The sequence below is a fragment of the Lampetra fluviatilis genome, chromosome 3, assembly GCF_964198595.1.
Source record: "Lampetra fluviatilis chromosome 3, kcLamFluv1.1, whole genome shotgun sequence".
Lineage (NCBI taxonomy): Eukaryota > Metazoa > Chordata > Hyperoartia > Petromyzontiformes > Petromyzontidae > Lampetra > Lampetra fluviatilis.
Genome location: NC_136277.1, coordinates 16,464,557 through 16,576,868, shown reverse-complemented (window position 1 = coordinate 16,576,868; position 112,312 = coordinate 16,464,557). Strand labels below are relative to the sequence as shown.

At 43.0% G+C, this 112,312-nt stretch overlaps 3 protein-coding genes across 3 annotated transcripts; 1 reads left to right on the top strand and 2 right to left on the bottom strand.

The window, feature by feature from the left end:
- Window positions 1-8,928: 8,928 nt before the first annotated feature.
- Window positions 8,929-31,523, bottom strand: PGP (phosphoglycolate phosphatase). The gene is made up of 3 exons (XM_078884017.1): window positions 30,993-31,523; window positions 17,843-18,116; window positions 8,929-15,426 (listed from the first exon to the last, which is right to left on the bottom strand). Exons 1-3 carry the CDS (start codon window positions 31,362-31,364, stop codon window positions 15,098-15,100), a joined length of 975 nt encoding a protein of 324 aa, XP_078740143.1. The 5' UTR covers window positions 31,365-31,523; the 3' UTR covers window positions 8,929-15,097.
- A 4,440-nt stretch (window positions 31,524-35,963) lies between these two features.
- Window positions 35,964-93,656, top strand: USP3 (ubiquitin specific peptidase 3). The gene is made up of 15 exons (XM_078884008.1): window positions 35,964-36,414; window positions 51,030-51,090; window positions 57,537-57,665; window positions 63,010-63,093; window positions 66,934-67,018; window positions 69,686-69,774; window positions 70,944-71,060; window positions 72,797-72,910; window positions 75,075-75,218; window positions 76,085-76,230; window positions 78,306-78,386; window positions 80,929-81,047; window positions 82,603-82,716; window positions 84,597-84,679; window positions 86,127-93,656. The coding sequence occupies exons 1-15, from the start codon at window positions 36,324-36,326 to the stop codon at window positions 86,281-86,283; spliced, it is 1,614 nt and encodes a 537-aa protein (XP_078740134.1). The 5' UTR covers window positions 35,964-36,323; the 3' UTR covers window positions 86,284-93,656.
- A 4,138-nt stretch (window positions 93,657-97,794) lies between these two features.
- Window positions 97,795-102,914, bottom strand: LOC144949177 (talin rod domain-containing protein 1-like). Its single transcript, XM_078879070.1, has 3 exons — window positions 102,859-102,914; window positions 102,236-102,531; window positions 97,795-100,580 (listed from the first exon to the last, which is right to left on the bottom strand). Exons 2-3 carry the CDS (start codon window positions 102,524-102,526, stop codon window positions 99,819-99,821), a joined length of 1,053 nt encoding a protein of 350 aa, XP_078735196.1. The 5' UTR covers window positions 102,527-102,531; window positions 102,859-102,914; the 3' UTR covers window positions 97,795-99,818.
- Window positions 102,915-112,312: the final 9,398 nt, after the last annotated feature.

Genomic DNA, 112,312 nt, shown 5'->3' with positions numbered 1-112,312 from the left:
GAATTTTCGTGGGTTATAGGTGGTTTTACTCCATTGATTAATGTAAACCCGTGGATAAACCTACAGAATAGGATCCACAATATGGTTAATCCAAATCACAGATAAGAGCTTTGTATAGACACGTTTTCAACTGAAAACTTAAATTACCTTCAGCAGGTGAGATAAGCAGTCAAAATATAGACACCCGAGATGTTTGTGTCACCAGCATCATGGTGGGCATATGGAGGTTTACAAAAACACGTGATAAATTCGTACTACCAGGTGTGTGTAATAGGTGCATTGACCTTGCTCAAATGGCTCTACAGTAAAACCTTGGATTGCGAGTAACTTGGTCTGCGAGTGTTTTGCAAGACGAGCAAAATTTTTAAATAAATATTAATTTGATAAACGAGCGAGGTCTTGCAATACGAGTAGTACGTGTATACGCTTTGTCTGCCGAGCGTCACGTGATCACAACTGATATACGAGTGCTTTGATATACGAGTGCTTTGGATTACAAACGTTTCTGGAGCGAATTATGCTCGCAATACACGGTTTTACTGTATATACTTTATTTGTGGATATCTGTATTAACACCCTGTACTTTTTAAATATTGTGTAGACATCTTGTCATACTTAATATTATTTTAGCAAAATATGTTAGTGTGCTTAATAATGCCAGAGTTATTACTTTCTGTGAAAGTGAGGAAGCAGCAATCGCTCCACTCACGTCTGGTGGGTACATACCCCTGTGTGAAACTCAATTCTCCACGGCTTTGAGGTGGTCAGGAGATGCCAGTGTTGTGAGTGGACTCTTAAGTGGTCTGTGTGGTTTGTGACTTAAATTGTGATGCACAAGTCTTTTTTCAGGTTGTTTCCTCTCGCTTCCAAAATGCTCGTTGAAAAACTGGCTAAATATATCCAACATCCCTATTGATAAAGTTTTGAAATTCAGTGAAGCTTCTTGAAGACACGATAGAGTTATTGTACTTTATTTCTCTGACATGAGCTGAACTCGTGTATGGTTAGGGTTCAGAGGTAACCAATCATAGTGAAAAACGAGGTATGACTGAGTGAAGATCTTGATTTGAGGCTTTCGTGACTGCAGGAATCCATATTCTTTGGTTCGGTAAAGTCACGTCGGTAGAAAAATAATATATAATAAAATAATAATCCAGCAGTGGAACTGCTGGATTATTATTTTGCGATCAGAACGTCGTGATATATTATTTTTTATTTTATTATTTTTCCACCTTCGTGACTTTACCGAAAGAACCAAAGAGTACTGAGTGAAGAGTTTTATCATTTGAGTCTGATGACAAATCACAAAAGGTATTGAGCATGTGACAATTGCATTCATATTACATAAACAGTAGACTCGATTATCTGTGCTAATGACGGAGGACGACTGCAAATCGCAGAAAATCCTAAATATAATTTACACGGATCTCGATGCCAAAACCCCCTATTATAGGTGTAAATTATGTTTAAGTTAAGAAAATTTAGTTTGTTTCGAATTAACTGAAGCATACATTTGTTCGGTTTAAGTACGTGAATTGTAATAAACATTTCCGAGAATAACAATGTATAACTGTTTTTAGGTTATTAATTTAGGCTTAAGGGAACATCCATAAGTTATTAATTTGTCAACATCTCAGGTGCGCGGCTAATCCACAAATCGGATAAACCGCACGCGGATAACCGAGAGTATTGTAATTTGGATTTAATGGAGTCAAATAATTTATGGGTTTATTAATGCAAACAACCGATTTTGTTTAAGTTGCCAGCTTGTTGCTCAGCATTTGATAATGCAGCCAAAGATGAGCATTGTACTGGTAGGAACATTTGGTTACACCAGCCCACAGGGGATTATTGTGTCCATCCGTCGTGCAGGGAGGGGCTGGGTGGGGAGGGTGGGGGGAGGGGTGGGGCTGGGTGGGGAGATGCTGGTCACCCCGTGGTGCCCTGATAAAACTCAACGTTTAACCTACTCACGCCGGCTTGTGCCCGCCCTCACAGTCGGGCATATTTGCGGAATACACCACGCCGCCGTTGACCCTGGCCATTGACCGAGGAACCCAACGTTCCTACCAGCTCCCTCCGCAGGAATGTGTTATTGCCTTTGTCCTGTTTCAAATATGAAGTTCATCGACTGCCAATTCAAATGTTTCAAGGATTGTTTTTCATGGAAGCCCCATCTAGGGTATTTTTGTATTCTGAGTACAGGCAGCTGACAATGGCTGCTGATCACATTAATAGGGGTGATCCGAAATGGATTTGATGGGTAGCAAAGCAACTAATGATGAGTGGTGGTTCCCGGTTGGGCTCTGACATGGAGGGGTCAGGAAGGGCACGCAGTGATGTGGTGACCAACGTACCAGTGTCATCTGGCAAAGCAGCAGCCCGCGGCCCTTGCTTCACAATCACCACCCCCGCGACCAACCAATATTTGGTTGGCGCCACAATTTTTTTTCTATATTTTATTTAACCATATATTTCATGGGACAATATGTAATAAATGTATAGTGTGATATTGGAGAGATGGATTAGAAGTGAGGGGGAGGACAGGATGAGAAGAGAAAGTGAGGGCAAATTGTGTTATGCAATTCAATCGAGGGCTCTGAATGGTTTTGACATCTGGTTATCAATCATGCTTGAGAGGAATCTGCATTTAAATAAACTCCACGGTCATATCTTCAGCAAACAATGATGATCACGTGAACAGAATACTGTATAGCAAACTGATATTCATTTCATTACCATCCTCAACTTCACCCTATTTAAACTACTGTGGTTGTACAACATTTTTCTTTTACAGATAGTGTAATTTTGCTAATTAAAGGTACCACTTAATATTTTAACATATAATCGAAATTGTCCTTAAAGCCACTGTTAAGCATATTATAGCCCGAAGAATCGGCATAAGAACATAAGCACAATTGTCATTTTGCAGTATACTTTAATTACATTGTCAGAAAAGTATTACTTATTGCAAGGAATGTAAAGCTATGACAACAATATAGAAGGTACAATATAACCTGCACAGCCACATACCAACAAAATCACAATGAACTGACAATATTGAGCAATCTTGGTCTTTATATGTCCATTTATTGAATGGCAGAAAGACGAGCCAGTGTGGAAATCATGGGGGGGTTGGAGGTGCTTATAAATACATTCTTTTAAAACAGCCAACAAGAGCTTAATTCTCAAAATACATGCCGTGCGGAGGCCTTCATCCAACAGTGGATTGACAATGGCAGCAAAAGATTATCATACCGTATATACTAAAAATATAACAGTTGTGCATTATGTTATTTGATAAGTGTGCAATACAGTACACAACTATCAACGACAAAGTCCCATTGCATATTAACGTCTGTGGATGAGGGACAGGAACCAGGAGGGTTGTGGACCTCATCAATTCTGTACATGGTAGTGATCGTTTTGCAACGAGACAAATTCGCTTTTTAAGTAATTAATGTCCCTATTTAGCATATCAACGTTAGAATAATGTACTGTAGTCGTGTGCAGTTCTGTAAAAATGGTTTATGCAATTTATCAAGCATCTAACCTATATAATTCATTTTTTGTCTATCTGTCTGTCTGTCTGTCCGTCCGTCTGCGTACGCTCCCTTGCGGGGGATGTAACTCTCGGACCGTGGGGTTCGGCGAGATTAAATTTTGCAGGTGGGCACGCCCCCGGCCCCGCGGTAAACTTAGGCATTTCCGATTTTTCGTCTCTAAACTTTAAATCGGACCGATTATCGATTTAGTGAGATTTTTCATTATTTATTTAACGCTTTATTTATTTATTTACTATTGCCGACCGGCGCGGACCACAGCGGTTGCCCCTGGCAACGGGTAGCGACGCATTCGCTGCGGGGTGGACGCCATTTTTAATTCCCGTAATAAATATGCGCACGCATTAACACACGACTCTGAGGTAAATTCATCAAAGTTTCACGTCCTCTTCACTCCCCCCCCCACCCCAATGTGTGCAATTACTATTATAGGGTCGGTAGATAATAAAATTATAGCGATTAGACAGTATTATTGTAGCGCGGGGGGGGGTTAACGGCCCCAGTACCCAGCCTCAGCCGGATGGGCAATCTAGGCGAGGCCGGAGGCTCTGCACGGTACTAGGCCTCGACACGCAAGTCTGTCAGGCGTCGACTTTGTGGTATAAACTCGATATACCCAGCGTTGCCCGGGGGAAAATACATTTAAAATCTTCTGAAAACTTTAAAACATAACATACCAATGAAAATACAACTGTGTAATTAAAATTCTAAACCCGACCGCGCCAAGAATCGATTCTCTGAATCGCGAAAAGGAATCGACGGTTGTAGATTCATTTAGAATCGCCTTATTTCTGTTTAATATAAGTTGGTTATAGAGTTGATATAAACTGCTACGAATGGGAAATATCTGGCGTTGACCGGGGCTAAAATATAATTAAAAACTCCTGAAAACTTTAAAACATAACATACGAATGAAAATAAAACTCTGTAATTAAAAATGGAAACCTATGCGCCAGGAATCGATTCTTTGAATCGCGCAAAGGAATCATCGAAGGTTGTAGATTCCTTTAGGATCGCCCTTAACATGTGGTGAGGGAGAGAGTGGTGAGGGGGAGAGTGGTGAGGGGGAGAATGGTGAGGGGGAGAGTGGTGAGGGGGAGAGTGGTGGTGGTGTGGGTGAGTGGTGAGGGGGAGAGTGGTGAGGGTGAGTGTTGAGCGTGAGTGGTGAGGGTGAGTGGTGATTGTTGAGGGTGTGATTGGTGAGGATGAGTAGTGAGGGTGAGTGGTGAGGGTGAGTGATGAGGGTGAGTGGCGGTTGTGAGTGGTGATTAGTGAGGAGTGAGTGGTGAGGGTGAGCGTGAGTGGTTAGGGTGAGTGGTGAGGGTGAGCAGTGAGGGTGAGTGGTGATTGGTGAGGGTGTGATTGGTGAGGATGAGTGGTGAGTGGTCAGGGTGAGGGGTGAGTGGTGAGCGGTGAGGGTGAGTGTTGAGGGTGAGTGGTTAGGGTGAGTAGTGAGGGTGAGTGGTGAGCGTGAGTGGTGAGCGTGACTGGTGAGGGAGAGTGGTGAGGGAGAGTAGTGAGTGGTGAGGGTGAGTGGTAAGTGGTGAGGGTGAGTGGTGAGGGTGAGTGGTGAGGGTGAGTGGCGGTTGTTAGTGGTGATTAGTGAGGGGTGAGGGTGAGCGTGAGTGGTGAGGTTGAGTGGTGAGCAGTGAGGGTGAGTGGTGATTGGTGAGGGTGTGATTGGTGAGGATGAGTGGTGAGGGTGAGTAGTGAGGGTGAGTGGTTGTTGTGAGGGTGAGTGGTTGTTGTGAGGGTGCGTGGTGAGGGTGAGTGGTAAGAGTGAGCAGTGAGGGTGAGTGGTGATTGGTGAGGATGTGATTGGTGAGGATGAGTGGTGAGTGGTCAGGGTGAGTGGTGAGCGGTGAGGGTGAGTGTTGAGGGTGAGCGGTGAGGGTGAGTGTTGAGGGTGAGTGGTGAGTAGTGAGGGTGAGTGGTGAGCATGACTGGTGAGTGGTGAGGGTGAGTGGTGAGGGAGAGTGGTGAGGGAAAGTGGTGAGGGTGAATGGTGAGGGTGAATGGTGAGGGTGAGTGTGAGGGTGAGTGGTGATTGGTGAGGGTGAGTGGTGAGGGTGAGTGGGGAGGGTGAGTGGCAGTTGTGAGTGGTGATTAGTGAGAGGTGAGTGGTGAGGGTGAGCGTGAGTGGTGAGGGTGAGGTTGAGTGGTGAGCGGTGAGGGTGAGCAGTGAGGGTGAGTGGTGATTGGTGAGGGTGCGATTGGTGAGGATGAGTAGTGAGTGGTTGTTGTGAGGGTGAGTGGTGAGGGTGAGTGATGAGGGTGAGTGGTAAGAGTGAGTGGTGAGGGTGAGTGACGGTTGTGAGAGGTGATTAGTGAGTGGTGAGGGTGAGTGGTGAGAGTTAGTGGTGAGCATGAGTGGTGAGGGTGAGTGTTGAGCGTGAGTGGTGAGGGTGAGTGGTGATTGTTGAGGGTGTGATTGGTGAGGATGAGTGGTGAGTGGTCAGGGTGAGTGGTGAGGGTGAGTGGTGAGGGTGAGTGGTGAGAGGTGAGTGGTGAGTAGTGAGTGGTGAGCGTGACTGGTGAGTGGTGAGGGAGAGTGGTGAGGGAGAGTGGTGAGGGTGAATGGTGAGGGTGAGTGGCAAGTGGTGAGGGTGAGTGGTGATTGGTGAGGGAGAGTGGTGAGGGAGAGTGGTGAGGGAGAGTGGTGAGGGTGAGTAGTGAGTGGTGAGGGTGAGTGGTAAGTGGTGAGGGTGAGTGGTGATTGGTGAGGGTGAGTGGTGAGGGTGAGTGGCGGTTGTTAGTGGTGATTAGTGAGGGGTGAGTGGTGAGGGTGAGTGGTGAGGTTGAGTGGTGAGCAGTGAGGGTGAGTGGTGATTGGTGAGGGTGTGATTGGTGAGGATGAGTGGTGAGGGTGAGTAGTGAGGGTGAGTGGTTGTTGTGAGGGTGAGTGGTTGTTGTGAGGGTGCGTGGTGAGGGTGAGTGGTAAGAGTGAGTGGTGAGGGTGAGTGACGGTTGTGAGAGGTGATTAGTGAGTGGTGAGGGTGAGTGGTGAGGGTTAGTGGTGAGGGTGAGTGGCGGTTGTGAGTGGTGATTAGTGAGGGGTGAGTGGTGAGGGTGAGCGTGAGTGGTGAGGGTGAGTGGTGAGGGTGAGCGGTGAGGGTGAGCGGTGAGGGTGAGCAGTGAGGGTGAGTGGTGATTGGTGAGGATGTGATTGGTGAGGATGAGTGGTGAGTGGTCAGGGTGAGTGGTGAGCGGTGAGGGTGAGTGTTGAGGGTGAGTGGTGAGCGGTGAGGGTGAGTGTTGAGGGTGAGTGGTGAGTAGTGAGGGTGAGTGGTGAGCGTGACTGGTGAGTGGTGAGGGAGAGTGGTGAGGGAAAGTGGTGAGGGTGAATGGTGAGGATGAGTGGTGAGGGTGAATGGTGAGGGTGAGTGGTGAGGGTGAGTGGTGATTGGTGAGGGTGAGTGGTGAGGGTGAGTGGGGAGGGTGAGTGGCAGTTGTGAGTGGTGATTAGTGAGAGGTGAGGGTGAGCATGAGTGGTGAGGGTGAGGTTGAGTGGTGAGCGGTGAGGGTGAGCAGTGAGGGTGAGTGGTGATTGGTGAGGGTGCGATTGGTGAGGATGAGTAGTGAGGGTGAGTGGTTGTTGTGAGGGTGAGTGGTGAGGGTGAGTGATGAGGGTGAGTGGTAAGAGTGAGTGGTGAGGGTGAGTGACGGTTGTGAGAGGTGATTAGTGAGTGGTGAGGGTGAGTGGTGAGGGTTAGTGGTGAGCATGAGTGGTGAGGGTGAGTGTTGAGCGTGAGTGGTGAGGGTGAGTGGTGATTGTTGAGGGTGTGATTGGTGAGGATGAGTGGTGAGTGGTCAGGGTGAGTGGTGAGGGTGTGGTGAGGGTGAGTGGTGAGGGTGAGTGTTGAGGGTGAGTGGTGAGTAGTGAGGGTGAGTGGTGAGCGTGACTGGTGAGTGGTGAGGGAGAGTGGTGAGGGAGAGTGGTGAGGGTGAATGGTGAGGGTGAGTGGTGAGTGGTGAGGGTGAGTGGCAAGTGGTGAGGGTGAGTGGTGATTAGTGAGGGTGTGATTGGTGAGGATTAGTGGTGAGTGGTGAGGGTGAGTAGTGAGGGTGAGTGCTGAGCGGTGAGGGTGAGTGGTTGTTGTGAGGGTGAGTGGTGAGTAGTGAGAGTGAGTGGTGAGGGTGAGTTGTGAATGTGAGTGGTGATTGTTGAGGGTGTGATTGGTGAGGATGAGTGGTGAGTAGTGAGGGTGAGTGGTGACGGTGAGTGGTGAGGGTGAGTGTTGAGGGTGAGTGGTGAGTGGTCAGGGTGAGTGGCGGTTATGAGTGGTGATTAGTGAGGGGTGAGTGGTGAGGGTGAGCGTGAGTGGTGAGGGTGAGCAGTGCGGGTGAGTGGTGATTGGTGAGGGTGTGATTGGTGAGGATGAGTGGTGAGTGGTCAGGGTGAGTGGTGAGGGTGAGTGGTTGTTGTGAGGGTGAGTGGTGAGGATGAGTGGTGAGAGTAAGTGGCGGTTGTGAGTGGTGATGGGTGAGTGGTGAGCGGTGAGGGGTGAGTGGTGAGGGTGAGTGGTGAGGGTGAGTGGTGAGAGAGTGGTTAGTTTTGAGGGTGAGTGGTGAGGTTGAGTGGTGAGGGTTAGTGGAAAGTGGTGAGTGGTGATTGGTCAGTGGTGATTGGTGAGGATGAATGGTGAGTAGTGAGGGTGAAGTTGAGTGGTGAGGGTGAGTGGTGGTTGTGACGGTGAGTGGTGAGGGAGAGTGGTGAGTGAGAGTGGTGAGGGTTAGTGGTGAGGGTTAGTGGTGAGAGTGAGTGGTGAGGGTGAGTGGTGAGGGTGAGTGGTGAGGGAGATTGGTGAGGGAGTTTGGTGAGTGGTGAGTTGTGAGGGTGAATGGTGAGTGGTGAGTGGTGAGGATGAGTGGTAAGGGTGAGTTGTGAGTGGTGAATGGTGAGGGTGAATGATGAGTACAGTCAATATGCACTGCTGTTATCATACTAGGTACCACCACCACAATATGTACTCCTCTCATCATAGCAGATACCACCACAGCAGTATGCACTGCTGTAATCATAGCAGGTTCCACCACAATATGCACTGCTGTCATCATAACAGGTACCAACACAGCAGTATGCACTGCTGTAGTGATAGCAGGTACGACCTCAGTCGGTATACACTGCTGTAGCGATAGTAGATACTGCTATCGAGTTGGTAGATACCGCTATAGTAAATACTAAAACAGTCAGTATATACCGCTACAGTCAGTCAATACTGCTACAGTCAGTATATACTACTATACAGTCGGTACATACTACCACGGTGAGTAGCTACTAGAGTCAGTAGATACTATTATAGAGTGAGTAGATACTGCTATAGATTTTGTAGTTACTACTATAGTCAGTGGATACAACTATAGAGTCAGCAGATACTATACAGTTAGTCGTTACGAGTATATAGTCGGTAGATACTACTGTAGGCCCAGTAAATACTACTATGGTCAGTAGTTATTACAGTCACTAAATACTACTACACAGCAGAGGTGTGGACTCGAGTCATGTGACTTGGACTCGAGTCAGACTCGAGTCATGAATTTGATGACTTGCGACTCGACTTGCATAACAATGACTTTGTCCCACCTATGAGATGTGGACTCGAGTCATGTGACTTGGACTCGAGTCAGACTCGAGTCATGAATTTGATGACTTGCGACTCGACTTGGACTTGCATAACAATGACTTTGTCCCACCTCTGCTACACAGGCAGTAGCTACTACTGGCTCAGTAGATACTACGGTACAGTCAGTAGATACTACTACAGAGTCAATAGATACCACTTCCTCTGTTGTATGTAAGGTGTTGTTAGTATATATACCTACGAGGGGTAAAGATATTTTTTGAGGGGGGGGGGGGAGACCGCAATTTTCGGAAACCTTTTGACGTCAACTATTTACCCCACACTTTCTAAAACTTTTTGGACTTGTGAAAGCCTCTTATATATTTGTTGGTGGAGAAATGTACAAACAGCCCACCGGGCTTTGACAATACCTTAGTATCTGTGTATATATATGTAAGGTTTTTAAGAAATATATTTTTCACCCGGGCAAAACCGGGTACTTCCGCTAGTGCTTTTATAAAGTGTCACGTGCTTTTTTGTTCAGCAAAGACAAGTGCATTGCAAGCATTCAGTACCGTGAAAGCCATCGTGTACCACACGATATGCAGTAGTATATACTGTATGTGCATATATAAATACCCACGTAAATAGACATAATTACTAGGTAGGCTGAACATCTCACCTTCCTTTAATCAATCTTTATTATTGAGTGCTAGACAAACCTTATCTCGTTTTAGTTTCAGTCTACTTATTTTAGTTGCATATATGTATGTGTACCTCACATTTTATTTCTCGGATTTCTCCAGCTCAGGAATGCAGGGCACTCAAATCCCTTTTTTATTGAAATGGTAAATGGACCCAGGAATTCATTGCTAAGGGGATGACTGTCTGGCTTTCACAGGAACACATTTCCCCAAAATTTAACGTGCCAACAATATTTAATAACTTCCATCATAAATTCGTTTATTAAGTTAAAACGTGTTTTTTTATTGAAGACATTCTCTACTAAATAGCTATATTGTAACTATTCATATGGTAATACAAAAAAATTGGGCATACATTAAAAAAAAATATATAATTATCGTCAAGTGCGGTCTCCAATCCTTATCCACTTTATTTATCTGGTCTCTCTATTTAAGTACTATGAATAAGGGTCATTGGATGAAATGTCGCCTATTATATATTAATCATTTAATGCTGTGCACATTTTTTTGTATTAATTATTAAAGCATCAACTCCTGCCCTCCAAATCCATCTCCTCCACAGACGCGCGGTAAGATCAACCCATAAGCGTCGCCAGTGCTCTCACGGTCTGAGCACAAACTGCATCGACATCAACCACGAGCAGCAAGAGATCCCTGGCCAGAAGTGAAACGTGTCAAACAGGCACGGAATTAAACCTCGTCAGTCACAACTGGTTCAGTTATTAATATCAGAAAGACTTCAAAAAGAACCATTTAATTCTGCGGATAAGTAGGGCTATCCTATTATAAAATTACACAATTGAAGTGATGAAATGTGCCATGCCATTGTTTAGTTTGCATTGCCACGTTAGATTAAACGAGTTGGGAAGAGTAGTAACTGTTAACGTTGTTTTAAAAGCATGTGCAACTATGTGAAATGTTTGGAATATTATTTAGTTTGTATACGTAACTGTTTCACTGTGTTGTGAATCATTGATTTAAGCGGAACAGTAATGAGTCACCTGGTGGTCTGGATGCCGTCACTCAGCCACCTGCCATCAACGACCTAATTGTTGCCACCAGTAGTTTCTGCATGGTGTTGGTAACCGAGATACACCACTTAAAATGGCAGTGGATAACAAACACCCTGGTACCATAGCTTGTCTAAGTAGACCATTGTGTGTTGGTACCCCCAAACAAAACCGCACAATTTTAAATGGCCTACAAGGCATTCAAACTGCAAATACACATCTACAATGCTCCTGGTCTCGCAAAGTACATCGCATCTTTCAACTGCATGAACACAATGACAGATAATCTAATATACATGGTAGTGTTTTTTTCGTCGTCAATGCGACCGTCCACTGGTATTTATGCATAAGCAATTCCTCAGTTTTTACACCAACAGCAGGTGCAGACAGAAACATCCATGCTAGCTAGAAAGTTTCCAAAAGTTATTTAGACGTACAGGTTGAACCGAGGGAAGCTGCAAAATACCGTAAACCTATTATCCCGTGTGTTCTGTTTGGCTTTTACAAATGAAAAGGTATCACGACGTTTAGTGCATCCTCAATCATTCGCTACGGCATTGCGAATGCGTTGTGCAAGTGGCCATGCAGACTTCCAAACATTCTTTCATATGTTCGGGAGACATGAATGAATTTCAATCTCGTCGAATTGCAACAATCTCGGCAGCTCTTTGCTGTCACGACAGGAGCCGGTGCAACTCGGAGGCATGAGTACTCTTGCCAAGTCATAACTAGCAGGGGACGGTGGAAATAACAAAAAACTAAGGTTGTGTCCCTTGCAAACTGGTTTTTCTAGTCGATGCCACAGTCTACGTTTCTCCCACCCATCCCTTTGACACGCTGCTCAATCCTTAGGAGTTTGGTCAGGGGTTCATCAGTGATCAGTTAAGATACAGGTATTTGTTCCGTTATATGCTCTCACCTTGGGATTCTGGTGATTGTTACACTCAATTCTGAAGAGGATCTACTCTGCATCTTGTTTTAAGGGGTCAGGTCTCTTTCTTCCTTACCTCTCTATTGGTATTCCTCTGGTTCTTTCGGTAAAGTCACGTAGAAGGGAAATAATAAAGTAATAAAAAGAAAACATTTTTTCTTATTTTATTATTTCCCTTCTACGTGACTTTACCGAAAGAACCAAGAATATGAATCCCTGCAGTCACGAAAGCTTTAAATCGAAATCTCTCTTGGTGTTCGTGGAGAGAAAGAGTGTTTGTTCTTGCGTATATCCTGCTACCACAATGGCTTGCTCATTAGTGAAGGTAGTGGGTAACAGGCTGGGGGAAGTGGTGGTAGGGCACACAATGTGCCCCACCTCAACTGTTGAAGATCTACGAGTAACTACCAGTGGAAGGCAGCATCAATTAGAAAACAAGTTTTTACCAAGCTACAAAACCTTATACAGTATTTAGGAGCTTATATTACCGATATTCCCGCACCTCCAATTAGCACGGTTGGCTACGTACAGTACCAAGTTCAACATACATATTGAATATCAATAGCAGTCATTTTAACAGGATCGCACTTGCTAAAAACTATTTCCAAATTCTAAACATGTCCTTAATAATAAGCTGGGGTTAGGAGGCAGTTACAATTGTAAGCAGTCGGGAAAACATCTCCATCTCGACTACATTCCTTTAAGTACTGCATTAGCCAACAAAAACAACCAGACTACACAAAAACTACATCATTGAAATGCTCGCAACCAAAACTGCTTACACTACCCACTGTTAATAAAAACAGTGAAGTTAAACAATGGCTGTCTTCACGTTGACATTTGAAGCTTCGGTAAAAACTGGCAAGACATAACACGTATGTGGGATTTAACTTTAGTGGCTACTTGAAAAGCGTGAATCATTTTACGGTCTGTTGACCTTCAGCCACGCAAATTATCTCCTTGCTGTTAACTTACGACCATGTGCTGTAGTGCGTTCTTGTGGGTCTGAAGAGTGACACATCATTTGATAAGAGATGTTTTATAATAGTAATTACTTTACAATCAAATATATTATCTGCTATTCAGCAATTCAAGTGTGTATTTCATTCAATCTTATTTTAACCATTCATATTCAAACTGCCAACGATGTGAAGCATTGCACTGGCCAATTCTAATTAAAATAGCCCATAATATAGGTCAGGAAATTTTACATCAAACACTGTACACGACTTCATGACATGATGGATTAGGCATGAAATACAAAATGTGAGCAGGGTAGACAGTGGTGCTGTTACTCAAGCCTCAACACGTGCACCTCGTGTGGTTTATTTATAAGGTAGAACCCTCCACACACGAATCGAACAGGCAGCCTGCCTTACCCATAATGTTAAGTCCTCACAATCTGTATTGTTTCTCCCATTTTCTATATTCAAATAGAACCAAAGTAGGTTTACCAGATTCTCACCATACATAGCGCAGGGTGGATCCATACAATCATGTGCTGATCACAGGCGATTATCATGAGCAGTGAAAGTGGTTTAAATGGGGTCATGTATCACATCTACAGTACATTTCTAGTGACGACTGCAAATGCAACCGACATCAGTTATCACAAACTGAAAAACACAATTTAATACAGAACCAAATATTTTACTAACCACTCGTACAAAAAAAATAACTATTGGTTTATGCAAGTGAAAAAAAATAGATGAGCGCATGAATGAGTAGGTTCATTCATCCGACTCATAGCTGATGTGGAAGTTGCAGTCTGTTGTATATGCCGCCACCCACAGTGCATCGCCTTGTGCACGACCGAGCTGCACAGGAAATTGCACCCAGAATTGATCTTGGCGTGCACTGGGCTGGTCATCTCACGGTGGTTAATTCAGCTCATCGATTTGCTTTCTTTCAATCTCCTTCAGATAACGGAATGATCATCTTTGAATAATTAATTCTAAATCAAACAGCCACGGCTGAAATTACGGGAAAATGTGGTTCCAGGCAGTGGTTATGAAGTTGATAGGAGTTTGTAACATTTGCATTTAATTTTATTCCCATTTTTACTGGATTCAAAATCGACTTCTTTATACCTGGATTTTTTTTTTCTGAAATCAACTCAAAGCATTCTGTTACTCTAAGATATGTGTTAATATAGGCGTGCCTCGCTTAACGAGATACGCTCCGTGAAAATTGCTTAACGATAATTATTTTCCCATTGACTCCCATGTTAAAAGCAAAGTTTTAGCCTCAAAATTTTCCACTCTTGAAAAACTTTTTTTTAACATGAGAAATACAAATTATAATTTAAAAAATAAATATTAAAATCAAATATTACACGACACATTAAGAACCACAGTGCAAGATCCCCCGTATAGCCTTAACAGACTGTTGGGGCAAGTGTTGTTAGCGAGCACCTATAAAGGCCGGTACGGCACACGAGGGGTGGGTGGCCAGTACCACACCCGGCCGCCTTTGTCTCCCTAGTGGCGATGTTTACACACCGTACCAGGTACTCATTTGAAACTAATTTTTTATTTATTTTACTAAGGCCGACTGAGCTATATTGCTTTTTCGGAAGAGATGTGGCCACAAATGATAGCTCAGCGAAGTGGTTGATCACGTGGAAATTTATAAAAGCCAAATATTAAAAACGCATTTCTGGCTGTGTCGACCTAGGGGAGGCCCAGGACCAGATCAGATAATCGTCACTGGTGTTGGCCTTGAGTAGGAATCGAACTCAGTTCACCGGGTTCGTCGTGCCGCACGCTAACCATTACACCACCCCACTCATTACAGTGCCACACAACCAAACACGCAGGCAAGCTCTAACCCCCTGCCGCCACAGGATGCATATTTATCGGTCTCCACTCGATAAGCGAATAATTTGCTCGTTATTGCGAACAAATGGGTCTAAATTAAAATTGCTCATTATAGCAAATTATCGTATAAAGAACGCTTGAAAGAGACACGCCTCTATTCTACAAGTGCTTTAAATAGTGATGGAATCAGGGCACGCAGGGCCAACATGGTTTTATGCAGTGATGATTTCACATGTTGGTAACTATCAAAATTCTAATGAGCAACAAGCTGCTATGACAGATAATTACATACTGACCAGATGAGTCACCGATAACTATACTGTAATCAGAACATTTGATGTAAAGGATAAAGATGATATAGTTGCAAGGACTATAAATAGCAAAATTCCAAAATAATGCTAATTATCGAGTACGAACAAGGCATAAAGAGACACCATTCGGCATTGAATCACAATTTGCAATAACGTAATAACTATTGCTAAGCAATCGAGGTGAAATAAAACACGTGATCAGAGCTCGTCGATCGCAGGCAGCAGGTCAGCGATGGAGTCGATGACGTAAGTGGGCGCCAGCTTTTGGCGCTCGTGATCGTTGCTGTCGCGACAGGCCTGCGCCTCGGCCAGCGTAGAGACACCCGTGAGCACCAGCAGCGTGGGCAGGCCGCATTGCGAGCCCATGAGGATATCCGTGTCGAGGCGGTCGCCGACCATTAAGCAGCGCTCGCGTGCCACCTTCTCGGCACGCAGCACACACTCGAACATGAACTCGCTGGGCTTGCCCACGATGGCCGCCTTGCGCTGCGACGCACACTCCAGGGCAGCGAGCAGGCTGCCTGTGCCTGCACAGCACACAGGCGCGGACGAAACTCATCAAGCCAACAGCCCAGTTATCATCAGGCGTGATGCGATTCACCACTCGTCAGCACGATTCCGCTGCAGCAGTCACGTTTCAGTTTCATTTATTTGGTATAGCCCTGTGAGCCATTCGGCTCTTGAATCGGGTGCAACCGCAAAAAAAAAAAACATGAACAAGAAAATAAGAACCCATAACATTTGAAATATAAGGACCGAAAACAATCCATTCTCCAATGCACAATTCGATGCATGTATTTAGCAAGAGAAGTGAATTCAGCTTTACAATTGATACATAATAAAATGCTACTCTATACCAGCAACAGGCACCACATCTGACATTTTTTGCAAAAAAATACAAAGATATTCTTTCGTAAGGTGTGACGTATTTCACAGCAATAAAATGAAGGTAAAAATGTGAGGGATATGCAAACCAGGAAGTCGTGTAATTTATGGTGTCAGGCTAGAATTTGACAAATGTATGGCTTTATTAACAATCGTGTTTCATGTTTCATTCATTCCATCATTCCTCAGGCGAGGATGAAACAACACCACAAACACACAAGAATGAACCTTCTACCACGTAATCAAACTTTCGTTTTTCAACAACATCACAGACAAGACTCGTTCTCTGTAGGAGCATATAATTAAACAGTTGGTGTGCAAGCATTTAATTGAAATTTCAGTTCTGTCAAAACACAATTATTTATGGGCAATTGAACATGTCAGATTTTGGCAAGTTACACTACTTGCTTATGGAAATGTCAGTTAATGCAGAATATGTAAATGTATCTACGTAGTTGATCACCAATTACTTTATAAGATCAAAGTACATTTAGCGTGCAAATATTTGCAAACTAAAAACCTCAGTGCAACTGCAGATATGAGCATTATACGTTTTCAAGTACAAACCTGTTCAAAAATAACTTTACAGCTTTCAGCTGATTCGGTAAAGTTACTGCATGCCGCTATGCAGGCAGGGCAACGTATCAAATCACTCAACATGTATAGATAGCCAGTGACCTCTCAAAGTCATTCCCCAACAACACTGCACCACTCCAATTACGCTAACGCCATTCAAGTATCAACCATCTCTTTAAATATTAACAAAACATTTTCCTCAGACCATTTTGATCCCATGGATAACAGCAGATGTGGGTAACAAGGCCACAGATAATTGTCAGCTGTACTGTACATATGAACAACAAACATCGTCACAATGTAAATCAGGTTGTGAATTAATGTGCGGTACTATAGATCAAGACAACCAGTTATACTGGTAGGAACCTCCTGGTTACACCAGCCCACAGGGGATTATTGTGTCTGTCCGTCGTGCAGGGAGGGGCTGGGTGGGGAGGGAGGGGCTGGGTGGGGAGGGTGGGGAGGGTGGGGATGGGTGGGGAGGGTGGGGAGGGGCTGGGTGGGGAGGGTGGGGGTGGGAGGGTTGGGGCTGGGTTGGGAGGGGCTGGTCACCCCGTGGTGCCCTTATAAAACTCAACGTTTAACCTACTCACGCCGCCTTGTGCCCGCCCTCACAGTCGGCCATATTTGCGGAATACACCACGCCGCCGTTGACCCTGGCCATTGACCGAGCAACCCAACGTTCCTACCAGCTCCCTCTGCAGGAATGTGTTTTTGTTATTCCCTCCAAGACTACCCTAAGTCCAATGTGAATGTCCTTTCAAGTTTAAACTTTCTATGTAAGTTTTAGGAACAAAGATATCATGGCAGGTGAAGGGAATTGCTTTCGAGGCGCTGTGGCGAAGTTGGATGGTCACAAATAGTTGCCATATTCCTATTCGCCATTTCCTTTACTTTTGGGATACGTTTTTGCGGCACAGCATCCTTTTATCCGCAATTTTTTCCCTGGATAAGAGTAGTCGTACTGCAAATATATCATATTCGCGGGTAATCCGCCGGTTATGTTAACATGTGGATGAGAGTCAAATCGCGGATAGTTCCGTGGATAACAGGATCCATGCCATTGGTCTCCCATATCACCATGGACAAAGAGATCTGCATCTGTAGAGTTGACAAGCTACACGGAATATAGAATGTCCACCACTGGCTTCGCGCGCTGCCTTGAGAGGAGACGAGCTCCACTCGTTTCGGCAAGATGCTCACAATGGACCGCTGCAGCAGGCATTCAAATACAGAAAGACACCAAGACTCAATTGGCAGTGGGGGGCTCAACAGTAATATAGGCAAGTAAAATGGAGCCCATCAGCCAGAGGTCGCAATCGGGTACCCGATACCCGTACCCTACCCGATACCCGGCCGGGTATGGGTAGCCGGGTATCGGGTAGGGTATCGGGTAGGGTACGGGTATCCGTTTGCGACCCTGGTGCGGCCGGGTACGGGTAAGGAATCAAAACCCGATTGCGAACTCTGCCATCAGCTCACCTGGAATAACCCTGTCCCCCTCCAGCGGCAGACAGGTGTCAGTGTTGGTAGCGACGAAGGCACAGGCAGGATCACGGAGGTAAGCCACTGCCCGCACCATCTTGGCGTAGCTGAAGTGTCGATCAAAGCCCAGCAGCACCGCCCGCACATCCGGGTCCAGTTCTGGTTTCTTCGGCGGCCAGCCCAGGTCAACTTCGGGGCCCGGGCCCCCAACAAAAGGGATCCCCGCCTCCTCAAGTGCACTCGCCATGGCCTCACTGCCGATCAGATACACCTGCAGGGCAGCGCCTCATGTTAATGGCTGGGTAGGGGAAAAGTACATTTCCATTTCAAAATGTCCATTTGTTTACTTAACACAAATATAATTAGATATACTCTTTTATATATATACTAGCAACTCGTACGTCCTTTGGATGTGACCGTCCAGCCCTCCCCTGCCAGCCAGCCAATGTTTTAATCTTATACAGAGCCCTGTCACCAACTTTTTCTGTCTTCTCTGTATTGTGCATCCCAACTTATCTCGATTACTCAGTCTCTATTCCAGTTCCCTCTTCTATCTCTCCCTCATATTCCTCTCCTCTCTCCACTATCTTATCCACTTCCCCCCCCCCATCTTTCTGCATTTCTCTCCAACCCTCGCTCTGCTTATTCCCACTTCTCCCTTTCCCGTTTCAATCTCTCTTGCCTTTCCCGTATCCTCTCTCCCACTGCTTGTCACTTTCCTTCACCCCTCTTTCCATTTTGCTCTCCCTTTCCTCTCAATTTCACGTCCTTTCACTTTCTCCCTGCCTCTCTCCTCTTCGTTCTGTCTCTTTCGCCATCCTCTTATCTCCCTCCCTCACCTATCTCCCTCCCTCACCTATCTCCCTCCCTCACCTATCTCCCTCCCTCACCTATCTCCCTCCCTCACCTATCTCCCTCCCTCACCTATCTCCCTCCTTCACCTATCTCCCTCCCTCATCTATCTCCCTCACCTCCCTCCCTCCTGTCTCTCTCCTCTCATCTCATTTCCTCACCTATCTCCCTCCCTCCTCTTATCTCATTTCCTCACCTATCTCCCTCCCTCCTCTTATCTCATTTCCTCACCTATCTCTCTCCTCTTATCTCATTCCCTCACCTATCTCCCTCCCTCACCTATCTCATTTCCTCACCTATCTCTCTCCTCTCACATTTGCACAGGCTCCACGGCCAGGATGGAGGGTGGGTATGGGGGAGGTGTGACGTCAGCTCCATGCGTGATCATGGATCAACGCTGTGGGATATTGGTGACGTCATCACGCAAATAAGCGCAGCGATGTCACCAACATGCAATCCAGAAAGAAAGGATTTTCTCATGTTGTATCAAGTATGATACATAGTCAAGGTTAGCATGAACTCATGTTGTGTGAGATCACTACATCACAGGCACAGGGTAGTTGTGTCCAATACTAGCTGCATGTGCAACCTCACCACACTGTTGGCACACACACACATTTGTAATTTTCCATTTTGCAATGTCACTTTTTGTGTTGGTTGCCAATGTTATGGAAGATTATCAAGTGTAAAAGACTGCAAGGCAGTAGTGTGCCTTACAAATGTTATTTAGGACGAATGTTTTAGAAGATTGTATTTCTGCGAGACTTTCCACCACAAGTTTAAACAGGAAAACACCAGAGGCATTACCGCTGCTGAAACCTATGCTTGGTTACTTAATACAGCTTTTCTTTTCACAAATAACTGTGCACAAGATACGTTTAATGTTTTAACATCATACAAAAAACCCATTGTAATAAGAAATTACCTAGATTACTATAAAAGTAGTCTATCCTGCATGAAATAATGCACCGAAGAATATTCAGGAAGTTTGCAAGGCCTAGTTCAGCAGAGAAAATGTTGAGAAAAGATACATAGCGTGTATTTTACATTAATATGTGACATTAATGTTCATGTCATGAAATGTTCACATTGTTCATTGGCGAGGTACTGACAAGGGTTAGTTTAATTGCTGCCTATTGGTGATATCCATACCGACTGGTATGCATAGTGTGTATAACATAGCACACTGCATTCCCATGTTAAACATAAAAAACACACGTGCATAACTTTGCTTGTAATCCACCTTGTGCTTGACGTGGGTGCTATTGTAACATCTTTTCATTTCACGAAGTAAATTAGTCAAAGAAAGCTTTATCAGTGTTCTATTTTTCCATCACAACCATGCCGCTCCGCACACAGCTTTCCAAACACAGGTCACGACGACACTATATGGAAATTACTCTTACTCAGTAGCTTCCGTTTCATGCACTTAAGGGATAGCTATGGTCAGGGCTTGAGCAACGAGAAGTTTGAGTTGCTGTTCATAAATAAAAGCCTGTTAATGTATTGTTGAACATTTGTTTCTTTTCAACCAATGATATTAGTGTTAGACAGGCCCCCATTGTGTAAATGCAGTGGTCTTGCCAAAAAAATATGGCAATCCAGCAGTATTTGATTTGCAATTCCAACTGCTTAGGAGACCAAAAAGGCTCAAGAGTGCTTGTTTAAAACACATGCTACTGGATAATCTAATATTTTTTAACACCTTTATTCAAGGTGCTTGAAATAGTAAAACAAAGGTGACAGAAGAAAATAATTTAATTGGAAGATTGCAATGCAAATATTGAGGAATGAGTGACTGCGATCGAGGGTACTTAGAGATCATGAAAGGGTAGGGGAGGAACGGAATGAGGTTATGAAGGGTGACCTGCTTAATGTACAGGGAAAGTTTATTCCAGGAGGGAGATCGACCGAAAACAGGATTGGGCACAAGGACAAGGAGGGACAGAGAGAGACAGAAATTGGGAATGAAGAGGAGAGGGGACATAGAAGGAGATTAGAGAGGCAAGATAAGGAAGGGCAAGTGCATGATGAGATTAAACACAGCTGTAGTGGAGTTGAAGGAGGAGAGGAAAGTCACGCAGAAGGGAAATAATAAAATAATAAAAATAAAACAATATAAAATCAAAATTCTCACGACCTTTCAGCCACAACACAAGCAGCCATCCTCAGGTGAAGAAAGAGAGCTGTCGGAAAGACAGCATCCCAATGGACAGCTGTTTCTTCACCTGAGGACAGCTGCTTGTGTTGTGGCCGAAACGTCGTGAGAATTTTTCTTTTATTATGTTTCATTTTTATTATTTTATTATTTCCCTTCTATGTGACTTTACCGAAAGAACCAAGAAGATGAATCCCTGCAGTCACGAAAGCTTTAAATAGAGAGGGGAACTGTGACAATTAATGGGGAAATTGAAAATAACCCTTGCAGAGCATTTTCTATTTGTTGGAGGAGAGTGAGAGCAGATACAGGGAGACCAAGAAGACAATTAGATTAAATAAGAAGTTGAATCAAGTCAACCATTGCAGATTTTTTGCGTACAAAAAACACATTTTTGGAGTAGTTGTTAGTGTTTGATCATAGATAAAAACAAATCATATCAGGTTCTTCAAAACTTTTGCCTGGTGAAGACAGGATTTATGAACTAGTTATTTAAATAAAGAGCGAGGGGGTGATCATTTGGGACCCAGGAATGTAACCCAGTTTTCCTGTAAGGTCTTAAATTTGCCGATCGCGGTTTTTCCCAAGACGGTATTTTCCAGAACCATGATCCCTACATTCGGTGAAGTTTTCCTGTACAATAACGATTACATTCTCCAAGTATAGGGCTGTGATGTAGGCAAGTTAGAATCTGCAATTTTGTTTAAAGCACAAAGGGTGATCAGCGAGTTGCATAGCTTCACATATATAGCCACAAGTAATGTCGCTCGGTACATATGCAATTACAGGGCACGTAACCTTATGCCTGTGTAGTGACGTAAATAGAGTCACTATGGGGACTCTCCTCCAGCGCGATAATCGTTCCCGCACCGTCTGTTGGTGGTCACACACACGAACCGGATGGGTCATTGGCTGATCCTGGCTCTTCTTGTGCTCGCGGGTGGTGACACGCGTACGGGGGTAGGATTTTAATTTTGGAGCTTTCGTGACTGCAAGAATTATTCTTTGGTTTTTTCGGTAAAGTCACGTATAAAGATAAAATAATAAATTAAATAATAGCATACGACGTTTCGATTGCAACACAAGCAATCATTATCAGGTATAATGAAATAGCAACATAGAATCTAACCAGAAAACTATAGACAGACATATAAGCAGACAGATATCACCAAGATACATAGAGAGAGCAACCCAGGTACAGAGAGGGGTGATCGTCTCTGTGGGGTGGCCTTAAATAGACAGAGGGGGGTGGAGGCAGAGAGAGGGAGGGGGGTAGGGAAAACATTTACATGTCAATGAGTACGAAGGGACGCGTAGTAAAGTAAGCAGGCTTAGAGGGAGACATTTCGATACTTTGCTAGGTTATTTAATTTAGTGTGTTCTGTCTCCCTCTAAGCCTGCTTACTTTACTACGCGTCCCTTCGTACTCATTGACATGTAAATGTTTTCCCTACCCCCCTCCCTCTCTCTGCCTCCGCCCCCCTCTGTCTATTTAAGGCCACCCCACAGAGACGATCACCCCTCTCTGTACCTGGGTTGCTCTCTCTATGTATCTTGGTGATATCTGTCTGCTTATATGTCTGTCTATAGTTTTCTGGTTAGATTCTATGTCGCTATTTCATTATACCTGATGATGATTGCTTGTGTTGCAATCGAAACGTCGTATGCTATTATTTAATTTATTATTTTATCTTTATACGTGACTTTACCGAAAAAAACAAAGAATAAGGGGGTAGGATTGTGGGTTTTGGTGCCAGGAGGTAGGGTCGGCCCTTGTACATTTGCTGACATTTGTTTTCTCTTTTCTTTCTCTCTCTCATTCTTGGTTAATTGTATGTATTGTATATATTGTATTTATTCTCATTCGCGGTTGTTCATTGTTATTATTGCAAAGAAAATTTTGGGAGGCATTCTTTTTTTTGGGATTGTTGCTGTTGTTGTTATGGTTAAGGGGTTAGTGATCAGACAGGACGGCTGTGTTTTCTAAAAGGGAGGGTTGATGGAGTGACGTAAATAGAGTCAAGATGGTGTTTAGCGCCAGCTACTATCACAAGAGTGGAACTGTGCGTCTTGAGCCTTTCTCTGGCACCAGAGTAGATATGGCATGCAAGCGGACCCTAGGGGGCATAGTTCTGGTGACGGTCTGAGAGAAGGCAAGTAAGGACGTGACAGTCTGGGTGAACCCAAGAGGGTACGTGACCGGGACAGGGTAGCGAGGGGGCCCAAAAAGGGGGCTCGAGGGACACGTGATGCTTAGCCGAGAACCTTCTGGTAAGAGCCAAAAGGGGGCGTGGCCGAAGGCGGAGCGAGGCCACGCTTGGGAGGATAAAAGGGAAGTCCCGAGAGCGATCGCGGCTGTCTGTCGGAATGGAACTCTCGGGGCTACGTCTCTTCGGTCTTCGGTTGTTACGTTCGGCATCATGGAACAGGCAGTATGTTGCTGACCTGACCCGTTTATGTAGTTACCCTGTTGGGGTCCATTTAACTAGTGTACGTTTATGTAGTAACCCTGGTGGAGTGTGGTAATAAACGTGTTGCCTCCAAGTTCAAGTGTGTGCGCATCCATGGAACCCACTACACCTGTGTAACTTTACATTGCATTAAACAGTTCACGTTCAATAAAAATTTTAAAGCAGCTCCACAAGTTTCTTTAAACAATTATGACATTATTTTTCAATATTTGTACGTCTCAAACCAAATGCTGTAAATCTTTCAACACTTTATGCTGAATGCTATTTTTAGTTACAGTACTCGCACAAGGATATTCGGTGACAGGTGTATATATATAAATATGTCTGTACCCCAATAGGCCACTCCACTATTATTAGTCTCAAATAGAATGTGGGTGTTTCTTCTAATAACTAAAACACGTCTCCATTTAAAACATTTGTAACTTTTGTAAATAAAAATAGGTAATTTTAGGTATATAGCTTTGTTTGTCACAGGTATAAGAGTCTTATCGTATAAGCCTTGGATATGGGCACATGAGGACAGAATGCGATACTATTATATTACGTGCTGAGAAGTCATGTCACACCAGTGATGTTACGATGTGACAATAGTATATGACACTACAGCAGCCATATGCTCATTAAATTGATGTATTCCTTTGGTTTACTTTAGGTATCCAAGTCAATCGGTCAAAAAAGTTAAAATTTAAATAATTGTCACAAGTCAACCTGGTTGGTTGCTTGTTAAAATTACATTTGTAAAACGAACGCACAAAATAAGTCACGTGACAATCTTGGAAATGCAAGCCTACAACATAGTTGCAAAAGTATTAAAAGAGAGTCAACATCTATGGGTCCGAGTGAGCAGGGATGTGGAAAAATGTGGTTGTGGCATCTGCCACATGTGAGCATGAGCACACGTGCATACTGCTGCAATTTCAAGATAAATAGTGATGAACATGCACGCACAAGCACATGATGATTCTAACCGTAGCGAACATATCCAAAATAATTTTTGGTCGATTTCACCTCATACAATCCTGTTGTTGTGTAGTTCTAATGCTTATTCACGTTGTTTCATTGAAAGAAATAGCACAAGAAATGAAAAGTTCACAGAGATATGCATGTATAACAAACATTACACTGAGATGAAGAGAAACCCATAAAGGAACAAACACTAATTACAGACATCACATTGACCATTGGGAAAAGTAAGCAGGTATGGGGTAGGACACATTGCGAGGAAAAATGAAGGCCAATGCATGGGACTGGTGATGGAATGGCAGCCAAAGCAGGGAACATGTCCAAGAGGCAACCACTATGAAAATGCAGCGATTAGATCAGCTCGCGTGCAGCAGTAAGATGGATTGTGGCTTCATGGGAGGCCTTCATCCACAGCAATAGAACATGGCTGATGATGACGACAGTGAAAATTATTACACATGAAGAGAACTTGCTGTTGGTGTCATCATTTGCTACGGGAGGCGCTGTTGTTGCAAAGAATCACAGAGATGATCATAACTGTGAAAATTACATGTGTGTGTTGAACTTCTTTCGCAGCATACATAGCCAACCATGTGAATCGGAGGTGCAAGAGAAAGACAAACTAAACACAAAGAGCAGTTATAAATAAATAAGTCGCATTAGAATGGAGCCAAGTTCCCTTGGGCTGTGTACAGCAAACCCTTAATATTTGGCTGCGTGGCTGCTCGCCGACATCTCTCTCCGTCGTACGGCCACGTGGAAGATCTCCTGCGTGGTTTCCATCGCCGTCATCGTCACGCCGCCAGCCAGCGGCGTAGCCGAGTGAGGGCGATGGGACCCCGCTGAGTGATCGGCTGTGTGTAGCCAGTAGAGACGTTAATATCGAGTGTTGTACTCGGTGGGAGAAATAATAAGTGTTGGCCTGTGCTGTGTTAAGTGTGAGTAATAAAGAAGAAGTACCCTCCACACGATGTGTCACGGAAGTCACTCATTACACATGTTTGAAGCTTGACATTCTTCTACTGCCAAGTAATGGAAGGCAGCAATGTCAAGGCACATTATTTAATCTAAACTATGATTTTATTTTTCCATTCAATGACAGGCCACAGTTTACCAATATCATATAAAAACCCATATTTTCTAGATTACCTGCAACAACAGAAGAACTCTTATTGGCGAATGCTGTTATCCGTGAGGTTGGGTCAAACCCGTCTGCAACGTTTCTCATTATCTGCAGACGTCCTCGTCCTGGCAGGCATGAGACCTGAAGTCAATAATTATCCTGAAGGATTCGCAGGACAGTTAGTGTCAACATTAAAGGTGACAATACACATGACTCTCGATTAACTACATCTACTGGCAGTGAACCTCGTGGGGTCCATCAATGCTGACTGGTCACAGTGAACATGGGGTTAATTGTTGAGACAAGGGGAGGATTCTGGGAATTGTGAGTATGGGAACAAGAAAGATGTGGGAGAGAAGAAGAATATGAAGAGGAAGGTCAGATTACGGGAGCTGGTTTTGAGTGCAAAAGGGATGGGGGGTGTGGCAGATAGAATCAAAACTAACATCCATGTGCCAATCACAACAAGTGGGCAACATTAAGACGTAAAAATGCCCAGTCAAGGGCAGCGTTTCAACTGAAATCAAGCAAATACATCCGGAAGTAATAGCAACGTCTTCTAGTCTCCGAATGTGCTAATAACTTCCAGTTACTTCCTGCTTCTGCGACATCAAGAGCCAGATGTGCCACCACACCAAAACGTAACTCCATCTTGTAACTTATTGTTTCCTCATAACAGCATTAATCCATTATTATTGCAGATTCCAGAAAGCCAATTTCAACATACAGTAGCTGCAAATACATGCTGTGTTTAATAAGGCAAGTTATTTATTTAATACCTTGCTTTCTCAGCATGGGGAAACTGCAGCACATTTTATATAGTTTAGGTTGAGTTCAAGTCAACATCGCGTTTGATCAGATACCCCAGGTATTTTTGTTGTACGATTTTTCCGATGCAAAGACTCATGTTTTAACGTGTACATATTGGTGGCTGTAAAGCTGTCACTTTACAGGGCATCAGCTTCTTTTACATCTATGAGCATATTTTCGCAGTGCCATCAAGTGTCTTTGCACGGACAGAGTGGCTGCCAGCTGTGCCACGTCTGCAAGCGCAGGCATCGGACACACCACTGTACTCAGGCTCGATGAGTAGACAAACGTTTTGTACTCAGGACTTTGCGCCCCAACAAGCATCCAGCAGACGCACGGCTGCGCCATCTGCAATAAACCATTGCCTAGTGCAGGCATGCTCTGCTTCAATACATGCAACACGTTCAAAGTGCACAACTATTTTCACATGTATGCAATCTGGATTACACAGCCTGCATTACACAACATGATTGTGAAATTCTTGTTTGTAGAGTCATTAAAGCTACCTGGCCAGAGGATAAAGGCAGATTTTATCATTTAATAACTTCGCAAAAAGGGGTCAAGCAAGGTTACTGTTATCCATTTAATTAACTGATAGGAGTTACCCTCTAAAAGCCTCCTGCAGTTTGTTGATTTTCCAGATATAAAATAAGTTTTGGTTTCTGTTTTATGTGCAAATGTGTTGATGTTTTTTGTGTTTCCTCTCCTCAATTGCATGCCTCCATATCTGTCTGCTTGTGTATGAAAATGTGTGTCCCTTGAAGTTCATAATATGCATTCCATATTCTGAAATGTCAACAATGCTCATTCACTGGAGAACCTGGCACCACATCATAAGAATGTGGCATTTTTATCGCAGGCTCACGGTCTTGAAAGAAGATAAGTACCATCCCACACTAGTCTGAGCAGAAAGACACTTCGATTTTACAACACTTGCAATAGCGCTATTGACAAGAGACGTGTAACATGATTATACTCAACTAATTAACTTGTTTTTCATTACGAAAGTTGCCTCTGGATGAAGCTTACTTCTGTATTTATAAGGAGTAGTAATACTCATTTAGAGGTATTTGTCAATACAGTTCTGGATGAAAGCCTTACCCACACGATGAGGATTGTTTGGCTATGTTTCAACATGCTGGTGCGGGGGTGGGAGAAAGTTCAAACCGGTCTTACATCGGCTTGAAAGGTGTGTGTGTGTGGTTTGTGATTGACAATTTCAGATGACACACTGTTTAAGGTGGAATGAGTCATTTGCGTTTTAACAGTCTTAATGCATTCAAACGTTTCCGTGAAGATTGACAACGTGAAATAAGTACTCACTGTTCTCTTTCAGGTGAACATGCAAACAAAAAACATGCTCTGACAGCATATGCATTGTCTTTGAAACGGATTGGTCCACACCAGAGACAGCTTTTTTTAGAGCCTCGTCTCAAACGGTGTTAGACCAGAGGACGCCAAAAGGCGAACAGCACTAAGACAAAGCACTATCAGGATATTGAGAGCTCGGGGTGATTATTGTTCGCAAAGTGTGAAAATGGGCCTCCGCATATGAGCGTTGGTGACTATATTGTGCCGAGTAGTCCTAATTATAACAAAACCAGTCCATAGTTGTCCCGCAGATTCTTACAGGTGCCTATCAGTCAGTCACATCCGCTGAAATTCATGTGGATGGTGAATTAAGACAAGAAAACCATAATGTACCTTTTCAGGAAATGCTGATGGTTTTTTAAATATTCAACGGCTGAACGCATACTCTTTGGTTCTTTCGGTAAAGTCACATACTACTTGTACAGCATTTCTAACTACGTGACTTTACCGAAAGAACCAAAGAGTATGGATTCCTGCAGTCACGAAAGCCTCAAATCAAGGCTGAACGCATATTACACATTTTTGCGTGTTATTTTCCAGCCTGCACTATTACTTTATGATGAGGTTTTCTCAACAATTACAGCTCACTGTGTAACGAAAAAATTGTTCCTGGGTAGTAAGTGTTATTTCCTAATTGCGTATGCCTCAAAAGTACAGTAAATGGCTATTATTCCCCACAAACTTAGCTTTTGTGACCAGGACAGTGATATTTTGAAATTTACCTATTTCCAACGAGAAAACGTGTGCATGTGTCTTTCGGTCACATAAAGTCCTCGTCACAAAAGCAAAGTTTGTGGGAAATAATAGCCATTTTCTATACTTTTTAGGCATAAGCAATTATAAAAATAACACTTAGCACCCAGAAACAAAAATTGTGTTACAGTGTTATGATTGGTTTACCAAGGTCAGGTAGGGCGACGCTTCTCAGGCGTATCACCAGCGTACATGACAAGGCATTTTATATTCATAGAACACCTCTCTCACATTACCATATCTGTAATGTGCTGTCTAGCACACAACAAGGTGGCCTTAAAGAAAGACTTGATGTCCGCTAACTACTTTTACAGCATCGTGGATGCTTTCAGAGACACACACGCATAGGTTTGCTGTGGATCCCTCGTTTACACGTGTCGTTTTCATAGAGGTGATGCGGGTAACACATGCGAGGTGTTGGCTTTGACACATTTGACATCGTAACTATTTTTAAGAGCAGCAGTTAACATTCCACAGAGCTCCATTAACGCATAAAGGATTGCAGAAATACACTTACTATCGGGGGCATAGTGTTTTCAAAAGGGCTACTCAATTCAGAATCTTCATAATGAATCATTCATACCGTGCCAATTGTCAAAACGCGAAAATTACTTTCCACGCAATTAGAAAACTCATCACCGAGAGAATCCGCATATCTAATGGTAAGCAGTAAAAAATTAACCCGTAAAAACAAAGTTTTTCACTATAAATCCTTTATATGCGTGGCATCGGTTTTATTTTATTATTCATTTCTGTTTTTCTTGAGTAAGAGTTTCATTTTTATCACATTGGTATTTTAAATTAAATATGGAAAAAAAAATTCCTAAAAAGTGGAAAATTTAGGAAAAAAAATTTCACGAAAATAAATTGTCACGCACAACGAGTCTGTGTGCAAAATGTCAGCTCGATTGGATCAAGGGAAGTGGGTTAAAATACGACCGAAAGATTTGCAATGTCGTAAGCGCGCAAGCAAGCAAGCGAGTGAACTTAATATAAAGGATTTTTTAAAAAATGTGCACACGCTGGTGACTCAACGATACCCCAAATGAGTCCCATCATTTCACCACCCCCCTGCCACCAACAAAGCCGACCGACTAACAATGCGTCAGACTCGTCATCCTCTTGTCGGCGAAACAGGCGAGACCAGAGAGGATGTTCTCGTTATCAGCAGATTCCAACAATCCGGATTTGGGAGATGGACACAACTTAACGCGAGAGATTAACTTCGCGGTCGTTCGAACCTGCCTGTGACAGCACGGTTACGTAAGTAAACTTGTGGCCACCCAGCCACGTGGCCACTCCACATGGGAGGGCACACGAATCCGTCTCTACGTTCTCACACGGCCAATGGCTGTGATTACAAGTTCAAGTTCATTTATTAGGTATAGCCCTGTGAGCCATTCGTCTCTTGAATCGGGTGCAACCGCAACAAACAAAAACCAAAAACATGAACAAAAAACATCTTAAAGTGAATATGTGACTAAGTGCAAACAGAAAATCCAAGAAAAGACAGCAAAATATTGCAGAAAAAAAACCGTACACCAACGCTGTGTGCAAAAATCCCAGTGGGATGCAAGTCAAACAACAACAACAACCACAAGACAACTTAGATTAAGGCCATCAGTCTAACTCTGTACTACAACAAACAAACATGGCCAAACCAATACACTGTGATTACAGCGGCTGGTCTCCAATGGAAACCACACACAGTCTCATCACTTGGTTGGCACTTCATGCACTCACAACGGAGAGCTGTTTAAACTTTTCAAAGCCCTCCTACTTCGAAGGCGTTAAACGCGAGACGACAATGTACCAACCATTCTCGTGCCATAAAAGCGCTAATCAAACAGAGGTTTCGGCTTTCATAACAGGGGTTCACGAAACTCTGGATACGATATAAACATGCAGATATATGATACAGGAATGGGGTTATCAACGTGTTCGGGCTAAGTTGCTGCACGAGTGAACACAGCGAGGTTCAGCAATAACGCCTTGAATCCACCCCCCCCCCCCGTTAACGTTTAACACACACAAAGCTGATTTAAAGCTTTCATGACTGCAGGGATTCATATTCTTGAAACAAGAAAAAAAATCTCACGACGTTTCGACTGCAACACAAGCAATCGTCATCAGGTGTGAAATCCACAGCAAGAAAATAAAATAACAATTTTTTTATTGTTTAATATTTGTCTTATTTTATTATTTCCCTTCTACGTGACTTTACCGAAAGAACCAAGAACACACACAAAGCTGTAAAGACACACACACATCCCACTCTCGCAGCGTCATTCACAAAAGTGGTTCTTTCGGTAAAGTCACATTGGGACGCTGTCTTCCCGACAACCCTGTTCCTCACCTGAGGACGGCTGCTTGCGTTGTGGCCGAAACGTCGTGAGAATTTTATTTATTATTTTTTATCTAGTATTATTTATATTATTTATTTTTAAACGCCGTGAGAATTGTATTTCTTTTTATTTATGGTTTATTATTTATCTAGTATAACTTTTAATATTTATTTATTTTAAAACGTGAGATTTTTTTTTAGAATTGTATTGTTTTATTTGTATTACTTTATTACTTCCCTTCTACGTGACTTTACCGACAGAACCAAGAAGATGAAAAGTGCAACGTCAATGAATGGAGCACCTTGTACGGCCGCTGCTTCTCCTCCTGCTGCTCCTGCTGCTGCAGCAGAAAGAGAGGCGCGCAGTGCGCCGTGCCGTACACGCTTCGCTGCGGGTCGTCGTCGTCCCCACCGGGCAGGCGCACGCCGAGACGCCGCAGCTTGTCGGCGTGGCCGGCCCGCGTCGCCGAGCTGTTGTTGGTGAGGAAGAAGACGCGCTTTCCCGGCGTCCGCAGCAGCGCGTTGAGCGTGACGGCGGCGCCCGGCAGCGCGTCAGCACCGCGCCACACGACCCCGTCGCAGTCGAACAGCAGCGTGTCCGTGTCCCGCAGCAGCTGCCGCAAGGCCGGCACGGACAGCCGCTCGCAGGCGTGGAGCGAGCGCGACATGGCCATGGGACGCGGCGGCGGCGGTGGCGGCAAAACTGCGGGAGGCGTGCGGCGATTCGTATGAGCGAGGTCTGATAATCGATTCCAAATTCGCCGGAACGATTCCCGACGTAACCGATTCTTTCTCGATTAGCAATTCAAGTAGCGCTGTGGGTTTTTTGGGGGGGCGGGGATTGACGAAGTGACGCCAGCGAATCGCAGTCGCGATGACAGGGCGGGTGGTGGCGGGTGGGGGGGTTCGCGCGCGCGATTCCCAGCGCAGCGATTCTCTGAGTATCGATTTCGTGGATCGCGCGATGCGGGTCACGGCCGTGACCGCGTGGGGTCGCTTCCCCGTGAGAGGTCACGAGACGTCCCACGGCGGTCACTCTCGTCAAGGTGACCGCCCGTAAATGTAACGCCGTGCTGCCACTGTTGAGTTATCGTATCTCGTGTGAAACATATACTCATATGGGGACGTCCATAAATGACGTCACGCGATTTTTGACCCTCCCCCCGCTCGTCATACGGCGTCACAAAAAGTCAGACCCCCCCTCAAATATGACGTCACAAAGCTCTGCCCCCCCCCCCCCCAAATAAAACATGCTCCCTCCATTCACTCCGCTTTATTTCCCGATTAAACTAAAACACAGAACATACTTTTACATGTCCCTCACTTTTTCTGGTGTATTTTGCTCCCAGATGTTTGCAAGTGTTTTTATGTCACTGTTAGACCGCAATATATAGAGCTTGCACATGTAAATTTCGAGTTAAAGCTTTCGTGACTGCAGGGATTCATATTCTTGGATCTTTCGGTAAAGCCACGTAGAAGGAAAATAATAAAATTATTATTATTGTGTTGTATTTTTATTTTTTCCCTTCTACGTGCCTTTACCAAAAGATCCAAGAATGACTTGCACATGTACCTAACTTTTTATGGTCCCTCTTGCTCTCATTACATTTGCATTTTTTTATTCGCCTTTGTTTCGTTTATGACTGTGCATATCTGCGTGATTACATCACCAATATCCCACCACGTTGCATATATGCAGAACCGGCCCTAGACCTTTGGGGGCCCTAAGCAAAATTTGGTTGGAGGCCCCTTTGATGTATGATTTTTTTCACCCACTAGCTAGCAGTAACTCTAGGGGGCCCTCTGCTGGCCACGGGGCCCTTTGCAATTGCAAGGGTCGCTTAGTGGCTGGGCCGGCTCTGCATATATGTACCGTATGTAGAACTTCTTTCACACCGTACGTTGCCAACCGTGCTAATCGGAGGTGCATCGATCCGGGGTCGCGCATCACGCCGACGTCACACCTCCCCCAAATCCACTCTCCACCCTAGCCGTGAAACCTGCGCAATTGTGAGAGGAGATCGATGACTGGGAGGGAGAGTTAGATAAGGGAGGTAGATAGAGGAGAGACATAGGAGGGAGGGAGATAGGTGAGGGAGGGAGATCGATGGCGGAAGAGGCAGAGAGCCGAGATGAGAGGGGTGGGGACACAGTGAAAGGGCATGTTCGAGAAGAGAGAGCAAAGCAAAAAGATGAGAGTGAGGGGAAGGGAATAAACAGTTTCAGGATTAGGTTAAATGCAAAAAACGATTGAGACGGGGAAAGGAGAGGTGGGAATAAGGAGAGCGAAGGTGAGAGCGAGAAACAGGGAGAGGTGAAAGAGGGAACAGATGAATAGAGGAACTGTTATAAACAGACACACAATGAGAAATCGAGATATATTTGGGTATGGAGAACAGAGAAGGGAAGAGATGCGTGGAGACAGGTTCTCTATATAAGATTCAAAGTTTTTTTCTGGTTGGCTGGCTTGGATGGATGTGCGGTTTGCTCGTATGAACTAAAACATTGCTATCGAAATTCTAGCTGTTACAATAGTAGTGCACAATTATTGATAAACAAAATAACTCTCGTTAACCACTATTCCAGTAATGTTTAAATGGGACTGTACAACAATGATTGTTCCAAATACAACAATCAACAAAACATATTCCTGCGGAGGGAGCTGGTAGGAACGTTGGGTTGTTCGGTCAATGGCCAGAGTCAACGGCGGCGTGGTGTATTCCGCAAATATGCCCGACTGTGAGGGTGGGCACAAGCCGGCGTGAGTAGGTTAAACGTTGAGTTTATAAGGGCACCACGGGGTGACCAGCCCCTCCCCACCCAGCCCATCCCCACCCTCCCCACCCAGCCCCGCCCCACCCTCCCCACCCAGCCCCTCCCCACCCAGCCCCTCCCTCCCCACCCAGCCCCTCCCTGCACGACGGACGGACACAATCATCCCCTGTGGGTTGGTGTAACCAGGGGGTTCCTACCAGTAATACTGGACTGCCCAGTGACCTTCTCGCCTCGTGGTCAGCGCGCCCCCTGCTGAAACATTCATGCATGGCATCCCGATACTTTGCCACGTTAAAACACGTTTGCCTGATTAAAATCAGTTGCATAATTCGTGAGAATACTTGACATACGATTCCGAGCTGGAGTTGATTCACTACCGCCAGTAAAAAAACAGCATGATTTGCTGCCTACGTGTATGGATTCTAAACAACTTTAACTGGTAAACACCTTTGCGATAGATTTTCCAAACGTCCTTTAAATCTTGCAAGCAGTAAAGATTCTAGGAGACAATTTAAACTTACTTTGAAAATGTTTGACTTATTTACGTGCAATAAAAAATGTCCATTGCGCAAACCGCCGTATATATTTATTCCTTTACAGGCAGACAAATGTGTTGAGTTTCATGTTTGTGCTTGTAGCACCACTGTCACAGCAGTGTCACCAAATAATTTGTTGAAACATTAATTGGTGAAATTTGAGTAAGAATTTACTGTTTATATCCACAATATTTATGTGATATTCAAATTTAATAAACACAGAACACACAAACAATGCACATTTTGTAATAGCAAAAAAAACGATTACATGCATATTTATATAATAAACATTGAGTTTTATTTTCAGTCTTCGACAAAAAAGATGGGGTTACCATACTATTGTTTTTTTAAACAAAAATGTTAAAGAGGAAATGTTACAAGAGCTGTTTGAGTTACCTGTCTATCAGGGAGAAAGTAAACGAAATGTTTCAATCAAAAATAGGTTTTCCAAACTGTGAGAGTGAATAAAAAATATAAACACTTGGTTCTCGACTTACGTTTGTTACAAATGTGCAATTGTTGTAGGAATGATTTAATTATTATAAGTTTGGACTTCTGGATTCTGTATTGATGTGAATACAAACAAGTTAACTATAAACCGGGGGGACAGGTCGGTGTTCACAAATGTTCACACATTTTAGCAAAAAATGTGAGCAAGTCGCTTTTACCAAAATTAGTTTGCACTCAGTTACAGCAACTTACTGGATTATTTATTGATGTTAATTTGAAAAAAGTTACTATTATTAATCGGTCGGTGTTCACTAATTCTCACAATAAGTGCGTGAAAAATTAATCCAAGTGAAACTGCACTGAATTCAAATTAAAAGTGATTTTACTTATTTATTTCAATTTTAAAATGTCCAAAAGCCAACTATTGTCACACACAAATGAACTGAATAGATTATGTATTATTATTCTGTAATGGTGTGCAAAACGAAAAGATAAAATACAAAAACAAGGACGCACTTGGCTTTTATCAAAAGCGGCGCTGGTATATTTCTGGAGAAAATGTATTATTGTTGTCACAAACTAATAATTAATTATGATTTAATATACCTTTTATGAAAAACTAAATATAAAAAATTGCATGAAAATCCACGTAGCTTACCCAGCATTACACACAGCATACAATGTCAGACGTTGGGCACCAATCACCAAAACTCTATGTACAATTGACTGTATCGGGTGGTGGTGGGTTGAACGACACATTTATATTTACGCGATCTAACACAGCGACACCTTGAATATGGATACTATTGGTCGCGAAAGCCTACGTGTTAAACTCCTCGTTCTCAGTTGACAGGTTATAGTCACATAGTCAATTTAAGATGTTTTCTTGTTCATGTTTTTGTCTTTTGTTTGTTGCGGTTGCACCCGATTCAAGAGCCAAATGGCTCACAGGGATATACCAAATAAATGAAAACTGATGGTCTGGTGAGATGCGAACCTGAATTAACGTGTCTTTATATTGGTGATTTCAAAAAGTTTTTTTGGTTTGACCATGTTTGTTTGTTGTAGTACGGAGTTAGAATGATGGCTTTAATCTAAGTTGTCTTGTGGCTGTTGTTCTTTTTGACTTGCATCCCACTGGGATTTCTGCACACAGCGTTGGTGCTTTTTCTTGAAAATTTTTGTTGCTGTTTTTTCCTGGATTATTTCTGTTTGCGCATAGTCACTTTAAGATGTTTTCTTGTTCATGTTTTTGTTTGTTGCGGTTGCACCCGATTCAAGGGCCGAATGGCTCACAGTGCTATACCAAACAAATGAAATGAAAATGAAAAGAAACGTATCAAACGAGTCGCGTCGCTCGACGCGCGCGCCTCGCACGTGGCGGATTCGGCGGGCAGCAAACCACGCGGTGACGTCACCCAGAAGCCCTCGCGACAAGCGACGTCACGCGGGATCGTCGTCACGCGACGGCTGGCGGCGGAAGCCGTACCACGTGACTATAAATACCGCGGGTTCGCGGGGTTCAAGGCTCAGTCGCGGCGAGCGGGAGCCGCCGAGTTCCTGCTCCCGTGCGGTCGACGGTCCTGACAATACACACGGACAGATAGAATCGCGCTAAAGTTTGACGGGTTAGGTGTGCGGCGTGGCGGGGCCGGGGGGGATTTGTTTTGTTTTGCCTTTGCTGGGCCGAGGCGAGGTCAGGGGCGGCGATGAACACCACCACCCTGTTCCTTTGTGCGTGAAGGAAAACGAAGGCAGCGACGCAGCGTTTCGATCCCCCTGCCGCTCCTCTTCATCGTCATCCTCCTCCCAGCCTTCCTTGTTTGCGACCGGGGCGGACGGTGGACACTTCGTCGGCGGGGAGTGTCGACCATGGAGTGCCCGCACTTGTTCGTGGAGGCGTGCGCCCGGGTGGAGGGGGCTCGCTTCCCGCACGGCTCCCCCTCCTCGTGGTGCTGCTCCGGTGAGTCGGGGTGTGGGGGGCCCGTGGCCACGGAGGAGCCAAATCGACGACCCACACGGGGCATTAAGACGCAGCGGGGTTAAAGCATGAGAGTTGGCGTGCAATTATACGTGGGTGGTGGTGGGGTGGTGGAGTATAATTACATATCACATAGAGCGCGTGGTACTGTAAAAACAAAGGTAACGTGGTTATATATTTATTGTTGGTTCTTTCGGTAAAGTCACGTAGAAGGGAAATAATAATACCGAAAGAACCAAGAAGATGAATCCCTGCAGTCACGAAAGCTATAAATCGAAAAATGTAACGTTGTTAGTTAATTATATGGATAGCATGGGCAGTACAGTTAGACATCGGGGAATATTGCCATACAAATTGCATGGGAAATGCTTGACTGACACTGCAATAACACGGAAAGTCGAGGTTAACACTTTACGATATATGTATTTGAAAACACGACTCCTCACGATCGTTAACTTAAGCATGTAGGAGTAAAGACATGCCAGTAAACTAATGATAATATGCGCAATATGCAGCACATAAGCAGTAAGAGAAAACAGTACACTGATTAAAAAAAAGCATCTGTATAATACAGTAATACATGCAATAATATACTGTATTATAGCGGTAAATATATTGCGCACGAACAATATTGAGCAATATGAATGTCCAGTACATTAAATTACTATAACACTGTTATTGATTAAGTGATGTCACACGGCACGTGCAGGAAATGCCATCGTGGGTGACGATGTGGAGGAGTGAAACAACAGCCCCGAGCTGCAGCAGCAGAAGTGCCGTCTCGCGTAATTACGGCAACTACAGAGGCTCAGAGGCAATGCTCAATGGCTCTTCATTCACGTGGGGGTGGCAACCAGTCAAATATCACTGAATACTGTCGTTTGTGGCCGCACTGGCAAGGGACTTTACATTGTTAATCGCCTGGGCCATTGTCCGTGAAAGGCGCGGATTGCAGACAAAGCAAAGCAGCGGCTGTGTTGAGCCTCCAAGCTGAGATCCAAAGGGCTTCATCCCACGTCTCCTTCACCCCGAGCCCAATGTGGCCATTACCTTCTCCTCCTGCTTTGTGCTGCCGAAGGTTAATGCCGATTCGAACCGAGCCACAGCATGGCTGGGATTCCTGGATACGAGTTGGCGATTCGGGGCGTGTTGTCGCGTGTTAAGAGCGTGATGTGGGCCTTGGGGGCATTAACGGAAGAGTTTATTCGTGGGGTTCACTCAGAGGGAAAGATGCAACAGTTCCCGTAAGACACACGCCGAGGATTGTGTGTTAAGGGCAGTCCGACACGCGTTTAAAGCCGAGTTAAATCGAAACGAGAATGTCACGTTGCTTCTACCAATTCGTCATGAATAGGACGTCACTGCACCGACGCGTTTCATTGATTGGGGTGAGGTCAGCAATGACGGATCAGCGTCTGGTCGTGATTTTAAATCTTATTTTGTTTGACCAAGATTCAATCAGTGTTTAACAATATTCTTGTGTGAGCTGTTCGTGTTTCGGGTTGTGTGTGCTTTCCACGCAACCCGGAGGGCTACATCAACACTGGATGTGAAGATGCAGCACGTGCTGTGATTGTGTTGACCGAGACCTGTGTGTCTTGCGGGGGTATTGCGTCCTTTCCAGGGCAATTCCCGAATGGGAGACACGTGGCTTGAGATGGATGTGGGAGTTCGTTGCACAACACACTTTGCGTGGACAATTCTGCTCCATTATTAATGGAAAGCATTACGAGAGGAATATTCCCTTAAGGTGTTTTTATGCAACTCCCCACTTGAAGCATGTTTCTTTCACTTTGTACATTGACTCGTATAAGTACAGACTAAGGATACATTAGCATAAGTGATTTACGATTATGAAATATCATCACTGATTTGACAATTATATTTTTGTTTTGTAAAGCTGATTCACGAACAAGAACAGTGAGTGAAGGTTTGATGGCGATGGCACAGCTGAGCTTGCCTTTCCTGGTGTGGACCCAGCCGGGTTCTGTCGGGTGCAGGCGGAGTGGACCTGCCCTGGTGCTTGTACCGCCCCTCCATGTCCAGTAGGGGCATGTCTCGGCACGGTGTAAACAAATACGTGATATTAGGGCCATCCATTTAGTACGTACGTAAAAATCTGTCAAAACTTGACCCCTCCCTTTACGTACGCTTGATGCACCCCCCCTCCCCCGAATCCTATAGAACGGCCGATATTTAATCCACGCAGAAACGATCAAGGATTAATAATATTAACGTGTTTTAATTCTAGATGTTAAGTTTTCGTGACTGCAAGGATCCATACTCTTTGGTTTTTTCGGTAAAGTCACGTAGGTGAAAACAAAATAAAATAAAGTTGTTTTATTTTAGTCCACCTTGCACAATCTAACTCATTTGAAGGCCAATGTTTCCTATGCGTACGTACATTGTGAGTAGACCCCCGACACGCAAGCGTACGCATTTGGGTTAACCCCCCTCCATGTGTACGTACTAAATGGATGGCCCCTTACCAGGCCAGTTTCAGTCGTTCATGGAGACGTCGGGTGAACATCAAGTACGATTTGAGTACGAGGGTTTTTTTTTTATTGCAACCCAAACGTTCTTTGGACATGCCGTCCGTCCATCCTTCCTTCCCAGCCAGCCAGAAAATAGTTTAATCTCACATAGAGTCCTGTCTCTCTCCACATTTCTCTGCACTGTATATCCCAATTTATCTGGATATTTAGTTGTGTCTATGATTTTATCTGTTTCTTTATTTCTCTGTCCCATCTTACCCACTTCCCTCCGCCTGCCTCTCTGTTTCACCTCTCATCGTCACTGCTTATTCCCACTACTCCCTTTCACGTCTCAATCTCTCTCGCCTCTTCCGAAACTTCTCTCCCACTGCTTCTCGATTTCCCTCACTCTCCTTTCCGTTGGCTTTCTTATCTCCGTTTCATGCCCTTTCACTCTCTTCCCGCCCCCTTGTCTCCTCTTCCTCCGTCTTCCTCCCTCACTTCTGTAACATATTTTTTCATGATGATTTACATGTATAAGGAGGAAATAAGTGAGACATCACTGGGGATAGAACATAGGAAAGAGACAAGATAGATAACTAGAGTGAGAAGGCCTTTTTAATCATTACTTTGGCAACAAAGGTGTCATGTTATGGAGGAGGAGGAGCAGGAAGGACTTTTCAAACGCTCCAGTCCTGCGAAAACTGGCCGTGGAGATAAGGTTTGACTGACACCCTTTCTGTTGGAGGATGCGGAGGAGACATTGCCAGAGGAGGTCACCTTAGCCGAAGAGGAAATACTTGGCCATGCACACAGGTGATGGGTATGTTAAGAGGAAGCGTGTACTTTCTGGTTGCATGCTTCATAGCTAGATGAAAATATGGTTCCTTGATTCCCTGTTTAGATTCAGTTGTTTCATGACATATAACATTTGTTGTGAATTTCAAAATCATCCGTTCTTTTATCATTTGTTACTGTTGATATACATGCAACACATTTTATACTTTAATACTTGCAGAAGTACATACAATTATTTGAAGAAGTGTTACAGTCAAAGTGAAATGAAAAATAGCAGAAGCTGGATTTGTATACAATTCAATATTTTGTATGTCTGAATTATTTGCCTACTTCCAGCCCTTCATGGCAGCAATTTCCCATTTCCAAAAACAGTTTGTTTCCTGAGCATAAACATTGTATCCACTGCATTACCTACACTTCTTGAGCAGCTGAATGTGGTCACATTTATAGCCTCAAACCCAATTTATTGAACTTCGAACAGTTTGTGATGTGTCTACATCAGTGATTGCCATATGTGCATGCTCATCGTCATTACTTTCGGTTGTCTTAGTGACTACATTTTTTTTCTTGCTTCCACGTCAACCTATTATATGCAGGTGAAGTTTTTCTTTTGGCAAGGGAGATGTACAGTACAAGGTAGCGTTGTCACAAGAATAACATGAGTACCAATAGCATTGCATGTGAGGGTTGCCGTATTTTACTGAGATATGTTTTCCTTGGTGCATTCCTCAAGAAGGTGCCAGGCGATGGGGGTCGCCTCGTTGTTGGAAAACATAACGTGCGGTGCCCCACTCGCGTCGTCTGCCCGGCAGTGGTCCATCGCTATGTCGCGTCTCCATGAGCAGTGTCCACTGTACCCTCTTCATCTCCTGTCTGTGCTCACTGCAGCATCTCTGGGGCTGGGGTGGCAGATTGTTGTTGGACTGGGGAGGATTTATTGTTTGAAATAAATTGGTTTAAATTATATTTCCAATTTGACACAGTTTGACAATTATAATTAAAAGTGTTGGTCATGGTTTAGCATGTAGAGTACTTTACTTCATACAATAATTATAAGAATTGAACGATGTTCAGTCTTTAGTTAATCCACGATTGGATGAAGGATCATCCCGCCCTGTGTTGGTCATGGGAGTTTGCCCATACTTAACCATGCTGGTCCATGAATGATGGGGCTGGGACCATTTCAGATATCACTTCCGATTGATACTGCCAGTGGCTGGAAATTGAACTCAGGTGACTGGGCTCATATTCAACAAGGAAGGACGTGCAGATAGATGAAGGGAGCAGCAGAAATCAGATGATTATGGCAGAGATAATTCTGCATCGGACCTGTCAATGAACATAACGCGTAATGAATGAATGTAGTCCCACAAACTGGCTTTCGCATGATGAGGCATTTCACAATATGAGCATGTGCAGTAGTTATTGGCACATCTGTATTAGATACCCAAGAAACCCACTGGGTATTAAAGAAACCCAGCTACGTGACTGCACGCCATAACGTGTGTGCCCCTTCAGGTCCTCATAACAGGTGGTGCCGATTTTATCACGAGTGTGAAGGCTCACTGTAAGGAATGCACAGAAACAAGGCAAATGCTACATAATCACGAGTTTACAATATGAACCAAACTACTGTATATTTCAAGTGTCATTTTTGCATCCCTTTAATGCTCTACGGCTGTAAAATTACACGAATAATTTAGTTATTTAGCATTTAATAAGCTGCATGATTTAAAGTATGTTCAGCAGTGCATTGGCAAAGGCCTGTTAATTATTGTGGTGTAGAAATACTCCCATTTGCTGACAATATCGGCTTGGAACAGCTTGTCCTGGCAAGTAGGAGCATTTGATTCTGACCTGTTCATAAAGCAACCGCATTGTTATTTACTGTATTGTGTGGCGAATGCGGTGTATTGACATGAGTACCCAAGATGCATTGAGTCTCGCTGTGTAAGCTGTAAAGGGTGCGTTGGCCTCGGGTGCAGTGGGGGGGGCATCAGATGATGTAACCAGACGAGCAGCTGGAATTGAACCAAGACCCATTGTAATCAAGACGTGGCAATTAGGCTCCCAACACTCCCCGAGTGGGGCTGCTGGTGGTTCTCTCTGGTGGGTAGACAGTGGTAGCATTCTCTTGGTAGTTGTCCAATGTAATGCAGTAAAATCCAAAATAATGTCGCTTGAAAATGCCATATAAATAAGAACACTTTCACCGTTGGAAAATGTATTGCTTGAATTAAGCTTATTGTATTATTTGCTTGTGCATGTGTTTTTAATTTGTTAGGCAAATGCACAACCTAGTTTAATTTTTTCAAACCAGTGTCGTGGGCTCAAACGGAGACTCGGACGTACACTTGGAGGCAACGCATTTATTAACATTAACACGTTAACACGAAGGGGGGTGCCTGCCCCCTCACCAGATAGTAAGCTATGGTGGTGGACCACCAGGCTATCTACACTAATCACACGTAACTAGCTACAACGGACCGGACCCCAGCTCGGGTCCGGGTCCTCGTGTCGAAGACTCTGCAGAACGTGGAACGTGGACATGAAGTCTTGGAGATGAACAACTGCAGCCGGTCCCACTGGGGACCCGGCTTATATCCTGTGTGGCGGGGCTCACTCCGCCCCTAGCCACGACCACCTCGAATCCTCGAGGATCTCCAACTGGACAGTGATCACCCCAGCCCCCCTTTGGGGGTCCCCGGGTAGACACCTCCGGTCACGTGTCCTCCGGGGTCAACCAAAGTGCCATGGCCCCTTGAAACCCCGTTCCGAGGCCGGCACCCTCGTTACCCTATCCTGTAGGGGCTGGCACTGCACGCAACGCGTGGTGCCACTGGTTGCTGTTAGTCAGTGCTTCCTGAGCCCTGCTAGGGCCGGTACTGCATCCACCTTCAGTGGTGTCTGCGATGTCAATACATCGCGCGCCGTACCTCTTCCAGGCCGGCTTCCCATAGTGACATGCAACGATGTCACTACACCAGCATTGAATTCCCAGTATTAGTTTACAGGTTTCCCTCGCCTTGTGCAGGTTCAGTTTGTGTGATTTCGTGTATATGCGCCTCACCTATTTCTACCCAAAATGTTCTATATGCGGTTTGAATTCAACTGTATGTGGCTATGCAGTTGGATGTGGGACAACGTTGTGTGTGTACTGTGTGCACTACTCGGCAGGCAGCTGTCTTGTGTGGTTTCACTTAGTGCACCATTTTTTTTTAAACAAAGCTACCTCTCAATCTGAGGCTAACCTGTATTTGCTTACAGAAGCATGTGATAGTTGTAGCTGAGTGGTGGTGGTGGTGGTGCACGCCTGTAATCCAGCACTTTGGAGGCGAGGGTTGGTCAATCACAGATATTGCAAAACTTTGTTCCCATGGGTGTCGAGGTGCCATACCCTAGCATGCCAAGAGATGGAGATACAGCAAAATGTGGACTCAATATGTTCCTTCTGGATTGGAGTTTTGCTTCCTCGCAAGCGTGAGTTATCTTTTGGTGCTCCAGTTTGCTCCCACATGGAAAGACTCATTAATTGGTTGATAAAACCTTAATATACAGAGGACCGCAGATCTTGGGAGGGAATTGGTGTCAGCCCACCACCTGGCTGCCTTTCCCGCTTGTCTAAGATTCCTCGCATTTCTGAGTCGTTTTCTATCTTTGAGAGTGAGTGAATACTGTGCGTGTTACAAATTATTATTGGAAATTAATAACATGGACAGCCATAGTATGAATCGAGGGCTGAAATGTCGTGTGGCTTCTTGTAAAGTGGCTTTTGTGATTCACAATTTCTTTGAACAGTTTTTTAGAATTGTTTTAAGAACGTCATAATAAACTGAATATAGCATTAACTTCACGGGGATTTTTCGTAGAAATCTAATGTGTGTGCCAGAACCTATTGGCACAATGCCCAAACAGCTGAATGAACTTTCAGATAGCTATCTTGCTGTAAAAATGTTGCATGAATTGGTTGATCTCTGCATTTTTGCTGCAATAGCTGGCTTGTGGACATGCAGCAATCTTCAGTTTTACAAAACAAATTCACAAAGCAAATACATTTTAACTCTGTCTTGTGTGGTAATGCTTGGTCAAGAAGCAAAATTTAAGGAAAATGACGTGATTTTTAACGTTTAATTGAATGGATGTAATTTTATTATACAAAACATTCACTGTATGATTAGCTTTATAACCTTATAATACAATATTCGTATAATGATACTGAATAAGAGGCCTAGCGTTTACATTTGGAACAAGCAACATGTTTGTTTCTATCAACAATGCTATATTTATAACATCCCTTGATCATGTACATCTTCATTTGTCCCATTCACACTCTGGATGTTTCTGCTTTTCCTTAAAAGCTAAGACTTAAGAGTTAATGTTAGAGAACGATGTAACGTACTATACGACAGGACGGAATTGATGGTGAGGTGTGGTGGCTTGACATCTTGGCTGTACAAAATATATTTACACATCCATTTAATTTGTGCCCAACCATGGCTGTGGCTGCTTGTAAACGGCCTGTGTCTTGTGCTTTGTCCCCACATGCTTTTGAAAAAGGTGCTGAGCCGGTCCACCTTTGTTTGTGGAATGGCCGAGGGCCCAGTCTCAAGTTGGGCTGCATTCCCCACAACCCAGATGCTTATGAGACTTGAAGGAATCGATGCAGTGTTTATCATTTCACGTCTAAATATTGGGGCATATCACTCCAAATAAGATTGTGTTTTTTTTTACGATAACGCCTCGACTTACGAACACGATCCCTTTCTGAAACCCGTTCGTAAGTCGAATGTTTCGTTTGTCGGAACAGAATGTATGTGTTATGAAATGTGTTTCGGTTCAACATAAAAGGGAAGCATTGTTAAGCTCATAAATAATAAATATTATACATGTGCATGTAACGCTGTAAAAATACTGTGTAGTAAATAACATGTAAAATAAAGTAACAAATAGAAGAGAAAATCCGTTTTATCTTCACTTACCTTGAGTCCTGATGCTGACTTGCTTGTCTCAAGGGGTGCAATGAGTCGCCACAATTGCACACACTCACACAAAGGGGTATGCACTTAGGCACACAAATCGGCAAAAAAAAGATAAGAGACACACCAATGAGAACGATCCCCAGTGTAGCCTTAACAGGCTGATGGGGCAAGTGCTGTTAGCGAGCAGCGCCTATGAAAGCCGGCACCGCATACGAGGGGGTGAGTGGCCAGTACCATGCCCAGCTGTCTCCCTTGTGTCGATGTTTACACACCAAAGCAGATACTCGTATGATGCAGAGTCGACCTAGGGGAGGCCCAGGACCCATTCAAATAATCGTTCCTGCTGTTGGCCGTGAGCGGGAATCGAACTTGGGTTGTCGCTTTCATAGTGCATCGTGCAAACCGCTACACTACCGCTCCCCACACACTCACTTTCACATACATGTGCGTGCGCACGCACGCAAATACTCCCAGCACGGAGCGGACTCGTTACATCTCGCGGAGGATCGCTCCGCTAAACAAAATAGTTACGCGGTTCAGTTTGCAAGTGCGAGTTCGCGTTTTGAGTCCATGTTAAAAAAAAATAACATCTCATGGAAGCTGGTTCGTAAGTTGTGGGTGTTCGTAAATTGGGTGTTCATAAGTCGAGGACTGCCTGTACTTAAAATCCAAGTGAGAGCTCCTCAACATGACCATTTTCAAGGAAGACCTGGATTACAAAACAACAGCATACACTACAGAAACAAAATAAGTATAGGAATACAAAAATATATATACTCGAAGTACTACATATGGGAATATATCATATGTTGTATTGTGTAAATTAATAATTTACTTCCCCAAGTTAATCCATTTCTTGATGGGAAAAAAAGAGTACGGTCATCCCTTGATTTGTGGATCGCATACGTTTTTGACAAATGGTCCAAAAAGCTAAATTCTGTATATCGAACCAAATTCCATTGACTTCTGTGATATAACTGGCAATGTGTTCCTATGGAAAAACATTCAGCCCCAAGACATATTAAAATCACACCTAAGAATGCAGTACACCGTTTTTAAGCAGAATTTATGGAATATTTATAAACGTTAAGATGAAATATACTCCTTTTTCTTCTTGGTTCTTTCGGTAAAGTCACGTATAAGGGAAATAATAAAATAATAAAAATAAAACCTAATAAAATACAATTCTCACGACGTTTCGGCCGCAAGAACAGGTCTGTCTTTCCGACAGACATGTTCTTCACCTGAGGACGGCTGCTTGCGTTGTGGCCGAAACGTCGTGAGAATTGTATTTAATTGTTTTGTTTTTATTATTTTATTATTTCCCTTCTACGTGACTTTACCGAAAGAACCAAGGTGATGAATCCCTGCAGTCACGAAAGCTTTAAATCGAAAAATGAAATATACTTCTCAAACAAAGAGAGTCAAATGGGCCTCTGTGGCCGTCTATAATGCTCTTCCTTCCGATATTAGCAAGGCCCTGGAGCTGTGCATGTAAATCTAAATGAAACACTCGTATCCTTAGAACTGCTTTTTGTGTTTAGATCAGCACGGTCGGTACGTTGCCAACTGTCCTAATCTGAGATTAGTGCGAAAGAAGTTCAACATACATACTCAAATTAAGTCGTGAAATAAAAATACTGTACAGTATTCTTTGGGTCTTTCGGTAAAGTCACGTAGATAGGTTCAAAGAAAATAACAAAACTACGACGTTTCGATCGCAACACCGATGACGACCGCTTGTGTTGCGATCGAAACATCGTCATTTTTTGTTAATTTGTTCTTTTCTTTGAACCTATCTACGTGACTTTACCGAATGACCCAAATAATATGAATTCCTGCAGTCACGAAAGCTTTAAGTCAAGATGTACTGTACAGTGCTTACCCAGGTCTATTTTTTGCACTTCTGTTGCACTTAATGGCCTCTTTACAGACATCTTGGCTTACGCTTAGTGAAGTAAGAACGTTTTAAAAAGTTCAAATCCTGCACAGTATAGTACCAAGCGTGATCAACACAAAGGGTGGCACGAAGAGCACGGGGAAACCAGCACAGTATTAAAAGCCCACACAAACGAACGAGAGCAATATCAAATGCACGCTTGGACAAATGCGTTTGTCCACGCCCCCCCCCCCCCCCAATTTTTTTTATTGAGATTCAGAATTCCGTAAATGTGAATTTTACATAACGTATGTCAAATTTGTACCCTAACTTAAAAGTTACATTACAGCAAAATGTTATCAATCGAGTTGCCGTATGACGAGGGGTTTTTGTAACTCGCTTGACCTTTAGGAGTAATCCCTCACGAATGGTGGAAGGTCGTCCTCTCCATGCATTGACTCGTCATGTCACAAGTGCTTCATGAGTGGCTTACGTTTAAAACGCATGTAACACGCGTGTTACGCGCTTACAGAAGAGGAACCCTGAACAGACTTCTCCTCGAACACTTGGCCCAGCAGTTTCTGTTATTTCTGCTATTAGAACAGTCTGGGGCTGCTTGATCTGTTGCAGCACTCAGCCAGCGTCACCCTTTTCAACTGCTGTTCGAACCCAGCATTACACACCTCCGGCGTCGCGCCACCCATCTCTCCACATCGTCGTCCTCTTGTTGTACGTCAATCGGCATCGCGACAATGCCTCCCTCGCCGAACACGATTTCGTGATGAGGTGGAGCGATAGAGGAAAGAGCTCCCCACCTCCCGCACCACGCCTCACAAAGGGGGCACTACGGTGGCGAGGAGATGTTAACTATCTCGCCTGGTATACAGGAGGTTGTGGGTTCGACCCCGACCTGACATCTCAGTGACCCTGCCTAATATGTAAATGAGGGTGTGTGTCCTTGGCCCCTTCCCACTCAATGCCTCCTTTGCCTCTCTCTCCTTCCACTCCCAACCCCTTGCCTCTCGCAATGCACTGCAGCCTTATGACCAACCCCAGGAGAGGCAACGTTCAAATGAGACGGCAATCTACATGTGGTGGGGACCTGGTGGGGCATGATGCTTAAAACATATTTTGACGCCAGGTGTAATATCAGTGGAAGTTAGGCAATGATGATTTACAATCATTATCCTTTGTAATGTTTTAACATATGCATTTAAAACTAGCATGGTCAGGTGGTCAAGTGAGGCACATGATATCAAATGCAGAATATTTATGCTGGAGGAATCCGATGACTGTGAAGCTGTTTTTCACAAATGTCCAGTAGGGCGGGTAAGAAATTTACAACAACAAACAATACAAAAAACGAGAGGAATGTAAAATAGAGAAAATAGCAAGTCACGAAAAAGAAATAAAAATAAAGAAAGTTTACAAGTACAAATTGCATACGAACATACTATTATTAGTACAATACTCACCTTATATCTGTTTACATTTTCTAGATCTTCATTCCATTTTTACTATGATAAGTTAAAAAAAAATCTGCCCAACTGAATTTATGTTGCCGGGATTTTATTATGAAGATTGATTTATGTTTGCGTAATAATTTCGATTTTCCACAGCTGTTTTTACTCTAGCTAATTGCTTCATGCATTTTGTCTTTGTGGTGACCCAGGGTCGCTCTAGCAAATGAGATGATCCTGGTCTCGTGAATTTTCACTTTGGTTGAACAAATACATTTTACTTGAGCAGCTTTTTCTACCTGACCCTGTTTACATGACTGATGTGTGAGCCCTCCACGTAATCTACATGGATTGGCACGAATATGCCCAAATGGGCTGCCGTGGAGACAGGCCATGCCAGTTTCAGGTATGGAAGGAAAATGGAGAAACTGGAGGAAACGCAAACTGAACAGGGAACATGAACTTCACACACATGCATCCGAGTTGGGGAATCGAACCCAGGACCTTACTTTGGCACCAGGGTTGCTACTGAGCCACCCTGTCTTTGCCTCTGCTTTTATTTTCTGAAATGTCCTAATATATTCACAAAGGGCTTGATGCACGTGTTGGTGAATGTTGCTTGGTGTGAAACATCTCTGAAATCCCTTCAGCCTTCATACTGAAGAAAATGGGAAGAGGTCAATGGTTCGTGTATCTTATCGGATAAACAAAACACATCATGACTGCAATGTCTATTCGTCATCTCTATCGTTGACATTTTGCAATTCTCTGCCGTGAAGCAGTTTATGCCTTATTTCTTAACATTGCATGTTTGTACTCGGGTTATTAAAATAGCTTTTTTCTGTATTACCACTAACCAAATAAAAAATGGTTACCGGTTTATTGCACATTCTGGGAATTGGTGCTCTTGGCTGGTGCATCCAATGGCCTTGGAATTTATTTATTTATTTGTTCTGTGCCTGCCAATTTATTTCCACCCACAACGCCCAGCATATTTTTGTAATTTATGCACTTAGTCTTTTTGACGAGTTCTTTATATGGTGTTTAGCCCCTTTTACTGATGAACATGTGTGTGTATTGTACAGCATTTTGCGATGCAGTTGTACGAATGATCTAGAGCAGCAGTCCCCAACCTTTTTGGCACCAGGGACCGCTTTCGTAGAAGACAATTTTTTCACGGACGGGGGTCTTTCCCCCTTTTCAAAGAAGCTCTCCAGCGACGTTTGTTTTTTACTCATTGTGGCTAGGGGTTAGCAGCTTGTGGGCTTACCAAAAACTGTGACCGAGACAAGTGCGCAGTGCGGGAAAGAGGCGCGGACGGAAGTGGTCAATAAAATAATGGGCGGGTCACGCGCGGACTCGCCGCTCACCTCCTGCTGCTGTGCGGGTCAGGTTCCTAACAGGCCACGGACCGGTAACGGTCAATGGCGCAGGGGCTTGGGGACCCCTGATCTAGAGGGTCAGCCCATCCTACAGATGGGGTTATCTTTCCCATTGGCACAGTCCTCTGCACTCAGCTATTCTCTGCTACTTTAGAACTCCTTTTTGTGTTTAGTTTGTTGTCCTGGTCATGTACGGTGTGAAATAAGTTCAACATTCATACTAGTTTCTGCACCATTGTCTATTTTGTAGTCAGCTCTCAACACTCACCAGACACCTGACACCTCACCTGACACTTACCAAAAACTCACCACTCACCTGACACTACCACTCACCAATTATCCACCTGAACCTCAATAGACACTACTCTGCTGATACTCGTTACACTACTTTCCTGAAATTAAGCATACATCACCCACCACAGTTGGTGTTCACGACCAGCAGTGAAACATGATTGAGATATGCACATTAGCACGATATTATTCTGGGTTTTTAATTTTGTAGTCCACATAAATACATGTTTTTTGTTTCACGCCCATAACTCTGCAAGGAAAGGTTATGGAGACATTCCCCCCCCCCCCCGCCATATCTATAGACAATAGGTTTTCGATCTATACCAATATTTTTTTACGACGCTGCTTTAAAAACGTGGATTTGTATGAGGTTTGTTTGAAGTGGCACACAGAAATTTGAAGAAATAAAATATATTTTGTATCCTTACATTCATAAAATCCACTGGAAGTGGTTACCAGTTCCTACCTTTAGTAACCAGTAATATAATCAATATTGCAAAATGGTTACTGGTTTACCAGTTGTTAAATAACTCTTGAAATCAAATATACTGGCTAAACATTGTAAGAAGTACACTATACACTGATTCATAATTTAATTGTCAACATGTTTAACTGACCTAGTATTTTCATTATGTAGAACATATTGATAAGTATGTTTAAGAATTGTTTACATGATGTTTACTTACAATGCATCCAACCACAAGAAACAACCGTTGCTCTGAAGGAATGTGTCGGCTGTTTTTGCCATTTTGATAACATTAGGGCCACTTGGATTTTAAGTGGTCATTCCATGGAAAGAATGGCCCTCTATCCTGTTTATACACTACTTGCTTTAGTCAACATTTTCCTTCTGTATGAGGATCATTAAGTAAAAAACGTTATTTTAATTATTGTTTATAACCCAAATGTTTGTCTCATAACTGTGATTCTTAAATATGTTGCTGTACTCTTTGGGTCTTCTGGCAAAGTCACGTGACTGGACCGAAAGACCCAAAGAGAGTGAATTCCTGCAGTCACGAAAGCTTTAAATCAAGATTCATGTTGTTATATTTAATGTTTCGTGAGAAACACTTAGTCTGTGCTCTCCAGTTCCTTGGGTGTAAAGTGGGCTAAATTTTGCCCAATCCTAGCCAGTTGGCTCAGAACATAATAGGCATCATTAGAATGAGGAATTTCCTTCACTCGTTTTGAGGCTGATAACAGAGCTAAGAGCGACGACCGCATTGCACATTTGAGGCGGGAGAGACCAACTAAGATTTGTTTGTGTCACTATGCAGATACATGAAGGTATGTGTGCAAGGTGCTGTTGGTAAATGCTTTGTGTCTGTTCACAGTGTGCCGCTCAAACAAGAGCCCCTGGGTTTGCCTGACCTGCTCGAGTGTTCACTGCGGAAGGTACGTTGTGGCATAAACACATTCCTGCAGAGGGAGCTGGTAGGAACGTTGGGTTGCTCGGTCAATGGCCAGGGTCAACGGCGGCGTGGTGTATTCCGCAAATATGCCCGACCTGAGGGTGGGCACAAGCCGGCGTGAGTAGGTTAAACGTTGAGTTTTATAAGGGCACCACGGGGTGACCAGCCCCACCCTCCCCACCCAGCCCCTCCCTGCACAACGGACACAATAATCCCCTGTGGGCTGGTGTAACCAGGAGGTTCCTACCAGTAATATATGTTTATAACAATAGACTAGATACAGGAAAATAATCTTGATTTACACCTGAGCATATGTTCCTCCTTGCCTGCTGAGTAATGGTGTATCGGTCTTCGCAAAGTGTTTGTTTCTGTTGTTATATATGAACACAATCCAATGCTAGATAAAGCCTAGGCCTCGTTGACATTAAACATATGAACTGCGGATAAGATGAATACTTGTTATTTACAGTGCTTTGCCATCCATTACCGCATAAAGGGACTCCATGTCGGGAAAAAAGCATTTTGTGTGAAAGTTATTGAACTCATTTGGATGCCATGGTTACGAAAGATATCAAGAGTCTATTTAGGATCTGGTTCTTATGTTGACAAATCTTGCCTAGTCTGTTTGCCTCATTGGTAATGGGAGATATAAGCACATTCTTGTGAGAGGAAAAAAATGGACAAAAAGTGAATTTGCATACACCAATCAGACATCGGCAGTAATTAGATGGATCTAACAAAATGTACATCGGCAGTAACCAGATGGATCATTGTATTGTGTTGCCATGAGGGATGGCAGTGATTTGGGAAGATCTTCATCCAGCAGTCACTAGATCATGGCTGGTAATGACAGACAAATTGTCGGGAATTTCGTTACATATTTCTAAGGAGCCTTTTGGCTTTGCAGCTCAATCCTGGGTGATATTGTTAACAGTGCCTGTATATTGAAGAGTAATACAGCAGCCCGTGGGCTCACTGTAGTTGTAAGGAAAATCTGCACAGGGATGTAATGTCAATTATTGAATGAAACTGAATAATACTCAACTGTGTGCTACTGTAGTCTTATGTGAGGTATTTTTACATTTTATGGCACAATGCTGCTCATGTGTTTATTCATGATGTCCATTGCCACCTTTTCACCACATGCATTTTTTCTGCCTCTCCAGCTATTTAGTTTCTACTGGTGGAATGGTGGTTAGTGCATAACTCGCAGTTGAGAGGTTGTACCTTCAAATCCTAGTTGGGAGTAGACTCAACCGGCCATCCATCTGGTTGACAATTGAATACAGTTTTGTGAAAAATAAGCGGTGGTCTTTGAATGTGTAACGTTCATAACTTGGGGCAACCAATCAATATACATGAGAACTATGAAATTGTACGTTTTAAGCAACGAGGCGCTTTCACATTTTTGTGGGAAGAAAATAAAGAATCTTCTCCATTTAATGTTATATTTTATGTGTCTCGCCCCAAGGCTGAATGTTGAATCAGACCAAAATCACTTCTGATTCACTCGAACCAGATACAAATCTGAGCCACTTCCTTGCAGACTACAAAGTGGGGAGTCTCGCATTTCTACCGTATAAAAAAAAAAGTAAGAACGGCCTGTTTTGCCCATTTTTTGCCAAATAGGAGAAAAGGTCTTTTGACCAAAACATTAAGTCATGCTTTTTTTCCTGCATTGTTCATTTGCACTGATATCATCATTATTAACAGGACCAATCATCATTGTTGGGGTTGTGACAGGACTGAGCGGTACTGCTTTTACTGCTCGTTGCAGAAATTCACAGTCAAGCCCAGCAGCAGCTCTGGTTAATACTGCGGGTGTAATTAACAAAAAATATAGACGCTGTCTACTTCACGGTGCATGTCAAACAGCCCTTGACCTTATTCGAAAAAGAGTCGGCCATATATATGCTGGTGTCATGGTCTAAATTTGTCACATTTTTCGAATTACTAATATCACCTAATTGGGTAAAACCACAAAGCAAAATAGCCCGTACTGAGAAACTACTGCAGACTATACACCTGTGAAACATAGCGCCTTGATGGTAGCCTTATGTTATCAGAATGGCGAGAATAGAAAATGTACTCGACTGATTTTATCCAATATTTATCCAGATTTCTGTAACATTGTGCCACCGGTTAATAAAACGTATATGATTTATTAATACATTTAAATGGATTAATTTCAAGAATGAATATTGTTTTGAATAATAATGTCATGAAACTATAAATTTAATCCAAAAGCAGTTTTCCAAAATAATAATCACAATAACATGAAATTTCACATCAAGCTAATACTTGTAATGAAACGGGCTGGAGAAAATATTGAATGTTTATCCATAAATATTTGATGCCTTTTTGAGTTATTTTTGGATGCAACTGACCAGCTTGTGGAAAAATATATATGCTGAACTAAGATAAGTGGGACCATGCCTAACATAACAAAGATAAAAAAAAAACTGAAACCAATCTCGACATCATTTCCAGCAGTGGAAGCAAGTGTAAACGTATAAACAGAATTGCTGTTGATGATTTTGCATATCAAGAGATAAAGTTCTTGCATGCATTGACTAAAATAAACGAATCATCTTCAAAACTCCATATTGCAGCATATTTTAATACTGCTTGAAATTAAACCAGGCCTTTATGTACAGTATAACGTTTTATATTATAATACATGTGTCTAATAGGCCAACATATTGGGCAACAGTTCTTCAAAAGCAGTAAGGTCGATGATTTCATCTAGTCAATGAAGAGCAAATATTTGAGATGTAGTTCTGAGTGATTTAGCCATTCAATTTTTTTGTCTGAGAGTTGGTGAATTGCAGACACACATCGCCTTCACAGTGCGAAGTTATATGGGCCCTGGTTTGGTGTTTGTAGCCACAGACACACACAGGGCAGCCTTTATTTTCCACTTGTGCATTTGGTATCTGCATCTTCCATGGTTTGTGCAAAACCAGTTAACCACTGCACATGGCAAGAAGTGTGGTAGTGGGCTTGCTAACTCCGTTTTTGTTCGGCACGTTGCTTGAATCCCACAAATTGTTTGATGCACTTTCGATATGTTTCCAAAACAGCTTTCTGAATCTCTGTTATGGATGCAGGATGTTGTTCAAGATCATCGTTGATTGGTAGGATTGCAGCATCGTGGTGAATATCTGGTAGTGTGATATTTGACAGGATATGAAACCAAGGCAGTGGCATAGATTTTAAAGTTCTTGTGATATTATTCCGCATCCGTATGTTCAATTGGGTGTTAATGAGTCGATAATGGCGGTTTTCTGACCACTCTGGGGCGCAATTTTCTGCAGCTTGAGTACGCTTGGGCAGTGGCTGATCTTCGAAGCACTGAGGCCCCAGCTCGTACCAGAAATATATATTCTTGGTTCTTTCGGTTAAAGTCATGTAGATAGAAAACAAAAATCGAAATTAAAAGCAAAAACCCACGACGTTTCGACTGCAACACAAGCGGTCTTGAGTTATGAGTTCCATCCATGGTTAACATGAGTTCCATCCATAGTTAACATCCATTTTAAGTGATGAGATAGAGGCCCTCAGCTCTTCACCAACCTGCACTGAATGAAGTATGGTCAAACAACTCTCATTATTGACAAGAAGTGCATAGGGCTTCGTCCAACAGAGGATTTACAAAGGGTTCTCAATTATTTATTATGTTTTTCATATTGTAATTGTGTGTCCTACATTGTGTATGAATAGTATATTTTATTTAGGTAGTTGTGTTTGCATTAACTGTTATTATAACAAACATTATCTACAAACCTTTAGCTACTGCTGGATGAAGGGTTTCCCATGCCGAATCGGCCCTGGGGGTTATTTTGCCTAGACTGCACGATGCTGGTCAGTGCAAACTCGTGAAGGAGAGCCCAGGATTGGTTCTGACATCGCTCGCCATTTGATGTTAGCCGTGGCGGGCAATTGCACTCCTTTCACCGGTCCTTCGAAAAGTGCGCTACCCACTGCATCACCGCACCCCCGACATTCCCTGTAGGCACATCGAAATATACTTTTAGGGACACATTCAAATGTGAATTCATCTCGGGCCTGTTTGACCTTCCATACAGCAACCTACTTTAACCTTCCCTGTAGCTCTGATTTATGGAGAATCATTGGACCTATCGTTGCTGCATACAGATAAGTAAGGATTCCAGTGTGTATAGCTCCTCATGACATTTTCTCTGGTAATTTATTCTGTGATATAAAATTGCATGATTCATATAATGGATACATAACATGAACTCTATTTAAAATACATATGTGATGAGAATGTGAATCTCTTATTCGTTATTTTTATTATTGTGCATCTATGCCCACAGCTAACACCGGATTAAGTCCATAACATTAAGATTTGAAATGCATGCACAAGCACCACCTAGTGTTCATGAATTTTATCCAGGAATGGTTTTTGTTGCCCTCCACTGATGTCTTTTTTTTATTTGTGCATTTTGCATATCTTAAGCGTTTCACATTTCTGTTATTGAACACATTTTTCGAGAGGCTGGTCAAATGTTGCACGAATTGTTTGCATGTGTTGAACCATCGCCAATTAACATTTTTGTATGTGTATTCAGCACATGTAGAAATGTTATATAAAGCATGTGTATTTTTGAAGATAACATTAATGTTTAAAATGTGTAACGGTTTTAAACCACTCATTTAATGATATTGATGTGAAGTAGATGAAAAATGTAGTTTATTTGGTTACTGTTAATTGATCTAATTATATATTTCTGTATGTTATCCATGAAGTGTGTTTGCTCAGTATTTGATACATATCTCTTGATTAACTCCACAACTACAAGGCTTCCTGGAAAATGTCATTGTATCCTGGAAATGAGATTGGAATCAAAATGAGAATTTAGAACAATGAAAACAATTTCGATTTAAAGCTTTCATCACTGCAGGGATTAATATTCTTGGTTCTTTCGGTAGTGACATACTGGTGTGAAAAAACCGCCACTTTTTCCAAAAAATGTCTTGCTGTGGTTTTCACACCTCTGATGATGATTGCTTGTGTTGCAATCGAAACGTCGTGATAATTTGATCGTTTTATTTTTATTATTTTATTATTTTTATTCTACGTGGCTTTACCGAAAAAAACAAGAAAATGTAAACAATGTTGTTTAACTATACATATACAACCATTTTTTTAAATGTATCATTTAAGTCCTAGGTCCTGAAAGGCATGAATAACTACCAATCAAAGCCTACTAGCCATGGAGACAGCCAGAACCAGGGTGGAAACAGGCTGAGCCAGAGATCGATCGTCTCCACGGCAGCCTGTTTTGGGAGCATGGTTACCAGTTTTTACCTCGAGCCAGTTGGGATGTCATGAAGTGAGTGTGGAATCCATGCATGCACACTGACGGTACAAAAAACATGTTTTTCTACTTCCATTTGCCTAAGCTAAACCATGTATACTGCACTAAACTTCATCATAAATATTTTCTTAGTGAGATCACTTCAAAATCACCACCCCCTCGCTGCAGAGGGTACTAAAAATGGGGTATGGACAGGGTAGGAACGTCAGAGCCCACGATGCTTAATTGCTGTTGAGTATGGGGAGCAACAAGCTCTGTGCGGTGCTCTTCCATGGTCATTCCAGGCCCAACAGAACCCGAGTAGATGTGGAAATGAGGCAAAAGGTCCCAGAGCATCAGCATGGTCGGCTCTCTTTTGCCCCATGTTGCTCTTTGGGGCTGGGGGGGGGGTCCCTCTTTTGAGAACGTCACAAATGTTTGGGCGGTGGCGGCGCATGCCTGTACTCTATCACTGTGGAGGCTTGGTTTGGTGGATGGCAGAAAAGGAGAAGGCAGTACAGCAAGTGGATTAATGGCCATCTGTTTTCATCTGTGCGGGGATCGTGTTGTGTCCTCGCGCATGTGGCTTTTTTCCCGGGTGCTTTGGTTTCCTCCCACTTGTAACCAATTGACTGAAAACATTGTCAAATAAAAACCGAATGCAGGAGTCTCCAGAAAAAGAGTCCTACGACTCATTGTGGCTTTTATGGATAAATAAATAAATTATTTTTTATGCCTGTGAGCCTCACCATGGGAGTTACAATATTGTAGGTCTTGTTGATCAAGTTATGATTTGTGTTTGTAAAATAATCACTTGAAATTGTTTATTTTGGCTTCATTTTGGTTTACCCATTAAAACTAGTTTTAGACCTACGTTGATTATTTTTGCTTGTCAGTGACGTGGTAATTTAGCCTACATCTTAAAGGATTAGACAGATGGAGATACCATCAGCAACCATGGGTGATAATGCTTTTGTGTGATTTGCATGTAAATGCAGCTGTTTGGTCCTGTACAAATGTGCATTGGGCCTTTTGTGAAATCATCACTCACTGTTGGTTTGTCTGGTAACTGTACACTGTTGACTCATGTCGGTTCCCACCCCAGGTATGTCAACGGACATGCCAAGCGGCACTATGAGGAGGCGCACGCAGGCAGCCGGGACGCTCGCAAAGGAGACAAGGAGACGGAGCCGCATGCTGTCTGCATGGACTGCAACAGTTACAGCGCTTTTTGGTAGCGGATCCACAGAGCACGCACCGTTTGCACGGGTCATTCGGCACTTGCTGCATATGGGACACTCGGTGCTCGCTGAACACGAGGTGCTTGACCAACACTCTAATTGGGGAATTACGGCACAATGCATACAGGACACTCGGCACACGTTGTATATGCCTCAGCAGACATTGCATACAGGGCATTTGGTGATGACTGAATATGGGCTACTCCACACACATACACACACATCTACTCTGTGCACACTCCATAGACAGTGCTCTGAAAGCTTTGAATTTGACACATGTTTGTGTACAGGGCACTACCTGAAATGCTTGAAAAGTATTTTACGTAGACTGCATACGTAAGGTGTGAAGTGTTTGGGATTTAAACACACACTGCTCAAAATACATTCCAGAAGAGCATACTGGTGTATTCCCATGAGTATATGTGGTTTACCTTGCTGGCGTGCACACACGTTGGATACACAGGTCACATTATACGTCGAACTTTTGTAGCTTGGACATGCCCTACATATAGGTCACTTGGCATATCTAATACATACTATGCAATGATAACCTTCCATATACTCTTTGGTTCTTTCGGTAAAGTCACGTAGGTTGAAAATTAAACAAATCGCGACGTTTCTGGCGCAACACAAGCGTCCGTCATCAGGTGGTAAAGCATGGTCTGCTGATCCTATCCTTCTTCACCAACCCACACTGACCAGTGTGGTGAAGTATGGATGCCTTCATCCAGAATTGGATCGACCAAGGGCTGTAACTCCTTGTATTATTATATTACTCATTGGTAGTATCATCACTGTTGCATCGGTACCAGCTGTGGTTGCTTTGAGTCTTCATAGAGAAGCAAAAGGTCGGGTAAGAGGGCAGAGCCACTCTTTTGAGCTGGGAGACAGGATTAGCCAGCATCTGACCTCAACTTCCGTTTGGCTTTAAAATGTATTTTTAATCACCCAGTTATTGCTTGTGTCAACTACACCATTTTCAATGCTCACTCTTGCTCCCAGGTCTTCCTGTGCCGTATAAGTCCTTCCACTTAGCCTCAGCTGCCTTATCTTGGTGCTGTTCCCTAAAAAACACAGTTTGGGTACTTGGTTGATAAGCATATAAACTGTAAAACCAAACATTCACAGCCTTGCATGTCTGACAAACACACTGTGTCCATATATCATATTTGCAATATAACGACTACTTGAGCAACAATGCCTCACGTTTTTGCAGCCACCTCACTAACTTGCAGTTGGGTGGGGGGGTCACACTTTTTCTACAGAAATAGCCAACCTAGCTTCCAAGTTGTTGGATTACAGGTATACGCCAGGGTATAAACTGCATTTCCCAGAATTTAAGGCAATGTAAAGCTGATTTAAAGCTTTCGTGACTGCAGGGATTCATATTCTTGGTTCTGTCATGCTACTCATTTGTGGTGTCATACATTATCACACATTTGAACCTGATAACCGAGATGTACTGAGACTTGCATTAGCAAGTTGCTGATTGAAATTTGCGCACGCTATAAACATGTACTTATTGTTAGGTAGGTCATTCTGACAGTTCTAAGGCTGTGTAATTGCTAGTGTAGATGGGTCCATATGTAAGGAATACAATAGGACAGAAAAACAAATGTGGCTGAGGAAAACTTTCATTCTGCATTATTCAAAATAGAACTGATTAAGTGCTTATCTCGTCAAGAGACCAGAACGACGCTTCAGCATATGCCCTAACTTAGAAATGTCTTCTGCATTTCAACAATCGACTCGTCAGTCATGGCAAAGAAAAGAGAGTGGTGTGTTGCCGCATACGGAGGGCCGGGGCTCTCTTGCCGTGCGGTTTATTAGGCCTCGTGTTTTAATGGAATACCCCAAAGTCGACAGTAATTCCTCCAGCTCCTGCTTAGCATGCAACATAATCATTAAGTTATCAGTGGATGTAAAATTGTTGTTCAATAGAGACCCTTTTTTATAATACACCCAGTTATTTTACCATTATACAGCCCAGTAAAATTAGATGTGTTCCTACAATTATTGTAGTACATTTACATGACGGATACACATTTCAGAAAAGTTCCGTATTTTTCATTAGATGTAAGTTAATAAAAACATTCATTCGAATTGTAAGGATAAATAAAGGGGAGGTTGAATATATCCAGGAGGTTGAAGATGGAACTGCAGCCTGGCTGATTAATGATGAAAATTGAGTATTGGTCTTCATCTATTTTGTTGCACAAATCCAAATGTAAAAAATATTGACCTTGTGGTCTGAGGGTTCGAATGATGATTATTTTTTCCTTTGCAAGAAACTTGTTTACTCAATGCAGTAGAATGATTGATGCAGCAGTTTCTCAGAACATTCAATTTCCTCACAATTTCATATTGCAGTAGTGTTGAGGCAGCAGCTTATAGTTATTATGTATTCATTTGTGCTGTGACATTTTTTTGGAATGATATGATTTCAGCCTATGTAGTGCTCATGATTTTGAAAGACCAGCTAGTTTAAATAAAATGTTATTTCTTTTTTTTGTCATACAACAAAACCCCTTCAACTGGAGTTGGAGCTGCCTACACTGTGGACATATAAACAGCAGTAATGTTTTCCTGTGAAACGATTTGTCTTGCACAGAAACAGTTCTAAATAAAATACTTCCCGTAAGCAACAGTCTTTCAAGCGCAAGACGGCGTCGTGTTTTCAATAAGGAAGTAATTTCCCAGCTTATATATACCCTCCAAGCTTGGCAGTGTTTCATTCTTCACCTGAAGACGGCTGCTTGCGTTGTAGACGAAACGTCGTGAGAATTATTTTATTATGTTTTATTTTTATTATTTTATTACTTCCCTTCTACGTGACTTTACCGAAAGAACCAAGAAGATGAATCCCTGCAGTCACGAAAGCTTTAAATCGAAAAATGTCCACACAAGTTTACATACCCAGACAAGTTGCCAACATTCACTGTGATTTCTGCAGGGTTTTTTAAAAAGCTGAGATTCTTTGTCGAATAAGTCGAATAATCAACTACATATTATAATGGACTACTTTTTGTGGTCGATTACCTGGCCAATTTAAAATGTTGGCAACTCCGACAATACAAACCACGCCACGGTGTATTCAAAGTCCTTCCCATCACCTTTACCCCCAAATATTTTAAATTTATCTGATAAGCCAAGTAGTCAAACTGAGAATCGGGAGTAATTTATTACATATTTAATCAGGTAGCCCAGCTCTGTTATTTTTCATGTTTGGAAAATAGGAAGATTACATGAATTTATTATGGTAGCAATGTCCTTTGTATTCAGATTCCTCATACATAAAAAAACATTAATCAATAACACTGCCTTAAAAGGAAACAAAACAATCTACGTAATATATATATATTTACTTTAAAGATGGTGTTATTGACTAACGTGAGTATTTTGTTATTTTTGCTGCTGCACCACTGCCAAAGCAGTATCACCCCCCCACCCTCCTCAGCTATGTAAACCCTTGTTAGAGCCATCTCTTCGGGATACCTCTGCTACTGTTTTCGCTGTTGGTTGTCCCCACCTGATGACAGACGCTTGTGTTGCGCCCGAAACGTCGTGATTTAATTTAGTAAAAAAAAAAATTTCACCTACGTGACTTTACCGAAAAAAACAGAGTATGGATCCTTGCAGTCACGAAAACTTCAAATCTAGAATTAGTGAGTTATTTGTTTAATAATTTGCCCTTTTTTTCAATCCACAACTGAATGAAGGGCTCCCCATACTGTATTGGTCATGAGGGCTGTTTGATCACACTTCACCATGATGGCCATATACTGTAGTGCTAAATAGAGGGCCATAATCACTGACGTCTTCGAGAAAGGACATGGCATGTAGAGAGGCAGATGGTGGGGTGCCTAGGGATGGTTCACTCACGACTTTATTCTAGCCATGGTACAGAATCGAACTTGGGTTCGTAGCACACAATCCTAACCACTGTGCTATCACTCCACTCCCCTTGAACTACAGCCTTATTATTAATATGTATCCTTCTACATTTATATAGACCTATACATCTCCTGGACAAATGGCTGTAGAGGTATCTTAAATCGTTTTAAAATGGTTTAAAGTTCAGCTTATTAAATTATTTAACTTATTTATTGGCAATTTTTTTAGAAAATCTGTTTGGTTCATAATACACACATCATTATTTTCAGATATGCAAAAATTATTTGTCATAGCCAAATGATATTTCATGTAGTATACAGAATTCATGAGAAAACAACAACCACCATAAGAAGTTAAATATGCAGACACCTGCTAAAACATGTGTAGAGGAGAGATATACGCGGTGCGCGCTGTTAAGCGGGTGCAACTGAGGTCGAACAGGTGTGTGCGGTGCAACATGAGGTTTCCACCGAAAAACCGCCAGTAATTAAGGGCAGAAGCGGGTGCGCTGTGACCGGAGGTTGGTGTCGAAGAGACGGGAGATGGGGGGTGATGATAAGGGATTAATGGGACAACTGGCGGCAGCTTGAGGGAGCACGTGAGGACTCGGAATGAGGGGGGATATGTAAGGGGAGTGTGCGTAAGCGGAGGGGGGTTGTTGCCGGGGAACCAAGAGTGAAGACATCTCGCCGCTGCCGCTCCAGCCGTCAACGGGACCTCAACCCTCACGCCGTCGGCGGGCGGGTGTTGGCTGAGCCCCCCGCCTGGGACAGACGGGTGAGCGGGTCTGAGGGAGCGTAGGGGAGGGCAGCGGTGGAGATGCAGAGTTGCTGAGTGCGAAGCTGCTGTGTGCGGAGTCGCTGAGTGCAGGATAAGTGAGGTGCAAAATAGATAAGAGCGGGGAGAAGTCAAGTATATGTGACCGTACAGATAGTTATCGGAGTGCCTATAACTGGCGCAAGAACAGGTGAAATAAAGTTTAAGCAGGTGACTTGTTAATTTTTAACTAGGTAAACATGCACAGGGTAAAGATGACACGTGTATTCACACAGTACACATGTTCCGTATACCTTTTCTGGATGGCTTGCTTGCCAACAAATTAGTGGTGTTTGATATGTAGAGTATTATTGAAAATTACGCAAAGTAATGATACGACGACGCTGCAGGATGAGTTGTTAATCGTGCTCCGATTAGCACAGTTGGCTACGTATGGTGCGAAAGAAGTTCAACATACATGCTTCAAGTGCCTGCATTGCATTGCAAAGTGTTGATACAGATGTTGTGGCATGCTGTCAGTTTTATATTCTCAATAATAGCAGTGTAATCATACTACTTGTGTTTTTGTAATTTGTGTCCTGGCATGTGTAAAGTACCCATTTAGTTTGTTTGTGCATAAGTGCATTCCTCTGTACATTTATGCGTGTGTTTATGTGTGTCTTGTAGTTACAGATGTGATGACTTTGTGGTGAACGACAACAAGCTGGGCTCGGTCCAACGGCTCCGCGAGCACCTGCAGAGCCTTGAGAAGTGATTTACCACTGACGCCTGTGCACAACTCATGTCTCAAGTTTACCTTTTCATGGACCACAACATTATCGTGGAAACCACAGATTTAATCAAGAGATTCCCCAAGTCCACATAGCACTGACAGTGCACTCGTTTTGGGTTACCCCATTGTATAAATGATAAATAGGTCTGATCACATTTGTTTGCAACATACATTTTTAATCCTAGATTTGTAAATGTCACCGCAATCACCACCACACTGCATTCGACATTTTTTTTAATCGCTAAGATATCGGACGAATGTTAAGTGAGCGTTATTCATTTTTCCATTGCAATTATTCCATCCACCAGTCTTCTTATAATATACATTTTGCATAACCCACAGTGCCACGGAATGTGCGCAAAGAAGGCTCTGGGGGGGTGAACCCCTCCCCTGCTTCCTTACCTACTCCCTCTACCCAGAACTCCTCACCCACTTTCGTCTCTGCACTGAGTGAGTGGGTGCAGCAAAGGCTACTGCCACCATGAGCTAAAAAGTTAAAGTGAGGGAGGACAAGTTTCAGTGTCTTTCTCTTTACTCTCTCTAAATCCACCCTCAGACGCTGCCAATTTGGCCAGGAGCTCAAGCGCCTTGACCCCCATGTCAGGCGTTTTATCGGTTTGAGGTCGGGGCACCCAGTCCACATCCATCCTTGCTGGCTTGTCGCCTGGCCTTGCTGTGGCTGGGTCACTAGCCCCTGCGCGAGGTCACCCTCCGGCTCGATACCTGACGCCCAGAAAGGCGGTCGGTGCAGCATTCAGCCCCCGGGCAATGAGGTCTTACAGTGGTTGGTGGGGGAGACAGCTCCCGACCCTTCTGAGGGCAGCGCTCACTCGTCTGGGACAGCTCGCCGCACACCGGCTCGAGGTGAGTCATTGCGCGACTCACCCGGCTCTTCCAGGTTTAGCCTGGTGGCGCAATGGCTAGTGACACGCGTGGCGAGAGCACGGGCGTGGCTGACAGGTCTGGGCTGCAGGCATATGCCTGCCATCCACGCGAGGCTATCGTCTGAGCTCACCGGGTTCTCACCGGGTACATGCACATGTCGTGCGTGCAAGACGCGTATACAGAGGTGCCCGGCAAGCATACCTCGAAGTACCCATCGCGTGTGGCCTGTGCACTAAAGTGCTCAGCACCGGCCTCTCGGGCACTCGCAGACGCATGTGCGCTTGTGCAGTCCCAGTCGAGGCAACCTCAATGCCTCAGGGTAGGACTGCTTCACCCACCATGCTGATTCCGTGTCGGGCAGGGTGGTACAGCACTGGCAAATACATGATGTGTGGGCTGCCTGGAATCGGGGCATGTCCAGCTTTGAAGAGCCCTGGTCTCCCAGGAATATTCAGGCCCTCATCAATGCACTGCAAGAGGACTCGGACCAGACACCGCCATCGTGAGAAGAGACGGAAGGTGGTTTTGCTGCCCCTCGCCATCAACATACTCTTCCGTCCTCAGTCGGCACCGGTGCGATGGGGAACCTCACCAAACGGCACAGGCAACGTGCCTGCACCATTGTCGGTGATGTATAGGATCCTCGGCATCCGCGTCGTCAGGGCTTGTGGAAAAGTTAGGTGCTCCTCCATCTACAACAACCTCAGCTTCGGAGGACGTCGCTGGGAACTCCTGGATGCAGTTCGGTAGGCACAAGTTGCGCAAGCTTTCTGCAGCAAGCAGTGCGAAGTGAACTCCGCCACAGGAAAAGGAACTTGTCGGGTTCCTCTGCTGACTCTGGGTTGGAGGATTCCACTGAGGAGGGTCGGATAAGACGTTGGGATTTGCACAGGATATACATCAACCTGCTTCTCCACGTACAGCGCTTCAAGATGGAGTCCTTCCATTCCATCAGGGAAGTGCTGCAGCCAGGTGATTGATTCACCTCCATAGACTTACAGGACATATTTGCACATTCCCATACACCCATTACGAGTATTGGGCCCTTTCGGCCTTTCAGAGTCGCCATGGGTGTTGACCAAAGTTCTTTTAACCCTCGTTGTGGCTGTCTGGGATAGAGGGGTAGATGTGAATCCCCCATTTCGACGACTGGGCTTCAGAGGGATACAGCCACAGTCATTTCACTATTAGAGACACATGGGCTGGGTCATTAACCGTGCGAAATTTTTTCTGTCGCCGACCTAACGGCTTTACCATCTGGACGCCGATATCTGGATGGACCAGAAAGTGATGTGGCTTCCAAATCAGAAGGCACTCCTGATAGCCGGGCTCCCCCATTTTCTTGCTGTCAACACAGCACCCTGAGTAAGGGAAATTGCAGTTATACTGAGGCATATGGCATCGACCACAGAGGTCATTCCCTGGGGTGAGGCTGCATATGAGGCCTCTACTTCTGCCAACCTTGTGCCCGGCACATTTTGCCTCCGAGAAGCAGAGGATGCTCTAGATGTCACCAGGGTCATGAAGTTTTATCTACAAAAACAGCGAAATGGTGGGCTACACAGGAGCTGTTTATCTTTATCGGCAAAGCTTTTAGAGACGAGCCAGCCTCAAAGGTTAGGCTATCTATGTGGCTGAGAGATTGTGTTGCATGTTGCTACAGAGGTGCAGGGAAAAAAAACCTTGGGGCATATTCCACCAACGCAGTCACAACCTTGTAGACGAGAGCCGTCAATGTACCATTGGAGGAAATCTGCAAGGCGGCAACATGGAATTCACCCCACACATTTTCTCGGCATAACTGGTTGGATACACTCACCTCGCAGCCGTGTAAGGAAGCCCTGCCCCTCCTCTGGCGCTTCAACTTGGCAAGTGTTGCTAATTGCTAATATGTATATAACTAGTTTTTTTGCCCGTCCAAGGACGGATGTATATTGCAGTAAATCTGAAATATTCAATAGAAAAATTGTTAAGCTCATGATTGTTAATGAGGGGAGGGGTGCGGCATGTGGAGTGTGCGAGCTTATGCATTAGTGTAAATTTCCACGCGGGCATGAATATTAATGAAGCGGGGGGGCCTCTATTGCAGTGACGTCACGTACAGATGTAGCACTGTGCTGCGTAGATTTATTTTTGACCGTCTGTAAAGAAACGTCATATTTGAAGCGACATTGCGAAAAAAAATCTATCCACTCGACCTTCTTCCGTGTGAATGTAAAAATCCACCTGCTTATGATTATTTTATTATTAATGACGGGGGGCGGGGGTGCAGCATGTGGAGTGACGTCACGCGCGGGACACACATTTCTGGGCTATTATATGTATATAATAAGAAGACCGGTGGACAGCAGATTTGTAATGAAAAAAATTAGGTTTTGAACCTCGGTAAAACCTCACTTTTCCAGTTAATGCCGCGCCTACTGGGATCCCAACCCATCCATTCCCACATTGGGCTTCTCCGCGAGTTGGCCAGGAGACATTGCTCCGGAGAGTCTCCTCACAGGGAGTGTGGCACAAGGGGTTTCTTCACGTCGGGAAGGGGGGGGGGGTGTAATCTCTGCAATTACTCCTCTCCAAGCTGTTCCTGCGTTATGTTCAGGACGGTGTGCATGTTTGTGTTTGTTTTCGTGTTTCTCTAACCTAGACCTTGTGTTCTGCAAAAAAATATAGGGAGGAGTTCTGAGTAGGGAGTGGGTTGTCAGGTGGCGGGGACAGAGGGTTCATGGCCCCGTGGGATTTTTGCCAAAAGTTTCCAATAATACAAGTGGACAGCAGCATTGACTGGAAAAACAAGTTTTTACCGAGATGATGAAAAAAAACAAATTTATCATGGTGAAAGGCACTGTATATAAGGCACTACATTGATAAGTAGTAGTTTTAATTCTGAAATTCCCTAACTTTGATGTATAATACTACTCTTTTTCTGTCTGCAGTTCAGAGAGGCTGTTGCATGACAGGAATGGCAAACGGAAGTGCAATGATGCAGGATCTCCGTCAAAGAAGCACATGAAACTCAATGTAAGCTAAAGCTAATGTGGGCATGTGTGCAACTTAGACTCTTAAAAGTGTAACGTGTGTGCTTGCAGTTGGCAACTGGGCTTATGTTTTGCAGTAATTTATCATTTCTGTGACTGAAAGCATCGACTACAATGACATTTGGTCTGTTTGTAAAAGAACAAATATTTTCTTATTACACATTTTAATACCAAGACAATAATGGCACATTATTAGTGTAAAAAAGTTCCGGCCCAGGTGAGTGGTGAACTTCAACTTTATTACGGCTTCCTCACAGCATGTCAAACATCATTCTCTTCTCTGAACTTTCCATGACGCCACCAATCCCCTTAATTTCTCCAAACGGGTCTCCCAACTGACAGCTCATTTCCATTTAGTTTTCCATGATGACCAATCTGTTTTGAATTTTCTCCACCTTCAAACCGGATCGTGTGCCCTATGTCGGCTCCCCCTGTGACAGTTCCCCAATGAGAGTTGAACGTGTTGTACGAACTTACAAGACATGGTGAGCATGTATTTATATATTTATTTGCTAATAGAGCTTGCCTCTTGGGATCCCTTACATCAGTATTTTATTTTTTATTTTTAACACAATGGGAAATGTATTTGGTTGAATGAGCAACACGTGTTTTGATTGGCTCATGTGGTTGCCATGGCAGCTGGTTTAACATGGATGACATATTTTTATGTGTATGGTACTGGGATATGTTTGATGAGACAACTAGAGTAATATGAGGGTAATTTATCTTAGATACTTTATCACATTTTCTTAATTTTACTCGATTAATTTTCATCTTATTTACCTTGCCTTGCCAAATCTCCTACTCGGTTCTGGACTAGGGCACCATGTGAGAGGCATTAGGCTTCCTCGCAACTACTCTATGATACTCAATAATCAGTAGCGTTATTATACATATACATTGGTAACGTATGTGTAATGGATTGGTATTGTGCAACTATGTTACAAATCGGAAGCAACAAAAGTTATATTTTTTAAATGTTGGATGTTAAACATTTGAGGTATACAGCAAAGCAGCTTAGGTTTTAAGCAATAAGCCTCCAGATATAACATTGAACCTTTAGAATCTAAACGGTGTGTTAGATGTTAACTCTGAGCCACCATTACTCATGTTGAGGGGATGGATTTTGATAATACAGTAAAACCCTGGTTAGCTGAAAGGTCTGTTTTGTCGTGATTTCAACTAAAATCATTGTAAAACACAACAGCAGCAACCCTATTTACTGTACAGTGTAGGGTACATTAGTGTTTGTTGTGCATATGTGTGTGTTAGTGTACTGGGCGAACAATACAACATTTGGTACGTGTGTGCTGTGCCACAAAGTGCTGTAATTATTTCCATCGGTCAAAGATGCATTGGTCCCAACCAACCCTCCAACCACTGCCCACTGCTCCCCACCATCCCCCACTGTCCCCCCCTGTACCATTAACATATTGCTTGCTGTAGGAACATTTAAAGCTCAGTAATTTTATATTTTACTATTATGTTATATAACATTCTAAATGACAGTAAATGGCCTGTACATTTTTTTTTTATATATATACCATATTTCTGCATGCCAAATATGTTAAAGATGTGTTTTATTCACTGGCATTGGTTTTGCTAAATGTGAATTCCGGCACACTGAAGTTTCATGATAGGCGAGTTGGACATTAGTACATATTGGAAGTCTTTGGGGTACATGTGGGGACAATTCATCATCCAGCAGCATCCAAGCACCATCGAAGTTCAACCGGTAGCTCAAGGCTCGCCTGTTCAGGCTGGCATATGAGGGAAATAGAGATCTTGCTCTGCCCCTCAAGAGTTATTTATGGAACAATCTGTCTAATTTGTAAAACATACGCAAATTTCCATGTAAACGAATATACAGAAAATAATAGATTTTTGAGTTGAGATTTAGATTTAAATCCAGGCAGCCGTTTGTGATTATCAGTGTTCTCGAATTTCGTGATATGTACTTCAATTATCATCCCGAATTGAACAAGAATCATGACAGTTATTTAAATCACAGGGTGAGGTGAATTGTTCCATGCATATACATTCCATAGACTTTCTATCTTTGTATGTATTTGAGCACTGTAAAATCAACGGTAATACAGTACAGTATATTATGAGTGCAATAAAGTATAAGCTAATTTGAACATAAAACTTACAAGTAAATATTTGGAGATGATGTGCGAGTTTTGTAAGTTCTGTGTATATATCAAATTCATTCATTCAGTTTCATGAGCTGCACCTTGCCTGGTAGCGCATTGCGGGGGAGAACCACGGCCCTGCGAAATGTGTGAATGCGTGCCCATGCTTACCTGTGGATACTCAGAATTTACAGGCTGCGTATGGTGAATTAGTTTACAGGTAATAAACAGTGTTCATACTCTTAGGTTTTTTTCGGTAAAGTCACGTAGGTAAAAAAATAATAGAAATAAAATAATAATAAATGAAAATACATCAATTATTATTTTATTTCTATTTTTTTTTACCTACGTGACTTTACCGAAAAAAACCTACGAGTATGAATCCTTGCAGTCACGAAAGCTTCAAATCTAGAAATAAACCGTGTGTACATGCATTTCGCGGTTCGGTTGGCAAGCTCGCGGTTGGCAGGGGACTGCTATACTGACTCGTGCGTTGTCCCTGCTGCCTCGCTTAGGGCAGCCTGGTGGTGGGAAGCCTCTCTGCAACAGGACTGCGGAACCTGGGAAACACCTGCTTCATGAACGCTATCCTGCAGTCACTCAGGTAACACGGTTGGAAAGTTTAGTCTAACATGAATATCTGGTGCAATGGGGTGTTCAACATCAGTCCTGGGAAAACGAAGGCAGCTAGGATTAATGCTGAATACCACAATATTCCATGCTGACGTTAACTTTCCATCTGAAATTGCAACACAAGCAATGGAAATTTTATGTGTTCATCTAATGTGGACTTTTCAACTTGTTTTTTCCGCTCAAACTCAATTCCCACCATTCTTAAAGAGTCTCAGAGCCTGATTACACAACTTGTGCAATTCTCGAAATGTCTTAAGCTGAGCATTGCCATAACTCCAATTCCATAGGCGATTTAGACATTAAAGGCTCGTAAGGTTAAGAGACAACTTAGGGGTGGTCAGGAACGCTCATATTATTTTAAAAGTAAAAATAAACTGATAATAATCATCAAATAACATAATAGACAACATTTATATGAAGAAGATTTATATGTATAACATTAATAACGAATTTAATAAACGTAAATATTCTTACCTCAGCTGGGCTGGAGTGTGCACAGCAATGGCGTCACGTCAGCCATTTTGCACGAGTGACTTCATGGCAACCATGTTGCATAGGGTTGTCTTCCTGACAGCTGATTGACTGGTGCAGTGGGAATAAACACGTTCTTTCGGAGTGGGCAGGTAGGAACTTGGTTGGACAGCGCATTCGTGCGATCCGTGTCACGCGGCGCGTCACGTGGTGCTGAGCCCGCCCGAAGCGCTCTATGAAATACAAATCGAGGGCGTGGCTATGCACGACAGACAGACAAATAATCCCTGGCGGGCAGTGTGGAACTGTTGTTCCTACCTGTATGAAGTAATCTCTAGAAACCACTACCATGCCCCTAGATTTACAGTCTGACTGGAACAACTTTTTTCCTTTGCATACATTTACATTTTGTTGACAAAATGTTGGATTTTACTACAATCGCTGCCTGTCGGATTGGAATAACATTTTCTGTACTCAGGCCTCTGTACATGATCCCATGTCCAAGGCCTACACTTATTTTTTGCTGTTATATCCATGCCTTTAATATGTCAGACATATGTTGATGCATTGTGACACTACCCATTTGCAACACTATGCATTCGCATCTCATAAATTTGGCTTCGCACCCTCAATATCTTGTAGCCCCTCTTAATAAACTGTGCCCCACAGTAACATCCAGCAGTTCTGCTGCTTCTTCAAAGAGTTGCCAGCCGTGGAGTTGCGAAGTGGCAAGACTGCAGGCAGGAGAATGTACCACACACGGAGCCAGGGTATTGACTGCAACATGTGAGTGCTCGTGGTTGTGTTTATCATGGAGTATTTGCACGCTATGATTTCCATCGCAAAAATGCATGTTATTACATCGTTTGGTATAACTAGTACTTTTTTGAGTGAATAGTTTTGACATATCCTGAAAACAAGCCACACATTGACACAAGGGAAGGCTTGCTTTAATTCCTGCTTTTATATATTTTTGCTTCATGAATACCTAACTTTCATATCTGCACACCAAAAAACCTTCCCAAAATTGCCTTTTCCCAGGAAATGATCTCGTTGCGCTCAAGAACAGTAATTCGTAGAAGCATGCCGGTCCATCTGAAAAGGGGGGTTCTGATAACTATTAGTATGATATAATATTTATTAAATTTTATTTTAAAGTTGTGATGCTATGAGGATTTGCGCTGTATAAATTGGACAAATTGATCAAGGGATTTCCTAAAACTTAGCATTAAAAAAACAATGCTAGAAGGATTATCCTTGAGGGCCAAGGCGACATCACGTGTCATATGCTCACCTCATTTTTACAGTGATGTCACATGTGACGCCACCTCACAATGTCACGCATCATGTGAGGTCTTAACTTTTAATTTCAAGAAAACTATGTTTATGAGATATGTTAGTTGCAGCTAATTGTTTAGCCGTGCATTAAAACCAGTGCATTCTGTAAAATATATACTTTCTCAGCACTCGGTGTGCATGCTCATGGTTAAATTATACCCAAATTCCCACCTGGAAACAATGGGAAACTTGATAAGCCATGGTCTCTCCAAGACCTCAGATGCTCCCGTGAAAATGACTCCCTGAAGCTCACTACTACACTCACATACATACACTTGATATATTTTCTGCAGCATACAGACCCTGGTTAATATCCAATGGCATTGATCTCTCCACTTTACGTGGCTCAATCTCTCCCTCGGTAGATGGCATTCCTGAAAGAAAGCCAGCATTAACACTACTGATGACCTCATATAAACAGTATCTACCTGGACATTCCCAATGCCTATATTCTTCCTCGACATAATCTTATAAATGAGAAATCACCCTCAGCTTTTCAATCTTATTGATGCCCCATACCTCCTATCACATTCTGGTAAAGGTAACCCTTTTCCCAAGATAGAATTTCAATTGTCAACTCGTCAGCACCTCAATGATATTCCACAACCCTCACCAGGCCACATACTGCCACAATTTGAAATAAGATCACGTCCACTAGCGTCTCTGAACAATAATAGTCATATCTAGAATTCTTTGTCCTCTTGATATCAAATCAACCATCCTATGCCTTGCCTAATGCAACCTCCTGCACTGCATCTATCATACCAGCCAACACTGAGCCAAGAATGAGTTTAACCCTTTTGCCATAGATTCACCCCCATACATCCAAACATCCAAAAACACCTTTTGGACAGATGTCCAAAACATGTACACTACCATTCTGCCCACCCTAGAAATATTCCACCCCTGGGAATCAGATCACATCATTACCCTCACTCATCCTCTCAAAACATCTGCACTTTACAAAACTACCTCTCACCCACCTAAATCTTTTGTAGAAATGTTGACACATGCATCTACACATGTTATCTACCCGAAGTTCCTCTAACACTTATCATTGTCCTTGAACAATTGTAAATACTCACATTCAGATTTTAAAAAACACGTGAAAAATATTAGATCTGTATTGCATGCTCTGCAGATGCTTTGTGTGCACTATTAACTGTCTGGAATCAATTTTGCAGATCTCTGGTAGAGGAATTCCGGAAGACGCTATGTTCACTGTGGCAGGGCAGTCCAACTGCGTTCTCACCCGACTCCCTTTTCTACGTCGTCTGGAAGGTCATGCCAAACTTCAGGTGAAGCAATGATTGCGAGCAAACCCATTTGCCCTCAAAGCCAGAAAAGGAGATGTTTTAACAATGGTCCTGATTGAAGCTCACTTCAAAGGGGGTAATATCATGTCCAGTGGCTTTGCAGCACCAATTAGGTCAGTCTTTTACTCACAAGGTGACCCAAGAGAGCAACACAACTTTCACAAAGACCCAAATAAAGATACTACGCATACATGAGTTGTAACACAGTAACTTGGGTGCCCCCTATGCTCTCAATTTGTCTCCAGTGTAATGATCTTGGATTAAATTTATGTCATGTGAATGCAATTTTAGTGTCACTGCCTGACTTTTTGCAATCCGCCGACACTCCTCCCATCTCGTTCTAGCCTATCCCTTGCCCCCATTGGTTGCTCCATGCCATCCCTGAATGTCAGTTCCCTCGCACCTCGCATGATTCCTATCTTGCCTCCCAGCTCTCTCCTAACCCCCTGATTCCGTGGCCTTACCTGTGCAAAGATTTCCCCCCCAATTCATGTGGATGATCCTAGCAAGCATCTGACTGATCATCACTCAGCATCCTCCTTGTAAGTGAAGCACTATCTGTTGTACAAAAACAAGTCATACCTCTTGTATGGGGCAGAGCTAGTTCAATTCCTCCTCAAGGAGTGACAGCCTTTGCCATTCCTCTAAAATCATACTAAAATAGAAAAAAGTTTTTCTGGCTGGATTCCTGGTTGGATTCCTACCTGCCTCGCGGGTGCCCAAGTGCGCGTTCGTGGTCGTGACGCCACCGGTATCATCTGCACGATGACGTCACCCTCATCCCACAGCTTTGAACTGGGTTCGTGTGTCACGGTGATGTCACGCCTCCACCCATCTGTCACGCCTCCACCCATCTACCCTCCACCCTGGCCGTCTACCCCATGCAAATACAATCGACGAGAGTGATAGAGGAGGAAGGTGAGGTAAATAGAGGAAGGGAGATAGAGGGGGGAGATGGGAGAGGTAGGTGAGGGAGGGAGATATATGAGAGGGGAATACATGGAGAGAAAACAGTGAAATAACATGAAACAGAGGATAGAGAACAAAACAGAAAAAGAGCAAGAGAAAGTGACAAGCAGTTAGAGGGAGGATTAGAGAGAGGCAAGATAGATTGAGAAGGAAAGAGCGAGGTGGGAAGGAGGGTGCGAGGAGAAAGAAACGGGGAGATAGGGGGCATGAAAGTGGGTGAGATAGTGGAGAAAGGGGAGAGAATATCGAGGGAGGGAGACGTAGAAGAGGAGACAGGAATAGAGCAACAGATGGAAACGGAGACAAAGTGAGAATTCTAGATGCATTGGGATGTAGAGTACAAGGCAAGTGAAAGGTGGAGAGACACAAGGCTCGATATAAATTTAAACGTTTTTCTAGCTCGCTGGGAGGGAAGGGTCGGATGGTCATGGCCAAAGGATGGTGCGGGATGCTAGTAATGTTGTATAAAAGTAACATTTTAAGGGAATATCAAGAACTTCACAAATGTGATGTCTTCTTTTAATGCTTTGAGCCAATTGCGTACTATGCTCGCAGTACTCTCCGGGATTTCTTATTATGGCAGTGTTCCCCTTGCCTATGGATGAAATATATTGAAAGGGTTACGTGTTTATGGAACTATCAAATACAAGAAGTCGCTGAGCTCAATAAAATTATCCAGCTTGCTGTTTCAAGTGCAGAAAGCAAGATCACAGTGGGTGTACAAATGTGAATATACAAAAAAAAATATGTCACGTGAAAAATAAACCCAGAATACATTGGTTAGTCGATAACAAAGTTACGAACACTGACGGAACATATTTTTTATAGTTTTAATTCACATATAAAATGTAAGCTCATGTCTGGTTAAAAATTGTCTCTCTACTGATTAAAATAAAACAAATCACGACGTTTTGATTGCAACACAAGCAATCGAAACGTCGTGATTTGTTATATTTTAATTTATTTCTAACCACGTGACTTTACCGAAAGAACCAAAGAGTGTGGATTCCTGCAGTCATGAAAGCTTCAAATCAAGATTGATTATAGCCATGGCCGAGAAACAAACGTAGGTCACCGGGTTTATGGTGCAGTGTGATGACCACTGCACCATCGCGTCTCCACGTTAATGTTGTTGCGTACCTATGTGTGTGTGTGTGTTAATATCTGGACGACGTAGGGGCTATCAACAGCAGGATGCCCATGAGTTCATGCGCTACCTGCTGGACCACCTGCACATGGAGCTGCAGTGCGGCGTGGATCGCGCGGGCCGCTCGTGTCTTGGTCGCCGTGATGCGGCGGTCACAGAAGATGCACACACCATGTGAGTTGGTCACTCTCGATACTCCCACGGGGATTGTTTTTTTTTTTATCAACTATTGCAACACTATAAACAACTTATTTTCATCATACATCTCGTTTTGGTGACCTGTGCCTAACGCCTGACACTTTATGCTGTGTGTAACACTGGGGATTCTACGTGGATTTTCATGCAATTTAAATATTTTTTTAATGAAAATCTTATTAAAATTATTACTAATTATTAGTTTATTACAAGAATAATCAATTTTCTCCAAAAATATACCAGCGCCGCTTTTGATAAAAGCAAAGTGCGTCCCTGTTTTTGTATTTTATCTTTTTGTTTTGCACACCATTACAGATTTATAAATAATCTATTCAGTTAATTTGTGTGTGACAATAGTTTTTTTTGGACATCCAAAACAAATTGAACAATAAGCAGAATCACTTTTAATTTCAACTCGGTGCAGTTTCACTTTGATGACTTTTGCTCGCACTTATAGTGTTTTTATTTTTTAATAGTGAACAACGACCTCCGATCATAGATTTATTTTTTTACTGTCATTTTCTGTAAAGAAACGTCATATTTGAAGCGACTGCGTAATAAATGATTTAATTCAGCTCGACCTTTCGCGTAAAAATCCACCCACTCATGAATATTTATGAGGGGGGGGGGGCCTCATGTAGAGTGATGTAACACGGGGGGGTGGGCCTCGGAGTGACGTCACATTGTCCTTTATCAAAACCATTACAATGTGTTATTAATTTATTTGTTGCTTCTATCAGTACATCGTTTATATTCAGGTAATAAGAGCATTGAGACTAAATGTATACTCTTCTGTGGGTTTATGCGTGTCTTTGTGTGTGCATGTTTTGTGATGATGCATGCAGGGGCTGCTCAGGCGAGGCACGTTTACCCCGATCCTGCCGAAATGGTGTTGCTACAGTGGTAACGGACATCTTCGGGGGCATCCTGCAGAGTGATGTCAACTGTCTCATCTGTGGCACCGAGTCAAAGAAATTTGACCCCTTCCTGGGTGCGTCGTTATCTGCTGTCTTTGCAGTGGCTGGCGGGAACCAGTCCTTTCATCTCTGGAAATATCACGTGACTTTTGAAAGACTTTTGTACGGTGCACAGGCCAATTTATGCTCATGCTCTGCTATTACATTGAAATGTTGCTAGTGTGCACTGTAGCTTGGGATTGGGGTGGGTTGTGAATGGGGGCAGGATGGAGGAAGAAAGCAGGTTACCAAGACGGAAATTTAAGTCGGCACCTGGGGGTCGGCAAAGAACAGAAGGAATGTCTGTTAATGTATGGGTCTGAAGGCTTAATGCCCATGAGGTGTATTGTTTTTACAATCCTCGCATAGTTAAGAATAATGAAAAATGGCATTTCATAACGGTGTTTATACTGTACTATTTATGAAATTAAATGATAGACTGAGATTACAAAATAGTAATAGCTTCTTTGAAAAAAACTTGTTTACCTCAAATCTGTACTTCATGATTCAGTTACTTCAATAAACTATCATCCCCTTTTGAGGTGAATTTCCTCCCCTTTTTGCAAGACGCAAAGTCACATGTCTGTGGATGGAATGCCCATCACCTTTAACTTCCAACAAGAATTTAAATAAGAAAGATTATGAGTCTCCTTAAATATCTATGTTTAGTCCGGTTGGTCCTTGTGCAAATTTACTTTGTTTTAAATCAACAATTTAAATCAGCAACGTCATCTTTTATCTGGAATCATAGATTACCTAGGATATAGCTCAACACACGGACTGCTCCAACACACCAAAAAGGATATGTCCTCTTTCAACTATAAACTGTATCATCAGTCTAAAACTCAACTTGATTTGAAATTTCATTTCCAAAAAAACCCCCCACAATTTGGCCAAAGTGGCAGAAAATACAGGCCAAACCCGACTCTTCCAAATTATTGTTCTTTACAGATCCTCATGAGATCAACTGTGCTATGGTCCCTCGGCATTACTCTCAAAATTAGCGTATTATTGTCAAATGGTTGAACACTCAGTCTGAACTTCTGGCCTTTTGTCCATTATGGGGTTAATCCCTCTTTTCAGATAGATAATAAACCCGTGCATTGCCAGATTGGCAGCAAAAAATAACTCTCATAATTGGTGACCTGCTTGGCCACAATGTGAACTTCAACTCAAATTTGGCTCCATACCTCCCAATTTCTGATATTCTCAACTTAAAGCCATTAATTCAACATGATCACTTGTTATTATAACCATATACACTGTTCCAAACTGATTCCCAATCCTGCCATTTCTTTAGGACTCAAACACACATCCCAAACACACAAATAGTTTATTTAATATTTTTAATTCCCCAGTTTACAGTCATGGGCTGGTCTGTTGCCCCCCCCCTTTTCCCAACTTGGTTAATAATATGTTAAATGTGTAATCATATGTTAAATGGGTAATATGGGCGAGTTTAAGATTTTGTTATTACATCAACTTGCTCCATTTTCTTCATACCATTTCCATTTAGCAGAACATTCCAACAATAGATCTAAACACCACCCACATATACTCGCCATCTTTGTTCTTGTCTTACATTTACACGAACATAACATTTTTTTAAATGTATATATTTGTGTTTGCATCTTTTTTTCCTTTTGTGCCCTTGGGGTATGCTGTGCATTTTTATGTTTAGTACAATATTTATTTTGGAAAATGATTCAGGTACTTGAGGCTAGCTTAGTGTTGTGCACATGGGCATTGGATTTCATGTGGGCCATTATATAATCGCCTATAAAACAGTTTTGAGGGGGAGATTATTATTTGAATTGATCCTGGCTGCCCTTCATAGCCAACTCACATTGACCAGCATGGTGAATTATGGTAAAGAAAAAAACCATGACTAATGAGGCATGGGGAGGCCTTAATCAAGATCTAGATGAACAAATACCTGAACATTATTTAAACAGCTTGGCTTCTATGATTAGCATATTTATTTAAATTATGGTTTTGTTGAACTTTGACAATGTTCAACTCTGCACAGCTTAATTAAGCATGGCTCATCTAAAGTTAGTACTTGCTCTTTTATGATATGTGTGTTGCTTGATTTTTCACACCAATTCAGATTTATCTCTGGACATCCCACTCCAATTTAGGGAGAGGAAAGCCAAGAACCAAGAACCTGGTCCGGTGTGCACCTTGCCCGGTATGAAATTACAGCGCACACAAAACCAACACTAAGATTGGTCGCTAAAATTGTCACTACAAACCTCAATTGGAATAAAGAGATTTCAATATCAATGTCAGTGGGGGTTAGTGTAGCTATACACTGTGTATGCATGCTTGTGTGTGACATGCAAAGCTGTGGGTGTATATACACCTCTGTGTGTTTGTGTGTGGAGTAAATTCATCTCATTTTTCCTGTAGCTTTATAATTGTAATGCTGTGGTAGTTTTATTGAACGACATTAATAGATTCAAAAGTATACAAGCCACGGCTGATTACTCGGTTGTGTAGGTAGGTTCACATGTTTCACGGTGACCAGTAAGCTGTTCTCTCGGGGAGGATACATATTGGGGGAGTTTGTGTTCAGGGGGTGTGTATGTTGAACTTCTTTTGCACAGTACGTAGTGAACTGTGCTAATCGCTGGAGACCAGTTAATATAACACCTAACCAAACCCAGTGTGGAGCCCTTGAAAAAATAAAATAATGTGGCTACCCTCACATTGTGCTAACACTGCCTTTCGTATACGTTGAAAACTCATTCTTTACAACTGCTTTTTGTGTTTAGTTTGTTGTCCTCCCCCTGCACCTCCGATTAGCATGGTTCGTTACATACGGGGCAAAAGAAGTTCAACATACATACATACGTGAAGCTGGAGCTCTAATTCTAGACTACTCGATGATTGATTTTGTGATCTGGGTACAGCTATATCACTAAGTGGGAATAGACTGTCCTGTACAGGAATCCCACACTATACAGGAACCCCTGTTATATGTTCCTGGGAAATGCTACTTAACTCTAAATTTCTTAAAGCAAACTATAATTTCCGATATAGACATAATCTGAAAATGAGGGGTTGTGTTCCTAGCCTACATTTCTGGAAAAAAATGCATGACTTAATGTCATTAAATCTACAAAAATGCATATGGTTCTAAGTTAATGTACATTTTAACTAATAATACAATGAACTAGATAACACTTACCAGAGATGTAAAATTTCGATTTAAAGCTTTCGTGACTGCAGGGATTCATCTTCTTGGGTCTTTCGGTAAAGTCACGTAGAAGGGAAGTAATAAAATAATAAAAATAAAACATAATAAAATAATTCTCACGACGTTTCGGCCACAACGCAAGCAGCCGTCTTCAGGTGGAGAACAGGTCTGTCACATAGACAGAGTCTGTCATGTAGACAGTCTGTCTACATGACAGACCTGTTCTCTACGTGACAGACTCTGTCTACGTGACAGACCTGTTCTTCACCTGAAGACGGCTGCTTGCGTTGTGGCCGAAACGTCGTGAGAATTATTTTATTATGTTTTATTTTTATTATTTTATTACCAGAGATGGTTTAAGAGCGTTCTGATTGAGGCCTCTAGGGGAGGGCAGTGGTGGAGTAATGCAGACGAAGGGGTACGATCAACTGCCTCTTCATCTGATGGTTAAGCTGGAGGTACAGGAAGGGTCACCAGAGGAATCTGGCTTCTGGGCTCTACTCTGGACCTTTTGGCTTGAGTGCAGAACGTTGAAAAAAATTCCAGTCAACTAGACAACATTTTTCTTCTGCTGGTAAAGCTCCTTGTAGCAGTGAATACCATATACGGTGGGGGTGGTAGTTTCATATCATCGGCCTCTTCCTCAACTCGTTGTTCCAGCTGCATCAGATGCTCGTTTGACAGGTCCTCACCATGGCACTCTAGCGAACTCCACCACGTCCAACTCCTCCACATTGTTGAGTCCAGATTCCCTCTGCCACGTGGTACAGACTATGCTCGCACAGTATGGTATTCTATCGCAAAGTAGTCCGTTTTCTCCGCCCGTGTTAAAAGTAAAAACATTGCACATTTACTCCCCACAATTTTTTACAAGAACGCATAGAGAAACATTGCACTCATGAGGAAATATATTCACTATATGAGAAGCAACGCATGATGTGGCAAGTCTAGCAGGGGATTCCTGTACTCACGAATTGAACAGACACCTGGGAGTAGTGTTGGTGAACGAGACTGTGTGGGAAATTGGGAAATATTACGAGGCGCTGAGCCCCATGATGCTGTATTCTTGTCTCACTCAAAAACAGAATAGGAGGAATAGTGATATGGGTCATCTGTGGTTGACAAATTGGAAGCCTTCGATAATCTCTGCTGTGTGCCATGCATATGCAGAAATGGGTATACAGGATAGATTCAGTGACGTATGATCATGTTCTGGCCCCCCCTTCACTAACCCAACTGACTTAACAGTCAACTGACTAACAGTCAAACAACCCCCATGAATAACATGGTGCGGTTAGGCCTTTAGCACTGGATTGATGAAGGATTGTAAGTTATTATTACATATGCATGTCCTTATCATTGCAGGGATATGTGCACCATCCCAGGTGATGGATTGTTAACATACCAGGCTGCCAGTGTTAGTGGGTACATGCCCATTTCGCCTGCATGTTGGTCTGCTGTATTGTGTGGACATGCTCAAGCGCACGCTTACAGGTGGTGTTTTCATGTCGGATTCCCCACATGTATGCAGACTGCCTGCACAGCTTCACAGCACTGGAGCAGCTGGATGACTCGGAGCTCTACACATGCCACATGTGTAAGAAGAAACAGAAGTCCACTAAAAAGTTTTGGATCCAGAAACTGCCGGCAGTGAGTGCCTTTTGATGCACAACATAGTTTGCCAACATCACACCAATCCTTGGTCAAGTGCGAGAAAAGCAGATGTTTGCAACAAATGATCAATTTTAAAGCGTATTTTGACATGCTTTCTATAAGTAGTAGAATCGGAATCTTTATTTAGACGAGAGTAATCCGATGAGCTATGAAGCTCTTTTATACAGATGTCCAATAGGGGCAAGTTACTATATATTTAATTAACTCTGATTTTGTACAATCTGGGTTTTCTTTTTTAAAAATTTACATTTATTCTGTTCTCATTCTATTTGCTTCCTATATCTCAACATATGTACTCTTTAATTGCAGGTTTTCTTTGCTAAATACACATACTGCGTTAATGGGCTGTCACGTGGTTTGGAAAAAAGGACCTTGGCAAAACTTAAATCAGTCGAGTGTTCCAACATGCGGTGCTGGAGAGTGTGATGGAAACAGTGTAGATGAAAATGGGATGCAGATTTTCGTCAAGGCTAATGGGTTTGGAAGCAGGCTATAGAAATAGGATGGGTGCACAAAGGCAAAGGGGGGTTTAGGTCAGATGAAGGAAGAGTTGAAATTATACATGCTGGGTGTTGGAAGAAGACGCATGCTGCTGATGCTATTACTGTGGAGGCACAAGGATGCAATTGGGTATTGATGAACACCTGGTTCTGAACATTATTAGGACCATTATTCGGAAGCCACTGGAGCTGTGCACTTTTAAATCGAGATTGAAAAATAATTTCTTTCAAACTGATTTTTGTGTTCAGTTTGTTGTCCTTCCCCCGCACCTCTGATTGGCACGGTTGGCTATGTACAGTGCGAAAGAAGTTCAACTTGCATAGATTCAACATGTTTGGGAGCTTTTTTGCCTCGGGATACTGCCGGGAGCAGTAGCAAAGTATTGTTCATAGCAATAGGCAGTACAAAGCAGCAGATTGCAGCAGGCATAGATTCAACATGGTTGGGAGAATTTTGGCCTCGGGATACTGCTGGGAGCAGTAGCAAAGTATTGTTCATAGCAATAGGCAGTACAAAGCAGCAGATTGCAGCAGGCATTTCAGCAGCAGCTGCAGCACATTCACAACATTCAAGCTGCACCTACTTTTGAGAGACCTACTTCTTTCGTCTGGCTTGCGAGTGACACGGAGTTTGGCTATGTGCCTATTCATGTTCCCGTAAGCATATAGGTTAACATATTTTTTACTTGCAAATTGTCTTGGTATATTTGTGTTTTTAAAATGTCATATTTGTATACTGCTTGTAATTCACCATTAGGTCCAATTTTATGTTTCAGTTTTTGTGGCTTTGGAGTCGGTCTGTATTAAGGTGATGACCTTGGCACAAAACATTGTCAGCCTTGCATATTTTCCAGACATGTATAATGTTTTTCAATGGAATTCCACTACAAGAATGTGAGTCATTTCACTACTTTCTAGGTATATTAAAAAAGATGGCTGGCTGCGAAAAACATTCTTCATGAATTTTTAGCGTTAATAAATCAATGGACAATATATTTACATTCACAATGCTGGTGTTTCCTTTGTAACAGGTGCTGTGTTTGCACTTGAAGCGATTCCACTGGACAGCATATATGCGCAACAAGATCGATACGTATGTGGAGTTTCCACTGAAGGGTCTGGACGTCAAATCATTTTTACTCGAGGTAAATAGACTGCCCTGGGAGATTGTTGGGTGGCTGTGTGGAAACACCTTTATGATGTAACCGGAACTATTATGTTATAAAATGCGAGGTTCACACCTGGCTCATTCTTATTTTAGGTTCGTGTACTGCATGTGACCTCTTGTGACGGTGTTAAAAAAAACTGCTCTTGCTGCCATTCTAGTGCACGATCAATTTTACTGATCCATGTATCACGGGGGCGACCATGGAAACAGTGCCATTCTTTTGAGGGTCGCAGTCCGCTTCGAACGTCAACCGTCAACTGAAGTGCGCAGTTCGCTCCTCAAGTTTGCGCACAAGATGAGCAATGTGTGCAAAATGTGACAGCCAGTTAAACTCTCAATTGCTCGTACTAGGATTGGAGTCATCTTTAGAAATGCCACTATGCTTGTGAATGTGTGTCAACTGTGTGATCTGTGCAACTACATGTACAGTGCAGTTAGTGGTTAGGAGACAATTTCCACTGTTAGGTTTATTCTTGACTAAAGGACGCTGGATTTACTTTACTTAATTTATTGAGAGATTTTTGAGGCTCAGTCCCAGTTCATTTTCCTACAGCAGTAGCTTTGGAAATTCACTTGGTTCAAATCTAGAGAAAATATAAATAAAAACAACCTCTGTCTGCCATTCCGCAAAGACACAGACAGAAGGAACTGGTACTGTTATGTTAAATGTTTAAAATTGTTCACTCAGTGTGGCATGCTGTAGAGAAAATTGTTCCTGTATGTTTGATTTTTTTTGTTCACATTTTTGTAATCTTTCCACTATGTGCTTCCATTTGCGAAGTAACGTTTCGTAACATACGTTTTATACTCATGTCCTGTCCAACAATGACATGTAAAAATATCTTAAATGACTTGACACATTTTCTCGTGAATGATTTACAATATATTTATGATCAATATTGGGAGGGGATCGCCTCTCAGGTGATGAGGATGTCTGACACTGCAAGAAGTTAAATAATTATACCGTTACTCTTTTGTATTCAATATGTATGTGATTAACACCTAACATTTGAATGTTATTAACACAATAACGGTGAAAGACTATTTAGAAAATTAATTTCCAAAATATTAATGAATTTCTTTTGAGCATTTAAGTACTAATTTGGCAAATAAATACACTCTATACAACACTTTGGTTCAAGCATAAAGAGTGATTTAGTTTGTTAAAAATATATATTAACAGTCATTTATTTACTAAATAAATGTAAAAAGTTAAAGAATGCAGGGTTAACACCAACATCGTGTCTTTGCGGTTGCATCGGTCTAACATGTGGCATGCTGGTGGTGACCATACACTTTTTTTGGAGATCAATTTGCAAATGAAACACATTTCTCATTAATATGTAAAAGTTAATGGCCACAAAACACTGTAACCTTCCGCACATAGCTTAAATAGCGCAGAAACAATTATTTTGTACATAAATTACTGTCAATATACTTGTAACAAACGAAATTACTCTAATTTTGCTTTAATCAAATATTTTATACAGTGTTTTTACTTTTAAATTAGTACTTCAAATGCTCAAAGAAATTCATTAATATTTTGGAAATCCATTTCTAAATATACGGTAATATTTTAAAATCCTTGAGTAGTTGGAAAACCCAAAGTTATATATTTCCTGCATTTGACTTTAAAAGTTTTACTTTATATATTTGGTGTGTTTTTTATTATTATAAAAATTTTAGCCTTCAAATTAGAACATTTATTTATTTAAACTGATGTTAATGCAAACCCTTAACTGCTTGGGACTTGGAGGTGCTCAGAGTAATTACAGAAAATACATAAAGTAAGTAGGTTTATAAACAAAGGCTTCGATAATGAGTAACAGATATTGCAATATTTTGTCTTTACCACAGCAGGAGAAAGGTGAGCCACCAGGCAGCAGCAACAGTTGCAGCCTCTATGACCTTGCAGCGGTCGTGGTGCATCACGGATCTGGGTGAGCCTACCTATTCAGCGGGCAAGCGCAGATACGTCCAAAGCGTGATCCTAATATTACAAGCCCGGACATTAGATTGACAGTTTGCTGATATTGATTTTTATTTGGTACTAGCTTCTCTACCCGGCGTTGCCCAGGCCAAAAAATTATTTCTATGATTACATCAGTGCATACCGACTGTGGTTGTACCTGCTATCACGACAGTAGTACATGCTGACTCTATAGCAGTATTTATCGACTCTATAGCACAAAGTACTCGCCTGACAGTGGCGTGGTGAGGCCTAGTCCCGTGCAGAGCCTCTGGCGTCGCCTAGATTGTCCAGCCGGCCAAGGTGGCACCTTGGCAGGCTGAGGGTGGGCTGCTACCCCTGACCCCCCCCCCCCCAGCCACAATCTCTGCAGTAATATCTACGGCCTATACGACTGTATAGTAGTAACTGCACGCATCGGGGTGGGGGGGACATCACACAGTGAAGAATTTACCTGAGCGTTTAGTGTATTTTTTATTAGCATTTTTAACGCGAAATAAAATGTCCACCTCACTCCCACCGAAGGCATGCGACTTGGCATGGGTACCTGGCCATTTTTATTTAACGTAAACCCCACCGTTGGAGAGCCAAATCCTTCGCAAGCGCGCAAACACAAACAAACCCACACACAAACCCCGCCACAAACCCACAGACAAATTTAGACTTTTTTATATATATAGATGTCAAAACAAGGACACGTATCTTCGGTATTAAGCAACAAGCGTTTGTGGGTATGTTTAGCTCCTGCTTTGAAAAGATTTGGACGATTTGTATTGTACAGGCAGACCTCGTTTAGCGCTCAAGATGCGTTCCTGGAGAATTGAGCGCTAAACGAAAGAGCGCTAAAAGGAGCCATAATACCATTGCTTTATGGGGATACGTTCCCAACAGCGTTATTTATTTCGTATGAGCAATATATGAGGGCTTCATTGGGGTATCAGTAATAGCGCTCATAATACTATTGATGGTAAACGTTATTTAATCATTTTAAACAATGTATTATTATAACATCAGTAAGTATTGTGTACTGCACTCACGAGTGCATTCTACTGTGCTGCGAGGCAGCGGTGGGAGACAAGGTTGGAGCTGCTGTGCTTCCAATCTGGGTCTGAGCAAGGCCCTCAGTAAAAATTTCTGTGGTGAGGTTTCTTTTAGGTGGAGCATGAGACTCTATCCTGGTCTAATGCGTTCTTACCTGTCTAAACACGCTGTAATAACATTTTAAACAATCAATAGAAATGTAATCGTGACCACGAATTGTGATTATCGAATCACGGGGAGTGGGGTCTGGTTGGCACACGTATTACACATTCATTGTCTTTGTCTGTGATGCTGTACATTCTTGATTTAAATTATATTCAACACACAGCCTCGTGAGTGCTTCTAAATAACAGGAATGTGTCGCCGTGTGTGTGCAGGGTTGGCTCGGGACACTACACAGCATATGCGGCGCACAATGGGCTGTGGTTCCACTTCAATGACAGCACAGTGACCCGATCAGAGGAGGACACAGTGGCCAGGGCTAAGGCCTACATCCTCTTCTACACAAAGCGGCAGCGGGACAATGGGAAATAAACCTCAAATTGTGCGTGCACTACCCTACCTTTGACAATGTGTGCTGCTCAGACAGCTTGGAGTATGTGTATGCATACACCAATGTAGTCTCGGTAAAGAATGTAAACGAATAGAATTCTCCTTGGAACAAGGATACTGGTGAAGCTTCATGCTGCCACGTGGATAGCAGTGAAACGAGGCCATTCTTTTGAATTGTACGTTGTATCTTGAGCCAATTAATGAACAATGCTCCACGTGTGCTGTCTGTGCAAGTGGGATGGCAGCAGGCTACATGTACATACATGACGATTGGGAAGGAGAGTGCATTGGAGCTTGTGAGAGCTGTGTGCAAGCGTTTGTCGCTGTTTTTGTCAGTTCAGTTTAACTTTCTGTGAGAGGACCAGCATTGAACATTGGAAAAAAGTGCCAAGCAATGGTGGGTCTGTCACAAAAATCGAATCTTTTAAATGAAAAAAACCTTTTATTTTTTTTTGGAGATCATGTGAAATCTAATGAAATACGTGTCAGGTATTTGTTTTGCATTTTAAATGCAGGCACAAATATTGGAAGATTTGTTAGATCAGGTTTTGTAATGACCAAAATATGACAAACGTAAATAAATTTGGGCAGTCACATGGCCCAGCTGTAACGCATTCTTGTAGCTTGTTACAGCGGTTCCTGGTTCAAATCCAGCCACCTCCCTGATTAATACTGTGATTATGTTAACCATAAAAAAATAAACGTCTGCTTCACAGTGGATAATAAAGATCCCCTTACGTTACCGCAAGAGTAGGCCTTGTATGCCAGCAAATGATCCAAATTGTAAAATCTAAAAATTACCCGCAAATAATTTTATTTGAATGTACATATCAATCATCAACCCCCTACTGCGAAAACCTGGCAGGAATCTCCTTAAATTCTTTCAGTATTTCCTGAGTAAACCAACATAATAAATAAATATACAATATAATTTCTCACTATATTCACATTTGTTACAATTTGGGGCACATTTAATCAAGTCGCTTATGAAATAAGAATTTCATCATTTTTTGGGAAATTGTTGCCAGATGACAAGTTTTAATTGTGAGCAGCATTTACTTCATGAAAACATTTAACATAAAAATAGACTAAAAGACCTTCCACAAAGCAACACATTTTTAGTTATTTAAATTACAACCTAATATTGCACGCATTTTGTTTTATGTTTTAAATGGCAAGCAAGCACAGCCAATCGCAACAAGTCAGGAATTGTACCGGTGTAAGGCGTCTGCATAACTGATGGTTCTTTTTTTCACAATGACTGGTCGTGCAGTTATGTCACCACCAGGTTTAGGTTTTGGAATGGAATGACAGTCAAGTGCAGCGCAGCACAAACTACAATTCCATGTGCGCATGATCACAATTTCTGAATTGTTGTCTCCAAGCTGTTATTGCATTTCAACATCTGAAATGGGCAATTGCAAAGTAATGCATTGGAAAAAATAAACTGATTTCTTTTCATATGACCTCATATATGTATAGACACGTGCTATTGAAGCAGGACTCCAATAATCTGTACTCCAATCTGCAAATTCCTGTAATTTGTGGATTATTGAAGGTTTACACCTCCCATGATCTGAACCAGAAATCCAAAAACGATATTTGCATCTTTTTTGGGAGCAGGGAATTCTCTGATTCACAGCACACCGTATCAGCAGCATCCGCAGGTTAACTTGCGAGCCTTGCCGACCTAATCCAGACATTTTATTTTTTGCTTAATGGGGCCGTGCGGCTCATTCCATTTGTTAAACATGGCACACTATGGCAGGTTAAAAACGTATCTTGGTCCGTAAACCATAATCCATAGAGGGACGGAGTTGGAAGGAAACGTGGATTCAAGATTTTGTTTTTGCATCATCACAGATTCGCTGTGCTGGTATGAATTGTTTAGTCGAGAAGAATTAAAGTTTTTGTTACTTGGGATCATCATCACAATCCATGGGCAGATAGCCCGTGGACATATTTGTCCACTGCATATTTCATCATTTGTTTCCACTTTCCTCAGTCTTGTGACAATATACTCAAGTAGTGCACATCTGTCTGGCACCAATCTCTTACGTCGTGAAGCCATTCTCTGTTAGGTCTTCATCTCTTTAGACTTAGGATATGAAGTCTAAAAAAATCCTAAATAAATCCTTTAATATAGACCCATATGGCAAATTTGCACCGTTTGGGTCTTGGAAAACTCGTAATTTAGTAATCTGCAAATTCATCGTGGATTAAGTTATCTGGTAATTTAGCTGGTACTCGCATGTTTGCACTTCCCCTGTCATCCACAATTTTTCGTAAATAAATGGAATCGCACAGCTCTTTCATCCCATAATCTGCTGCACACCACGCGAACATTATTTTCATGGATTACAGAACTAACCTCGGCAATGGGCAGATAATGATGTGCTCCACGATATGGTCCCCTCACATCATCAATGTGAGTGTTTGGAGTTCTGCTGTATATGCTCTACACATAATACGGCTGAATGGGTGTGGTCAGATATTTTTACACAATCACAACGTTGCTAGTTCAAATCTAGTAAAGGATTCGGTGATTAATTAGTTACCACTCTGTGGGAAATTAAAAGTTATTGTCATAAGAAGCACCTGGTCTCATAATAGTAAGATTCACAAATGGCTCAGGCTACTCATGGAGATGCATGCTGCCCCATTGAACACGCAGACACTGATACATGGTGTATGGTACATGTGTGTGTGTGTATAGATATGGGGAGCAGTAGTGTTTCATTATTATCTGAATTAGTTATGGGCCTCCCCTAGGTAGACTCGGCCTCAAATGAGTACCTTGTGCGATGTGCAAACATCGCCACTGGGGAGACAAAGGCGTCCAGGTGTGGTGTTGGCCACTCAACCCAACGTGTGTCGTACCGGCCTTCATAAGTGCTCGCTAACGGAACTTGTCCCAAAAGTCTGTTGAGGCTATACAGGAGATGTTTGTCTTTGTACGGTTATAATAACTTAAATAGTACCGACAGTACTCCGTTATTAGTGGTGACAGTGACTTCGTATCCCAATCAACAAATGAAATATACATATCTGGTGCGCATTCAGCACGGTCATTTTTATGGTGTCAGCGTGGCTGCCATAATTTGCTTAAAGAATAATTTAATTTTACTGAAAGGAATTTACATCAGCAAATATCATAACTTGGATTTCCTCATAAAATGGCTGATTACTAAGGTGGTTCGGATATTTAAATTTTGATTGGGAATTTTAGTAATTTCATGTAACTGTTGGAAAACATTTAACAATCAATATGTGAATTTTTATCATTGCTACGCACTTTTCAGCATGATTTTTGTAATTTGAAGCAAATTCTATTCATAATATGCATATTCCACGTAAGTATTTGGTCGCAAGAATACGTACACACATTGGCTATTGTTGCTGCTTAAACTCGCCCTCAAAAAGCTGATATTGCGGAAAAATTGGCCTCAATTTGGTTTATTGCTTCATGTGTTGGTGGAAATGAGCCAATTGCATCCGAAATTTACCCCACACGTTGCATGGCCTTTAGGTGCATGGCCTTCACGATTGGCAACTATTTTCCTGAGACATCGGTCAGTTTTGTGTCAGAAGCAGTCAGACTAATTATGTTATGGCACACACATACGTTTTTGTGTCTGCTATGGTAACATATATCCAAAAACATATAAGGCTTCTATTTACATTGGGAATGCATCCTTGGAAAACATGACGTGTGGTGAAACAACGTCAATCTAAACCTATTTTACCATTGACTTCATTATATACATTTAGGATGCATTCTTGAGGATAATTTTTTGGTTAAAAAAATTGCAGAAACAACATAAAATACTGTAAGTAAGAAAAAAATAATAGCAAAAGATACCAAAAAAGATTATGTAACAAATTTGAATATATAAGTACAAAAAAGATCAAAACAGCATTGGAGTGGATGCATTTCAAATCGAATTACGTTCCCGAATCCGTGACAGTGAAATGTAAATAGGAGCAATGTAAAGAGAGGACTTAATGTATTGTTCAGAAAGTATTTGTGCATGAATGCGACATCTGAAAGGTATATGTTTACACTTCTGAAGCAGTAATAGCGTCTTTTCCAGTGCAATTATATCCCGGTGTTTGCTCCTGGAAGGCCTTCATGGATCTTGTATAAGTGAGGCTTTTCTCTCATTGCCGTTCGGCCCCACTAACCTCGCACTCTTTTAACCAAACACCTGGGGCAGAGGGGCTGAATAGTATGGCACCTTTAATGGGTTTCTCTGCTATCTTGGGCCATTTTTTTTTAAATAACCATACATTATTTCTGCCAACACATGATTAGACGATGAAGCCTCTGAGTGTTCTTGTAATATTGTCTCTCAATATTAGGAAAGAGACATTTCACAATCCACAATAAGCAAATCGAGGCTATATAAAATGTGATTTAAAGCTTTCGTGACTGCAGGGATTCATATTCTTGGTTCTTTCGGTAAAGTCACGTAGAAGGGCAATAATAAAATAACATGTTACGTAGAAGGGAAATAATAAAATAATATTGTTTTTTTTATTATTTCCCTTCTACGTGACTTTACCGAAAGAACCAAGAATATATGAAATGTGGTCAACTTCTAAAATGTGCGATTTCATTAAAAAATAATTATTAAAATAACTAACTTTCAAATAAATGTGAAAGTAGACTTGAAATTACACCAGTTTTTTTCATATCGGGAATCTTACGCAGTGAAGATGTATATTGACAGAGATGAAGCGTGGATCTTTAGGCATAGGCTGTAATTGCCATTTTTAATCCAACTTCTTTATTACAATGTAATGAAGAGTGTGCACATTCCAGGCTTCAATGACAAAGTGAAAATTATGGTGCTATTTTAAAACTCTCCATTTTAATTACAGTGAATTACGACGAATTATTTCCCGATAACCAATAACATTTTTTATGGACACTACATTCAAAAATACTTGGTGTATATTTTCAAACAATTATGTCCAGCCTTAAATTACATGATATTACCATGAACTATAATTGTCCTATGGAGAGATTGGCCCCCATCATGGGAAATACCTTTTTACCACCGAGTCAGAACATCCAACAAGCTATTTGTTGGCAAAAATTCACATTTTGCATTCATTCAACAATAACTTTTTTCATAAATGGACATGTTTTGGGTATCATAATATGTTTTACTTTGGTTTAATAATTATACTGGACTTCTATGCAAGAGGTTTAAATGCTTAAAAGACTGGGACGGACAGCCGTGGTCCTTTGTTATCATCTGCCCACAGCATGGACGAGCTGCAGACACTTCTGGTGCTGCTATATTCCTAGACGTTCTGACACGGCAACTTACAGAATTGACTGAAGTGACCCATGGCTCAACTTCAAGAGATGGGTATTAGTCTGTTGATGAAGACCTTGTTCAGGATTGCTCTATATTGAGCACTGTTTGTGCTTATATGCTGGTCCCTTAACACCTTGCTGATAAGGCCAATGACGTAAATATTTCCCCTATAAAGATAATGTCATCTATTGAAACTCTTGATGTACCATGAAGTTAGACAATCCTTTCAAAGTGAACCTTGCCTACAAACCATTCCAGAATATCCTTTAATTCTGAGCATGCTGAAGCCATGAAGACATTATTTTGTTCTGGATTGAGTGAAGTGCATTTCATGCATTTCCTACAATAGCTTCATATGATGTAAACCAGACCTGTAATTGTGACCTTATCTCACATGATGCCCTGATGAGGTTTTATTTCAAAATGTGCTAAATCATTCTAGAATAAGATACTTTATATTCGACCACTGTCATTGCCCACCGCATTGTTTTAAGTCATTCTGCACATGCAAATATAAAAGCAGCGTCACAAAACTGCATTTTCTTGTTGAACACTAGCATCATGTAACAATTTGTAATAGATTATTTTGAATGCATTATAAGTACCATGTCTTATCAAAGAAAGCAGGTCGCATTAATTGTTCATGGTTTAACAGGATTGTCAGGAAGCGGACACTTGCACCTCCGATTTGCATGGTTGGCTATGTACGGTGCAAAAGAAATGTACCATACAATGGTGGTAATTACCTATTATAATCCGAATATTTTTAAATCACTGTTAGGTGCCAGATGCGAATTTCACATTCATGCCTGTATCATCCATATGATGTGTTATAACTCATTGCTGTTTACATTTGTTTTAATTGAAGTGTGTTAGCCAGTGTGCATTTTCACCAGTGTGCATTTTCTAATGAGGAGCAATGGGCTCGTTTCTAAGACTCGAATCAGAAAAACTAGGAAAGGGAACCATAACAACTCCGTATGCTTCGTTGCAAAACTGAAATACCAATCCTGCAATTCCCATAGTCAGAAAGAATATTGCTGCTTGTTATTTAATCTGACGGTGCATTCGGTGTATAAAATCGGGGCTGTTATTTACATTTTTGATAAATGACGAAACTGCACTGAAGTGCAATTGATTTTAGAATTTGTCCTCTGGCAACAATACTTTTAACAATGTAAAATTAAATTGAACGTTTGTATTTTCTTTCTGTTGTTAGAACGGCAAACTGCTGTAAACATGAGTTCATTCAAATGTATTTTTCCTATACGATGTGAGATGTATTGTGCATACATGCTCAATATGTATTGTGCTGATTATATCAAATAAGTGTCACGCATGAAACTGTTTCAATTGGCTCAATGATTTACGTATTTCATGCAATATTTTGTAACCTATTCCTTAGTATTTTGGCACAATGCTAAAACATCACAAATTGCAAACATTAAAGATTCATCTTTACTCTGCAAAGTAAAGCCATTGTGGTCGAAAAAAATTGAACCTGGTTAAAATATAAATTTAATGAGGCCCAAGGGAAATAAATGCTCGAAATAACGTTGAATGATTCTAATTTATAGCCGAATAACATGTGACGTGAAGAGGAAATTACGTGTGTAATATTTTTGTGACGTGTTACTGTTTTTTTTCAGCATATGTCATGTTGCCACTTATAGTGGCTGGGTCCCAGAACAACGTGGATCATGAATATATATGAAGTGAAGTGGCCCTAAATGTGTCAGCCATGTTTATGTGAAGAGGTCAACTTGAATCTATGTCATTTTTTAATTATAATTTTGGTAGCATTATAATAATGCTTGTATTTGATATAGGATGTATATGAGTGCATACATTCATCATATTTTTAAAGTATGTATATGTAATGGTGAATTTTTTTAAAAACTGGGGACATTACTTGACTCCATCCATCCAAGGAAAACATAACCACCTTGGATTTACAAATCTCCCACAACAGGTGTGGCGCTATATTTTTGCTAATGAAAGTGATTGTGGTACACAATAAAGCTCCAGCTTACTGGTTATGTTTTGTGAAGGTCGTCGTTTAACAGTAGATTTTAAAGTGTGTTTTATTGCTGTTGCGTGTTCTGAATGCTACATGGTGGAATGGTGGTCTCGTGGGTTTAATGGTTGTTTCCACTCGAGCTGTCATGTTGCCACCAGAGATACAAAAAACTGAGACATCAGAAACATAATATCTGAACGGTGGAAGAGGGCAGAACAACAATACATGTAAATGCCTTGAGTGATGTATTATTATAACACTGACAAAATGCTGATTTTTTTTTACATCCTTGGGAAGAGATTTCCCAGGACCACCTACATCTTAAACATAGGATGTCCTGGGAAAACCAGGACGGGTGGCAAAACGAGATGTAATTTCACGTATTTTGCAATGAACAGTGGCATCGGTATTCGTAGTATCACATTTAATATGCTGGAAAAAAATTAAGTGGGAGTGGTTGTCCACAACAGCGATAATATATATCATTACATAGATCATCCCAGGATTAACAAGGACACCATAGTAGTGTTCCATAGGCTCACCGCAAAGCACATTTTCCATCCGTTTAGAATTTGATTGCCATCACTTCCTGCCAATGCACGTGTTGTCTAACTAAAGCTGGATGTCTGGTGGAAAGGGGACGAAACCGACTCTTTGTTGGGATTCACGAGGGTTGCCCCATTGTGTACGAATATGGCCAAAATATACCATGTTTAAAAACGACCCTAAACTAACTGTGAATGCTTTGCTAGGAAACTCACTATTTAGTGAGTTTAAATTGCATTCTTTTTTGTTATTACATTTCTGCCGTCCACTGGTCTTATATGCATTTAGAAAAATCCCGCAGGGTCACGGAACGTGTGCAGAGAAGGCTATTTGAGGGTGGACCTCTGCCCTCGCTACCCAACTTAACCCATTCGTTTCTGCACTGCATGAGCGGTACAGCGTAAGCGAGAACCACCATCAGCTGGAAAGTGTGGGGGAACACAACTTGCAGTGTTTCTCCATTTTATGTCTCTTGATGCTATACTCTTGATCGCATTATGGCAGATTGTGTTGTGCGTTGCTACAGGGGTATAGGGACAGGAGGGGGCACAGGTGGTGCATCAGCCAGTCATCTCAGTCATCTCAGTCAGTCGACCTGTGGCACCTGGGTCTGCCCCGTGACCTGCCAGCGGGCATTCGACACTTCACGTGGCCTCAAGGTGCACATGGCCTGGAACAAGCGACGTCACCGCCACTTAGTGGCGAATGGCGGTTGTTGTTATAGGGACATTCCTCCACGGTGGCTGCAACCTCGTGGGCTGGAGCCTTCAACTTAAAATTAAAAGCAATCTGCAAGGCGGAAATATGCAAGTGACCTTAGACATTTAGCATTATACATTTGTCTTGCAATTCCATTGGCATGTCCCTGGGCCTCTCTGGATCAACTCCGGTGCATCACAGGGCCCCACAATGACGCTGGCCTTGGAAACGGAGGTGTCACCGTTGGGCGACATGGGGCGATCATGAAGGTTTTGGGCTCAACGATGCTTTGGCCGTTCTGGCCGGCCACCACTGCTTTCTCCGCTTCTGCGTGATGGGTCATCACTGGCAGTTTCGCATCCTCCCCTATGGCCTCACATCTTCTGAGGGTTTTACCAAGGTCCTGGAGGTTCTTGTGGTCACGCTAAGTTGGCGGGGCCACTATGACTGTGCCTACTTGGACGACATACTCATTCGTGCGGCCACTAAACAGCTCCTTGGAGTCCTTGGCGCGGGCGTTAATTTTATCTTAACAGTCCAACGTTTTTTTCTCAATGGGACCAATTGTAAGTTGCCCCCCTCACATTGACCCAAACATCTGGGTGCTGTCCTCAACACTGTCCATGCTTGGCTTCCATGACACCCGAGAATATGGCTGCTATGTTGTGTTGGGTTGATTCTCTGTTGACCACTTTCGGCAACTGATCCAGTCTTTTCTGGTGCTCCTCGGCCACCTCTCTGCCTTGGTCGACGTACTCCCTTGCGCCAGCCTCCGCATGCGAACCCTGCAGTGGCTCCTCTCCGTACTCGGGGGGCCTCCACTGTTGGGCCCTTGCAACAACAAATCTCAACGAGGAGAAGCGTCGGGGCTTCTTCAACGAGCAGCTCGTGGTCGAGATGGACGCCCAGTCCTGATTGGCTGGGGTGCGTGCGCTGCGAATCTCGGGCGGTTCAGAGGCCGTGGGTCTCTTGCGGGCAAACCCCTCCAGCATGAATGTCCTCGAGCTCCGTGCAATTCGTTTGGAAGCTGTTCCAGCTGCGCGCAGTGGGACTCGAGCAAAGCGGGCCCATCCTTCGCTGCGATGACATGACAAGCATTGCCAGAGCCGGCCCAGCCACTAAGCGACCCTTGCAATTGCAAAGGGCCCCGTGGCCAGCAGAGGGCCCCCTAGAGTCACTGCTAGCTAGTGGGTGAAAAAAATCATACATCAAAGGGGCCTCCAACCAAATTTTGCTTAGGGCCCCCAAAGGTCTAGGGCCGGTTCTGACCATTGCCATGGTGAACATGATGCTGTCGTCGAGGGAGTCCTCGCTGTTCAAACTTGCCTGGGGCCCACGGGATTCGTAGAATGGTCAGACATCTGTCTGGAAGTAAGGAACCGCTAATTGGCTAAGGGGCCGTCCATAAATGACGTCACGCGATTTTGGACGATTTTTTTACCCCCCCCCCCTCGTCACACGGCGTCACAAAAAGTCAAACCCCCCCCCCTCAAATATGGCGTCACAAAGTTCTGCCCCCCCCCCCAACATATTTCGATTTTGAAAATAAAACGTGCTTCAAATCGCTTTAAACTATTGTCATTGTAGTGCGTATTTAATGTGGCGCTGCAATCTGATGTTGTAAGAGAAAAATGTGTTAAAAAGTCTATTTAATTAAGTAGAACGTGTTGTCTATATTTATTTAAAGTTTCGCATTTTGATGTGACGTCACATTTCTCACCCCCCCCCCCCCCACCTCGTCATACATCGTCACAAATGTCTGACCCCCCCTCCCCCCAGGTGCGTGACGTCATTTATGGACGGTCCCTAACGCATTTTTCAATTTTTTTCCAGCCTTTCATCTGAGGTTGATCAACCTGGAACCAATGCAAAGCTCTAGACCCTGGCACCAACTTCGGTGGCAGAGGTGTCGACAGTCATCGCACAGCTGCCAAGTAGCATTCGTAACCCTGTGCAAACTCTGATTCTCTAGTTACCTCACCACCATTCAGTGTGGCATCACTATATTACTACTCATTTCTCACTACTTTTGCAATCACATTTACTGGCACATCCCATTCACACCATCAGTTGGGAAAATATATTAGCAATATTAATTCGTCATAGCTTATGAATGCAGTATGCGTAGACAGACGTGTGCCTCCTGTGCACATGCATCCTGTGCACAGGTATTGTGAGTGGGGCTGGCTTTACCACAACATTTTTAGTTGCTTTTAAACTGTGCCTACAAACACAGACGCTAACTCATGGTAGTGTTTCTGTTCATACGATGGCACTTATGCACTTTACATAGCTACTATTCATGAGCCATTTTAATGTGCAACCTGTTGTCTTAATATAACAACCAAGTTTGGATTTAAAGCTTTCGTGACTGCAGGGATTCATATTTTTGTTTCTTTCGGTAGTCACGTAGAAGGGAAACAAAATAATAAAAACATTTTATTGTTTTATATTTTTATTATTTTATTGTTTCCCTTCTACGTGACTTTACCGAAAGAACCAAGAATATAACAAACAAGCTTTAATTAAGAGGAAAGGAAATGGTGAATTGCTATTGTCAAATTGTGGATTTTAAATAATCCACCTGCTTTTGAGGTATTTACATGAGGGGGGGGGGGGTAAAGGGTTTTTTTCAGAAATGCTGAACTGTGATTGGCTCTCCACTGTCATATGACCTTCATGTGACCTTCAAAATGGGCCGACTTAACTTTAACTCGGGATGCCAATTTACACTGAGAAAACACTCAAAGGTTCAAACTCAAGCAAATTCTATTTTTTCCCTTCAAAAAATCTTGAGCTCAATCAGCCTTGGCTATTAATTGAGCAGACAGTTTTCATCACATATAATTTAACTCTGAAGGTTATAGATTTACACAATAATATTTTATTGTCTCGGAATATTTCATTAACAATACACATTGTTGTCAGTGTTCATAATATAAACTTGATGTCAATGTTAACTTGAAAGAAATCTAGTAGGCGGTTAATCCACCGTATTACTGTTAATATTGTTAATATCACTCAATTACACCTACAATATATTAATATAAAAAATACAATATCTTGCATATCAATTCGTGTATCACAATATAGTGCTGACGGATTCCTATTTGGATATAAATGTTATGTTATCGCTTTATTCACGAATGCACCTCTTGCCCCACAGCCAGCACGTACATCTTGACATGTAATTTATTTGTGCACGCCTTCACATGTATTTGTGTACAGTTGTGTAGTTTTGCGAGTGTGTATAGTTGTATACTTGTGTAGTTGTGCGAATGTGTATAGTTCTTGTTTGTAGCAAGTTCCTTTTTAAAGTGTTTTGTGCATGTCGGAGGAAACTGGAGGACCCAAAGAATACCCAATGCATGTGTAGTAGTATAGCGCCGGCTGCTGGCGGAAAAGGGTAACTGCGGTGTACGGCAGTACTCGCGTCAGCAGGCCACGATAGACACGAGGGGGACATCTCGGGGAAAGGTCACAGAAGGGGCCCATCGGGAAGCCCCGGGAACCGGCTAGGAGGTTCCAGAAAGGGGGTGTGGCCGGGGCGGAGCGAGGCCACGATGGGAGTATAAAGAGGGGCCCCTGAGCGGGAGCTCGGGGCTGTTGCTGGAAGTGGAATCCCCGTCGTGCTGTTCAAGAGCATCTTTGTCACTATCTCATCGTCGTCACCATCTCCTCGTCGTCGTCTCCGTCTTCACCATCCCGGGGCGCTGTTAGACAGCCTACCAACTGTTCTAACTAAGTAGTGCCGCAGACAAGAGACGGTCTTAATTATAATATAGTGTGCAGCCACATCGGGTGTGTATATATCCCGATGGTGCTTGGTTAATACAGAAGTATTACTGTCTCCGATCTGCGTCGCTACACATGTAAGGGGAAAAGTCATCGTTCATACAGACAAGCGCACAGATCCACTTGCTCTATTCTGGCCACCTCATACAATACGTGTGGGCTGATGTATGGTCGGTCGCAGCCAAGTGTCCGTGTGACCTGACATGTAGAGTCGTGTTTTGGTTTTGTCGTCAGGGCTGCTTGGGTATCTGTGATTTGAGTTTTGTGATGTTATCCGCGTGCATGGCTTCTTCCCATGCTCCAGCATCCTACAAATCCTGGCCAAATCCTCTCGGCCTGTTTCCTGGCTTACCAGTGGCCGTGCGAAAAACAATCTCTATCCAAGGAGGTTGTGTTTGGTCAAAACCTTTACACTGTGACATTTACACAGTTAGTATATTTTACATATAAATGTAGGGTTCAACTACCACAAAATGCTCAAACTAAATGTAGGACATGAATCTGTGGCATCTCTACTCTCCCTGTGTATCATCCTCTGAATGCATCCTACACCTGATGATGATTGCTTGTGTTGCAATCGAAACGTCGTAATTTAATTTATTTTATACCTGCGTGACTTTACCGAAAGAACCAAAGAGTATGGATCCCTGCAGTCACGACAACTTCAAATCTATATTGTATCCTACACCTATTAAGTATTTGTCGTTCTTCATTTTATACTTTTCCATGAGAGGTGTCCCAAAATCTACAAAGAGCAAGATTGCTTACTTAACAGAGACCTCTACAGAGGCATTGGCGATGATGCCACGTGCTTCCGCAAATGACTGCGCTGTCTTCTTGGTTCTTTCGGTAAAGTCACGTAGAATTTAAATAATAAAATAATAATAAAACATATTAATATAATATAATAAAATAATATTTTTCTTATTTTATTATTTCAATTCTACGTGACTTTACCGAAAGAACCAAGAAGATGAATCCCTGCAGTCACGAAAGCTTTAAATCGAGACTGCGCTGTTGTTTAACGTGACGAAAAAACCAGCGTCATTGCCTTCCTTCGGGAGCTACTTTTGTTGAGATTTTTTGTTGTTAATTTTCTTTCTCCCTGAAAACTCCAGCCGCTGACTTCACAGAAGGTTGATCCCATTTGCGTCCATACTCGTGGGCTGCAGGGCATCTCGCAGTGCGTGCAAGAGCAGCGTGCAGCCGTGGGAAGCCGCGCACGCTGCGCGCTGCAGCTTGTGCCGCAGCTCCGGCAGCCGGCGCCCTTCGGGCTGTTGAGCCACTCCGCGCACTCCCCGGCACAGCAGCACGCAGGCGGCCACGACGCTCATGGCTCCACCCAGCACCGACGTGTGAATGGCACGACCCTGCGGACTCAGCACCGCCCCGGTGCCCTGCAGGACTGGCTCAGCGCAGAGCCCCAGCAGCGCCTGCACGGACTCGAGGAGAGGGGCGCCGAAGAGCACGCAGCGTCGATGGCTCAGCTCGCCCGGCTGCTCCTTGAAAGCCCTGATGCACGCGATGAGCGCCGTGGCGCTTGACGTCACGCACTTAATTCCCAGTCGGAGCTGCTCTCGCACAAAAGGCTCGTCCACTTGCTCGCTGGCAGCCAGGCAGGGCTCCGAGAGCATCCTGAGGTTCCTGGAAATGCTGGTGGAGACGTCCATGAGCTCGCGCGAGTTGAGCTCGCATATGGGGGTGTCTCGTAGTCTCGTCCAGCTTCGCTCCAGTTCCAGGTGGGCACGACACAGGCCGTAGCGGTCCAGGTGACCTGGCCCCGCTGGCTGAGAGTCGGCGGTGCCCATGGCAGCCAGGTAGCCGGCGTGAGCAGCGCGCTCGGTCAAAGCCACCACCAGTTCAGCCGTGCTGGCTAGACTGTCACACACCTGCGCCAATGCGACACGTGTTAACTGGCACGACACTTAACTGATGATCGTGGACTGAAGCAATACTTATTTAGGGGAGGGGGGGGACAGCGAACGTGTAATACCATCACAAAATATATGGCTAGCAATAATTGACTGTGCTCGCAACAGCTAATATGAAAGTGTAAGCATTCCGTAACAATGAATAATTGGTGATGACGTGTTTTTGAGCTCTTGTGAATACTTTATAATAACGGCTCTCCGTCAAGCCGCAGCTGGTTGGAGGCCAAGGGAGTTCATTTAACCATACTCACCATGCATTCAGGATGGTGAAGGGTGTGTAGGGGGAGTGGAGGGCGATTATGAGGAGCAGTTCAGGTATCACTCGCCATTGATGTTCGCTGTGGAATCCAACTCAGGTCACCGGGTTCATAGCCATGAATCCTTATCCTATGCTGTCACATTACACTGGACATTCTGTGAAAAAGAGCTTCATAGCTCATCGGATTCCTCCAGGATAAATAACGATTCTGATTCTGATCATGTCCTGCTGAAATGGCTATTAGCCAAATATTTAACTTATGTTAACGTAATGTGCTGATTATTGTGATAATTGTTAGATGAAACAAATACAAATCATTGAGATTGTTTTAAATAAAAGTTCCCAAGTCGGTACGTAGAGTTAGGCCTTGCAGTGTGTTTTATTGCTTCACTTTAAAGCAGTTACTGTGTGGAAATTATTTGCCTTGTGATTCGACAAATTGTCACGATTTAGGGTCGCGATTCAATTGAAAAATATATTCTCTTTTTGTCAGTGAGCATAAATAATCCACACTGGCTGCAGGCGTTATGAGACCTAACTACATACTACAAAAATTAAACAATACATGTTCGGCAGGTGTCAGAATGTATTCAAATGAATTCACCGTTATACTGATCGATTAGCCGTTACATGCCCATACAACACTAAATGACACGAGTTGTGTGAGTGTGCAGTTTGACATTAGTTGTGGACGTGCAGCTCCCAAGAGCACACGTGTGCATCGAATGTCTGTGTCATTGACAACTTCCACCATGAAGAAGTGACATGCTTCTCTCATCGGCCAGCAGACAAGTATCACACTTGCCAGACCAAGCTCAGTTTTAAGTAACTGCATGCTAGGTGTGCCACATTTGTGATGATCATTATTTAAATGAATATATGATCTAAATGTGCATCTGAAGAATGCGATGTGTACATAAACTGATTTTCGTTATATTTTATATTATTCAACACGTATTTACGTGTACAATATGTTTAATCAAGTTAAAGTATTTCGACTTATGCACAAGATATAATTAAAATTAAAAAGTACATTAAATAAACATGCTTAATGCATCAACTGGGCTGGGTTTGAAGCACTCTCAACACACTCAAAGTAATATGGGGGGCAGTAGTTTCTGACACAAGCTTCAATAGGTGAATGCACATCCCCACATATCCAAATAACCACATCAGCTGATCAGGTTGTTGAACACTGTACTATGAGACTGTCTTTATTTCTACTCGCTTGTAACAATATAATTGAAACTGCCAAAAATGTGCAAAATCTTGTATTGACAAATACAGCTGAATATGAGAGAACTGAGCAAACGATTGCTACTAGAACTCAAGGTAATACAATAATATAATGTACCTGGGCGTAGCGACCCATGTAGAGATGCGTCTGCACATCGAAGATCAGGATCTCCAGGTTCTTGGCGCACAGTGCGATGGACTCCCTGCAGCGTTCGTACGTGAGCTGTTCCGCGTGCGGCTCGGCTGCCTCGGCACCAGGGCCCTCGGCCGGGCCAGACAGCACGGGCCGGATCTCGGAGGCCAACAGCAGAAGATCAGCCACGGCCTGCATGCGTGTGGCACTCGCCTCGCTCACCTGCAGCAGGCGGCGGAGCTGGCTTGCGCTGCTGCTGCTGCTGCCAGTTGCCATGAGTCCTGGGTGCAAACAATTTGGTGGTCACAATAAAGATATGTTGGAATCAGAGACAAGAATAATACATTAATAATATATCCTATAGTTACATGGATGTGGTTTTAAAAATCGATGTTCTCAAAATGTGGCGCGTCTATTTTATTAGCCGATAAACATAATCAAATTCCCATTTAGTTAAGTGTACAAAGTGAGCAGTGGAAATTGGACACTGCTCATTTTTGAAGATTCCATTTCACTGCCATTGCCAATTCGCCTATAATTGCACTACAAAAACATCAAAAATATACCCAATCATGCTATCACTACCAACTGCAGTACGCTGTACTCACACAAAATGTTCCCGTGGAGCATTTGGTATCCCGCATGCCTCTGAGATGTCCCTTTGTAGATGACTGCAGCTGCTGGCAGTGCGGCAGAAACCTCGTGCTGGACGTCTCAATGGCAGGAAGCAGCTCCGGGTGGGGCGCTCAGCTCTTGTGCTTCCTGGCAGGAAGCTTCTTTGTTCAATGCCCCGACAGTGGACGGAGATTGGAAGTAAAGCACAACAGCATTGCTCAGCAGCCTAAGTGGAGTAGCAAGACATGTCTCACTCACTCACCAAGGTGGTGTTCTTTGCTCTTTGCCTGAATTCTCTAGCCACGTGTGGATGGTAGTAAAGTAACAAAATGTGGGTTCGCCCACATGGTAATTTTATGCCATAATTAACCCTCCACCACCCAACGAGATTGTTACGTTTACAAAGATACTATTAACACATACACATGGCTAACTAATATCTACGTGGCCGAACCAAAAAATAAATAAGGACCCCAATATTGGCTGCGAAAGCCGACGTTTTAATGTTTTCATCATCGCTGAGGTGGGCATATGGTGCCCACTTGAAGTGATTAAGCCACCCGTTTGAACACGTCTGCACGACGAGCTGACAGATGCTGTTGGGCAAGACATTTAACAGTTTCCCCAATGTAGTGGAGGCCTCAGCCATTTGCACGTCATGCACAAACCAGATTGGTTGATATTCTTGGTTCTTTCGGTAAGGTCACGTAGAAGGGAAATAATACAAATAAAAAATCCCTTCTACGTGACTTAACCGAAAGAACCAAGAATATGAATCCCTGCAGTCACGAAAGCTTTAAATCGAAATTTAGATTGGTTGAGTTGACTCTAAACCTCGTGTGTCATCCACCTTAACATGTAAAAAGTGCGGTCTCCGACTCCACCACGACATCTCTGGTCTCTCTATTTATGTGCTACTTAGAAGGGTCAATGCCCAAACCATAATCTTTGACGTATTTTTCCTTGTAACATAGTCTATACCGCTACACTGCAGAGGTATAGACTGTATAGCCTTGACTACAATAGTCTACTAGAGGGCAGCCCGTCCTACAGTCGGGGTTATCTTATCTCCCTCAGAGACTCAGTCCCCTTCTTTCAATTACATTCTCCCCTTACGGGTTTCTCTGATGGCTACTCTCAACCATGAGTGGAAAAACCCCGATTTTTCCAGCGGCAGGCATCGGGTTTTTTCTTTAATACAATTAAACCCGATTTCGGGGAATTAAAACCTGGTTTAATGAATACGAAACTCTGATCCAAGGCTTAGGCTGCTTCTTCGTCGGTGCTGCTATCGTACTCGGGGGGGGCGTCGGGCACGGGGTCGTCGTAGAATGCGGCGGGCAGGTTGGTCTTGATGAACACGAGGAGCTTCTCCTCCACAATCGTGGGCGCCAGTGAGTTCCTTAGCTTGGAATGGATGAAGCCCATCGTTGAGAAGTGCGGTTCTGCAATTAGAACCAATTAAACCGGATTTCTCCCAATCTCAGATGATCGGGTTTAATATAAAAAAGACAATTAAACCCGATTGTAAAAAACCCGACTGTGCCACCCTTGGTCTCAACACTCAGCAGACACGTGACACTCTCGCCTGATTACTCACCACCGAGCTGACACCACTGCTAAGAACCCCACCAGACACTCACCGGACCCTCTCCAGACCACCTCACCACTCTCACCATACCACTCCTTGTGGGCCATCCACCTTACCCTCTCCAAACACGCCTGGCACCTCACCACTCACTACTCACCAGACAAACTGCTCTCCTGAAATTCAGCAGACATCACCCAGCACTCGCCTGACACCAGCCAACAGCCTCATCATTCCCCTCAACACTCACCAGACCAACTGATGAAACACTCACCACTGTCACAGAACGATGACCAATCACTTTACCACACCACTGCATGAAAACATTATACCATGTACACCATTCTAGATTTGAAGCTTTCGTGACTGCAAGGATTCATACTCTTTGTTTTTTTGCTGGGGCGGTCATACCTTATGACGGATGCTTGTGTTGCTTCCGAAACGTCGTGATTTAATTTAGTTGATTTCATTTATTTTGTTTTATTTTATCTTTTTACCTACGTGACTTTACCGAAAAAACCAAAGGGTATGTACACCATTGCAGTACAACACTACACCAACCGCTTTACACTATTGCACCATTTAACTTCACAACCGAACACTATACCGCACAACAAAACCAGACCACTAAGCTACACCCTCAACTCCACCAAACGGCATCCCACCACACCACTGCATCACACCGCAATACTACACTACACCATGCAACACGATATGAGTGCTTTGAGGTCTTCGACTGCACCAACTAAACATTGAGGGACTCTCAAACCTAAATGTGGTTCCTTGGCAAAAAAACATTAGAAAGATGGACACTGAGAACAGCACGTGAACGGCAGGTTACACAATCTCATAGAATTTATATTTATAGAGCGCATTCACGCAAGGTGCTTGACATAGCGTACGGAACGGTGACAGGATGGAATGATGTAGGTGGCAGGGCCGTACAAGGATTTAAGAATGAGTGACAGCAATAAACGGTACTTCGGGAAAGAGTGGAGGGGTGAGCGGGGGGAAGAGGTCGAGAATGGGCAATAGACAAGAGGTAAGTTTCAATCGTGGTGTCGCCACCTTCTTGATCAACGACACCAATCGAAAATCTCACCAAACAAGCTGTCCGGAAACAACTCACCATCGCCTTGAGTCAATTACTGCAAGCAACAGATCTAACAAGACCATACACTGTCGCTCAAGTGGAAACGGCGCTGAGGTCACAGAGTCCAACAATGCACCCAAGATATGATGGCCTGTGCCCCGAATTCATCAAGAACCCGTGACTACATGGACAACAGCGGATTTCAACCTCCTTCACCTTCATACACAAATGGCAACCCAAAGTCATCGCCATTCTGAAACCCGGAATGCTGCAGGCCAATGTCCCACTTGTCCTTCATCTCCAAGCTGACGGAACGTGCCACGCTTGTCAGACTTTCGTTGTAGAAAGGACACCGTTGATCGGGGAAGCGTCCACCAGATACTCTTAGACGGAAGCTTGTGTTGCCTCCGAAACGTCGTGATTTTTTTTTATTAATTTTAATTTCATTTTTTTACCTACGTGACTTTACCGAAAGAACCAAGAGTATGAATCCTTGCAGTCACGAAAGCTTCAAATCTAGAATTAGTCCACCAGATGGCAGAACCGCTGCGCATGAAGTCGATTTGGTCGTCAAGGTTGATTTGATGAATGGGTCACAGTCGCTTAGAGCTGCTCGTGAAATCGTTTGTGTAAGAATTGACGTTTTACAATATCTGCTTGTTGGATGTACATGGTGGCTCAAAATAGTATTTGCATAAAAAATCTATCAATATTATCCGGCACATTATGCCCTTGTTCAAAACTGATCTTTTTTCAATCCTTGTACAATGCTTAGTATACAACGTCACTTTGCAACAGTTGTTCAACGTGTTAGTCTATTATGTTATTAGTTGGCTTGTGATGCTAAGTTAATAGTGCGACTTCGTGTGCAGTGCAAAGCTGTAATAGATGCTCCCTAACAGCACCTGCCTCTGTAGAACGGATGAATTTATCCTTTTTTGCTTATTTAACACATATTTATTTTTTCCATTTGTATGGTTGTTATCAATGTGTGGGTGTGGGAAAATGTAACAACAAGTATTACAGCTCTAATCGATGAATGTGCGTGGGTGCTGCGTATTGTGTCGGAGGCCCCACCGGTCTGTGGGACGCGGCGTACCGTCAGGCCAGAGGTCGCAACCGGGTACCCGATACCCGTACCCTACCCGATACCCGGCTACCCGTACTCGGCCGGGTAGCCCGGCCGGGTACGGGTACCCGTTTGCGACCCTGGTGCGGCCGGGTACGGGTGCAGGTAAACCGTGAGTCACTGGTGAGTAACCGTTTGTCACTCATTTCCCAACGTCTTGTCTCTTCTCACAATTCAAGTTCCTAGAATCAACCCACCCGCGCCTGCAACATGGCTTCATCCCAGAGGTCGCAATCGGGTACCCGATACCCGTACCCTACCCGATACCCGGCCGTGTACGGGTAGCCGGGTATCGGGTAGGGTACGGGTACCCGTTTGCGACCCTGGTGCGGCCGGGTACGGGTAAGGAATCAAAACCCGTTTGCGACCTCTGGTGTGCAAGCACTGGAATGACCGTATATCCTGCAAGGCACGCCGCTCCAGCAAGCGGCGCTGTAATTCACGTTTTATTTTTTGTTTTAACCAAATGCAGTTAGAAGTCTTGCTTTCAGAAATGTACCAGTCTCTCTTTTACAGACACAAATTATCCCGTATCTATGCTTAGACACATCAGCGTCTGTCAGCTTGTGGCACGTGACATTATCGGACACGTAATTTAATGTTACGTGACGATTACAGGGGCGGTTTCTTCATTAGGGCGATTGGGCGACGCACCACCAATCTCAGCCGTCACTGTGCCTCTGGATATAGTCCAATCAGCGTCATGTCACGTTCTGTGGAGTACCGCCTCTTTTTGGGCGATTTCACTCCGGCTGAGAATCGCCCAGAGTATTCCCATAGACTTACATTCAAAGATGTTTTTTTTCGAACGGCGGGCGCTACAATGCATTCTCTATGGCTTCCGGGAGGGCTCGCACTAATGTGCTTACGTCATCATACGTAAGCACGTTTCAGTCAACAATATTATTTGTCGCCACCTAGTGGAATATTTAATAAAAGAAACTGAGTGGATTGTAATAATAGTGAGATAGAAACAAGCAAGATGTATTGTAAGAGTCACTTTATTTTTCATTAATATTAAAGAAGTGAAGTTGCCTTTACATGCTTAAGCTGTTAATTTATTCATTGCATGGGTGGACCTTATCCTTATCAATCATCCAGACATTTGCCCCCCCTGAGAGATTTTGCAGGAGCCGCCACTGGTGACGAACCTTACTTATTGGCTGTGTCGGTGTTGGTGGCGGGTTTTAACGACGCATTTATATTACGCGATCTAACCCCAAAAATACTGTACCATATTAATTCTAGATTTGAAGCTTTCGTGACTGCAAGGATTCATATTCTTTGGTTTTTTTTCGGTAAAGTCACGTAGGTAAAAAAATTAAAATTGATAAAAAGTAAAATAAAAATAAAATAAAAATCACGACGTTTCGGAGGCAACACAAGCTTCCGTCTTCAGGTGGAACCGTCACGGAGTGGAGGGGGGCTGGGCGATGGAGGCTGCCCCCCTCCCCCACTGGAAGTTTGGTATTTCATCAATATTTACTGGAGAAAATATATTGAACGTTTTATTATTAGGAATGTGGGGGGCTCTATTTAAAATGCTTGAAATTTTAGGACCCTCCCCCCCCCCCCTGCGAAAGCGAGATCCACCGTTGATTTCTACAGAGACAGCTGCAGCCAGCTCACCCCCAATTACTCACAACTCAAGTTAATATCCAGTTACGTGACATCTGCCAAACACCGTCCAGCATGTCCACAAGTTACATGTCGGGGAGTACAGAGGAAGCACACGAGCAATCATGATTTGATGCTGAAACTTCATGTGAGCCACCCCTAGTATCCTAGCGACACCAAGCGTGGTTCCATGTTAATCATGCCAAGCCGGTGAGGCTGTGTTCTTACTACCTCTGCAGTTGTTCATTGAAAGTGATTTTTTTTATGGGGGCCATGGGGAACTCTCCCTCTAGGTCAAGTTCAGTAGGAAGCTATGTGTGAACGTCACATTGCACAATAGCTAGTTTCTGCTGTCGGCTTCTGGATTAAGCACTCCTACCTGCCCAACCAAATACATTCCTATTTAGGGGGCACATTCTAGAGAAAAGTGGGGATGATGAGGAAACATTCTATCACCATTCTATAACGGCGTTACTTAACCCTAACCCTAATTATAACTCACCCTCACTGGAAGCTTAATGGGCCTCCGGACGGATGCCATCATGCAACTTTTCCAATATTTCAGCGCCCTGAGGTGGGATTGACACTCGTCTCATGCCCCTCCCAAAACACTGATACAGAAGGGGGGATTTGCTTTCAGACCACGCACCAATGACCATCACAATGTATATATTCATTTTGTATTAAGGACACTGGAACAGCAAACATTAAGTGGAGCATATGCCTTTCCAAAACAAGACAGAACCTTAGGGAACACCATCAGATATTTTTTTTATTTAAAGCTTTCGTGACTGCAGGGATTCATATTCTTGGTTCTTTCGGTAAAGTCACGTAGAAGGGAAACAATAAAATAATAAAAATATAAAACAATAAAATTCTCACGACGTTTCGACTGCAACACAGGCAATCGTCATCAGGTGTGAAATCCACAGCAAAAAAATTTGAAAAATTTGACCATCAGATATGTTCTGCACAGTCATATTCCTTGGTCAAGAGGCTGCCTGGTTATGACTCGACAGCCTTTCATATGGTCTGAATCATTAAAAAATGTCACTATTCACAATTTGAAAGGCAAGCTATCTCATTTTGACAGAAATAGACCAAATGTAAACTATTATGCCCTTGGCCTGCAAACACGACACAAACGACGACAATTCATCTTGCAGAAAACTAAATCTTTTGGCGTCCTCTGGTCTAGCACCAATTGAGGCGAGGCTCAAAAGAAAGCCGTCTCTGGTGTGGACCAAACAGTTTCAAGGACAATTCATATATTATCAGTGTAATTTTTGTTTGCATTTTGACCACAAGTATTATGGTTAATGCACACATGATTCCTTGTAATAAGGTTTCAGTTTTGTTGCCAGAAAAAAGGGGGGAAACCCTATTATTATTATAAATCTATAAACTAAGCTATAAAGTTGGATTGGACACCTTGAAAAGTAATGTCAACATTTTTACAATTCTTTTTTTACTACTTTTCTGCCAAGAATCAGCATGAACTGCCTTTCCAACAGCACGCGAATCTCGTCCATCATGTCAGTAAATGATTACTGGAATTACTTCAACAAACCTTGTATTTTTGTTTCATAGCTATCAGGCATAATCAATCCAATGCTGGATAAAGTCCTCCCTGTAATGTTCCAATCCACACAGCACCCACACACAAGCAGATTCCACCCCTCCATCTCCATGGGTGTCCTCTAGGATGTGTTTTCTCCATTTGCTGCCACTTCATCGCAACTCTTGACCATGGCTATCAGCCCTTAGTAAGGCATCATGCCAAGCCCACTCACTTTAGTTGTGGTCATAATGATGTCTCTGACCTGAATATGATTCCTTATCTTTGTGTTTCTCTTTCAAGTTTTCAGTTTTATTCCAAGCACGCACATGTCAAATTGAATTTCCGTTTGGAAAACTGAACTTGATAATACAATCAATGTACAGGTATGCTATATAGAATACATTTGAATCAGTGCATATTACCTGCTATGGACATGGAAAAGAAATACATTTGAACAAAAACTGAAAAGTGCACGAAGATGCATGCTCAGAATTAGATTGAGAGACAAAATAAAGGAATCTACCCATTATAATTATATAATTGACCCCTTTATCAAATCAATGCAGGGTAAATGATTCCCAACACTGTCAATTAAGGGGGTTATTTGACCATACTTGACCAAATTGGTCAGTGCTAGTTGGTGAAGGAAGGGCCAGGAGCGACTCAGATGTTACTCCTCACTGGTGTTCGCCTTGGCCAGGAACTCCACCCAGGTCACTGGGTTCAGAGCATAGTGTGCTGATCACTGTGCAAACGACTTCACTACATTAACCAATCATACTGGTAGGAACCTCCTGGTTCCACCAGCCCACAGGGGATTATTGAGTCCGTCCGTCGTGCATCCAAAAATGGGAGGGGTGGGGCTGGGTGGAGATGGGAGGGTAGGTAAGGGTTGGGTGGGGAGGGTGGGGAGGGGCTGGGTGGGGAGGGGAAGGTGGGGAGGGGCTGGGTTGGGAGGGTGGGGCTGGGTGGGGGTGGGAGGGGTGGGGCTGGGTGGGGAGGGGCTGGGTGGGGAGGGTGGGGCTGGGTGGGGGGTGGGAGGGTGGGGCTGGGTGGGGAGGGGCTGGTCACCCCGTGGTGCCCTTATAAAACTCAACGTTTAACCTCCTCACGCCGGCTTGTGCCCGCCCTCACAGTCGGCCATATTTGCGGAATACACCACGCCGCTGTTGACCCTGGCCATTGACCGAGCAACCCAACGTTCCTACCAGCTCCCTCCGCAGGAATGTGTTTGTGTAAAACAGGGAGTACGGTTCGATTGGGACCTTTAAGACCCACCTCAAGTAATTCCTATTTCAGAAAGCATTTACAATTTAAAGTTATCCACTTCTCCTCATTGTCATTGATACGAAGCGCCTTGAGATTGTATGATAAAAGGCGCTATATAACATATAATTATTCATTATTATTAATCTCATTGAACTGATCTCACCGACGAGTATTTTAGGCTGTTCAGCTGAGTAATGAACAACAACATTAATGGCCATGTTTAACTTGGGAATTTATCGAAACCGTCATTATATGTGCTGACAATTTAATGTCAGTACATTCTTAAAATTGTTGTAAATTTGTCCAGCTGCGGGTTTAAAACTGTAATAGAACCAAATTTGCGTTTGTATCACCAACGCCACGTGTGTCCCCACCCAACTTCGAACTGACTTCTGACCTGCATTGGAGACTATAACAACAGCGATGCATAAGTATGCAAGCAGCTTTTTCAAGAACATCAAACGGGCTATGAAAACCCACGTTTGTGTTTTGCATGGTGAAATGTAATCATGTCATTGTATAAGTGTTATAGTTTGAATTCAGTTCTTTCAGGTTTACGTATGATACTTTTAGAATTCAGGATGGCAAAATTTATCCTCATGATGCTAAATTTCTCTCGAGTGTTTATGATTACTCGTCTCCAGATTGACATTTTGGAATGGGTATATTGTGATATGATGCAGTACTCAGTCTCGGTGCATGCAGCCGCAGATAACATCAAAGATAACTCGCACGCACATGCATGCACGCAATGCGTGCACGAAGGGTTCTCACTTCAAAACACGCGCGCTGCCCCTCTCTCGCACACACACGCACGCACACTACGGCGTGACATAACATAGCAAATATTGCAAAATCACTTCCCCTGCCGACAAAGATTACCGTAGGGATGTGTGCAGTGCGTGTCCGCCTGCCATAAACATACTTGTCATAAGTCGCACGCACAGTTTGCAGAATCTGCAATCTTCATCATCCACACCATTTCATGAATAAAATTTACCTATCACCATTGCCAGCATCATGTCGCCACTAACCTAAAACATGCTTCACCAACACTGCCATCACAGTTATGGTGACTATTATTTAAGTGTCTTATGAGGATGCACAAACATACACCCAAACCAGCACACAACATGGCACATTTATAATTCAGCATTTTAAAACATACATCTGTAAACCAAAGCACATGT

Coding starts and splice junctions, on each gene's coding strand:
- PGP (XM_078884017.1), bottom strand. CDS start 31,364: ATGGCCATGTCGCGCTCGCTCCACGCCTGCGAGCGGCTGTCCGTGCCG. Junction 18,117..30,992: donor AGAAGCAGCGGCCGTACAAG/GTGCTCCATTCA, acceptor GCTGCCCTGCAG/GTGTATCTGATCGGCAGTGA. Junction 15,427..17,842: donor GGGGGACAGGGTTATTCCAG/GTGAGCTGATGG, acceptor TGTGCTGTGCAG/GCACAGGCAGCCTGCTCGCT.
- USP3 (XM_078884008.1), top strand. CDS start 36,324: ATGGAGTGCCCGCACTTGTTCGTGGAGGCGTGCGCCCGGGTGGAGGGG. Junction 67,019..69,685: donor AGAAGCACATGAAACTCAAT/GTAAGCTAAAGC, acceptor TGCCTCGCTTAG/GGCAGCCTGGTGGTGGGAAG. Junction 81,048..82,602: donor GGATCCAGAAACTGCCGGCA/GTGAGTGCCTTT, acceptor CCTTTGTAACAG/GTGCTGTGTTTGCACTTGAA.
- LOC144949177 (XM_078879070.1), bottom strand. CDS start 102,526: ATGGCAACTGGCAGCAGCAGCAGCAGCGCAAGCCAGCTCCGCCGCCTG. Junction 100,581..102,235: donor ACATGGGTCGCTACGCCCAG/GTACATTATATT, acceptor GCATTGGCGCAG/GTGTGTGACAGTCTAGCCAG.